This window comes from Amphiura filiformis, chromosome 20, assembly GCF_039555335.1.
Source record: "Amphiura filiformis chromosome 20, Afil_fr2py, whole genome shotgun sequence".
NCBI lineage: Eukaryota > Metazoa > Echinodermata > Ophiuroidea > Amphilepidida > Amphiuridae > Amphiura > Amphiura filiformis.
In genome coordinates this window covers 20,134,880-20,252,379 of record NC_092647.1, presented here as the reverse complement: position 1 = coordinate 20,252,379, position 117,500 = coordinate 20,134,880, and the positions used below count along the sequence as shown (strand labels likewise).

General features: G+C 37.7%; 4 protein-coding genes across 4 annotated transcripts in view; all 4 read left to right on the top strand.

The window, feature by feature from the left end:
• Positions 1-32,004: 32,004 nt before the first annotated feature.
• On the top strand, positions 32,005-49,542 carry LOC140141833 (uncharacterized). The gene is made up of 5 exons (XM_072163696.1): positions 32,005-32,043; positions 37,389-37,655; positions 41,926-42,084; positions 47,334-47,560; positions 48,699-49,542. The coding sequence occupies exons 2-5, from the start codon at positions 37,445-37,447 to the stop codon at positions 49,014-49,016; spliced, it is 915 nt and encodes a 304-aa protein (XP_072019797.1). The 5' UTR covers positions 32,005-32,043; positions 37,389-37,444; the 3' UTR covers positions 49,017-49,542.
• A 5,590-nt stretch (positions 49,543-55,132) lies between these two features.
• LOC140141907 (uncharacterized) lies at positions 55,133-69,208 on the top strand. The gene is made up of 4 exons (XM_072163784.1): positions 55,133-55,255; positions 60,720-60,944; positions 62,513-62,686; positions 66,110-69,208. Exons 2-4 carry the CDS (start codon positions 60,758-60,760, stop codon positions 66,634-66,636), a joined length of 888 nt encoding a protein of 295 aa, XP_072019885.1. The 5' UTR covers positions 55,133-55,255; positions 60,720-60,757; the 3' UTR covers positions 66,637-69,208.
• A 13,360-nt stretch (positions 69,209-82,568) lies between these two features.
• On the top strand, positions 82,569-90,515 carry LOC140141910 (lysosomal proton-coupled steroid conjugate and bile acid symporter SLC46A3-like). Its single transcript, XM_072163787.1, has 3 exons — positions 82,569-82,647; positions 87,419-87,575; positions 89,393-90,515. The coding sequence occupies exons 1-3, from the start codon at positions 82,614-82,616 to the stop codon at positions 89,517-89,519; spliced, it is 318 nt and encodes a 105-aa protein (XP_072019888.1). The 5' UTR covers positions 82,569-82,613; the 3' UTR covers positions 89,520-90,515.
• Positions 90,516-114,311: 23,796 nt separating this feature from the next.
• The window catches only part of LOC140142196 (proton-coupled folate transporter-like), a 9,800-nt gene continuing 6,611 nt past the window's right edge, over positions 114,312-117,500 (top strand). Inside the window, exons 1-2 of the mRNA XM_072164163.1 lie at positions 114,312-114,849; positions 115,425-115,946. Of these exons, the coding sequence (XP_072020264.1) occupies positions 114,312-114,849; positions 115,425-115,946 (1,060 nt within the window). The remainder of the gene's footprint in view (positions 114,850-115,424; positions 115,947-117,500) is intronic.

Genomic DNA, 117,500 nt, shown 5'->3' with positions numbered 1-117,500 from the left:
TAGCACGTCATATGCAATTGTGCTAAATCTAAAAAGTTTGTAAGTCTAGGGAAAGCGTGCTATTAGCGCTAATAAATAGCACGTCATATGCAATTGTGCTAAATCTAAAAAGTTTGTAAGTCTAGGGAAAGCGTGCTATTAGCGCTAATAGCGCTATTAGCGCTAATAGCAAATAATAGCACGTCATGTGCAATTGTGCTAAATGTAAAACGATTCTAAGTCTAGGGAAGGCGTGCTATTAGCGCTAAGAGCGCCATTAGCGCTAATAGCAATTAATAGCTCGTCATATGCAATTGTGCTAAATGTAAAACGATTCTAAGTCTAGGGAAAGCGTGCTATTAGCGCTAATAGCGTTATTAGCGCTAATAGCAAATAATAGCACGTCATATGCAATTGTGCTAAATCTAAAAGATTCTAAGTCTAGGGAAAGCGTGCTATTAGCGCTAATAGCGCTATTAGCGCTAATAGCAATTAATAGCACGTCATATGCAATTGTGCTAAATGTAAAAAGATTCTAAGTCTAGGGAAAGCGTGCTATTAGCGCTAATAGCGCTATTAGCGCTAATAGTAAATAATAGCACGTGATATGCAATTGTGCTAAATCTAAAAAGATTCTAAGTCTAGGGAAAGCGTGCTATTAGCGCTAATAGCGCTATTAGCGCTAATAGCAAATAATAGCACGTCATATGCAATTGTGCTAAATCTAAAAAGATTCTAAGTCTAGGGAAAGCGTGCTATTAGCGCTAATAGCGCTATTAGCGCTAATAGCAATTAATAGCACGTCATATGCAATTGTGCTAAATGTAAAAAGATTCTAAGTCTAGGGAAAGCGTGCTATTAGCGCTAATAGCGCTATTAGCGCTAATAGTAAATAATAGCACGTCATATGCAATTGTGCTAAATGTAAAAAGATTCCAAGTCTGGGGAAAGCGTGCTATTAGCGCTAATAGCGCTATTAGCGCTAATAGCAAATAATAGCACGTCATATGCAATTGTGCTAAATATATAAAGATTCTAAGTCTAGGGAAAGCGTGCTATTAGCGCTAATAGCGCTATTAGCGCTAATAGCAATTAATAGCACGTAATATGCAATTGTGCTAAATCTAAAACGTTTGTAAGTCTAGGGAAAGCGTGCTATTAGCGCTAATAGCGCTATTAGCGCTAATAGCAAATAATAGCACGTCATATGCAATTGTGCTAAATCTAAAAGTTTGTAAGTCTAGGGAAAGCGTGCTATTAGCGCTAATAGCGCTATTAGCGCTAATAGCAAATAATAGCACGTCATGTGCAATTGTGCTAAATGTAAAAAGATTCTAATTTAGGAAAGCGTGCTATTAGCGCTAATAGCGCTATTAGCGCTAATAGCAATTAATAGCTCGTCATATGCAATTGTGCTAAATGTAAAACGATTCTAAGTCTAGGGAAAGCGTGCTATTAGCGCTAATAGCGTTATTAGCGCTAATAGCAAATAATAGCACGTCATATGCAATTGTGCTAAATCTAAAAAGATTCTAAGACAGGGAAAGCGTGCTATTAGCGCTAATAGCGCTATTAGCGCTAATAGCAATTAATAGCACGTCATATGCAATTGTGCTAAATGTAAAAAGATTCTAAGTCTAGGGAAAGCGTGCTATTAGCGCTAATAGCGCTATTAGCGCTACTAGTAAATAATAGCACGTGATATGCAATTGTGCTAAATCTAAAAAGATTCTAAGTCTAGGGAAAGCTTGCTATTAGCGCTAATAGCGCTATTAGCGCTAATAGCAAATAATAGCACGTCATATGCAATTGTGCTAAATCTAAAAAGATTCTAAGTCTAGGGAAAGCGTGCTATTAGCGCTAATAGCGCTATTAGCGCTAATAGCAATTAATAGCACGTCATATGCAATTGTGCTAAATATAAAAAGATTCTAAGTCTAGGGAAAGCGTGCTATTAGCGCTAATAGCGCTATTAGCGCTAATAGCAATTAATAGCACGTAATATGCAATTGTGCTAAATCTAAAAAGTTTGTAAGTCTAGGGAAAGCGTGCTATTAGCGCTAATAGCGCTATTAGCGCTAATAGTAAATAATAGCACGTCATATGCAATTGTGCTAAATCTAAAAAGATTCTAAGTCTAGGGAAAGCGTGCTATTAGCGCTAATAGCGCTATTAGCGCTAATAGCAAATAATAGCACGTCATATGCAATTGTGCTAAATCTAAAAAGATTCTAAGTCTAGGGAAAGCGTGCTATTAGCGCTAATAGCGCTATTAGCGCTAATAGCAATTAATAGCACGTAATATGCAATTGTGCTAAATCTAAAAAGTTTGTAAGTCTAGGGAAAGCGTGCTATTAGCGCTAATAGCGCTATTAGCGCTAATAGCAAATAATAGCACGTCATATGCAATTGTGCTAAATGTAAAACGATTCTAAGTCTAGGAAAGCGTGCTATTAGCGCTAATAGCGTTATTAGCGCTAATAGCAAATAATAGCACGTCATATGCAATTCTGCTAAATCTAAAAAGATTCTAAGTCTAGGGAAAGCGTGCTATTAGCGCTAATAGCGCTATTAGCAAATAATAGCACGTCATGTGCAATTGTGCTAAATGTAAAAAGATTCTAAGTCTAGGGAAAGCGTGCTATTAGCGCTATTAGCGCTAATAGCAAATAATAGCACGTCATATGCAATTCTGCTAAATCTAAAAAGATTCTAAGTCTAGGGAAAGCGTGCTATTACCGCTAATAGCGCTATTAGCGCTAATAGCAAATAATAGCACGTCATATGCAATTGTGCTAAATCTAAAAAGATTCTAAGTCTAGGGAAAGCGTGCTATTAGCGCTAATAGCGCTATTAGCGCTAATAGCAATTAATAGCACGTATTATGCAATTGTGCTAAATCTATAAAGTTTGTAAGTCTAGGGAAAGCGTGCTATTAGCGCTAATAGCAATTAATAGCACGTCATATGCAATTGTGCTAAATGTAAAAAGATTCTTAGTCAAGGGACAGTGTGCTAATAGCGCTATTAGCGCTAATAGCAAATAATAGCACGTCATATGCAATTCTGCTAAATCTAAAAAGATTCTAAGTCTAGGGAAAGCGTGCTATTACCGCTAATAGCGCTATTAGCGCTAATAGCAAATAATAGCACGTCATATGCAATAAGCCAAATCGGCATTAGAAGTTTGCAATGCATTGTGGGACAGTTTTTGCATTTTTAGGACACTTTGTCCTTTGACCTTTCACGGAAATTGTTTTTTTGTGCATACAAAAAAAAAAAAAAAAAGTTTTACTTGAATAAAAACAAATCCAAAAAATATATTTATTATATAAATCAATTATCTAAATATTTTTAATTGTAACATTATTAGAATAATAAAAAAATAAATAATAAGTAGAGTAATGTTTGCGAAATGTGAGAGGTCAAAGTGTCCTAAAAGTGCTATCAAAAACCGGAAGTCACAATGGCGATTGGGCTTATTGTGCTAAATCTAAAAAGATTCTAAGTCTAGGGAAAGCGTGCTATTAGCGCTAATAGCGCTAATAGCAATTAATAGCACGTATTATGCAATTGTGCTAAATCTATAAAGTTTGTAAGTCTAGGGAAAGCGTGCTATTAGCGCTAATAGCAATTAATAGCACGTCATATGCAATTGTGCTAAATGTAAAAGATTCTTAGTCAAGGGACAGTGTGCTAATAGCGCTATTAGCGCTAATAGCAAATAATAGCACGTCATATGCAATTGTGCTATGGGAATTGTGCTAAGTCTAGGGAAAGCGTGCTATTAGCGCTAATACCGCTATTAGTGCTAATAGCAATTATTAGCACGTCATATGCAATTGTGCGAAATCTAAAAAGATCCTAAGTCTAGGGAAAGCGTGCTATTAGCGCTAATAGCAATTAATAGCACGTCATATGCGGCCTTGATGGTTTTTTGATGGTGGGGACAGCGGTCACACTAAGTTTCTTGCCTTGCGGGGCCCTTTTATATTTGAACTCACTTGGAGTGTTTAGTTGTCGTATGGAAGTCTCCGGCCTCGAGCCTGACGGCCCTGCGGCCTTGATGCTTTTTGCTGATGGTGGAGACAGCGGTCACATTAAGTTTCTTGCCTGCGGGGGGCCTTTTTATATTTGAACTCATTTGGAGTGTTTAGTTGTCGTATGGGAGTCACCGGCCTCGGGCCTGCTGGCCCTGCGGCCTTGATTTTTTTTGCTGATGGTGGGGACAACGGTCAAACTAAGATTCTTTCCTTGCGGGGCCCTTTTATATTGGAACTCATTTAGAGTGTTTAGTTGTGGTATGGGGGTCTCCGGCTTCGGGCCTGCTGGCCCTGCGGCCTTGATTTTTTTGGCTGATGGTGGGGACAACGGTCACACTAAGATTCTTTCCTTGCGGGGCCCTTTTATATTGGAACTCATTTAGAGTGTTTAGTTGTGGTATGGGGTCTCCGGCTTCGGGCCTGCCGGCTCTGCGGTCTTGATGATTTTTTTGTTGATGGTGGGGACAGTGGTCATACTAGCTTTGTTGGCCTGCAGGGCCCTTTTATATTGGAACTCACTTAGAGTGTTTAGTTGTCGTATGGGAGTGTCCGGCCTCATGCGTGCCGGCCCAGCGGCCTTGATATTTCTTGTTGATGGTGGGGACAGCGGTCACACTAGCTTTGTTGATTTGCGGGCCCTTTTATATTGGAACTCACTTGGAGTGTTTAGTTGTCGTATGGGAGTCACCGGCCTGGGGCCTGCCGGCCCTGCGGCCTTGATGTTTGTTGCTGATGGTGGGGACAGCGGTCACACTAGCTTTGTTGCCCTGCGGGGCCCTTTTATATTGGAACTCACTTGGAGTGTTTAGTTGTCGTATGGGAGTCACCGGCCTCGGGCCTGCCGGCCCTGCGGCCTTGATGTTTGTTGCTGATGGTGGGGACAGCGGTCACATTAAGTTTCTTGGCCTGCGGGGCCCTTTTATATTTGAACTCACTTGGAGTGTTTAGTTGTCGTATGGGAGTCTCCGGCCTCGGGCCTGCCGGCCCTGCGGCCTTGATGTTTTTTGTTGATGGTGGGGACAGCGGTCACACTAGCTTTGTTGGCCTGCGGGGCCCTTTTATATTGGAACTCACTTGGAGTGTTTAGATGTCGTATGGAGTCACCGGCCTGGGGCCTGCCGGCCCTGCGGCCTTGATGTTTGTTGCTGATGGTGGGGACAGCGGTCACACTAGCTTTGTTGATTTGCGGGGCCCTTTTATATTGGAACTCACTTGGAGTGTTTAGTTGTCGTATGGAGTCACCGGCCTCGGGCCTGCCGGCCCTGCGGCCTTGATGTTTGTTGCTGATGGTGGGGACAGCGGTCACATTAAGTTTCTTGGCCTGCGGGGCCCTTTTTATATTTGAACTCACTTGGAGTGTTTAGTTGTCGTATGGAGTCTCCGGCCTCAGGCCTGCCGGCCCTGCGGCCTTGATGTTTTTTGTTGATGGTGGGGACAGTGGTCATACTAGCTTTGTTGGCCTGCAGGGCCCTTTTATATTGGAACTCACTTTGAGTGTTTAGTTGTCGTATGGGAGTGTCCGGCCTCATGCGTGCCGGCCCAGCGGCCTTGATATTTCTTGTTGATGGTGGGGACAGCGGTCACACTAGCTTTGTTGATTTGCGGGGCCCTTTTATATTGGAACTCACTTGGAGTGTTTAGTTGTCGTATGGGAGTCACCGGCCTCAGGCCTGCCGGCCCTGCGGCCTTGATGTTTGTTGCTGATGGTGGGGACAGCGGTCACACTAGCTTTGTTGCGCTGCGGGGCCCTTTTATATTGGAACTCACTTGGAGTGTTTAGTTGTCGTATGGGAGTCACCGGCCTCGGGCCTGCCGGCCCTGCGGCCTTGATGTTTGTTGCTGATGGTGGGGACAGCGGTCACATTAAGTTTCTTGGCCTGCGGGGCCCTTTTATATTTGAACTCACTTGGAGTGTTTAGTTGTCGTATGGAGTCTCCGGCCTCGGGGCCTGCCGGCCCTGCGGCCTTGATGTTTTTTGTTGATGGTGGGGACAGCGGTCACACTAGCTTTGTTGGCCTGCGGGGCCCTTTTATATTGGAACTCACTTGGAGTGTTTAGATGTCGTATGGGAGTCACCGGCCTCTTGGGACTGCCGGCCCTGCGGCCTTGATGTTTGTTGCTGATGGTGGGGACAGCGGTCACACTAGCTTTGTTGATTTGCGGGGCCCTTTTATATTGGAACTCACTTGGAGTGTTTAGTTGTCGTATGGAGTCACCGGCCTCAGGCCTGCCGGCCCTGCGGCCTTGATGTTTGTTGCTGATGGTGGGGACAGCGGTCACATTAAGTTTCTTGGCCTGCGGGGCCCTTTTTATATTTGAACTCACTTGGAGTGTTTAGTTGTCGTATGGAGTCTCCGGCCTCAGGCCTGCCGGCCCTGCGGCCTTGATGTTTTTGTTGATGGTGGGGACAGTGGTCATACTAGCTTTGTTGGCCTGCAGGGCCCTTTTATATTGGAACTCACTTTGAGTGTTTAGTTGTCGTATGGGAGTGTCCGGCCTCATGCGTGCCGGCCCAGCGGCCTTGATATTTCTTGTTGATGGTGGGGACAGCGGTCACACTAGCTTTGTTGCCCTGCGGGGCCCTTTTATATTGGAACTCACTTGGAGTGTTTAGTTGTCGTATGGGAGTCACCGGCCTCGGGCCTGCCGGCCCTGCGGCCTTGATGTTTGTTGCTGATGGTGGGGACAGCGGTCACATTAAGTTTCTTGGCCTGCGGGCCCTTTTATATTTGAACTCACTTGGAGTGTTTAGTTGTCGTATGGAGTCTCCGGCCTCAGGCCTGCCGGCCCTGCGGCCTTGATGTTTTTTGTTGATGGTGGGGACAGCGGTCACACTAGCTTTGTTGGCCTGCGGGGCCCTTTTATATTGGAACTCACTTGGAGTGTTTAGATGTCGTATGGGAGTCACCGGCCTCTGGGGCCTGCCGGCCCTGCGGCCTTGATGTTTGTTGCTGATGGTGGGGACAGCGGTCACACTAGCTTTGTTGCCCTGCGGGGCCCTTTTATATTGGAACTCACTTGGGGTGTTTAGTTGTCGTATGGGAGTCACCGGCCTCGGGCCTGCCGGCCCTGCGGCCTTGATGTTTGTTGCTGATGGTGGGGACAGCGGTCACATTAAGTTTCTTGGCCTGCGGGGCCCTTTTATATTTGAACTCACTTGGAGTGTTTAGTTGTCGTATGGGAGTCTCCGGCCTCGGGCCTGCCGGCCCTGCGGCCTTGATGTTTTTGTTGATGGTGGGGACAGCGGTCACACTAGCTTTGTTGGCCTGCGGGGCCCTTTTATATTGGAACTCACTTGGAGTGTTTAGATGTCGTATGGAAGTCACCGGCCTCAGGGCATGCCGGCCCTGCGGCCTTGATGTTTGTTGCTGATGGTGGGGACAGCGGTCACACTAGCTTTGTTGCCCTGCGGGGCCCTTTTATATTGGAACTCACTTTGAGTGTTTAGTTGTCGTATGGGAGTCTCCGGCTTCGGGCCTGCCGGCCCTGCGGCCTTGATGTTTCTTGCTGATGGTGGGGACAGCGATCATACTAAGTTTCTTGGCCTGCGGGGCCCTTTTATATTTGAACTCACTTGGAGTGTTTAGTTGTCGTATGGGAGTCTCCGGCTACAGGCCTGCCGGCCCTGCGGCCTTGATGTTTTTGTTGATGGTGGGGACAGCGATCACACTAGCTTTGTTGCCCTGCGGGGCCCTTTTATATTGGAACTCACTTGGAGTGTTTAGTTGTCGTATGGAAGTCACCGGCCTAGCGCCTGCCGGCCCTGCGGCCTTGATGTTTGTTGCTGATGGTGGGGACAGCGGTCACACTAGCTTTGTTGCCCTGCGGGGCCCTTTTATTTTGGAACTCACTTGGAGTGTTTAGTTGTCGTATGGGAGTCACCGGCCTCGGGCCTGCCGGCCCTGCGGCCTGATGTTTCTTGCTGATGGTGGGGACAGCGGTCATACTAAGTTTCTTGCCTTGCGGGGCCCTTTTATAGTTGAACTCACTTTGAGTGTTTAGTTGTCGTATGGTAGTCTCCGGCTTCGGGCCTGCCGGCCCTGCGGCCTTGATGTTTTTTGTTGATGGTGGGGACAGCGATCACACTAGCTTTGTTGCCCTGCGGGGCCCTTTTATATTGGAACTCAATAGTAGCAGACCTTACGCTATTAGCGCACCTTGCGCTAATGAGTGCTATTAGCGCTAATAGCGTCTACCATTTGCAGAAAATGAACAATTTGGCACATAATACAATGAGTTGTAAAATCGTTATTAGCATACCTGTCGGTATTAGCGCTAATAGCACGCCTTATGCTATTAGCGCTAATAGCACATCTCACGCTAATGAGTGCTATTAGCGCTATTAGCGCTAATAGCGCTAATAGCACCTACCATCCGTAGAAAATGGTCCATTTTAAAATTTGCAAACGATACACTAATGAGCGCTAATATCGGTATTAGCACACACTACGCTATTAGCGCTAATAGCGCTAGTAGCAAACCTTACGCTATTAGCGCTAAAAGCGCACCTCGTGCTAATGAGTGCTATTAGTGCTATTAGCGCTAATAGCGCCTACCATTTGCAGAAAATGAACAATTTGGCACATAATACAATGAGTTGTAAAATCGTTATTAGCATACCTGTCGGTATTAGCGCTAATAGCACGCCTTACGCTATTAGCGCTAATAGCACATCTCACGCTAATGAGTGCTATTAGCGCTATTAGCGCTAATAGCGCTAATAGCACCTACCATCCGTAGAAAATGGTCAATTTTAAAATTTGCAAACGATACACTAATGAGCGCTAATATCGGTATTAGCACACACTACGCTATTAGCGCTAATAGCGCTAGTAGCACACCTTACGCTATTAGCGCTAAAAGCGCACCTCGTGCTAATGAGTGCTATTAGTGCTATTAGCGCTAATAGCGCCTACCATTTGCAGAAAATGAACAATTTGGCACATAATACAATGATTTATAATATCGTTATTAGCATACCTGTCGGTATTAGCGCTAATAGCGCTAATAGCACGCCTTACGCTATTAGCGCTAATAGCACATCTCACGCTAATGAGTGCTATTAGCGCTATTAGCGCTAATAGCGCTAATAGCACCTACCATCCGTAGAAAATGGTCAATTTTAAAATTAGCAAACGATACACTAATGAGCGCTAATATCGGTATTAGCACACACTACGCTATTAGCGCTAATAGCGCTAGTAGCACACCTTACGCTATTAGCGCTAAAAGCGCACCTCGCGCTAATGAGTGCTATTAGTGCTATTAGCGCTAATAGCGCCTACCATTTGCAGAAAATGAACAATTTGGCACATAATACAATAAGTTGTAATATCGTTATTAGCATACCTGTCGGTATTTGTGCTAATAGCGCTAATAGCACGCCTTACGCTATTAGCGCTAATAGCGCATCTCACGCAAATTAGTGCTATTAGCGCTAATAGCGCTAGTAGCACACATTGCGCGATTGAGAGCATTTTTAGAACTTTTGCAAGTGATGCTAATGAGTGCTAATAGCGTTAGTGATGAAAATAGCACGACTCGCGCTAATAGCGCTAATAGCACGCATTACGCTAATGGCCGCTATTAACGATATTAGCGCTAATATCACTTACCTTGCCGAGAACAGTTTTAGCACTTTTGGTAATAGCGCGCAATTGGTTCACCACAATTAGCACGAAATAGCAGAGGTTTGCTATTATCACGCTATCGGCGATATTAGCGCTATTAACGTGGAAAAAGCAGCAAATTGCAAATACCGCGCAATTTGCAAATTTGCTAGTGAGCAGCGCTAACGCGCTAAATAACCATCATCGCACCTTTATCACTATGTCTCTATACTGTTTACTCGGCTTGCATACCGTGCATTTTTCTATTTATGTCAAGTTTTGGAATCTAATTTGTGAAGAACAGGTCTGAATACCGTGGTTCTCTATTCAATAAGCCAATTATTATTGCATAAAACAAGTGGATTAGTTTTAAACACTTTTTATTCGTTTATAATGAATCTATAGTACAAAGGTGCACGTAAAATTACAACACCTCAATAGCTCAGTGGATAAGGAGACTGACAGTTAACGGAAGGGCGTGGGTTCAATTCCCGGCATTTTTTTCATTTTTCCAAGTATAACGCTAACGGTCGACACAATCAGTTTAAAAAGAAATCAATGTAATTTTCTTTCTTTAAATTTTGTCGACCGTGGGGAAGTTAATGAATCAAAATTCCAATTTTATTTTTACAACCCTAAATACATTGCCAACAAATATATTCGGAGTAAACCGATGAAATTATGTCTGTTTGATACGTTTCAGTTGAGTTTTCTATCACGCCGCCACGGACCATACGTACATTGAATAACTTAATATACATTATAAATCGATTAAATTTTCAGAGAGGTTCTCGTGTTGCAGCGGTAGAGGCTGTGACTTGTGAACTAAAGGTTATAATGATAGCCATGAGTTCGAATCTTCTGTAGCGCTATCTTTTAATAATATTACTTTTCCTATCCTCTTCTGTACGATATGTTTAAAAGCTTTTTTACCTCAACTTCTTTCTTTCTTTCTTTCTTTCTTTCTTTCTTTCTTTCTTTCTTTCTTTCTTTCCATCTTTCTTTCTTTCTTTCTTTCTTTCTTTCTGAGATTTAAAATACCTCAATTGGTAGAGCGCGTACCAATTAAACGGAAAAGTTAACTAGGGCTTGGTGATAAGCCTTTTGATAAGTATGATAACATGCTTAATATTCAGCTAGCTTAGTATGTATTATCAGCTGACTTCAGATATGCAAACTGTAATAACAACATTTATTTTCATTTTAGACTTTTTATAGTCTATATTTTCTTCATTTCAGCTTAATTTAGCAGTTGTCATGGTTGTGTGCAAATTCCTATTACTATTAGATACGTTGTAATAAAACATGATTTTAAACATTTGTATATTACTTTTCTCTGAGGGCTTGCAGCAAAATTGATATTTTATTTTCCTTGGTATGGGTTTGTGGCTAGTAGTCAGGTAATGATGATGATATGATGATGATGACGACGACGACGATGATGATGATGATTATGATGACGATGACGATGATGATGATGATGATGATGATGATGATGATGATGATGATGATGATGGATAATACAACTGATGTCAGATGATTATTAGAGTCGTGATGGTGACGATGATGGCAGTGATGAGGGATTTAATTTTGTATGAAATTCTCACCCCCCCTCCCGCACCCACCAGTCAATGTTGTTTTGATACTGAGACAAGAACGGACAATTGGTCTAGTATTGGCTCCAACATTGCTTTGGGGGGGGGGGGGTTTGGAAGCAATATGAAACATTAATGTTTGCCACTCATGTTACTTGCAATGTTTAAACAAAGAGCACGTTTCTATGGTATCAGTCACAGTATATGTTTTTGCTTAACACGTGGCTATGACCCAAAAATACATCATCTCCAAATACACAGTTCAGTGACCTCGAGGCCTCCATTCAACAAGAAAGTTAACCTGTTGTTATAGAAGGACATGCATTTATACCCAATACACTCAGAGGTCAATTTATGAGTGCACAAACATTATAGGGTCAACAAACTGTGTCTTTATAATCCGAACAACATGTGACATATTTACAGCAAGGGCCCGTGCCAAGGTCAAATCGACTTTTACAATGTTTATTGAAGAGATAAGATATGCATAATCTCAGTTTGCGAGTAGATTAGAGGTCAAATTTTTCCATGTTAAAATAGAATTACATGCTAGGCATGTTTGTTCCTCTTTTCGTTTGTGTATTAATCATCATCATCATCATCATCATCATCATCGTCATCGTCATCATTATCATCTTTGATTTGATTTGATTTGTTCATCATCATCATCATCATCATCATCATCATCATCATCATCATCATCGTCATCGTCATCATTATCATCATCATCGTCGTCGTCGTCGTCGTCATCATCATCATATCATCATCACCTGACTACTAGCCACAAACCCATACCAAGGAAAATAAAATATCAATTATGCTGCAAGCCCTCAGAGAAGTAATATACAAATGTTTAAAATCATGTTTTATTACAACGTATCTAATAGTAATAGGAATTTGCACACAACCATGACAACTGCTAAATTCAGCTGAAATGAAGAAAATATAGACAATAAAAAAATGAAAATAAATGTTGTTATTACAGTTTGCATATCTGAAGTCAGCTGATAATACATACTAAGCTAGCTGAATATTAAGCATGTTTTCATACTTAAAGGCTTATCACCAAGCCCTAGTATTTCATATTTATAGCAGAAGACAACATTGACCAAACACATTGTAAAATATTATTTCGATCAACAAAAATCTGAAATCTATTCTGTAGAAGTAAATACTAAGGAAAAATAAAATATCGGGATAAAAAAAGGAGCATGTAGGATTCGAACTGGTGCGGTCAACTTTTCCCGTTTAATTGGTACGCGCTCTACCAACTGAGCTATTTAATGTTACTTGATTTGTTTGGGATAATTTAGACCATATCAATGTACGAGTTTTACGGTATGCAGACACAATAAAGATTTTAATACTATGTCTCTATACTGTTTACTCGGCTTGCATACCGTGCATTTTTCTATTTATGTCAAGTTTTGGAATCTAATTTGTGAAGAACAGGTCTGAATACCGTGGTTCTCTATTCAATAAGCCAATTATTATTGCATAAAACAAGTGGATTAGTTTTAAACACTTTTTATTCGTTTATAATGAATCTATAGTACAAAGGTGCACGTAAAATTACAACACCTCAATAGCTCAGTGGATAAGGAGACTGACAGTTAACGGAAGGGCGTGGGTTCAATTCCCGGCATTTTTTTTCATTTTTCCAAGTATAACGCTAACGGTCGACACAATCAGTTTAAAAAGAAATCAATGTAATTTTCTTTCTTAAATTTTGTCGACCGTGGGGAAGTTAATGAATCAAAATTCCAATTTTATTTTTACAACCCTAAATACATTGCCAACAAATATATTCGGAGTAAACCGATGAAATTATGTCTGTTTGATACGTTTCAGTTGAGTTTTCTATCACGCCGCCACGGACCATACGTACATTGAATAACTTAATATACATTATAAATCGATTAAATTTTCAGAGAGGTTCTCGTGTTGCAGCGGTAGAGGCTGTGACTTGTGAACTAAAGGTTATAATGATAGCCATGAGTTCGAATCTTCTGTAGCGCTATCTTTTAATAATATTACTTTTCCTATCCTCTTCTGTACGATATGTTTAAAAGCTTTTTTACCTCAACTTCTTTCTTTCTTTCTTTTTTTCTTTCTTTCTTTCTTTTCTTTTTCTTTTCTTTCTTTCTTTCTTTCTTTCTTTCTGAGATTTAAAATACCTCAATTGGTAGAGCGCGTACCAATTAAACGGAAAAGTTAACTAGGGCTTGGTGATAAGCCTTTTGATAAGTATGATAACATGCTTAATATTCAGCTAGCTTAGTATGTATTATCAGCTGACTTCAGATATGCAAACTGTAATAACAACATTTATTTTCATTTTAGACTTTTTATAGTCTATATTTTCTTCATTTCAGCTTAATTTAGCAGTTGTCATGGTTGTGTGCAAATTCCTATTACTATTAGATACGTTGTAATAAAACATGATTTTAAACATTTGTATATTACTTTTCTCTGAGGGCTTGCAGCAAAATTGATATTTTATTTTCCTTGGTATGGGTTTGTGGCTAGTAGTCAGGTAATGATGATGATATGATGATGATGACGACGACGACGATGATGATGATGATTATGATGACGATGACGATGATGATGATGATGATGATGATGATGATGATGATGATGATGATGATGATGGATAATACAACTGATGTCAGATGATTATTAGAGTCGTGATGGTGACGATGATGGCAGTGATGAGGATTTAATTTTGTATGAAATTCTCACCCCCCCTCCCGCACCCACCAGTCAATGTTGTTTTGATACTGAGACAAGAACGGACAATTGGTCTAGTATTGGCTCCAACATTGCTTTGGGGGGGGGGGGGGTTTGGAAGCAATATGAAACATTAATGTTTGCCACTCATGTTACTTGCAATGTTTAAACAAAGAGCACGTTTCTATGGTATCAGTCACAGTATATGTTTTTGCTTAACACGTGTGCTATGACCCAAAAAATACATCATCTCCAAATACACAGTTCAGTGACCTCGAGGCCTCCATTCAACAAGAAAGTTAACCTGTTGTTATAGAAGGACATGCATTTATACCCAATACACTCAGAGGTCAATTTATGAGTGCACAAACATTATAGGGTCAACAAACTGTGTCTTTATAATCCGAACAACATGTGACATATTTACAGCAAGGGCCCGTGCCAAGGTCAAATCGACTTTTACAATGTTTATTGAAGAGATAAGATATGCATAATCTCAGTTTGCGAGTAGATTAGAGGTCAAATTTTTCCATGTTAAAATAGAATTACATGCTAGGCATGTTTGTTCCTCTTTTCGTTTGTGTATTAATCATCATCATCATCATCATCATCATCATCATCGTCATCGTCATCATTATCATCTTTGATTTGATTTGATTTGTTCATCATCATCATCATCATCATCATCATCATCATCATCATCATCGTCATCGTCATCATTATCATCATCATCGTCGTCGTCGTCGTCGTCATCATCATCATATCATCATCACCTGACTACTAGCCACAAACCCATACCAAGGAAAATAAAATATCAATTATGCTGCAAGCCCTCAGAGAAGTAATATACAAATGTTTAAAATCATGTTTTATTACAACGTATCTAATAGTAATAGGAATTTGCACACAACCATGACAACTGCTAAATTCAGCTGAAATGAAGAAAATATAGAATATAAAAAAGTCTAAAATGAAAATAAATGTTGTTATTACAGTTTGCATATCTGAAGTCAGCTGATAATACATACTAAGCTAGCTGAATATTAAGCATGTTTTCATACTTAAAGGCTTATCACCAAGCCCTAGTATTTCATATTTATAGCAGAAGACAACATTGACCAAACACATTGTAAAATATTATTTCGATCAACAAAATCTGAAATCTATTCTGTAGAAGTAAATACTAAGGAAAAATAAAATATCGGGATAAAAAAAAGGAGCATGTAGGATTCGAACTGGTGCGGTCAACTTTTCCCGTTTAATTGGTACGCGCTCTACCAACTGAGCTATTTAATGTTACTTGATTTGTTTGGGATAATTTAGACCATATCAATGTACGAGTTTTACGGTATGCAGACACAATAAAGATTTTAATACTATGTCTCTATACTGTTTACTCGGCTTGCATACCGTGCATTTTTCTATTTATGTCAAGTTTTGGAATCTAATTTGTGAAGAACAGGTCTGAATACCGTGGTTCTCTATTCAATAAGCCAATTATTATTGCATAAAACAAGTGGATTAGTTTTAAACACTTTTTATTCGTTTATAATGAATCTATAGTACAAAGGTGCACGTAAAATTACAACACCTCAATAGCTCAGTGGATAAGGAGACTGACAGTTAACGGAAGGGCGTGGGTTCAATTCCCGGCATTTTTTTTCATTTTTCCAAGTATAACGCTAACGGTCGACACAATCAGTTTAAAAAGAAATCAATGTAATTTTCTTTCTTTAAATTTTGTCGACCGTGGGGAAGTTAATGAATCAAAATTCCAATTTTATTTTTACAACCCTAAATACATTGCCAACAAATATATTCGGAGTAAACCGATGAAATTATGTCTGTTTGATACGTTTCAGTTGAGTTTTCTATCACGCCGCCACGGACCATACGTACATTGAATAACTTAATATACATTATAAATCGATTAAATTTTCAGAGAGGTTCTCGTGTTGCAGCGGTAGAGGCTGTGACTTGTGAACTAAAGGTTATAATGATAGCCATGAGTTCGAATCTTCTGTAGCGCTATCTTTTAATAATATTACTTTTCCTATCCTCTTCTGTACGATATGTTTAAAAGCTTTTTTACCTCAACTTCTTTCTTTCTTTCTTTCTTTCTTTCTTTCTTTCTTTCTTTCTTTCTTTCCATCTTTCTTTCTTTCTTTCTTTCTTTCTTTCTGAGATTTAAAATACCTCAATTGGTAGAGCGCGTACCAATTAAACGGAAAAATTAACTAGGGCTTGGTGATAAGCCTTTTGATAAGTATGATAACATGCTTAATATTCAGCTAGCTTAGTATGTATTATCAGCTGACTTCAGATATGCAAACTGTAATAACAACATTTATTTTCATTTTAGACTTTTTTATAGTCTATATTTTCTTCATTTCAGCTTAATTTAGCAGTTGTCATGGTTGTGTGCAAATTCCTATTACTATTAGATACGTTGTAATAAAACATGATTTTAAACATTTGTATATTACTTTTCTCTGAGGGCTTGCAGCAAAATTGATATTTTATTTTCCTTGGTATGGGTTTGTGGCTAGTAGTCAGGTAATGATGATGATATGATGATGATGACGACGACGACGATGATGATGATGATTATGATGACGATGACGATGATGATGATGATGATGATGATGATGATGATGATGATGATGATGATGGATAATACAACTGATGTCAGATGATTATTAGAGTCGTGATGGTGACGATGATGGCAGTGATGAGGATTTAATTTTGTATGAAATTTCACCCCCCCTCCGCACCCACCAGTCAATGTTGTTTTGATACTGAGACAAGAACGGACAATTGGTCTAGTATTGGCTCCAACATTGCTTTGGGGGGGTTTGAAGCAATATGAAACATTAATGTTTGCCACTCATGTTACTTGCAATGTTTAAACAAAGAGCACGTTTCTATGGTATCAGTCACAGTATATGTTTTTGCTTAACACGTGTGCTATGACCCAAAAAATACATCATCTCCAAATACACAGTTCAGTGACCTCGAGGCCTCCATTCAACAAGAAAGTTAACCTGTTGTTATAGAAGGACATGCATTTATACCCAATACACTCAGAGGTCAATTTATGAGTGCACAAACATTATAGGGTCAACAAACTGTGTCTTTATAATCCGAACAACATGTGACATATTTACAGCAAGGGCCCGTGCCAAGGTCAAATCGACTTTTACAATGTTTATTGAAGAGATAAGATATGCATAATCTCAGTTTGCGAGTAGATTAGAGGTCAAATTTTTCCATGTTAAAAATAGAATTACATGCTAGGCATGTTTGTTCCTCTTTTCGTTTGTGTATTAATCATCATCATCATCATCATCATCATCATCATCGTCATCGTCATCATTATCATCTTTGATTTGATTTGATTTGTTCATCATCATCATCATCATCATCATCATCATCATCATCATCATCGTCATCGTCATCATTATCATCATCATCGTCGTCGTCGTCGTCGTCATCATCATCATATCATCATCACCTGACTACTAGCCACAAACCCATACCAAGGAAAATAAAATATCAATTATGCTGCAAGCCCTCAGAGAAGTAATATACAAATGTTTAAAATCATGTTTTATTACAACGTATCTAATAGTAATAGGAATTTGCACACAACCATGACAACTGCTAAATTCAGCTGAAATGAAGAAAATATAGACAATAAATAAGTCTAAAATGACAATAAATGTTGTTATTACAGTTTGCATATCTGAAGTCAGCTGATAATACATACTAAGCTAGCTGAATATTAAGCATGTTTTCATACTTAAAGGCTTATCACCAAGCCCTAGTATTTCATATTTATAGCAGAAGACAACATTGACCAAACACATTGTAAAATATTATTTCGATCAACAAAAATCTGAAATCTATTCTGTAGAAGTAAATACTAAGGAAAAATAAAATATCGGGATAAAAAAAGGAGCATGTAGGATTCGAACTGGTGCGGTCAACTTTTCCCGTTTAATTGGTACGCGCTCTACCAACTGAGCTATTTAATGTTACTTGATTTGTTTGGGATAATTTAGACCATATCAATGTACGAGTTTTACGGTATGCAGACACAATAAAGATTTTAATACTATGTCTCTATACTGTTTACTCGGCTTGCATACCGTGCATTTTTCTATTTATGTCAAGTTTTGGAATCTAATTTGTGAAGAACAGGTCTGAATACCGTGGTTCTCTATTCAATAAGCCAATTATTATTGCATAAAACAAGTGGATTAGTTTTAAACACTTTTTATTCGTTTATAATGAATCTATAGTACAAAGGTGCACGTAAAATTACAACACCTCAATAGCTCAGTGGATAAGGAGACTGACAGTTAACGGAAGGGCGTGGGTTCAATTCCCGGCATTTTTTTTCATTTTTCCAAGTATAACGCTAACGGTCGACACAATCAGTTTAAAAAGAAATCAATGTAATTTTCTTTCTTTAAATTTTGTCGACCGTGGGGAAGTTAATGAATCAAAATTCCAATTTTATTTTTACAACCCTAAATACATTGCCAACAAATATATTCGGAGTAAACCGATGAAATTATGTCTGTTTGATACGTTTCAGTTGAGTTTTCTATCACGCCGCCACGGACCATACGTACATTGAATAACTTAATATACATTATAAATCGATTAAATTTTCAGAGAGGTTCTCGTGTTGCAGCGGTAGAGGCTGTGACTTGTGAACTAAAGGTTATAATGATAGCCATGAGTTCGAATCTTCTGTAGCGCTATCTTTTAATAATATTACTTTTCCTATCCTCTTCTGTACGATATGTTTAAAAGCTTTTTTACCTCAACTTCTTTCTTTCTTTCTTTTTTTTTCTTTCTTTCTTTCTTTCTTTCTTTCCATCTTTCTTTCTTTCTTTCTTTCTTTCTTTCTGAGATTTAAAATACCTCAATTGGTAGAGCGCGTACCAATTAAACGGAAAAGTTAACTAGGGCTTGGTGATAAGCCTTTTGATAAGTATGATAACATGCTTAATATTCAGCTAGCTTAGTATGTATTATCAGCTGACTTCAGATATGCAAACTGTAATAACAACATTTATTTTCATTTTAGACTTTTTTATAGTCTATATTTTCTTCATTTCAGCTTAATTTAGCAGTTGTCATGGTTGTGTGCAAATTCCTATTACTATTAGATACGTTGTAATAAAACATGATTTTAAACATTTGTATATTACTTTTCTCTGAGGGCTTGCAGCAAAATTGATATTTTATTTTCCTTGGTATGGGTTTGTGGCTAGTAGTCAGGTAATGATGATGATATGATGATGATGACGACGACGACGATGATGATGATGATTATGATGACGATGACGATGATGATGATGATGATGATGATGATGATGATGATGATGATGATGATGGATAATACAACTGATGTCAGATGATTATTAGAGTCGTGATGGTGACGATGATGGCAGTGATGAGGGATTTAATTTTGTATGAAATTCTCACCCCCCCTCCCCCGCCACCAGTCAATGTTGTTTTGATACTGAGACAAGAACGGACAATTGGTCTAGTATTGGCTCCAACATTGCTTTGGGGGGGTTTAAAGCAATATGAAACATTAATGTTTGCCACTCATGTTACTTGCAATGTTTAAACAAAGAGCACGTTTCTATGGTATCAGTCACAGTATATGTTTTTGCTTAACACGTGTGCTATGACCCAAAAAATACATCATCTCCAAATACACAGTTCAGTGACCTCGAGGCCTCCATTCAACAAGAAAGTTAACCTGTTGTTATAGAAGGACATGCATTTATACCCAATACACTCAGAGGTCAATTTATGAGTGCACAAACATTATAGGGTCAACAAACTGTGTCTTTATAATCCGAACAACATGTGACATATTTACAGCAAGGGCCCGTGCCAAGGTCAAATCGACTTTTACAATGTTTATTGAAGAGATAAGATATGCATAATCTCAGTTTGCGAGTAGATTAGAGGTCAAATTTTTCCATGTTAAAAATAGAATTACATGCTAGGCATGTTTGTTCCTCTTTTTCTTTTGTGTATTAATCATCATCATCATCATCATCATCATCATCATCGTCATCGTCATCATTATCATCTTTGATTTGATTTGATTTGTTCATCATCATCATCATCATCATCATCATCATCATCATCATCATCGTCATCGTCATCATTATCATCATCATCGTCGTCGTCGTCGTCGTCATCATCATCATATCATCATCACCTGACTACTAGCCACAAACCCATACCAAGGAAAATAAAATATCAATTATGCTGCAAGCCCTCAGAGAAGTAATATACAAATGTTTAAAATCATGTTTTATTACAACGTATCTAATAGTAATAGGAATTTGCACACAACCATGACAACTGCTAAATTCAGCTGAAATGAAGAAAATATAGAAAATAAAAAAGTCTAAAATGAAAATAAATGTTGTTATTACAGTTTGCATATCTGAAGTCAGCTGATAATACATACTAAGCTAGCTGAATATTAAGCATGTTTTCATACTTAAAGGCTTATCACCAAGCCCTAGTATTTCATATTTATAGCAGAAGACAACATTGACCAAACACATTGTAAAATATTATTTCGATCAACAAAAATCTGAAATCTATTCTGTAGAAGTAAATACTAAGGAAAAATAAAATATCGGGATAAAAAAAGGAGCATGTAGGATTCGAACTGGTGCGGTCAACTTTTCCCGTTTAATTGGTACGCGCTCTACCAACTGAGCTATTTAATGTTACTTGATTTGTTTGGGATAATTTAGACCATATCAATGTACGAGTTTTACGGTATGCAGACACAATAAAGATTTTAATACTATGTCTCTATACTGTTTACTCGGCTTGCATACCGTGCATTTTTCTATTTATGTCAAGTTTTGGAATCTAATTTGTGAAGAACAGGTCTGAATACCGTGGTTCTCTATTCAATAAGCCAATTATTATTGCATAAAACAAGTGGATTAGTTTTAAACACTTTTTATTCGTTTATAATGAATCTATAGTACAAAGGTGCACGTAAAATTACAACACCTCAATAGCTCAGTGGATAAGGAGACTGACAGTTAACGGAAGGGCGTGGGTTCAATTCCCGGCATTTTTTTCATTTTTCCAAGTATAACGCTAACGGTCGACACAATCAGTTTAAAAAGAAATCAATGTAATTTTCTTTCTTTAAATTTTGTCGACCGTGGGGAAGTTAATGAATCAAAATTCCAATTTTATTTTTACAACCCTAAATACATTGCCAACAAATATATTCGGAGTAAACCGATGAAATTATGTCTGTTTGATACGTTTCAGTTGAGTTTTCTATCACGCCGCCACGGACCATACGTACATTGAATAACTTAATATACATTATAAATCGATTAAATTTTCAGAGAGGTTCTCGTGTTGCAGCGGTAGAGGCTGTGACTTGTGAACTAAAGGTTATAATGATAGCCATGAGTTCGAATCTTCTGTAGCGCTATCTTTAATAATAATATTACTTTTCCTATCCTCTTCTGTACGATATGTTTAAAAGCTTTTTTACCTCAACTTCTTTCTTTCTTTCTTTTTTTCTTTCTTTCTTTCTTTCTTTCTTTCCATCTTTCTTTCTTTCTTTCTTTCTTTCTTTCTGAGATTTAAAATACCTCAATTGGTAGAGCGCGTACCAATTAAACGGAAAAGTTAACTAGGGCTTGGTGATAAGCCTTTTGATAAGTATGATAACATGCTTAATATTCAGCTAGCTTAGTATGTATTATCAGCTGACTTCAGATATGCAAACTGTAATAACAACATTTATTTTCATTTTAGACTTTTTATAGTCTATATTTTCTTCATTTCAGCTTAATTTAGCAGTTGTCATGGTTGTGTGCAAATTCCTATTACTATTAGATACGTTGTAATAAAACATGATTTTAAACATTTGTATATTACTTTTCTCTGAGGGCTTGCAGCAAAATTGATATTTTATTTTCCTTGGTATGGGTTTGTGGCTAGTAGTCAGGTAATGATGATGATATGATGATGATGACGACGACGACGATGATGATGATGATTATGATGACGATGACGATGATGATGATGATGATGATGATGATGATGATGATGATGATGATGATGGATAATACAACTGATGTCAGATGATTATTAGAGTCGTGATGGTGACGATGATGGCAGTGGTGAGGGAGTTAATTTAGTTTGAAATTCTCACCCCCCCCTCCCGCACCCACCAGTCAATGTTGTTTTGATACTGAGACAAGAACGGACAATTGGTCTAGTATTGGCTCCAACATTGCTTTAGGGGGGGTTTAAAGCAATATGAAACATTAATGTTTGCCACTCATGTTACTTGCAATGTTTAAACAAAGAGCACGTTTCTATGGTATCAGTCACAGTATATGTTTTTGCTTAACACGTGTGCTATGACCCAAAAATACATCATCTCCAAATACACAGTTCAGTGACCTCGAGGCCTCCATTCAACAAGAAAGTTAACCTGTTGTTATAGAAGGACATGCATTTATACCCAATACACTCAGAGGTCAATTTATGAGTGCACAAACATTATAGGGTCAACAAACTGTGTCTTTATAATCCGAACAACATGTGACATATTTACAGCAAGGGCCCGTGCCAAGGTCAAATCGACTTTTACAATGTTTATTGAAGAGATAAGATATGCATAATCTCAGTTTGCGAGTAGATTAGAGGTCAAATTTTTCCATGTTAAAAATAGAATTACATGCTAGGCATGTTTGTTCCTCTTTTCGTTTGTGTATTAATCATCATCATCATCATCATCATCATCATCATCGTCATCGTCATCATTATCATCTTTGATTTGATTTGATTTGTTCATCATCATCATCATCATCATCATCATCATCATCATCATCATCGTCATCGTCATCATTATCATCATCATCGTCGTCGTCGTCGTCGTCATCATCATCATATCATCATCACCTGACTACTAGCCACAAACCCATACCAAGGAAAATAAAATATCAATTATGCTGCAAGCCCTCAGAGAAGTAATATACAAATGTTTAAAATCATGTTTTATTACAACGTATCTAATAGTAATAGGAATTTGCACACAACCATGACAACTGCTAAATTCAGCTGAAATGAAGAAAATATAGACTATAAAAAAGTCTAAAATGAAAATAAATGTTGTTATTACAGTTTGCATATCTGAAGTCAGCTGATAATACATACTAAGCTAGCTGAATATTAAGCATGTTTTCATACTTAAAGGCTTATCACCAAGCCCTAGTATTTCATATTTATAGCAGAAGACAACATTGACCAAACACATTGTAAAATATTATTTCGATCAACAAAAATCTGAAATCTATTCTGTAGAAGTAAATACTAAGAAAAAATAAAATATCGGGATAAAAAAGGAGCATGTAGGATTCGAACTGGTGCGGTCAACTTTTCCCGTTTAATTGGTACGCGCTCTACCAACTGAGCTATTTAATGTTACTTGATTTGTTTGGGATAATTTAGACCATATCAATGTACGAGTTTTACGGTATGCAGACACAATAAAGATTTTAATACTATGTCTCTATACTGTTTACTCGGCTTGCATACCGTGCATTTTTCTATTTATGTCAAGTTTTGGAATCTAATTTGTGAAGAACAGGTCTGAATACCGTGGTTCTCTATTCAATAAGCCAATTATTATTGCATAAAACAAGTGGATTAGTTTTAAACACTTTTTATTCGTTTATAATGAATCTATAGTACAAAGGTGCACGTAAAATTACAACACCTCAATAGCTCAGTGGATAAGGAGACTGACAGTTAACGGAAGGGCGTGGGTTCAATTCCCGGCATTTTTTTTCATTTTTCCAAGTATAACGCTAACGGTCGACACAATCAGTTTAAAAAGAAATCAATGTAATTTTCTTTCTTTAAATTTTGTCGACCGTGGGGAAGTTAATGAATCAAAATTCCAATTTTATTTTACAACCCTAAATACATTGCCAACAAATATATTCGGAGTAAACCGATGAAATTATGTCTGTTTGATACGTTTCAGTTGAGTTTTCTATCACGCCGCCACGGACCATACGTACATTGAATAACTTAATATACATTATAAATCGATTAAATTTTCAGAGAGGTTCTCGTGTTGCAGCGGTAGAGGCTGTGACTTGTGAACTAAAGGTTATAATGATAGCCATGAGTTCGAATCTTCTGTAGCGCTATCTTTTAATAATATTACTTTTCCTATCCTCTTCTGTACGATATGTTTAAAAGCTTTTTTACCTCAACTTCTTTCTTTCTTTCTTTTTTCTTTCTTTCTTTCTTTCTTTCTTTCCATCTTTCTTTCTTTCTTTCTTTCTTTCTTTCTGAGATTTAAAATACCTCAATTGGTAGAGCGCGTACCAATTAAACGGAAAAAGTTAACTAGGGCTTGGTGATAAGCCTTTTGATAAGTATGATAACATGCTTAATATTCAGCTAGCTTAGTATGTATTATCAGCTGACTTCAGATATGCAAACTGTAATAACAACATTTATTTTCATTTTAGACTTTTTATAGTCTATATTTTCTTCATTTCAGCTTAATTTAGCAGTTGTCATGGTTGTGTGCAAATTCCTATTACTATTAGATACGTTGTAATAAAACATGATTTTAAACATTTGTATATTACTTTTCTCTGAGGGCTTGCAGCAAAATTGATATTTTATTTTCCTTGGTATGGGTTTGTGGCTAGTAGTCAGGTAATGATGATGATATGATGATGATGACGACGACGACGATGATGATGATGATTATGATGACGATGACGATGATGATGATGATGATGATGATGATGATGATGATGATGATGATGATGGATAATACAACTGATGTCAGATGATTATTAGAGTCGTGATGGTGACGATGATGGCAGTGATGAGGGATTTAATTTTGTATGAATTTCACCCCCCCTCCGCACCCACCAGTCAATGTTGTTTTGATACTGAGACAAGAACGGACAATTGGTCTAGTATTGGCTCCAACATTGCTTTGGGGGGGGTTTAAGCAATATGAAACATTAATGTTTGCCACTCATGTTACTTGCAATGTTTAAACAAAGAGCACGTTTCTATGGTATCAGTCACAGTATATGTTTTTGCTTAACACGTGTGCTATGACCCAAAAATACATCATCTCCAAATACACAGTTCAGTGACCTCGAGGCCTCCATTCAACAAGAAAGTTAACCTGTTGTTATAGAAGGACATGCATTTATACCCAATACACTCAGAGGTCAATTTATGAGTGCACAAACATTATAGGGTCAACAAACTGTGTCTTTATAATCCGAACAACATGTGACATATTTACAGCAAGGGCCCGTGCCAAGGTCAAATCGACTTTTACAATGTTTATTGAAGAGATAAGATATGCATAATCTCAGTTTGCGAGTAGATTAGAGGTCAAATTTTTCCATGTTAAAATAGAATTACATGCTAGGCATGTTTGTTCCTTTTTCGTTTGTGTATTAATCATCATCATCATCATCATCATCATCATCATCGTCATCGTCATCATTATCATCTTTGATTTGATTTGATTTGTTCATCATCATCATCATCATCATCATCATCATCATCATCATCATCGTCATCGTCATCATTATCATCATCATCGTCGTCGTCGTCGTCGTCATCATCATCATATCATCATCACCTGACTACTAGCCACAAACCCATACCAAGGAAAATAAAATATCAATTATGCTGCAAGCCCTCAGAGAAGTAATATACAAATGTTTAAAATCATGTTTTATTACAACGTATCTAATAGTAATAGGAATTTGCACACAACCATGACAACTGCTAAATTCAGCTGAAATGAAGAAAATATAGACTGTAAAAAAGTCTAAAATGAAAATAAATGTTGTTATTACAGTTTGCATATCTGAAGTCAGCTGATAATACATACTAAGCTAGCTGAATATTAAGCATGTTTTCATACTTAAAGGCTTATCACCAAGCCCTAGTATTTCATATTTATAGCAGAAGACAACATTGACCAAACACATTGTAAAATATTATTTCGATCAACAAAAATCTGAAATCTATTCTGTAGAAGTAAATACTAAGGAAAAATAAAATATCGGGATAAAAAAGGAGCATGTAGGATTCGAACTGGTGCGGTCAACTTTTCCCGTTTAATTGGTACGCGCTCTACCAACTGAGCTATTTAATGTTACTTGATTTGTTTGGGATAATTTAGACCATATCAATGTACGAGTTTTACGGTATGCAGACACAATAAAGATTTTAATACTATGTCTCTATACTGTTTACTCGGCTTGCATACCGTGCATTTTTCTATTTATGTCAAGTTTTGGAATCTAATTTGTGAAGAACAGGTCTGAATACCGTGGTTCTCTATTCAATAAGCCAATTATTATTGCATAAAACAAGTGGATTAGTTTTAAACACTTTTTATTCGTTTATAATGAATCTATAGTACAAAGGTGCACGTAAAATTACAACACCTCAATAGCTCAGTGGATAAGGAGACTGACAGTTAACGGAAGGGCGTGGGTTCAATTCCCGGCATTTTTTTCATTTTTCCAAGTATAACGCTAACGGTCGACACAATCAGTTTAAAAAGAAATCAATGTAATTTTCTTTCTTTAAATTTTGTCGACCGTGGGGAAGTTAATGAATCAAAATTCCAATTTTATTTTTACAACCCTAAATACATTGCCAACAAATATATTCGGAGTAAACCGATGAAATTATGTCTGTTTGATACGTTTCAGTTGAGTTTTCTATCACGCCGCCACGGACCATACGTACATTGAATAACTTAATATACATTATAAATCGATTAAATTTTCAGAGAGGTTCTCGTGTTGCAGCGGTAGAGGCTGTGACTTGTGAACTAAAGGTTATAATGATAGCCATGAGTTCGAATCTTCTGTAGCGCTATCTTTTAATAATATTACTTTTCCTATCCTCTTCTGTACGATATGTTTAAAAGCTTTTTTACCTCAACTTCTTTCTTTCTTTCTTTTTTTTTCTTTCTTTCTTTCTTTCTTTCTTTCCATCTTTCTTTCTTTCTTTCTTTCTTTCTTTCTGAGATTTAAAATACCTCAATTGGTAGAGCGCGTACCAATTAAACGGAAAAGTTAACTAGGGCTTGGTGATAAGCCTTTTGATAAGTATGATAACATGCTTAATATTCAGCTAGCTTAGTATGTATTATCAGCTGACTTCAGATATGCAAACTGTAATAACAACATTTATTTTCATTTTAGACTTTTTATAGTCTATATTTTCTTCATTTCAGCTTAATTTAGCAGTTGTCATGGTTGTGTGCAAATTCCTATTACTATTAGATACGTTGTAATAAAACATGATTTTAAACATTTGTATATTACTTTTCTCTGAGGGCTTGCAGCAAAATTGATATTTTATTTTCCTTGGTATGGGTTTGTGGCTAGTAGTCAGGTAATGATGATGATATGATGATGATGACGACGACGACGATGATGATGATGATTATGATGACGATGACGATGATGATGATGATGATGATGATGATGATGATGATGATGATGATGATGGATAATACAACTGATGTCAGATGATTATTAGAGTCGTGATGGTGACGATGATGGCAGTGATGAGGATTTAATTTTGTATGAAATTTCACCCCCCTCCCGCACCCACCAGTCAATGTTGTTTTGATACTGAGACAAGAACGGACAATTGGTCTAGTATTGGCTCCAACATTGCTTTGGGGGGGTTTGAAGCAATATGAAACATTAATGTTTGCCACTCATGTTACTTGCAATGTTTAAACAAAGAGCACGTTTCTATGGTATCAGTCACAGTATATGTTTTTGCTTAACACGTGTGCTATGACCCAAAAATACATCATCTCCAAATACACAGTTCAGTGACCTCGAGGCCTCCATTCAACAAGAAAGTTAACCTGTTGTTATAGAAGGACATGCATTTATACCCAATACACTCAGAGGTCAATTTATGAGTGCACAAACATTATAGGGTCAACAAACTGTGTCTTTATAATCCGAACAACATGTGACATATTTACAGCAAGGGCCCGTGCCAAGGTCAAATCGACTTTTACAATGTTTATTGAAGAGATAAGATATGCATAATCTCAGTTTGCGAGTAGATTAGAGGTCAAATTTTTCCATGTTAAAATAGAATTACATGCTAGGCATGTTTGTTCCTCTTTTCGTTTGTGTATTAATCATCATCATCATCATCATCATCATCATCATCGTCATCGTCATCATTATCATCTTTGATTTGATTTGATTTGTTCATCATCATCATCATCATCATCATCATCATCATCATCATCATCATCGTCGTCATCGTCATCATTATCATCATCATCGTCGTCGTCGTCGTCGTCATCATCATCATATCATCATCACCTGACTACTAGCCACAAACCCATACCAAGGAAAATAAAATATCAATTATGCTGCAAGCCCTCAGAGAAGTAATATACAAATGTTTAAAATCATGTTTTATTACAACGTATCTAATAGTAATAGGAATTTGCACACAACCATGACAACTGCTAAATTCAGCTGAAATGAAGAAAATATAGACTATAAAAAAGTCTAAAATGAAAATAAATGTTGTTAATAGTAATTACGTGTGGACATGCAGCACTATTGGGCTGTCGGATATAACTGTGAGTATATCACTCGCGCAAAATTTTAAGCAGAGTCATAGGCGTAGATCCGGGGGTGGATGGGGGGATAAATATATTTTGCCTGGGTGGATGGTCCATACAATCACCCCCCCATGTTGACGCATGATAATGGGTTTCTGACCAAATTACCCTCATATTTGCCCATTTTTTGGCCCAAAAGTGCAAATTTTCGCGCGCTTCGCGCACAATTGAACCAAACACGTATTCTGTCGCCAAAAGGTGCTGCATTGACTATACTTGAATTTTTTTTTTCCAACTCCATCCCCCCAATGGCAAAAAGAAATCTACGCCACTGAGCAGAGTAATTTACTGCGTGATGTCATCATGGCTGCAGCTGCAAATATTAATATAAATAAACGCAATTCGCAATAGAGGGTTCAATTGAAATGACAAGGGAACATTGGCTATCCTAATTTGGAGAGACACGGAAAGTATTTCTGGGATAAAAAAAAAGCTTTGGGAGGAGATAGCCACGCTATTACATGATAAGGGGGATTCCCCATACGGTCGGGGGAGCAAATACATGCTAAGATAAAGGCACTGAAAACTCTCCATCGCACCCTCCATGATCGGGTAAAAAGTTCAGGTGCAGGAGCAATTGACCATGCTTATTGGGATGACCTACACGAGTTTCTAGGGGAGGGTAGCAAATGTAAACCCTCCAGAGGGCTCAGTGGGGGGGGGGGGGGCAGTATGGCCCTGGAAGTAGATGGAGATGACATTTATTAAGCCATAAGCATGATAACAGAAAGGCATGTAATATTGGATTTTATAAGATGATTAGGGGGACCCAAATATACGGAAAGAAAAATAGGGGGTGTCATAAAATATTTTTGATGACCAAAATGTAGGGAGTCACAACACAACATGACTACAGATAGTGTGTTTATTTTATTCCAAAAGACTGATGCCTGTGGGGGGGGGGGGTGCAAACGGGGGGGTCATAAAATCTTTGCTGACGAAATAGGGGAGGTCGCAATTTTAATGAAGCCGACTTTTTGTAAATTTGGGACCCTCCCCCCAAGAAAAAAATAGCATGATGATGGGAGTCATTGTTATTTTTTTATTTTTTTTATTTTTTCAAAGATGTCCACCATGTAGGGCCTACATGTATAAATTGCGATATACAGCCTGTCTCAAAAACAATTGTGCAAGTGAAAAGCGCCCTCTGTTGCAACTAGAAAATACCGTTGTGACATGATGCTTACATCAACGTCAAGGGCACAGTCTTAGCTCTCAAATACAGTTTGTTCTGTTCAATTTGCTTTTTTTAATCTTGAGATATGTTTAGTTAACAACGAAAAGGAAAAACACAATTGTGCCACTTTTACTAGGAAATAGTGCTGTAAATGTAAACCAATGATAGCTGATGTTGATGCGTCTAATGAACTCCCCCCTTCGGGCTCGTGCATTAGACGCATCAACATCAGCGCGCGTGCATTATTTTGTCTAATTTCATTAATTTGTCAAATTTCGTGAACTTGTCTAAGTTCATTAACCTATAAGTGTGCAATATTTGTTTGTCTTTTACCATGTCGTGAATGACAAAGAGAACAGTATTTACCATAATAAAATCATTGACATGCACATGTATTTAATTGTACAGCAGAATGTGAAATATTTATCTTTTAATTTGTCGTAAGTGGAAAAAGAGGATCATTATACCTGTATCATGATAAAACAGTAAAAACAATTGTGTATTGTTGTGTAGTTGATGCATTCTTTTGATTTCACGAAGGAACTCTTGATAAACTTGATGCTATCATTGATTTACATGTACAGCCATCTTCCCTAGTAAAAGTGGCACAATTATGATTTCACCATTTCGTTGTTAAGTAAGCATATCTCGAGATTAAAACAAGCAAATTGAACAGAACAAACGGCATTTGAGAGCTAAGACTACGCCCTTGACGTTGATGTAAGCATTATGCCACAACAGTGTTTTCTAATTGCCAAAGAGGGCGCTTTTCACTTGCACAATTTTTTTTGAGACAGGCTGTAGAGCTAAGTCTACTGTAAAATGGGACTACTTTGTAAAACTATAATAATAATAATAATAACAATAATAATAATAATAATAATAATAATAATAATAATAATAATAATAATATAATAATAATAATAATAATAATAATAGAACCTACATAAATACAAAATTGGTCTGAATTTTGGAACTTTTGAATTTGCATTTTTCTTACATGACATACCTACCGCATTGTCTGTATTTTTTTCTAAAGAGGGGCGTTTATTGAACGTGAATTTTCAGTGAAAAAAAATTAAAATCGGGTTAAATTTTCTGATGATACTCATGTAGAAAGGAGGGATTTATGACCGGTAATAGGCTTATCGGACATAACACGTCGGACATACGCTGCCGAAGTTACGCAATTTATCGGATTAATTACCAGAGCAATAGGTGAAAACAATTTTGAACATATAGATTGAATACAATACTGGTCTTTTCAAAGATACTAATCTTACAGGTGCAAGTAATCATCATGATTCATCTATTGCTATGGTAGTTAATCCGATTATTACGTAACTTCGACAGCGCATAGCGCTATTGCCAACAAATGTAGACGCGCTAAGGGATTAGCGGAAATATTTAATTCGATCGGACATAAGCCTAGATAAAATATTACCAGTAATAAGTGCATGTGTGAACACAGCTTTACAAAAACTATTACGGATACGGAAACAGAAACTGAAAAGATAAAACGACGGTTAGTATCATAATCTATTAGGGAAAGATAAACACTATTCAAAAATCAATAGACAAGAAGAAAGGGATCTAGAGATTTGTAATTGAGTAGTTAGATGAATAGGCATGATTTAACAGAAGGTTCTTTCCAAAACCCACTCGTAATGAAAACCAGATCTTCACATTGTTTTAAAAGTGATAAGGAAATGATGTATATATATTTCAAAGTTATGTTTTGTGTTATATATTTCAAAGTGATGTTTTGTGTTACATATTTCAAAGTGATGTTTTGTGTTGCAATGCATTCTTCATAAATTCAGGTAATAGCTTTATTCATAATCATGTAAAAAATATTTTTATCAAGCAATAGCAGATGGCGCTGTTGCCAGTTCGAGCAAGTGGTACCGAAGGGTGGTGGATGCAAGATAAATAATAATTGGCAAATATTGCATATACCTAGCAAGCCACAGGTAAGAGAGAAACACGTAGATTGTTCAATATTGAAATAAACTTAATTGTTTATGTATATGGTACACGTACCATGACCGCACAAATATAATAAATATAATACATGTACTGACATTGAACCCCAGTCACCGAGTCTACTTCCTTCTACATACTAAGTAAAGGTAAGTAATATTCTTACATATTTATGATATGGACCGATTATATCCTTTAAGTGGTATACAAGATACCCACAAGATACATTTTCAGCTTTTGAGATCGCACATATTATCTTTTTTGATGTATTGATTCTTCACTTTGGTTGAATTCTAGCGGTACGATCATTTGTATTTACATGTAGGCCTATAGGGAGTGGCGTTCACCCGCAAACATGATAAACAATTGAACTATTTATAGGTAATACATTCCCGATATCGGTGCTTCCATTAGCTTATATTGTTTCATTATCAAAACTTAAAATATCTTACGTTATTAAATCAGTTCCTGGTCTAGCATCATTTGAATCAAACCCCGATTTAGTTATTGTGTACAAACTGTAAGAAGTACACTCTGCAGCATGCCAGTGTAGGCTACCGCAACATGTACATTATGTGTGTATTTAAGCGTAAAGTTCACCATGTTCACAAGACAATGTGATTAGCTGCGATTTATCAATAGAATCTATATACGTGACTAAGAAGAGAACAAGTGCCTGTGTCACGTCTATATAATATTACATGGTTTATTCCTTCATGCCAATTGCTATCCATGATGCACTTATGGTCCATGGCAAGCACGATTCGACCTTTGTGGCATTAAACCCAGTTAACAGGAAATTAATCCAGTAAATCGATTCAGTAAAGCAAATAAGCTCATGCATTCGATCACTAACGGCAACCAGCTTCGGTCGATTACCCCAGCTGCAGCGTGTGTAAACTCTAATTTGCATAGAGGCTGTACGTGAAATTATTGATTGGCTCCAAACAAAGGATTTGAACCGGTGCACGTAATCATGGCGCAGTGCAGTCCATTCAATCAAATGTTGTCATCAACCTATTTGATCGCAGTGCATTGTTATGTGTGTGAGACGAACTGTCGCGGTTGATTGCAATCAAACAAACGATGTCTTATGTATTACTTTGTCCCGTGATGAAAATCGTGATGTTTTATTTAATCACTCTCGAAAAATGTATTTCTTTTGTAGGCCTATTACTTTGTTTTGTGATGAAAATCGTGATGTTTTATTTCATCACGCTTTAAAACAAACGATTTCTTATGTATTACTTTGTTTCGTGATGAAAACCGTGATGTTTTATTTCATCATCACGCTCTAAAACAAACGATTTCTTGTGCATTATATTGGCTTTTATCTAACACACGCGTCGCGTCACGTCGCGTCACGTCACGTCACGTCACGTCACGTCGCGTCACGTCACGTCACGTTGATATCTTCTTAAAAGTTACAAACAAGTCATACGGATTCAGTTCACGATTTCGTTTAGTTTTTCCCGGGGTGTTTCCGCATCGAACCCGTCATTATCCCAGGCCCACAGTGAAATGGTTATCGGCGTGGCGATTGCTGACGGCCGCACACCACCAAATAAGCCCCATTGAAATGCACGTAAAAGGGCAAACAGATTCGCGATTTTACCTTCCATGAATTTCCAGACACGATCATTTATTTAAAAAATGACTTTTTTCTATGGCAAAATATTTACTTGTATTTGTATGAAAAAATATTCCTTATTAATTTTACTTGGCCTATACAAATGTAGGTCCTACCAGCTTTAAACCACGTTTTTGGTAACATTTATTGTTGACCTCTGTTTTCAGGTCAAAAGTCATACGTGGGTCAAGGTCATTCAACATGTCAGGTCAAGGTCAAGGTTAATTAATTCGGACTAGGTTTGGATCAAATCCATTGAGTCTGGAGTGAGATCAAACTTTTAACACAAATGACCACTCAATGACCTTTGACCTTGAAGCCATATACGAAACTCAGTAGCCACTTACCCACTTGTGCTTCCCACAAGGTTTGTGGCATGTGAAAAAAATGTCGTGAAATCACATTTTGGCCATATCAAGTAGGTCAAAGGTCAAATTAGGGTCATGGTCACACAACATTAATGGGGGTGGTCAGTGATTATTGTGACCAAGCCTGGTCAAAATCCGATGTAGTATACGGGTGCTAGACTCATTTTGAAATGTTGCCAGAAAGAAGAAAAATGACCTTTGACCCCTTATTTGTGTACATCCTATATGAAGCATGGGTAGGGGATTCTTCTAAAATATTTTGGTGGAAATCGGCTTAATCGTCTAGAAGCCTTAGTATTTTTGTGTGAAAAAAATCACATTTTCAACTATATAATCAAGGTCAAAGGTCAAATTGGGGTACAAACCATAAATGGGAGTGGTCAGTGGTCATTCTGACCAAGTTTGGTTAAAATCCAACTTAGTATGTGGATGTTATAGCGATTTGAAATGTTGCCAGAAGAAAGAAATGCGGGTGAAAGAAAGCATTTGGCAACATTTGTTGCCAAATGCAAAAAGGAGCAAAAGACAACCGAGACGAGAGCAAATATCCCCTACTGCGAATTATATGACCAGCTATTTACACCGCCATCAAAGAAGACCAAATAATACCGCATCATATACCTCACAGATTCTGCAAAATGGCTAACGTGTTTTATAAGTCTGAAACACGCGAATGAGGTAGCTTATTTTGTTTTGATAGGCCATTTTCACGTGTGTTTCAGTGGGAGCATTATTTAGTGGTGTGCGCACTGTACGTAGGATACGGGCTGTGGTTTAAAAGTAGTTCCAGCAATCCCGATTATTTTATTCATTGAAGCTTTGCTGTGCTTTGCGGCATTGATGAAAAGCTGGAATTCCATGGACTATTTCAAGGACTATTTATCACGTAGGGAGATAAGGGTAATTGTGGAGTTAATAATTTATTATGAACTTTTGATAACATTTCAACGTGACGCGACGTGACGTGACGTGACGTGACGTGACGCGACGCGTGTGTTAGACAAAAGCCATTATATTTGTTTTGTGATGAAAATCGTGATGTTTTATTTCATCACGCTCTAAACAATAATTATAGTTACATGCATTTCAAGAAAAAATCTTATTAAAACGGTAGGCCCTATGTTGTTTAGAAAAATGTAGAAAGTGATGATGATGATGATGTCGATGATGATGATGATGATGATGATGATGATGATGATGATGATGATGATGATGATGATGATGATGTCTCCAAAAGTGTCCGGTTTTTTTCTTGCCCTAAATCGTGCGTATCTATTAATAAGGCACTTCAATAATCAATAATCAGTCCCGTGACGGCCTCCACTAACTAGCTACTAACTTGGGTTATGGGCCCTGATTTTCATGTTCACTGTCACTTACTCATCAGCGAAGTACGACCCTTTGTCAATTACCTACAGTACCAAATTTCGGCATACTATTTAAAAAACTCATCATGATGATCGAACAGAGAGTACTTTAAATGTAGCTTGTACCGTTTTCGTGTGGCATTCTTCAGAAGTGAGCGGTCCGTTTACCAAAATGTTCGGTCAAATCTCCATTCAATTAACACGGGATTTGGCTAGCTATGCCTTGCCCTCACTCACTGTTTGACCAAAGTACGAATATTTCTGAACATCTAACCTAGCTGTAATTTTAGGTCATGTTAGAGAAATATATTTGCTAGAAGTTTTTGAGAGTACTTTTAATATTGGCCGGTTATTTTTCACACATTGACGTTAACTAGGCAAATGCCTATCCTTTTAACGTGGCACGATTTGTAGAGGTCACAGCTCAATGGTGAGAGCACTGTGTATTGTGTATAGGAAAACGGACAGTAACTGCAGTATGCCATAATATCATTAAAAAAGAAACAAATTGGCAATAATATAGACACTATAATACGAGGATATTTACTAAATAAAAAGTCCCCGCTTTAATTAGTGATAGACTGTATAAGGGTACCAGCTTATTTGATGCAGCTTGTTGTTCTGAGTAATTTGACACCAATTTGATTGAAATTGGCCAAAAATTGAGACAGTGCCTGCCAAATAACGACACATAAGGGGGGGCAGATTGGACCTTTATTTTCTAGTTTAAGGGAATTTTATCACATTAAGGATTATGTAATGCATTTTTGGTATCTACTTACATAGTTTTAGGTACAGGAAGGTCATTGATGCACTTTGTGTCAAATGAAACTTTTTAGTGTCCTTAAAATTAACGGTTTTGGTTAGGCCGTGAGGGCGCTTTACCTTTTAGCGACCCCTTTCGCAACCATTTTTCATTTTTAATTCATAAGTTAATCATACTAGAGATAATCATCAATCATCCATATTCTGACATTTTCAGCCATTTATCACATTTGGTGTGGCCGTGGCACTAATTTTTAATACAGGGGTAACCTGCCCATAGCAATATACAGGGGTCAACAAACTTTGTATTACATGTAAGTCAATGGAAGCGTCTCTATATATATATTCAAATGGGTACCACGCACAAGTGAAATAAGGTTGAGAGTTCAAATTTGGACAGATGATGTTATTTATCAGTAACTTTGATTTGATAATAAGAAATGACAAAATTTTAGTAGGGGGGATACGTAACAGTTATTAGGCTGAACAGCGCCCTCACATCCTAAATTGGCTCTTAAACTTGCATCAAAACATACGATTTGTGTAAAAAATTGCATAAATATATCCAGGGGACCCAAAATCATGTAAATAATCATTATAATCCAACAAACAGCAAAGAAAACGCCCATAATTGTCAAAATAGTGAAAAATAGGGGGGTGGGGGAGTCCAAGAAATCCCCGTTATGCGTAGTTTTTTGGCCGGCACTGTCTCATTTTTCAACCGATTTTTGTTGTTGTCAAAATGCTCAGGAGGATTAGCTGCTTCAATTCAGCTGGTACCATAAGCTTTTTGAAACATCACCCCTTTTTTTGGACTGTACAGCCTATCACTACTTTAATGGGAGAGCACACGTATCAAAAGGTCCTGATTTTTTAACACAGGGACTTTCCAAAATTCAAGAGCGCACACCCTAGACATTCCACAATTGACCCTCGCAACCAGAATCAGCTCCCAAGTTTCGTTCGGGTTATAACGAGACAATTAACAGTAGGTTCCTTGTCCAGGAGGAATTCAAGCTAACTCAACTTTTCCACGAGAGCGTACTAAACCACCGCCGATTGAGCTAACTTGACTGAATAAACGGGGCCAAATATGTATAAGAATAATGTACCTATAGTGGTCAGCAACAACCTGTAAAGTGTCCTGAGGCTTGTGGATCAGTGTCTAGGTGCACTTTAAATCATTGAATATAAGATTCCGCAGTTTCTAATGATCTTTCTCGCAATGCAGCAGATCTTATAATACCCTGTAGAGGGAATAGTTTCTCTAGCGTGATTTAAGTGGAAATAAATTAGGCAAAATTGAACAATTAAAATTAATAGGCTCCGAGAATTAATGTATTTTTATAATGTCTCTTTTTAAGGTTAGATTCTTCCGTGCAGATTGAGAAAACCATTCGCCACTCTTCAAGTCCCGAAGATGGTTTACCAAGCAATGTTCATGCTCTTGTTGGTTTCTCTCACGTCCAATGAGATTCTGGGACAAACACAGAGCACCCAGGACAATCAACAGCAGCCTGAAACATGTGAACCCTGCAGCTGTCCTTGCAGCAACTCTGGATTTCTTCCTGGTCCAATGGGACCACCAGGACAATTAGGTGTAGGACTGCCTGGAGCTCAAGGTCCACAAGGTAGGCCCAATACCTTTCTTTTTCAAGTGCTGTGATATTTTTGAACCAAGCACTTATTTGTACAACTACCGTAAAGATTCGCCTATTAAATGGCACGGTGACTCGCTTGACATAGCTGTAATTTTAGGTACACACTAAAGTGCCCTCCCGTAAAAATCCCACCAGCAAATAAGGGCACAGAAGGAGGACGAAGCTCTCAATTTGTACTTGAATTTACCTGAAAGCAAAGGAACCCATGTGAGCCATTAGGCGAATCTTTACGGTATTCGTACATCATGCCAGAGAAGATATCTAACCTTCCCAGAATCCTTGGAGAATAGACTGGCTAAACATTGCTCTCGGTACAGAAAATGAAATAGAAGAAATGCATTGTGGGAAGTGTAAGATATCTTCTCTGACATCCAGCCACATCCACTTTTTTAAACAGCATTAATCAACAAAGGCTTCATCTGATTATAGGAAAACAAATAAAACAATAAAGGACTGTTCACTATTACGCCGGAAGGGGATAAGGAGAATGTTGACACCCCCTCCAACTAAGACACAAATTCACATAACCTCCCTCCTGGAACAAATACAATTACTTTATAGCCCCCTCCTCTTCCAAAGTATTCCATAAAGGTAAAGCCACGAAAAAAAAACCCTGTAAAATCAACCCTTTGGGGCCAAAATTTATTGATTTTGACTGAACATTTTTGAAGAAAAAAAACAGAACATTTTCAAAATATTGTGAATTTTGATCGTTTCTAACAATTGTAAAATGATGATGTTGTACTCACATTTTAGTGACGTTTCACCACTACGCTAGTGGTTTCATCGGACTGGCAAACTCATCACATCTAACTGTTTCCTTGTATGGACAACAGGAAGCCTCGTAGAAGGTGTGATGAGTTGGTCAAAGATGTTATTGAGTGTGTAGGCCCCCTCATCCTTGTTTAGAGTGTCATGTCGTTTTCTGCGGATCTAAATGACTTCTTTTAGCCACCTGGTATTCTTATCTGCTTGCTTCACGATCAATGACTTTAGAGTCCTCCAAAGTGATTTGTAGAGGCTGCGTGATCAGTGATAGCATATTTGTGAATGTCTGTGACAGAGGATTTGCGATTTACACCCGTAAATGGGCTAGATTTAATTTTTTCCACCTCTTTCTGGTGCTCTTTAAGTCAGATACCAAAGGGACGGCCAGTTTCACCAATTTAGGAACTGGAGCAGTCCCTACAAGAGATCTCGTAAATGGCTTCCGCTTTTCGTTGAGGGAGCAGTTTTATGGTACGGTGAGGCTTCAAGCCCGTAGAAAATACATGTTTTTTAAACACACTCAGATACGCCCTCTATATAGTTGACCACAACCATGCATTTGTTTTTTTCACTGCGATCTTTTGTTTCGAGGTAAATTTTGTCTTAGGAGTGGATCTGTCTTGTTTGACTTTCTTAATTGACCAATCTGGATAACCGCATTTTTCCCCAAATTTTCAAGCTTTCGGTAAAGGGCCCAAGCAAATTGGCATTTGTAGAGTATTTGAGGCCATTTCTGAGGTTTGTAGGCCGGAAAAGGATAAACGACGTTCTAAAATCACCGAAAATCTTTTGAAAAATAGTAGTCAAAATGTTTGCCCCATACAGCTAAAAAAAGGGCCCAAATCACAACATCTGGGTCGGTTGGCCAACAAAGCATGGTGTTTTCATATGTCTCCACCGTGAGGCATATTGTTTCTGCAATGTCAATACCTCCGTTTGTCAGGATGTTGTAGATTGACTAAGATATATTCTAGAGAATATGTAGGCCACGGTTAGAAACTCCGGCTACTCTTTTTATTTTATTTGCATATTAAACCTCATAAAAGAAGCAAGTACCTTTTTCATGTAGAGTAGTAGCTTTCCTTATACCAAAAGAAGACGACAAATCTAAACCAGAATTGTTTAGAAATATCACTTTGACCAATGTCAGTGGAAAGATGTTCGCTCAGGTCCTTGTCAACCGACTGCTCACTTTTATGGTGCAGAATTGATACATAGACTAAGCCATTCAGACGGGATTTCTCACTGGAATTGCAGGATGTCAGTGTGTGGAACATACTTAAACCCTGATGGAAACATTTTCATTTCATTTAATTTCATTTGCCAGAATAAACATACAATACAATACAAAATTCTTACAATATAAAAGTACAATACAATCATGATGAAATACATTCAAAAGGGGAAATTAAATATAAAAAAATGAGGGGGAAAAAACCAACCTTACTTGATGTCAAGCAAAATGTTAGAGAAACATGAGAATGAGAGAATATCTGCTAATCCTGAGCTCTGCAGAGGATGGATATATATAACAACATATACCCGGCATGGGTTCACTAGAACCGACAAACGCAAACATGATGATTAAGAAAATGCCCGGAAATGCCCTGTCGTGCCTGGTGAAAGAAGTCTCCGAGCCGAAGAACAAAATGATGTTGGCTTCCCCCTACAGCATCATAAGAATCCCATAGGAAAAGTGCCGAAAAACGGCTTGTGCACCACCATCATACCCTGTGCCCCCAATCATGGCGGTGCCCCCCCCTCCCCCAATGTGATGACCCACGCTACGCCACTGACCAGCTCCTCTGCTATTGGTCACCAGAAATGAACCAGAAGTTCTACTTCAAGACACTACCTACACCAGCCAGTCTGAAGAACGAGGACAGTGTGCTCTGTGTGGCTACAATAACTGTACGATGATCGACTGTATCTATCAGATTGCACAATTTAACAAAATTATGAATACAAGAAAAACTAGACCAGCTAGGCATAAAATTTGCATACAAACAACAATGATATATAAAAACAGTGATATTGCACTATAGGACATCATAAGGTGAAATTTACTTGCAAGCATATTTAAAATAACCGACTGTAGCTGGCAACGGATTTTTGGCTCTGGTAGAAGAAGGTTAAAGGACAGTGCACCTCTGGAGGAGAATTTCCTTTTGGCAGAGGCACTTCGGTTTGTTGGAGGGACAAAATTACCTTGGGATGCGGATCTAGTGAAGTGGCCATGACTGTTACTGACTGTGGAAAAGATGTTACATAAAGGCAGTGGGAGGATGTTGCTAAAGGCTCTTATAGACCATGACATTAAGGTGGATATATTGCGACGATCATCAAGTTTGTCCCACTTCAAGCTTACCATCATGCAGTTATATTGTTAACTGCATGTATGCACACAACACAGGGGCACTCACAATAGGCAATTGAACCCTACTGGTAGCGCTGTGTTGTAGCTATACGGGTTGAACTAGTTAGTATCATATATCAAAAAGTATAAAAACTATGATTTTAGTCCTTTCTCTATGTTTCAATTACTTATTCTTTTCCAAATATCTGAAACTTCAACCCGGTACAAGCTTTAATAACGGGGGAACATACATTTTTATTAAAAGAAATCCTACCATCTATCCAAACTCGCCGTGTTATTCCAATGCACATTTTACTTCACCGGGCAGCCATTTTTTGATCGTTTTTTCAAGATTGGTGTCATAAAACCGTCATAGGTACAAATTTAGTACTTTCTGTCAATCAATTATGGCTTATTATCTACATGTCAATCTTTAAATAATTGGCATAGTCCTTATAATAACGGTACTCCGCCTTAAATGATAGCAAACAGCTGCAAACCAGTGAAAAATATCCCAAAACTCGGTCAGTAGAGATACGCTCGTACATGTCAATAGAGTCATTATCGATTGGGTTTATAGTCGTCCGTAGCGGATAATTCGGTCGCTCATTGGATCAATATTATCAGGTGGTAATAAATTTGCATTGGACAATAGATTACTATATAATGGTTTAGTACTGCATATATCGGTTTAATCTTCAATAAGCGGGTTTATGGCTGGAAAGGTAACGGTGAATTCGCCGTGGACGTAAGTGCACCATGCTGCCAGTAAGTTCCCTTAGATCTGGAGGCATGACATGGTATTCCGAGAGATTGTCCATTAATTAGTGCCAGCAATTCTTCACTAAGAGAGTGACGATGACCGTATTTGCCGGAAGCCCTAACCCTAACCCTATCCCTTTCCGGCAAATGTGGTCACCTTTCTACTGCTAAAACAGCAAAAGAAAAAGAGTTCAAAAAAGCAAAAGCAAACTTGAAAAGGACCGGGGAAAGCAAGAGCGGCCAAAATATTTTGAGTTATTATGAATGTATATGTATGATTATACTTTAATTTTTTTTTTTTTAATGTAGCCTAAACAGTATCATATCATATCATTTATTTTTTACTTACAACAGGTACAACAGGGCCAGTCGGTAACCCGGGGTCACACGGAATACCAGGCATACCAGGCAGTCAGGGATTGAAAGGAGAGAAAGGGGACATAGGTCAAGGGTTGAAAGGTCAATCTGGTGACCTTGGACAAAAAGGTGAACGAGGATTGACTGGTGAACCTGGTAAGATTTTTGATATGAGTAAAATAAAAATCACTGAAGAATAACACGACTTGTGGAGGATTAATTCAATTTGCAAAGATAAAGGTGACATAGGTCAAGCATTGAAAGGTCAATCTACTGACAAAAGTGACAATGCTCCATTTGTCACTATTTAAGGCAAGTTGCCGATTTTGTTGGATTTACCGCATCAAGTCAAATCACTTTGCAACAAGTGGGGTATGTTGGGGGAAAGTGGTTTGGTTTAAAATTGGCAGAGCAGAGCCTTATGGACACATTTTTTTCAACAAGTTTCTTTTGACGGGAAAAACAATGTGATACATGTAGCTAGCCGCCGTACCTGCCAGCTAGCTATGTACATGTGTAATAGTACACTCTTATTTTCCCGTATACGAAATCCTTAAACAACTTTATGCAATCGTAAGCAACGGGTTCACTACATTGCGCGGTAACTCGTTTATTGGTTAATAGTACACTCTTATTTTCCCGTATACGAAATCCTTAAACAACTTCATGCAATGATCGTAAGCAACGGGTTCGCTACATTGCGCGGTAACCGCGTAACTCCCTTCACGGTTTAAGAAACCTAATCAATGGTTGGTTATATTTGTAATTGTTGACATATTAAAGAGCGAAATTCGGCGTTAATCATCCCGAATTAAACATCTAAACAACTTAGTTGTTTACAAAAATTAAGCACATTAATGTTTACATATATTTATTTTCATTCAGCTATTGTTTACTTATTTAATGGATTATATTGGGACCATGAAATTGGGTATCCATTTCTTTCTTTCTTTTTTATTCTTAAAAAAATCCAATTGTGTTGACATCAGAGTAGCTGCCAGGCAATGATCATAAATTTGCTTGGATATCCACTACTAACGACTAATTTCCTTCGGCATGTCTTCCGCCCATGTACACCGGGTATGTACACAACGAGGTCCATACATATGATGATAAAGCAAGACACTCATTTCGGAAGGATCAGACCAAAACAAACAAACAAGCATATCCATGTATATCCATGCCTAGAAATGTCTTTGTATTCGTTGCACATAGGGTATGCCTTCACGGCACTACGCATGCACCCCTGCATGCATTCAATATACACGGTGCATCATCGCGTATCGAATGCCGTTTATGTACCGTGTACAAATTTACACTGCACTGAGCTGACAGATTCGAATAAAGTTCGATCTGTAGACTATCTGTAACACATCCAAAACCTCTCTATATAAATCGCCTGTCATGGTAATTCAGTATTGTCCTGGGCTTCCTGGCTACGTATCTGAATATATGTAGATGGAAATTGAAGTAGATATTCCGGCAAATATTTATGATCATTGCTCGACAGCCACCACGAAATGCCTTGTCGATGTCGCACAGTGTCGACGGCCTATACGATAAATATAAATTTAATACTCCGTTGGTGAGCGACGGGCGAGTGGTAGTGAGCGACAGGCGAGTGGTATTTCACTGAACGCAAGAAAAGGAGTTCTATCTGATTGGCTAGCAATCGATCGCTTAGGTCGCTCAGTAGTCAACTATAAACTCAAAATGGAGCAATTTATTCAATTCGATTGAAATCGATTATTCTATTATTGACGTAGATAAAGAGAGTGATAGTGTGTCAATAATGTACATTGTATTGCACCTGGTTTTACATGCAGTCCTTTAAAATCTTTTCTCAAAGAGTTGAATATTATCACATTTTTTACAGCGGATTTCAAATGTTTTACATCAAAATTGCAGTTAAACATATCCACAGCAAAATACCGGTCCTCACTAATTAGTTAATTTAATTTCCAGGTAGTTAATTTAAACGAAACCTGTGATTTACGTGACAACAAATAAAATTTTCTTGCAATAGAAATATCATATGGGATACTGATATGGTAGGCCGCAACCGCCACAACGTGGAGCTGCTACGCGTAGCTGACTTTTTGCTCCGTGGAGCCAAATTGACCAATCATGTTAGAGTTTTTCATTACTCGGAGGTAAAACTGACCAATCAAGTACGACTTACTCATTACGTGAAGCGAATTTATTCATTAAGAATTTGCCAGACGAGCTTCACGTAGTTGCAAGATATCCTCGGTCACGAAAGTTATGATTCAAAAAGTACTTTATGAAAAGTACGAACCGACTTATTTAAGATGGACATGCACTCACAAGAAACTCATACAGTATTGTACACAACTATATAGCTAGGCAGAGTGGTGGTAAACCATGCACACAATTCTGCGATCTGCAGTGTATCGCCGGGAGCTGATTTGTACATCTTGCGGGGCGTGGCCTGCGGAATTCGACCTTCAGCAAACCAGTTCGGATTTACTTTATATACTAGTTTTCCTATACACAATACTCAGTGCGCTCACCATTAACGCGTGACCTAGTGTATGTTAGAAGTATTATGCCATTGCCTAGTTGACGTCACTGTGTAAAAAATAACCAGCCAATATTTAAAGTATTCTCTGAAATTCTAGAAAATATAGTTTTGTAACATTTCCTAAATTCTTAGCTACTTTAGGTGTTTGGAAATATTGGTACTTTTGTGTTTTAGGAAGGATATGTAAACGACAGATAACACCAAAAAATATGAACAAATCATTTCTAAACCGTGTTAAGTCTGCAAACCATTATGCTTCTCATTTTCAAGAACGCTGGTTAACAATAAGCAGACTATTGTCTCATTTCGTAAACAGTAGACAATATTGTTACCTTGCGTTCGCTTTATAATCATTCACCCAACTGAACTATAATACCAGCTCATTGCTCATTGCACAGGTAAAACAGACACAAGTGCAGTGTGTATTTAACCAGAAAAGATCTGATGTAACATAGTTGAGCTGTTTTCATTGAGTGTTATCTGTGGTGAATTCTACTGTAGACATGACTGCATCATGATTATTTTAAAGTCAACAACATTCAACAATATGATCACCGTGATAGTATGACAGTATCAGTACCGTGGGTGTCAGTGATCCTGGCCTGACACAGTAGACAAACAAACAAACACGCCACACACATGACACATGCATGCAAGGTAACATTGACTATACACTAATCAAACAATGGTATTGATCCTGTACAACTGTTTGTGGTTTATTTACATTCGATTCATTTAAAATCCATTAGTAAACATTAATTTTGGCAAGAGTTTCCTCTCTCTCTGGAACGAGGATGCATCAACTGGCTCCGCGTAATGAAAAGATCTAACATGATTTGTCAATTTAGCTCCGCGAAGCAAAAAGTAAGCTACGCGTAGCAGCTCCACGTTGTGGCGGTTACGGCCAGCCATATCTGATCATGCGAAAATCGTAAAACATAGAATAGAAACAGTGTGGCAGACTCTCAAAATCTCACATTGTATGCTTAGCCCCTTGTCGCTCGGCCTATCTCGAATAAAATCACCATGCGTAGCTGTTGAAAAACGTGAGGATTCATCGTACTATCACGGCAATTTTTGATACGAAGATATAGGGATGATGACGATGTGTGTCGTCCACCATTTTATTGCACTATTTAATCAATCTTCTATTCAAATAAGGGTTGCGTGAACCTTATTGCCGAAATAATACTGATGTTGCTTAAACGCATGTTATTACTTAAACATACATGCTGATTAAAGCATTTACTTCGCAAATGTTTAAACAATAATCAATAGCCCCTGATTAGCCCTAAGAAAATACGAGTAAATTAAAGCAAAAAATCGTAATCAGTGCAAAAATGTTTTAATATCGGCGATAAGAGTGTATAAAGCGTTGATTATATGTCAATAGGTAAAATTAAAAAGATAACGGACCCTGGACGGAACCTGCCTCCAGTTCCAAAATCAAAACCACAAAGGGGTAAATTTATAAATTAAAATATCCGAAATATGTCTCATCATGTGAAACATTTCAAAATTACGAATCATTTATGATACATAGATTATATATATAAAAAACACTACTTTCTTAAACATGTTTAAGGGAAGTATTATGTGTTTACCAAAATATACCACTTTTATCTTTTGAATTAGAATAGTAGTATATCTTTATTTGGTCATGTTGAAGAAAGCTAATACCACTTCTATCTTTCGAAACTTAGCAGTATTACCTCAAACATGCATACCATTTTTTCCTTTTTTTAATTAAATGAACAATCCAATGATACTACCTTATTCTCAGGCTCTCAAAAGTATCTATTTACCATAACTTTCAGATCTTTCCAAATTCATCCAAATTTCCAAATATTCTTCTACTCAACCAATTAAAATTATCAACTGTTTTTGTATGAAAAAAATGTCTGTAAGCAGACTAAAATTTTAAAATTAACACGAAAAAACAGCAAGGCCGCAGGGGCGTAGCCCCGAGGCCGGAGACTCCCATACGACGACTAAACGCTCCAAGTGAGTTTATTTTATATAGGCCCCGCAGGGTTAGAAAGAACGGTGAAACGCTCAAGCCCTAAGCTTTCTAAGTCATGCATAGGCCTATATATCGTATAAAGTGTCTGACTGAATTAATTTATAATGTATACTTTCCTAGTCCTGCATCTCCATTAAAGAAAATAATTCACAGTGTGAATATAATAAGCGCTCTACCGATGGAAATTACTGGAATTACGAAAGACACAAAAGTGTACAATTCATTTTTTTAATAATATAATATTGAGTTGGGTTTTTTTATTCACATCACCGATGTTATTTAAATTATATCAGTCAGCAATGTTTCAAAATAAAGATGAGTAAATTGCTGTTAGTTTACTCATTTCAGTTTTTTATCTTTCCACAGTATACACCAGGTACACTGTGCTCTTATTTTATCAACAGGTTACATAGCATGAATGTTATGATCATATATGAAATGTATAAACAACAATGCATTTGTACTCAATAAACATGATATGGTATAATAATTATTGTAATTATTTTACATTTCAGTTTTTTTTTTTTTTTTTTTTTTCTAATTATACAAGCATTGTTTTATATAGGAATTGGTACTTTTTTACTTTGGCCACTGTAAAGTGTTATTCATACATTAAATGATGATGCCAAAAAAATCAAGTTTTTCTCCATTTAATGGAATTTATCATTTGAAATACTGAGGTGTAAAATAGTATCATTCTTGATCCTTCATAAAAGAATGGTAAGAGAAATAACTAAAAATTTTCAAATTTGAATTCCAAACATGTGATAATATGATATATTTTGGGATTTGATTTATTCAAAACGCTTTATTCCTTTACTTTTCTAAAAACTTCAGGTGCTAAGGGAGACGAAGGCATCATGGGATTGCAAGGATTAACAGGACAGCAAGGCATCATGGGATTGCAAGGTCAGAAAGGAAATCAAGGTCAAGTTGGGGTCAAAGGTGACCAAGGTGAAGCAGGAACATCCTATACAGCTCCTCCTATGTCAGCATTTTCAGCAAGAAAAACTTCAATCCGGCACATCTCATCAGGTACTGAGGTCATAACCTTTGAGGCAGAGGCCCGGGGGGGGGGCACTCAAATTTTTTTTTGGTAGGGGTGTGCCACCGCCAGTTTTGAACTTGAGGTCTAAGGAACTGATCGGACAGCCAAAAAGGAGGGTCTAGGGAACTGATCGGCCGGTCAAAAAGGGGGGTCTTGGGAACTGATTGACCTACAAGGGGGGTCTTGGGAACTGATCGACCGCCAAAATCCGAAAAATCTCGGAAACTAAACCCGCAGGCCAAACCAGGGTTCAATTTTGTTGCGTTTTTGCCACAGATTTGTGAAGGAATCGATTTCACTTTGAATTGTGCATTTAAAATAGGTCTGGTTTGGCCTATTACGATGGAAACCTCAACAAAGCAAAACAGCATTCAAATCAAAAATTACTAGACCCTGTAGACCTACAATCTATGCTAGTAGCCTACTGACAATTATAGCAGCAGCCCACCATAAAAACAAACCCACAAGAATTTTTTTTCAGTGCCGAAAAGAAAAACATTTGGACAACATTGAACTGCCATGCATAACATGAGATGATTGAGTGAAGTGTGCAGAATTTGACACCCATTCCACTCCCGATTTCACTAGACCAGTAGATCGTAAATTACCTTTTAATTCATTGTTTATGGAGAGCTGCAAGGATGTGTACATAATTATTTAAGGTACTTTTCCTCATATTTGGCAATTTTATTCCCAAAAGAGATCTCAAAATCATTTATTTCTAGCTAAATGTTCACCAGCTGGAGGCATGGCGGCCGGCGCAGTTGTCCAATGTTTACAAACAGTCAACCAGTGTTGCCACTATAAAAGGAGCCCAAAATCCCACCCAAAGTTCACTTTACAATGTGTTTCAATGGGGAAGAAATTAATGGAAAATTCCCTTTGAAGTTTTTGGGCTCGCAAAAGTAGCTTTTGGGTCTGCTTTTGGGCTTGAAATAGTAGGACAGAAAACACGCCTCTCAAGATGCCGATGAGAGCGGAAATCGATGATCTGAGGGTCTATGGAACGGCTAGAAAAATTTTGGGGCTTCAGAGCGGGCAAACAATGAATTCAGAGGGTCTAAGGAACGGCCAGCGGCTCTGAAAAAGGGGGTCGTCGCCGCGGCACATACCCGTATAGCTGGGAAATGTGAGTGCCCCCCCCGGGGGCAGAGGACCTTGATGTCGGGAATGATTTTAACCCAAGCACAGGTGTCTTCACTTGTCGCATACAGGGACTCTATTATTTCTCATTCAGTTTCTACCCCGATGATGATTATGATTGCCATATTTATTTAGATCAGAATGATGTTCACAAGGCCAAGATATATAAGAGTGGCCTTAATGGATCGTATCTCATTCATAGTCAAAGCGTCATCTTGTCTCTACAAGTGGGTGATGAAGTGAAACTTGTAGTTGCAAATCCAACATACATTATGGACTCCGAGGACCTAACAAACATCTTCAACGGTTATCTCATCCATGCTACCTAGATAATTTCACATGTTATCTGCAGTCCTTAAAATTCAATTTCATAGAAATCCTAGTTATTGGTCAAAAGTGAAAAGAAGCTGTAAAAAATAAAGCATGTATAGGAATCATTGGTACTCTGCTCTGGTTGCCCCAGGTGATATGCTATTTAGTTATTGATTTTGAGCATTTTAAGTGAATATCAAATTGAAAAATTATAATTACATTACCAAATTTAACTAAAGCAAGAATCGAGTCTAATTATTAACTATAAAAATGACCTTATCAAATACAAATCGTTCAGTGAGTGCAAGAACATTTAGTTCCATTTGCATCATTACGATAAACCAACTTTTTGTCAATGAGATATAAAAGTCAAAGTAATGTCAAATTAGAAACAAAATCGACACCTTACAACATGTACTAGGTGCTGGTGGTGCTTATGCACACAGCTACATTTTACATGAAACAGCTATTCAACTTTATTTCACATTTTATATCAGATTCTTGTACTTCCGCAACATAATATACTAATAATATATAGATGTGTTAAATGTCAAAAATATCAATTTTTAATCATTAGCTATAAAATGTGCATTATATCGCGAATTTTAACAAATGAAAATTATTTGATATAGGACATTATTCGTATTCAGAATGCAATTCGATATATCTGATGTGCTCTCATGTCCCGCAAAAATACTGTCCAAACGTTTGTACCAGAGCCCTTAATGTAAGAATATAGCATATGTGTATGATGAAAAACTATATTTAGCAATTTTATACTCGTATATACATTGTTATGTAAACATGTTAAAATATTAAACATATGAAACGTATTGGTGTAATGTGATAGTGTTTAAGAAGCTTTAGCAATGATGAATGTGTTCAGAAAATTGATTAATTACTAAACAAAGCTTTCAGAATGTACAAGCGATATTTTTTAAGTTGTAAACTAATTTGAATAAGTTGTAGTTCCGATTTAAGAAATTAAGAGTAGTTTGTTTATAAATGTTACATGACGAAGGGAGATAATTTTTTCAGTATCCGTTTTAGATCATTAACGAAATAAAAGATGCCATAAAAAATGTTTACATCGCAATGAGAAGTACAACAATTAAGGTTTCTACAGCACAGTCAAGATTGTTATTGCTGATATTACACGTTGTCAAAGGGTAAATAAAATCACTGAAATGCTTGTATAAATGTTAAACCTATCTTTTAGACATCAATTGAGTTGATACATCAATCTCTAATAATAAGCATCAATTAAAGAAATGCTGATTGTAAATTTAATCCATTGGTGCACATATATATTTCTGTTAACACTAAATTTGTATCTTCAAATAGCTTCATTTAGCATGTTTAGTATTAATAGATTTTGCTTTGTAAATAGCGAGCACATTATCATATGTGATGCGATCAAGCAAAATCAGTCGGAACTCGGAAATATTACTTTTTCAGTTTCTTATAGGATAGTAAAATCATTTACAAATCTGGATTTTGCAGAAAACAGAATTGAAATTGAACAACAGGTTCCAGAGATATGAGCAATTAAAATGTTTCCAAAACAGGAGGAAACAAAAGGAAATATTTCCTTTTTAAGGCTATATCTCAAAATCAATGTTTCCGAGTTCCGACTGATTTTGCTTGATCGCGTCACATATAAGAATCAGCTGTATCTAAACAAACAAGCATACAAATTCTGCTCTTTTCGCCAGCCCATTCGGGGCTGGTACCTGTTTCAGGTTTGGGGTCAGTTTACTCAAGAGATTATATTTTAGTGGTATTGGAATGATTTTTTTTTTACTTTTTGTGGTTAAATTTTTTTAAAATATTTTAATTCGATTTGTTAGGAAAAGTAAGTATGTTTTGCCGTTTCAACGAACGAAAACGAGTGAGTATTACCAAAGTTATGTTTGAACTAATTAATTATGACTTTAAAAGTTTAAAGGCCTAAATGTAACAATAATAGTTAATATAGCATCATATGGTCAGCAGAAGAAAATCTGACATCACCTATGATGTCATATCAGTGTCCTTGACCGGGGGTCCTTACTCCTTGACCACTGAACAGCGTGATATCATGTTGATAACAGATCTATAGAATCAAAATCTTCATCATATCCCCGGATCATATCACAGATTCTCAACAATCTGTGATCATATGGACCATATTGATGTGAAAGTAGTTATCTATCATATCCTGTGTCGTTTTATGGATAAAAATGACTCAAAATGTTATTGATGAAATGGTTGCTATCATAAACATCAGTTTTGTCTTTTCAACAGGAAAAATCCGATGCAAAATAAAGTTTTTAGGGCCTAGCTATAATATGGGCATAATTTATGCATATAGTATTGAACAATGTACCCCATTTGACATGCACTTATAGATAAATAAATTGTCTTACTTTATTAATTTAATAACTTCTTTATTATAAATAAAATGACACATAACTATTTGATTCATAAAATTACATTCAACAAAATGATTGAAGAGAAAACACACAAGGCACTAGGCAGACTGTTATAGAATGGAGTATGTAAGATGCCATGTCCATAGCTTCGCAGGATAGTTTCCGACTAGCAATCAACATGATCAGCACATTCAGAAAAACACAGTTTAAGAGTGAAGATTGTAGTGAGTAACCAGTCCTTTATAAATGTGCTGGCCACTATCTATTATAATATAGTAGGCTTAAACTATACATTGCGAATTAATTAAGTTATTTTAAAATAAAATGTACATGTAAGTTAACTCAAACCGGCAGTGTATATATCGAAAGCAGTGAAATCGGACATTCCTAAGCGAAGATATTGAGTTCGTAAGTTCTGGTATTACAAAATTGGAAATTGAGATATCGTGGGTAAAAAGATGAAGAAAAAAAAAAACCAACGACAACAACAACAACAACAAAACAAACAGACCAGAACAATTTGGAGTACATGTAATGAATTAAAAGAGTTGACATGAGATTAGGAATTAATGTTTTCTGCTGTTTCAGTGTGCATGTTCTCATCGTTGATGGTTTGGTGGACTGTCATGTAGATGTAAGCGTGATCCTAAAAATGCCTTTCACATTGACCAAAACTAATTACAAGACCTCTTCTACATTGAGGCTGGCTTTCCCTTTTAAAGGGAATTTTTATATAATTACAAAATAGGATATTTAATATAATGTGATGCATACTGTTGAGATGTCGACATGGTCAAGTTGTCAACTGGAAAATCACTTTGTTGTTTTTGGCTACAATTCACGAAGTCGTAAATATTGTGGCAAGACGTTGATTTCTCAACATGGAATGTCGTCATTTTGCTACAACAAAATTACTTGTCGAATGCCAAGAAGTAACTTAACATGTTGCATCTCTTAAATATGCTTCCGAAGGTTTCTGTAACTTCTAGTATATTATAGTACGAGTATAGTTATACAGTTAATATGCATTTAAGTAATCAAGTAACTTGTATATAAAATACACATAAATCACCAAAGGATGAATTCACAAAGATTTCAATATGAACACTCCGGCAATCCGGGAAATTTGAATATCGCGTGGTGAGCATGGTGAGAGACGGCTATTTTTATTTGTTTTTAAGGTCACTATGAGTTTGTTTTAAATAAAACCACGTGATTTGTGCTTGATAATTATTTTTCTAACGTATAAGAAATAATGTTGTGATTGCGGAAGTGTTCCTTTAAGAAGTTTGAGGGTGTATATGCAAATAGGAAATCATCATACCTGTTGAGCTTCGATCAACAGAGAACAACCAAATTAATTTATGTGAATTCTACTCCTGTCACACATTTTAGTAAATTTGATCATTATCATTGATGATAGATTTATAAGTTTATCTACTCTATCTGAATAAAATATACGGAATTCATTCCAATAAAAATGTGCAGTGTTTTTCTAAGTTGAGTTTCTATTACCGAGGCAATAACCAAAAACGTGCTTTATTCCAAGTGATAAAGGAGAACTTGGTTTTTGAAAGGTTAAAGAGTCGTTTTCTGAGTTCAAAATAGCATTGTGAAAAGTAACACACTGGTCTTATTGTTAAGCGTTTCCAAGAAATTCTAATAATTCACATTCACATTTCCAAAATATACCCAGCATAAACTTTACCCTAGACTCTGATTTCTTTGATAACCCTTTTATGGGAAACCAGGCCCGTACGCAGGATTTTTTTTTGGGGGGTGCTGATTTTGAAAAAGTGGACTTATTTCCAAAGGGGGGGGATTTTGTGAAAAGTGGACTTTTTCCCCAAATTTGGACCTTTTTTGACCAAAAAACAGTAAAAAAACCTGATTTTTTTTCTCGCTACGCTCGCAAATTCTAAAATTTTTGGACTTTTTGTATACTTTTGCAAATTTCGGGAGGTGCGGTCGCACCCCCCGCACCCCCCCCCCCCCTGTTTACGGGCCTGTGGGAAACGGAATAACTTTATAAAGCAAATTACCAAAGACTTGAAGTGAGTCGTCGTAAGGTTGCTTAGGAAAACTTAAAGACATAGCTATATTGACCATTTGGTTTATTCACATTTTTCTTGAACGAGTCCATGAATTATAGAAGTTGGTGAACTTGTTCAGTACAGGATTAAGCACCAGCATTATAACAGTTCCCCATATAGCTGTCGCGACAAACGCAGCGATGATTTTGCTGTAGCCTCCTTCCACTGCAGCAAAAATGTGACGCAGCGACAAAATATCGATAAGAAGCCAGGCCAAACTAAGCGAATCATTTTTACATTTTGTAAAAACCAGTATCAATCCAGATGTCGATTTGTACAAATTATCAGGGGATGATTTTAATTAATTAAATACATAAAGATAAGAAAAAATAAATACATTTTTGCAAGTTTATCTTATTTCAGGTTTAATTATGCTGTACAGTAATTATAATCCAAATAGGGCCAAGCAAAGTTTCAAAGGGGAGGGCATGGGATTTTTAGCATACATCATGGGCTCCTTTAACGGTCTAAAATGGCTTAGGAACACATTACAGAAACGTTTGTGTTTTTGTAAGCCAAGAGGGGGGTAAGCAATTCCTGGCAGGCCAAGAGGGAAGCAATTTTTAACAGGCCGAGAGGGTGAGGCAATTTTGGCACGACATTTGCAAATGTACCGGGGGGCTCATAGTTACTACACAGCCGGCCCCTTATATTAGAGCAAATATGTTTACTTGTATAAAAACTTTATGGAGAAAATCCAAAACGTCATTACAACCGGAAATTAGACTTGGGCTATATAAGACACGTGGAAACTTTTCATGCTTTTATCACAAAGTTCACAATACTTTGGCTTTATTATTACAGCTTTACTCTCTTTTTCTCACTTTCGTTGTGTCTATGTTATGATCAGCTCGTAATAGGTGAGAATTATTCGGTTTTGTCACTGCACGAGTTCCAACTTACGCAGGCGCAAATTTATTTAAAAAATCGCGTCAGTCACGCAAAACGCAAAGCGCAGTTCGCGTAGGTGTTGCGCCCTGTGGCATGTACGCTATTCTATATCAATACACAATGTTATGAGTCCCGCCTATTATGAGCTGATCAGAGTATAGTTCTATGTCTTTCTCTCTCTTATTCCTCTGTCTCTTAAACACACTGTTTCTCCCTTCCTCTCCTCTGTCTCCCCTTCCTCTCATCCCTCCCTCCCTCTCCTCCCCTCTCTCTCCCTGCGTCTCCCCTCTCTCTCTCTTCCTCCATCTCCCCTACCCCCTCTCTCTCTCACTCTCTCTCTCTCTCTCACACTCGCTCTCTCGCTCTCCTGAACCTACATGCACGTATACCATTGTCTCGGATTTCTCAGGTTCAAGTAAAGGAACTTGGCAATAGTTCAATATTTCCCTTTCTCTGTTCAACCCTTCAGGAATGAAAAGCAACATACTATGATATAATTCGAAATGTAATAATTTCAAATAAAAAAGTTTTCATAATATAGATATGTAAACTCTCCCAAGTATTGGGCATATATCTAAGTATCTTCTAACATATTTCAATCTGATTTAGTTATCAGATTCATATATTTCAAACCGAAAGACAAAAAGAATCAATGTACTCGACACATTGATGGTTAACATGGTTAACGTGGTTATATGATTTGCACTCAACATAATCATGTAGGCATGCAAAGTCATGATCTATGACCTTCTTATCCATGGGAAAATTCTGACTATAATATCGTAGGCCTACGTGTAATACGTTTGTTGCGCAGTCAGTCTGCGTTGATCTATAGGTGTTGTCAGTTGTAACTAAAAGGTAAGAGAGTTTCATATTTATTTTATTAAATTGTTGAAAACTGAAATATTTGACTTGTTCTTCAAGCTGTAAAATGATCGTAGGGTTTGTGATGCGGTTCTTACATTATGCAGACTGGCAGACTGGGGCAGACTGGCAGAATGGGGCAGACTGGCAGACTGGGGCAGACTGGCAGACTGGGTTAGAATATGAGACTAGTATCAAAATATACCATTTGGTATACTAGTGGTAGTAATGTCAGGTTAGAACTACCCCTAATGGTGGACAAAAATTATCAAGGTCATGTCAGGGTCATACAGGCTCAAATTGCCACAGATTGTTGCAGGTTCTTAAAGGCAAGCAGAGAGGGCAAGCGATTTTTAGCACACATTCATGTGGCGTCTTTTGAATATTACGTGCTAAAAAGGCTTAGGAAAACGGTACGGTATTGAAACGCTTTAATATGCAAATTTTCCTGCTCGCTGCGCTCGCAACATTTATCAAGACCATTTAAGGTTTGTAAATTGGGATGTGCAAGGGGGGAGGCAAAGAATTTTTGGCGGGCCGAGTGGGGGGGGGGCAAGCAATTTTTTGGCGAGCCGTTTCGAAATTTACCCCCCCAACACACACACACTAAACATTTAAATACTGAAAATAGAATGGGAATAGATTTAAAAAATACGGTAGATATGTTACATCAAATATTTTACATCGAATAAAAAGTCTGTAGGGTGATAGGGTCACTAACACTATTAAGATTTGACAACCACTTTCCATCCTATTTATCATAAATCTAGGCCACCACACACTATGGACCACAATGACCGCATCCCAATGGCATAGCCCAATAACCTGAATTAAACAATCATAGTGCAAAATTTGACCTGAAGTTGCAGAGTATGAGTTTTTATCCCCATATTTTGAAAGGTCATTCAATGAATGTACAAATGTATTGGGGTTAAAGAACTGTGCCCCTGATAGATGAGCATGTTGCGGATCCTAGTGACACTACGTGTATTGTCCATTATAATACTAGGAACACAAGAGGATGAATTCCTAGCATGAGGGTCAACCCAAATATATTGCTCAATACAATAGGGGTATTTTGTTAAATAATTGAATTGAATTGAATACATACTAGTATGACCTGTTTACACAGCAACTGTTGTAAAAAATTACAGTTTTATAATGATGGAAAGTATTTCATGAACATGCAACAATCCAGTCTGCAACAGTCTGCCAGTCTGCCCCAGTCTGCCAGTCTGCCCCAGTCTGCCAGTCTGCATAATGTAAGAACCGTTTGTGATGTGTAATTTTTCTTTAAATTAATCTACCGGCGGTCGAGTCTTGATTTGATCCCTTCAGGAGAGTGGGATGACAGGAGACATATTTCCCAATTGTAGCTATCGTAACTAAACTTTGCAGTTTACTTAAATTTATACATTGATTTGCTAGGGAATAGTTCAAGAAAGGCAATAATCACATTTATATTTCTATAGATCTTACGGTGATGAGGTCAATCATTTATCAGCTACCTTCGACTATATTTATACGTATTTCAGTGGGCACGACATACCAAGAAAAGCAAGCGTGACCAAATCCTCTAGATAAATATCTTTAAATTAAAATATTAATTGAATTTCAAAACTATTACACACTGGGGGATTCCGAATTTGTAATATGTTATCAAAAATGACATGTATGACAAGTATTTGCCGACGGAAAAAATATTTATCGACGCAAAAGTTTACAATAATATCACAAAGTTAAACAAAATAAACAATTTTGCTGCACATTCTGTTGTTGTTTACCGCCTTTGCATTACAATATACAGTAAAACCACCCGCTGTATCTAAGGTTACTTAAAAAGCTGTTATGGCAGCGCGGAAGTGGTCACGTGCGTATTTATAAATAAATATTTATAAATATTGTCGAAGCATACTGTTTATCAAAACAGTTTTGGCGTTTTCCTCCTTAGAGAAAAGCATATACATGGGGGCAGAAATGACACTTCTTATATAAAGCCTTTGGATTTCCTTTATATAAAACCCATACTAGTCCTCTGGAGTCTCAGCTTTATTTGTCTCAATATTTGAGTGCAAACACGACTAGGTCATGATCCCTCCACCTTGATAATAAAAAAAAAACTGTGCGCGATTCGTGTGCAATTCGTTCAAAAGGAGTCATTACAGGCGCTTGTTAGTGTTAGGGTTTAAGTAGGGCGAAATTAAATGTAAATTTATTTTCAAAACTAGAATTATAAACCCGACTACCAGTTGCGTAGCCAGGGGCGGGTAGACCCTCACCCACCACCCCGCCATCCCCTCCCCACCCCGCTCATCATGGCAGTCACAATTTCACCATTTTGCGGCTCTAATCGTAATGATCAGTCTCGTTCATAGCGTAAATGGCGAGTTTTCGAGACCGCCCAGATCGCAGCTACAGTGGATCACAGGCACGGGTTGAGTAAATGGGACACTATCCATGTCCTTGCGGCTCTACCATTTACGCAATAAATTTCACGCGCCAAGACAGCATTAACTAATAAGTTGCCAACTTTCATCAACCCCTAGCTGCAGTTTTGGTCAGTATAGGAGATGAGTGTGCATCTTGTTCAAAATAATGTTATGTAACGCATGCAATCAATATTAATTTGTGATTATTTCAAATTAAAATTTTATAAGCTTCTTGCCTCCTTTTGCTTACCGATCATAACACAATACTTCACAAGGAAGACCATACTAATAATTGTTATAAACACGACAAAGTGCCGAATAACAGTTTACTATAAACAGTCCCTATTCTAACACGTGAAGAGCTTAAAGCGGCTCGCTGAGCGCGAGTAGCGATCAAGCTCTTGTATTGTTTGGTGGTATTCACTATTCGATGTGACTGAAAGTTTATACTATTCGGCACTATGCTGTGGTCACAACGAATTTCAAAACCTGCCCGCCTGATCTTTAAATGGATACATAATCGTCAAAAACCAGGGACCCTCGTCAGTTATGGTCATCCTTGTCGTTCAACAACCTGACAATTTTGAATACTTCTGAAATATACATTTTGTTAACCATGGATTTTGCTTTTCATTTGACATCCTGTTTTTGATAATCGAGCAAGAATTGATCAGGATATGCGCCTCCAAACCCTCAAACCCTTCAAAAGTTCAATTTCAACAATTTTCAATTGACAATTGCGTGCTTAAAAACATAATCAGCCTTATTGGTTAAGAATCTGACATTCAGATGACCACGATCAAAGGACCTACTGATTTTGAAAGGGGCATAAATCATAAATCCCGAATTAAACGGTGGTCACAGTCAATGTCCATTGAAAATCGTTAAATTTTCAACTTTTGATTTTGATGTTTGAGGGTTTGGAGGCGCGTGGTCAATTCTTGCTCGATTTTCACGAACAGGGTGTCAAATTAAAAAAGCAAAGTCCAATTGACAAAATGATTTCAGAATAACACATAATTATCAGGTTGTTGAACAGCAAGGATGACTATAACTGACTAGTTTCTTTTTGTGCCTGGTGTATAACCTTATAGGGCAGCTATTTATTATCTTAATCTTCTAAAACGTAAAAATAATATTATTTAATCGTGTTTAACCATTTAACCTGGGTGAACTATTCGATATCAGGCATGGTTTGCTCATGATGTCGAAGAGTTAAGAGTCAAATAATTACCCTGATTGGCATCCAAAACGCAAGACCAACTGACCGATATTTAAAAAAAATATGTATACTATTTTGAAAAGACCTTTCGCACTAGCGAACCAATCGCGTAAAAAGAACTAGGTCACGCCCGCATCACGCGATGCTACGCAGATTGATCGACGAATGCGGAGCTGATGTCTCTTTTCACATTTTAACGGACTGGAATCTTCAATCTTCAGCTGATTTGATTTCAAATGACCTTGAATACCGGTAACTTCACGTATAGATGACAATCGACGAGGAACGTCTTCTGGTTATTCTGTCCCATTCGTGAGAACGTTTTGCCCGGACCCCAGTCCACCACAGTTGGAAGGGGTTGCTCAGCCCTCCCACAGATAGATTCTATCACTCCTTGCTCAAAATCCAAAATTAGAACATATTTGGTGTCAAAGTGGTGTCCACTGACTTTGCTCTCCGTTGCTGTGACACGCGATTCTGAACAGTTTTGGAGGTTTCTCCGATGAAAGACTACCCGCTAATCATTCCCTTAAAGCCATATTATAACATTTCTGTAAAAATAGATAAGAATTTATTTTCCATAAAATGTTAACTTTTACTGTCAGATATGTCCCTTTTAATTTTGAGCCGAACAAGTGAGGTAAAGCATCGAAAATTGTAATTTACTACTAGCGCCCATGCACGTTACTCCCGCGGTTGTAATACGGTACGATCCTACGGTGTGTGGATATGTGTATCCCGCACGCCGTGTACGTACTGCGCATATACGTGTTCGACTAATATTTCCATTGTAATAATAAAACGCCGGTTCCATCGTTTTATTCAAAAATCGTTTTATTCATAAACTACTGCACCTAAAGTCTTGATTTTTGCAGAGTATCTTTATTGACTAAAGTACATTACAATCGTGTAAAAACCAGAATTTAATTTTTTTTTTGAGGGCCTTCTCCTCAGCAAATGTTTTAATATGGCTTTAATAGATTGTATGTCCTTCGGTGCTAACTGGCAAATCGTCTTCGTGGGATTCAAATGGGTAGTGATCTAGTGGTCGCGATGATTATAAACTTAAAAGTTTTTGAGATATATCACCATTACTGGTGGAATTTCCAATCGGGTTAGAAATTCTTGGAAGTGGATTTGATCTTATCTTTGTTCAGGGCCTTGTTAATTGCCCAGTCGTGGTAACAAGAGTTACGCAGAGCTTTGCAAAGATGGCGTGTTCAGTGATCTTGTCAGACCATTTCATGATGGAATCTATTTTTGGCGTAATGATCATGATGACTCTATACGGTATCTCTGTAAATGCCCGTCCTTAAAGGGGCATTTCGTGATCCACAGCCTCATCCCCACTTTTCTCAAAAAAGTTGAGATTTTTATATCACTGGAATACTCTGGCTACATAATGTTTATGTACAAAATATTTCTTGCAGATTAATTCGTTTAGCAAAGATATCGCGAAATTTGAATTTCGTTCTGGTGCACCAGAACGAAATTACAACGTATTGTCTATGGAGCAGTGTAATACACATAATCATGCATAACTCGCAAACGCAAAATCGGAATCAACTGAAATTTTGGGAATATGCTTTTTCGTGGATATGTACTGAAAAATGTCATAAAAAAGAGGATGCTAGGATCACGAAATACTCCTTTAAATGGATACTTTACAGAATAAGCGACACATATCAATATGTGCTCTAGGGGCACAGGTTGTTGACGGATCTAAAATAATCATGCTTTCTGTCTTACATCATGGCATAGTTATATCATCTAAAGGGCGTACATTGTTTCTAATATTGTATTACAGATTTCAGCCTGCAACACAAGTATTTCTACTCAAATCTAATGGCGTCACTAGTGACATCCCTCATACTGGTGGCGTTTATGTCTTTAACTTCTATGACTATGGGACAAGGTACCCAACAACAGCCTGAGTCCTGTACTTGTCCCTGCAATTCTGTATTACTTCCTGGTCCCATGGGACCCCCAGGACCGCCTGGTGTAGGCTTACCAGGAGTCCAAGGTCCACAAGGTTTGTATTCATATCCATACTTATTTTTTACAAATAATAGGGTGCAATATAATGTTAATTATGATACTGATTTGAATAATGATTTCGGGAGCCAACGCTCTACCAGTGACTATTTAACAGAAATGGTCGATGATTGTACATGTAGTACCAACAAAATAGTATTTCAATAATGATATTATTTACCCTCTTTTTGATAAAGTCGCTGACGACTTGAGTCTGCAGAATCCATTTGTCAAATCTGTTTGTATTAATTGATATAAATAACATTAATTGCCATATTGTTATTACATAGAAAGAACCTTTATAAGACCTAACCATAAAGAAGTTGTTTAATTTCACTTACAAAATGGCAGAAAACGGAATTAGCATATTCTTACATCTGAGCCGATGTATGCATATAAACATCTCAAAAAAAGTAACTAACCCCCTTTAAACAATGGCCATTATTCAAAAAGGGGATACTGTATTACAAATCTGTAAAATGCGTTGGAAGTAGAATATATTTCTGCGCATTTTGACACATCATTTGATACGATAGCCCAGAAAGCAATAAAACACCGGTCAATTTAATGTAGTGCGGTCCAGATTTGAAGGTTGCACTTACATATAAATTTTTACAATACAAAGTCACTCAGATGTCATTGCACAGATTTCCTTCCATTAAACTAAATGCAAAATCAATATATATAATTTACTGCAACTTTCAAATCTTGGGCTACAATGATTAAAATGTACGCTGTGACGTCAATATTTATTCAATTGCTACAAATGAGGTGTCAAAATGTGCAGAAATAAATTCTGCTTTCAACGCATTTTACAGATTTGTAATACAATCACCTGGTTTTGAATAATGGTCATTATTTAAGGGGATTAGATACTTTTTTGAGATGTTTAGTATAGACCTCCCCACGTGTCAGCAGCGCCTACGAATGTTCATAGTTTAACTTTTACTTTTACTCTTTTGTAATCACATAAAGGCGTGTAACTCAAAGCTAAAACCTTGGTTCAGTTCATGTTCAGCAGTGACGTCAGTGTTTTTTCGATTTTGCGCCGCAAGTTTGCTTACAAACTGTTGTTCCTTGTACGCGTGCGTGTATGCTCTACAGCAGGGTCGGATCCAGGAATTTTTGATAAAGGGGGCGCCTTTTGGTCGACGACGAAAAAAATGTGTTAAAGGGGGTTACCCCCTCGAAAACTCAACGGTTTTGGCCCATTGTTTGCTGTTCATGACCGAATTTGTTCATTTTTTTTTTAATTTCTTACAATTTTTGTATTTTTAAGTTACCTGCGCCCTTTGCTAGTCAAAAAATAGAGGGGGCGCGCGCCGGCTGCGCCCCCCCCCCCTAAATCCGCCCCTGCTCTACAGTAAGATTTGATACTGCGAACAGCGAAATACACACGTCACCAAAGAACCCAATTATAGGCGCGCTCGGTTAACACGCATGAGGCACCGCTTTCGAGACCCGGTATGCCAGGATTTAAATCGGGTAAAGTGTTTTTGATTATATCTTTTAAAAACATTTTCATGTACTTTGGCATAGTTTTTCTTTTAATTCTTGTTTAAACAGGTATCACTATCATAGGACCTGCGGGTGACCCCGGGTCAAATGGCATACCTGGTGTACCTGGTCAATCTGGCAACACTGGCTCAAAGGGTGAGAAAGGAGACGTAGGTCAGGGGTCAGAAGGTCAATCCGGAGAACCTGGTCCAAAAGGTGAACAAGGATTAATTGGTGAACCTGGTAAGTTAAACATTTGCGGAAGGGTATTGGTCCCAAGGTAATTGAAACCCTGAGCGCAAGAAGACCGTAAGTCCATATTTGGCATTTTAAGATATGATCGTTTAAACCTCTTAAAATAAGATAATTTGGAATCCAAGAAAGCCATAATATTGATACATAGGTATAGATAAGAAGAATCATTTTGTATATCAACCAAGTAAATATCTGTAATATTGATCGATATTGATAGATTTATCATTTTTGGACTTACGGTCTTCTTGCGCTCGGATTGAAACAAAAGCTTATAACTCAAAACTGAATACAGATGTTGGAAATATTTAACAATATTGGTAATCTATTTGCAAAGACGAGCAATTTGACACCTTGTTTGTTGAATTTGAAGGGTGTTTTAAAATTTGCCCTCAGTTGACCTTTATCCAGAAGTGACGATCTAACTCATTAACCGAGCTCAAAATGTATGATAAATTATATATTTTCGTAATCGTTGTGATGAGACGAGTAATTTGACATGTCTCTTGACGACATTGGACAATTTTTCATTTTTGACCCCTCTTGACCCCTCACGTAATTTGTACCTTCACTAAAACGAGTTATTCGTTGATATTTACATGTACTGAAAGCCTATTGAGGTATTGATGTTTTTGTCCCAATCGCTTCTTTCAAATCTATTTTTGTCAGGAACTAAGGAATGTAATTGGTTATTCGTAGAAATGCGGAATTTTGATTTATACTGTAGCAGATTAGTGAATGTACATCCTTGATTGAATTTAATCAGCAGATTAAAGTAATGAATAATATACACCCTCAGCAAACTATCCAATCCCATGGCTCTCCTTTATATCAACTGCAATATCCTATTAACACATCAATCTTGTTCTGTGAACACTTTTTATCCCTGGCTATCCATTGAAGTCAAATAACAAAAATGTGTTTTATTTCCATTAAACTTGCTGTTGATGTTAATCAATGAGTACGCACATTTTAGAGTGTCATGTCAAGGTCATTTGAGTACAAATGAGTAAAGCTTGCTGGATGTTCATGAAACATAACTAGCATTGAAAGCCGACATTTTACCAGGTTATTTCAAGGTTAACGGAGTTCAAATAAGTAGCGATGGCAGGATTTTCATAGCAATTGATGAGTTTCATAATACTATAGGTCATAATAAGAAATAAAAAAGGATCAAAATAAAAATATCAATTTTAAGGTCTTTTCAAGGTCACCAAAGGTGACTAAATATTGTTTATATCCATGAAACTTTGGTGGAGATGGTAACCAAAGGCTGCCAACATTTTACAAGGTCATGTCAAGTCATTTGAGTAAAATAACTAAAGAATTTTCATGAAACTTGGTGGAAATATTGAATGAAGCCTTCAAGGTCGAAACCTGAGTTTATTACATAATATTAATCTCAAAAAGATACAATTTGTACACGTGTAGGTATATGTACCAAGGAGCCAAAACGTATGACCCGAGCTTAGCAGAGGATCCAATAATAAAATGCCTATACTTTCAAAGACAGGACCATTGACACCTTTCCTTTTTTAAGGAATTTTATTATTTGAATTTGCAGCAGATGTTTTGTAACACTGCTAATCATCATCATAAATAACACGGTGTTTTTGTTGCATTTTGTATATCGCCAATTATTAAATCTCGGCTACAAAATAAAAGTTATTTGATGACAATGTGATTGTTGGTTGTTTAGATGTTTTGGTTAAAGTGAATGCAGATTTGGTACGTCGGAAACGGTTAAAACGGAAACCAAAAGTTTAGTAAGCATCATATTGTAGCTTTGCATAAGCTCCATAAAAATGTTTTTAAGATGCGGTAGTCCAAGTGCTTACTCAGGATAAATATTTTGTTCCTATTTGCTCTCTGACTTGCCTTGGGACTTCAAAACAAAATAACACACGTTTTATATGAAAAGAAGGTTCAACAGATACATTAAATGTTGGTGAAAATGGCCAAATGGCCAGCTTTCGACAAGACCACATTTAAGGATACGATACATGATTTACCAACAAGTGACTCATTTCGGAATGCGATCATGAATTTTGAAGAAAAAAAGTTTCCACAGGCCTCGTTGGGATTCGAACCAGCAATTCGAAACTTCCTTCGATTACGCGTCTAGCGCTTTACCGTTCGGCCACGGTGGCAGTTGAGTGGAGTGGTGTAATGATAAATGATAAACCTCATAATGCCATCTTTAGCCTTTTGTTTACTAAAAAAAGACGCGTTTTGTAAAGATAGATTAGCAGTTGTATGCATAAAGAGCATGAACGTTTGGGAAAGGTTTCAAACAAATAATAAAGACACTGATGTGATGATGAAATTGCGTAAGTCGGGAAATATCTGCGTTGCAATGTTTTGTTTTGGTTTTAGGAATTTGACCTTAAAATTTACGACTTCATGACATTATCATTCGAAATCAACGAAAGATATTTCAACAGTATATGGCATCATTCTTTCTCTAGAATGTTTTATACATATATGTGAAATAGCTTCAACAATGGTTCGCTGCATAATGGTAAAAACAGCCTTGACCTAAAAAAAGGGCGAGAGGTACCATATTTACGGATTCAGACTAAATTTAAAATTGATATAAAACGTTCGTTTTTTGATCGATTACAAAAATTAATTTTTGTCCTATAAAGAAATTGTGTCTGGCGTGAATTACACTACAGTTTTTATTCTTAGGGCTCTTTGACTTCTTCAAATGATTAGATATTGATTAAATTATCTGAACAGAAGTAAAGCAATTTAATTACTTTCAGAAATAAATCTGTAATGATTTCCACATAGATGTGGGCAACTTTTTTAAATTAAAATTAGCCCTTCTTTTCAGACCATTCCCGGAGTACCAAATCTGCATTTACTCTAACCAACACATCTTAACAAACAAACATTACATTTTAATCAAATAACTTTTATTTTCTAGCCGAAATTGAAGAGTATAATCATGGGTAATATTTCAATTTCTTTGAACGTAAGATAACAGAGATGTGAGGATGGACTTAATTTAATAATTTAATGGGGAAGCTTCAGCGTATGGTTTAAAAAACTGGTGTATGTGCAAGATATTTTTGCAAATAATAATTTCTCAATAATCAAATAAATTATTCCGTCGTATTAAGAGAAAATTAAATACTTTCCAGTTATAACTTAATTTTCAAATACATTAAATCAATACTTAGAAAATTTCAAATAAAAGATATGACAGCTTATTATATTGATAGACTCGATTTTCTCGGAAATTAATTTCTCAATGTCATCCAACATACTCCACTATGTGATACACCCCAGAGGCGATGCCCTATGACAAGTTATACATGTAGTACAAATTATTACTATTTTGTAGTCAGGGTTATACAAAATTATTAACATTTTCCTTTCTCTTCTCATTTTTCTCCAAATCTTTAGGTCACAGAGGTCATCCTGGCAAATTAGGCCCACAAGGCGTCATGGGATTGCAAGGTCAGAAAGGAAACCAAGGTCAAGTTGGGGTCAAAGGTGACCAAGGTGAAGCAGGAACATCCTATACAGCTCCTCCTATGTCAGCATTTTCAGCAAGAAAAACTTCAACCCATCAAGTCAGATCGGGTACTGATGTCATAACCTTTGAGGTAGAGGACCTTGATATCGGGAATGATTTTAACCCAAGTATAGGTGTCTTCACTTGTCGCATACAGGGACTCTACTATTTCTCATTCAGTTTCTACCCCGATGATGATTATGATTGCCATATTTATTTAGATCAGAATGATGTTCACAAGGCCAAGATATATAAGGTTGCATATAATAGCTTGTATCTCATGCAAAGTCAGAGCGTCATCTTGTCCCTACAAGTAGGTGATGAAGTGAAACTTGTAGCTGCAAATCCAACATACATTGGTAACTTTGAGGGCCTAGAAAACATTTTCAACGGTTATCTCATCCATGCTACTTAGATAATTTTCACATTCAATTTGCAGTCCTTACATTAAAAGTCAATTTCATAGAAATCTTACTTACTGGTCAAGAGTGAAAAGGTGCTGTAATAGAATGAAGGGGGTGTAGAAATCATTCGTACTCTGCACTGGTTGCCCCAGGTGATATGCTATTAAGTTATTGATTTTGATTATTTTAAGTGAATATCATTATTCTCATTTGGGAACAAAGGCCTCACACAGTATTGTTACTGTGCACCCATCCACTGTTTGCTTTGTAATGGTGCATCCAACTGAAATTATAATACCTATAACATCACAACCCATTGCAACATCGCACATGTAAATCAGAAACATGTGTTTGTGGACTTACAACATGTAGAACATGCCATCAATAATGTAAAGGTGATGCATATGTTGAGATGTCGCCATGGTCAAGTTGTCAACTGGAAAATGACGTTGCTGCTTTTGTCTACAACTTTTGTCTACGTCACTTGTGGCAAGACGTTGACTTCTCAACACGGACAGTCGCCATTTTGTTACAAGAAAACGACTTGCCAAATGCAAATAAAGTAAGTACCTTAACATGTTGCATCTCTTAATACTCTTCTTTGTATTAAAAAAATGGCATTTTATAGAACACCGTAAAGGTTTGATTAATTGCACCATGGGCTCCCTTGACAATTTTAGGTACAACCTAAAAGTGCCCTCCTGTACAATTTCCTCCAGCAAATAAGGGCACGGAACCTTAATTCTTGTTGGGATTTCAGAGGAGGCAGCTCTCTATTTGCGTATGAAATTTACCCCGAGGAAAAGGAGCCTAAGTGTGCCATTAGGCGAATCTTTACGGTAGGCCTTCAATAATGTAAAGGTGATGCATAATGTTAAGATGTCGACATGGTGAAGTTGTCAACTAGAAAATCACGTTGTTGCTTTTGTCTACAACTCACGAAGTCGTAAATTGTGGCAAGACGTTGACTTCTCATCACGAAAAGTCGCCATTTTGCTACAAGATAATGACTTGCCAAATGCCAAGAAAGCAACTTACATGTTGTATCTATTTGATAAGATTTTGTAAGCTGTAGCTTTTCTATGTATTTCAAAAAGCATTTCTTTGATTGACGATATTAATTTTTTGACATGCATCATCACCAGACTCAAAAATAAGTATCATCCCTTTACAGGAGGATGGTCAAACAGAATCACTGCTGTTCATGTTATGGTGCTGTCTGCAATACCCTGCTATGACAATAGCTGCACTAGGTTAATCGTATAATCTCCTTATGTGGTTAGCATGGCTGGGCCAGGAAATCCACAAGGTCAGCCAATGTATGTACATGTATTCGGTACATGTGCCATATCTTTACAATGGGTGATAAATTTCTGGTTTGTTTTATTTCAAAACGCAACAGTCGATATTCTAAAGCTTGGTCCAAATCCAAGAGAAGAACCAACTCTAGTAATTTATGTGGTTTCAAATTATATTGGCTGTTGCCTTTTTGATAGAAATGGTGTTTGTTGATGTGCACAGTTTCCCATTAGATCATAACATGCTGTTGTACATCCAAGGTCAAAGGTCTTTTAATCCATATTTGGCGTTGTTCTGGGACTGATCATTATAAGTGATTCTCAATTTGATATCATGCCCCGACTCTCTGAATAGAATAGGGCAATTGCAATCGGGCACTTGTATTATAATCAGGCACCCGGTATCAGGAAAATTTGCATAATAATCGGGCAATCATTATTATCAAGTACGCTTGGATTATAATCGAGCACCCGGTATTAGCAAAGCGTGCATTTGAACTGTTTGCAACTTTTGTATAATTGAACTCATTCATTTAATGTGTGCTCATTCAAGCATGAAGTCAACTACGGGTATGAAATCGGTGTCTTTGATGCTATGAATCTGCTGAAGATGCATGATAAAAAATCTTTTCAATTGGAGTAATACGTTTTGAAACATAGAAATATATTCAAATGGGTAGGTACATATGTTAAGTATACGGAATTCACAAGGGGATGAATTCATAAAGATATTTAAGGACTTTTGCGGACCACTTGAGTAAAAGCCAATAGAAAAATATCTCACTTATTGAGCTCCAATGCAAAATAAGCAAACTTATTTTGCCCTAAAAATGCATAAAAAATATTGTAAAAATTGTGAAAACTCCTGTAATACATTTAACCATCATTTAATTAGTTATAGATTATGTTATGGTGTATTTACTTTATCTGAATAAAAATGATTTCATTTCAATGAAAAAAAGTGTTTTCAGCGGTTTTTTACTATTGAGTCTATACCGAGGCAAAACCGAAATCGTGCTTTTTCCAAGTGAATGGCTCTCAAAATGTTTAAGAGCCATTTTCAGAATTCACAATATTCAAAATGTACATTTTTCTTAATAGAGAATTAATTGCGATGTTCCATACGTCATTACGTGTGTACATATCGCTAGTCTTGGCTCCAATCTGGATTGTGCTCCTTCGTCATAAAGAAGCACCAGGCTACTGGGACAGAGACCAACATCTGATCTGGTCACAAGAGGGCGACACACTTGAAATTCAGTGGATGGGTCTTATGTGTACATCAATAGAGCAAGCATTTGTTAATATAAACCAAGCTTAACATGCCGTTTAAAATTAATTGCATTTCAGTGCTTCCCGAATATGAAACAAATATATCGGTAGATAAATTACCACTACATGCATATATCATGACTTTATTTTCAAAATTATACTTTTTCATGGGGAAAATTTAACGTGTTGCATGAACCACGTGACGCTGGACAAAACTGTCAATTTCAACGTCAACCCTGTCATTACTCAAATCAAAGATGCAAATCTCAATCTCCTTTTCTACTCATATACGACCGATCTCACACGTATTTCATTGAACAATCTCTACATTATGGTATAACCACTCATACGAATGAAGGCAAAATTTCACACCTCACTGTTGCTTTATCATATAATGATTTTGTACAAACAAAATATATTTTCTACGTTGTTCGTACGTACATTTCCCACTTGTAGAATCTTCAATTCTGGCTAAATACGCATACCCCACGTCTTCTAACCAGTTCCTAATAGATACACCTGGCAAAAAGTAACTATTCCGGTTTATATTAAGCCGCCATTTTTCGTAAGTCGTTTAATAAAATAAAAACATTTAATATCATGATGCATCTTGTTACGGATCTTCTTTCATTTGATGCCTCATTTGTGAAAATTGAACAAGAAACTACAGAGTCAGAGATTTATAGTTTAATCAGAAGGTCCGTTTAATATTATCTTATCAAAAGTTGCACTTGACAAAAAGTAGCCTTTGCATCGGGGCTTGAGATTGGAATTCCAGTTTCCTTTCTCACGAAGTAAGGGCTAAGATAGAGCCTTGCCTTGCCTTGCTGGCTACGTCAGCCCATGTCGGCTGTGGCCCTCCTCATGACGTTTCCATTGTTCTCTGTATTGTGCTATTCTAGCCAAGGTTCCGGGCCAAGGTTGTGCCAATGTAAGATGTGATGTCGTCCCGCCATCTGCGTTTTTGTCTTCCCCTTCTCTTTCTGCCTGTTCTCGGTTGCCACTCTGTTATAGCCCTACCACAGGGCTTTTTTTATTACACATTATATACACCATGCTATATACTGAGAACTGCTAAAAACCCAGTGCCAGCTCACAACCCACTAACCGCTGTCCCTGAGAAAGTTAGCAGTCACTGGCAGCAGCAGGTTTTATGATATAGCATGGTTTTGGATCACCACAGTCAAAAGACCCTATACTAGTAGGGCTACTCTGTTAGTCGTTTTGCAGGGTCTATTGTTCTATTGTTTCCGATTAGAGCGCTGACATATTGGAAAATGTTGCCAATCAATATTCATGACAGTGTACATTCAACGTCCAGTTTTCGAAATTGGGTGCCTTCTATTGTTTCCGATTAGAGCGCTGACATATTGGAAAATGTTGCCAATCAATATTCATGACAGTGTACATTCAACGTCCAGTTTTCGAAATTGGGTGCCTTGTGTTTGGCAGGTGTGAAATACATCTGACTGGACGTTTTAATTACGTAACGAATAAAGGCATTGACATCATCGAATGGCTGCCCAGTGCTGTTATGTGTTTAGTTATTATATAGGCCTAATAATTATTACTAAATGTATTCATCGTTCCTTTATTTTCCCTTCTCTGTACTTATTCTTTCCTAGGCCTACACTTTATCACTCCCTCGCTCTCCTTGTCTCCTCTCACCCTCCCTCTCTCATTCCCATCATTTTCCTTATATTTCTATTTATCTACTTGTCTTTATTATCTTACCATTTCTCCCTTCCTCCAGCCCTCTCTCATTCTCCATATCCCCTCCTCCCCTCTTTCTCCATCCTCCCCTTCCAAGACTTCTCACAGGGGTGAATCTGCCCCTTCCCAACCCCCTCCCCTCTTTGGGTAGGCCACTATTTCTATGCCAATCTTCTTCTTAAATTAAATGGAAATTTCTTTAAAACAACCTTTATAGGCCTATACTTATACTTACATGTATACGTATAGCGATTACCATTATAGTGTAATATAGATATGTGGAAATGGCAGCCTTCATACATTCTAATGTGTAATCGATCAGCAAGAGCATTCAATTTATTTAAATTACGCGCCTAAAGCCAGGTGGGTGGTAAAGACGATTGCATCGACAGCTAAAGCCTCCTTTATAGACTTCAGACCCACACAAGCACACATTTGGGATACATTGAAACAATGGTACCACTTTACACATGACTGCCCTTACACATGACTGTATTGTGGTCACTTATTGATACTCGCCTGCAGTGTAGAGCGTTAATATGATGCCGGATCAGTGACCAATTTAATGGCGGAACCCCTTTGTTCGAAACAATGGTACCACTTTCATGAATAGCCTGTCGCAGCTTCTATCTATCGCAGCTTCCTATCTATCCTCCTTGGTTTTGTCCACCTGCATCTCCATTTTGCCCCTTTTATTTTCTCCAGAATGTTCTTGACTTTGGTTTTATTTCTTACTAGCGGTCACCCGTCTTCTTATGCGAGTTCCTGATTTTGTCCCGTATTGTGATATTCAGCATTCTTCTTTCCATTGCATGCTGTGCTGTTATCAGTTTTGTCCACGTTTCGCAGCCATTATGTCATTGTTGGTAGCACACACTGATTGAAGACCCTCTTCCTTAATATCAATTATTCCTTAATATCAAGGGCTAAGGTACGCACCATTAGATATCAAGGGGGGCTGGGCCGGGGCTGGGTAGTTGGGGTCGTGACAAAAAAATATTTTAGCACCTCGGTGAAGCAAAAAAAAAAAAAAAATTAGCCCCTGGATGAAGCAAAAAAAAAATTTCAACACCTTGGAGAGACCATTTTTTAAATTTTTTTTGCAATCGTAAAGTTTTATAATTTTCAACAATTTGTTTGTCGAGTTGTAAAATTTTGTCCATATTTTTAATCATTTTTACGTTTTGTAGCGCCTAAATTTCGAGTGCCACAAAAAACATCATTATTTTTATGTTGAAAAATTTTCTTGGAAGCATAATGAATGCAGCCTCTTTTGGTGACCAAAGAAGTTCATGGAAGAATTGCCCGTGAAGCGCGCGAAAAATTTTGACAGCCAAACTGGTGAAATACAGTACAAACGTGGAATAAATGCGCTTGAAGCGCACAGGCGTCAACATTGGGGATGATTGTATGGATCACCCCCTAGCTAATATTGGGGGATTTATCCCCCATCCCCCCGGGATCTACGCCTATGCTCTCAATCAGTCATATGACCCGGCATGTGGCACAGATTTCTATTGACATTGGGGTGTAATTTGGTGAAAATCAGTGAATTAGAGTGAATCGAGTGTTTTCACTCACAGATCCGGCTCGCAGAATAACTTTTTACAAACAAATGTGCAAAAAATACGTACCAGTTCGAAGCTAACTAAATAATCTTGATGAAAAAATGAGCAAATTCGCGCGAAGCGCAAAAAATTGTGCAACGTAAAAGCTATATGAGTTTAATTTTTCTTCATTAACTGTGACAAATTTTTTTTCACCCTTGACATCAAATCTTTTTTTTTTCTGGTCCAAGGTGGAGCAAATTTTTTTTTTAGTCTGAGGTGGAGCAAATTTTTTTTTGCTCAGGTGGCGCGACAAATTTAAAAAACAACAACTACACAGCACCCCCCCCCCCCCTTGATATCTAATGGTGCGTCCCTAAGAGTAAAATTGTACAATTGTGTTTGGGAGTGGCCTTCTCTCCCTTTTCTTGCTATTTTATTCCATTTCTTGCTTTGTTTATCAAAGCTATCTAGGCCAGCATGCATTTTATTAACCTACACTGGAGTATCCAGGCTTGTGATTTTTTAGTATGAGCTTGGAACGCCCATGGATTAGCATGTGTCCCTCACGGACCAACCTGGGTAAACAAACAAACAAACAACTTGAACAAGATTCGTCTTTTGATTTGGATATCGAACTTTCTGGCCCTAAGTCTCTGTCCTTTTTGCGTCCTTTTTGTGTCCTTTGTTTTTCCGTGGCAACGAATTTGGAATAAAATTAGTGCTACGGCTACGGATGTATGCCCTAAAGTATGATGCTGATAACAAATGGTTACTAGCGAAAAGCTAAAGTCCATTGTGCATGCTATGACCTTATGATCAACATAAATTAACTATAATTTAGAAAATATACAAGGCAGATATTGATGATACCGTGATACGGATTTCGATTGTGTCTTCATAACAAATACACTGAAGGATTATATTGGTCAGTATTCTTAACTTTATATGTGATTACCATAATTCGGCAATAATCTTTTACCGCTTATAAAGCATACCTTTTAATAGGCCTACGCTCGTACCTGTCATATTTGTTCTACTAAGTGTGAACATAAAATCACATCGTCACACAGAAGTATTTATAACTATGCAATGATCCATTTATGAATAGAAATATATTTGGGCTTCGTTCGGGGCTTTCTCATTCTTCTCGATATTTTACCATAGTGGTGCACAGTGTCATCGCCCCGATATCTCCATGGTAGAAATCGCCATGGTAGGTTGAATCCACAGCCACGAAAGGTCATTTTATTCCGACCTTATGAGACGCATATAATTAGCCAAGTGACCTGACTAAGGCTACTGACAATAGCCGGGGTAATTGATTTCTCGCTGTGTGAGTAAGCTTGTATACGACATTGCGGTTAATTGTCATACTGCCTCCACTGGAGTAGTGCCTGCGCGCTGTAGTCCATACAAGACCAACGCAATATAAAATTAGCGATTTTGGTCAGATTTTGAGTCCAAGACTCACGGCCGTTTCTCAAAGCGCAAACTAACGACTATCATATCTGTTCAACACGTATTTTCAAGTGTATGAGACCAGATCTGGTTTCTTGAGACAAAATCATTTACGGGAGATATTCACCATTTTCTAACCCGGTATCCGAAGATTTTCGTCTGATATCAAAATTGTGCATAGCAACTCACGTGTATCGATCCCGTGTATTCATTTTAGTGTCTCTGCTGCACCAAATAATTATTAGCCAGGCGATGTCGGTGTGTGGTGTACAGGTAAATTTCCGAAGGGGAAACTGTCAAAATCGTCCCGTTGTCCCGCTTTTAATGTTAACATGGGCCAAAAAATGGGGGATAATATTGTGGCATAAACAAAATGGGGTCAAGAGGAAGACGCCCTTCAATTTCGGTATTCCGGTATCCGCGGTATGCAACCCCGATCCGGTCGGTACGCTACTGAAACACACACGTCGAACCATATAGGGGCCTACCTGCATTACACCTCATTGCTTCAGTCTATTTTATAAAACATAAGATTCCGTAATTTGTGTCCTCATCCCGTAAGGGGCTGTGCAGTAATTATGAGCGGACTGGGATAAATTTTAAAAGATTTGCCAACAGTTGTTTGTCCCCCTCGGCCTGCCAAAAATTGCTTCCCCACCCCCTTCTTGGCCTGCCAACAAATATTTGCCTTCGTTTTTACACGTGCCAAATTTTGGGGCTCCCAATTTCCAAACCTTAAATGACGCAATCCATTTTGCCTATATCCGATAATGATCTAAAGTGGTCTTTTCGTGGGCGATATTCGTATTTCCGTGTTCAAACCTCGCGTTTTATGTAAAGCGTTAAAAGTTGTGTATGAAGACACTATACGAACCCCTGGGATAGCAGAGTTATTACACAAGGGGGATTACGAATTGGTAATATGTTATCAAAAACAAAATTTTGATAGTATTTGCCGACGGAAAAATATTTATCGACGGAAACGTTTACGTTAATATAATCACAAAGTTGAATAAAATAGACAATTTTGCTGCAGAGTAGTTTCGTGTGTTTACCGCCTTTACAGGAAGACCACCCGCTGTTAAGAAGGTCACTTATAATGAAAGACAAAGATAAGAAGACTAGTTTGCGTCTGACGTCACTGTCAATCAAATTCTCTACGATCCTTGATTGGCTAATAGCGCGTATAAGGAAGGTCGATTCATCTGGCTGGTGCTGATCGGAGAAAAGGAATAGCAGTGAATGGCGAAAAATACGTACTCTTACAAGACAAAAAGCAACTTTTCTAGGCATTGTGGACATGGTGCCTTCGGTTATGAAAGTTTCCTACTATTAAGACCTAACTTTTGAGATAGTTTGTATGTTAAAAGGTGCAAAATTAACAATAAGGCGCCCGGTTTTACCGCCGTGTTCAGCAACTCATATCATCACGACACTTGTAAACAAACCGTGCTCGGAGTTTGATTGACAGATGACGTCAGACGCAAACTAGTCTTTTTATCTTTGTCTATCATTATAGAGACTTAGCGTCTACAAACTGTTATGGCGGCGCGGAGGTCATGTGCGTATCTATAAATACGTATTTATAAATATAGTCGAAGCAGACTGGTAAACTGTGCCTTATTTTTGTTTGTACATATTGAGTAATCATTGAAACATTCAGCTACGGAGATGGCTCACAGCAGCTCAGCAAGATAATATTTTTTAATTCCAAAAAAATAGTGCTGTATTTTTCTATTTTTTCTGTGATTTTGTGTCGAATTATGATTATTTTGCGTCAATTATAAAATGAAAGACAGAGAGAGATAAAAAAAAAAAAAGACTAATAGAGGTTATCCACTTCACTCATGTGTGACTTCTAACAAAAGGCGCTGGTTCCCGTAGTATTCCTCATTCAAACTAATTCAATGCACGACCTCGGAGTTACCTGCATGACTTTGGCGGGTTAGTTTGAAACAGTCATGGTTGCACATGCAGGTACTTCTTTTGAAAGTCCTAAACAAGGTATAGCAGTCGTTGATAGGATATGCAGCTTATAGAACACGGATACCCTCTATTCGCGTCTGGCATCAGGGCAAAGACGTGCCATGATTGGTTGCCAAGCTGCGCAGTACGGCATTTTCTGTCTAGTTGTCAGAATTTCAGACGCGAACTAGTCTTCTTTTTATCTCTGTCTTTCATTGCTTCAACCATCTTGTTTTGAATCCTAATATTAATAATTCCTTTCTAGACTAAACATGGCGGCAGCGGCGGCAAGTACAAATGATGAAATAAAGACTAAATCATCTCGTCAAAACATGACATTTCTCCAACCTGCTCCTCCAGACGCACCAATCAACCTTCAGAGGGCAGCTTCGCGATACATCACAGTGGAACCCGTACTTATGCTTATAGTGGTAGGCACTAGCGCAATGGGCTTAATGTTGCCACAGTATCTACGTTACAGAGTAGCCATACAACAAAATGTGACGCTACCTGATTCCGGCAATGGGATTAACGGCACGTGTGTGGCGCGAAATACAAGTAATCCATATTACGTGCGTCTTCAGGACGTCCAAGCAGAGGTCGCCTATTGGCAGATGATCATTTCTCTTTCTGGATCTCTTCCCGCGCTTTTTGTCTCCCCATTTTTGGGTGCTTGGAGCGACGTAGTAGGCCGCAAAGTTGTCATAGGGCTGAATACATTAGGCTTCGTTTGCTATGTCACAGGCTTCCTTCTTACGTATCAGCTCATGCTACCAATATGTGACCGTACAGCACGAATGAGCCGTAAATTCCCTAAATTGTATTCTGAGTTACAGCGTAAAATGTGTACGAATGTCGTATTCAATGTCGTTGAAGGAGCAAATTTTAACAAACTATAACCCCGCTTCTGGGTATCGTTTGAAGTCAAATGATATACCATTTTAAAGCTTATGATGTATATTTGTTAAACATGAAATAAAACAAAATTGACCGGGGGAGGAATTTACGGCTCATTCGCCGTGGACGGTCACATATGGGTCATCCCTGTGGGGTACTCTTTCTCAGGTAAATACATATTGCAGTAATTTAGAGAATAAAAGATAGGATTGTGTCTTTTTGCCTATCCAGTATCGTGTTATAATGGATGGGCTGGCCCATACCGCGGAAATTAGGCATGTTGCCTCTGGGGGTCGACGCTAAGTCAGGTTTGCGTGAGCGAACTCAAAAATAGCACAAATAGCGCAAGAGTACAAACTTCGCGCGTATGATAAGCGATGCCGCCAGGTCTGAACACTGTACCGGCGTCAGCTGAATTCGAGTACGCTTAGTGGGCATATGCTTGGACAATTCCAATCTGTGTGTTTATTAATCCAATATTTTGAGTAGTGGATGCCGGCGCAATAAAAATATAAATATTGGCCATCCATTATGACATGATACTATAGTCAAAAGACAAAATCCTATCTTTTATTCAGTTGATCTTTTATTCAGTTTAAGTACAACTTGTAAGAAAATCTGCTTTTTCCAAGAGTAAAAAGGTTATTTGTGTTAGGACATCCCTGTTGTTTTAAATGAACGAAAAAGTCACGCACGTATAAGCTGCCGAACCGCGTTCCTATTTCTCGCACGTGTATTCGGGCGAACATTGAGGATCAACAACCGTGCCGCCGTTGCGTGGCGGCGCGCACCCAAAATTTAAAAAAAATTAAAATCCACACCCATTGAATAAGAATGTACTATAATTTAAAGTAGGACATCTATTGAGCTCTCTTTTGCTACGGTTGTTTCTTGTTTGTTATCATCTTCCCTTGTTCCGCACGGAATGGGGATATTTAGTTTTCGCTGAATGTTTTCATGCATCTTTTTTTCTAAAAGAAAGTGTCCTTAATCATGCGATAACATTGCCACTCAATACACACACACCCCCACGTAACATATTGTGTCCATACGGGTCGTATGGGCGCGGTAAATGCCATAATATTCTGTATTACAGCATACGTATGCGCACGTTGTACCCCGTTGTCAAAATACGTGATCCGTATTTTAAATTCTGAACACCATAGAATACAAAAATTAGTATTTTTATAAGTTATATTACATTTAAAGGTCGTTACATTAAGGATACTCAAAGTTTTAACATTATGGTTAATTTTGGGTCCCACTTGGAGTAGTTTAGTCGTCGTATGGGAGTCGCCGGCCCTGCGGCATGTTTTTGGTTGATATCAGGCATCAAGACTGCAGGGCCGGCAGACCCGAGACCGGTGACTCCCATACGATGACTAAACACTCCAATTGGGATCCCAATATAAGAGCCCCGCAGGGCACGAAAGTAAGAAGGTCTCTACTGGGTGACAACGGGCTGTCGATGACAAAAATGGGATTCTGTTAACGTCAGTACGTCATCCATACTTATACCCGTCACCCATTTCATACTTTTAACTTTTGTTTACTCTTTACATTTCCCTCATTCTTCAGGCCCTGCCCTCTATCGGGGGCTTATTTATAGTTTAAGCTTAGTTGTTTGTTATTGCTCTTGGAGCAACATTATTTCTTTATAAGCCTGCTGCGAAACCTCGAACTATATAAATAAGTGTAGCGATAGTATTTGTGTGTAATTTACTGACATCTGATTTAATGATAACTTTATATTATTCACATTTGATAGGGCTAACCGGTGGTAGTGGGCTACTAAACGCCCAGGCATTTGCTTACCTCTCAGACGTCACGAATAGTCAAAACCGATTGCTGCGCATTTCAATTCTTCAAGGATCACAATCAATAGTGATCGGGGTAGTTCAGATAACTATTGGATACCTTATCAGAGACTATGGATATGGCCCACCACTTTGGATGGCATGTATTGCGATCTGCATGGCTCTATTTTACATTGTCATCCCACAGTTGTTGATCGAAACCGTTGACAGAAGTGGTAAACGCGTGGAAATACGAAATGACAAACTGTGGTCCAGTTTCATCGATGGTATTGAAGATCTGAAGCTTTTATTCAAAAACAATGATCGCCTTCGCAGATGGCGCTTGGGTCTTCTTTACCTGATAGATTTTATGAGGGAAATATTGGAAAGATCTGTTCTACTCGTCCTCGTATACGCATTAGGACCACCATTTTGTTGGTCATCTGTGCTAGTTTCCGTTTATATGTTGATAGTTGTTTTTGGTAGTGCTTTTGGTGAGTTAGCAGAAAAAAGTACAAGATATAAAAGAGGATAAAGAAGGTGATATAAAAGAAGATAAAGAAGATGATATAAAAGAGGATAAAGAAGGTGATATAAAAGAGGATAAAGAAGGTGATATAAAAGAGGATAAAGAAGGTGATATAAAAGAGGATAAAGAAGATGATATAAAGGAGGATAAAGAAGGTGATATAAAAGAGGATAAAGAAGGTGATATAAAAGAGGATAAAGAAGGTAATATAAACGAGGATAAAGAAGGTGATATAAAAGAGGATAAAGAAAGTGATATAAAACAGGATAAAGAAGGTGATATAAAAGAGGATAAAGAAGATGATATAAAAGAGGATAAAGAAGATGATATAAAAAAGGATAAAGAAGATGATATAAAAGAGGATAAAGAAGATGATATAAAAGAGGATAAAGAAGATGATATAAAAAAGGATAAAGAAGGTGATATAAAAGAGGATAAAGAAGATGATATAAAAGAGGATAAAGAAGATGATATAAAAAAGGATAAAGAAGATGATATAAAAGAGGATAAAGAAGGTAATATAAAAGAGGATAAAGAAGATGATATAAAAAAGGATAAAGAAGATGATATAAAAGAGGATAAAGAAGATGATATAAAAGAGGATAAAGAAGAGGATATAAAGAGGATAAAGAAGATGATGCTAAAAGAGGATAAAGAAGATGATGCTAAAAGAGGATAAAGAAGATGATGCTAAAGAGGAAAAAGGAAGATGATGCTTAAGTGGATAAAAAAGATGGTGATAAAGAAGATGATGATGACAAAGGATAAAGAAGATGATGACAAAGAAGATGATGGGACGAATATAAAGAAGAGGATGTAATGAAGAGACTAAGTTAAAGAGAAAAGGATGATGATGATGATGATGATGATGATGAAGAAAAAGATGATGATGATGATGATGATGGTGATGATGATGATGATGGTTACGATGATGATGATGATGATGATGATGATGATGATGGTGATGATGATGATGATGATGATGATGATGATGATCAAATTATTGGAATGTAATACTGTCCTTTTGTACGGACGTCCGTATAAAAGCTAAAAATGAAAAGAATATAATCATCACTAAACATAATTATTTGTGCTCTTCAACATATTTCAGTTATGGGAGTGGTTTCCAAAGGTCTATCTCTGTGTCTTCCCGACCTCTGGAATCTCCAGAGCAGTATGGTGTTTAATATTCTATATGGGTATTTGCATGCCTTTGCCAAATCAACAATCGGATTGTACATTGGTAAGCTTTTTCATCTAGATCGTATAATCTATATAAAAAAACTACTCAATGTTGAGTAAAAAGGGAAAAGAGCAATGAACAAAATGAGTGTAGAGAAGAAAATAAAGTTCCATTTGACTCATTTTGTTGCTCTGTTTATAAATACGCACGTGACCACCTCCGCGCTGCCATAACAGCTTGTAGGCAGTAAGTCTCGAAGTGACCTTCTACATAGCGGGTGGTCTTTACTTTTGAATGCAAAGGCGGAACAACAGGAGACTACTGTGCAGCAAAATTGTCTATTTTGTTCAACTTTGTGATTATATTGTAAAAGTTTCCGTCGTTGAGTATTTTCCGTCCCCTGTACCCGCCACTGATTAGCATTATCTCTATTGTTATACATTTTAAGGCAGTTCATACTGCAGTTACTGTCCGTTTTCCTATACACAATACACAGTGCTCTCACCATTGACGCGTGACCTCTACAAATGATGTATGTTGGAAGAATGGACACTTGCCTAGTTAACATCACTGTGTGAAAAATAACCAGCCAATATTTAATTTATTCTCCAAACTTCTAGCAAATATATTTCTCTAACATGACCTAAAATTACAGCTAGGTTAGATGTTCAGAAATGGTCGCACTTTTGTAAAATATGAGTGAGGGCAAAGCATAGCTAGCTCATAGCTAGCCAACTCCCCAGCAAACACAAAAACGTTTTTAAAACGTTTTATATAAGGTTTTTGGGTTTTGGTTTAGGTAAAAACGTTTTAATAACATTAAAATGTCGGGTTATATAAAGGTCATGAAATCGTATTGTATGAAAACACGCTACAACAATGTTTTTAAAATGTTTTCGAAATGTCATTGTAAACTATTTTTGCAAACATTTTTGGCCAAATATTTTGTCAACACTTAAATAACATTATGTTAAAATATTTGCACCCAGCAAACACAGAAATGTTCTTAAAATGTTTTTACAAAACGTTTTAATAACATTTAAATGTCGGGTTATATAAAGGTCGAGAAAACATTTTAAAAACGTTATTGTAAATATTTTGGGCAAACATTTTTTGCAAAATATTTTTCAACCCCAAAATAACATTCTGTTTAGAATGATTTGTACCAAGTTTTCAAAAATGTTTTTGGAATGTTATTAAAACGTTTTTATACCCTTTATATAACCCGACATTTAAATGTTTTCCGTAAAACATTTTTGTTTGCTGTGCAGTAAATTACCAACAAATGTTATTTAATGTTATGAAAACGTTTTATACCATTAATGTACCCTTTATATAACCCGACATTTCAACGTTTTCTGACAACCTTTTCTAACCTTTTGCGAATGATGTCGAAAACGTTTTGTGTTTGCTGGGTCCCCGTGTTAATTGAATGGAGATTTGACCGAAAATATTGAGCTATATTGGTAACGGACCGCTCCGTTCTGAAGGATGCCACAAAAAAACGGTACAAGCTACATTTAAATTATTCTATGAAATTCTAGAAAATATAGTTTTGTAACATGTCCTAAATTTTTAGCTAATTTAGGTGTTTGGAGAGGGTCGCACTTTTGTGTTTTAGGAAGGATATGTAAACGACAGATAACACCAAAAATATATAATACCAACTTTATTGCGATATCGCACATGTAAAACAGACACTTGTGCACAACCAGAGAAGATCCGATTTAATCAGTTGAGCTGTTTCAATGAGTGTTATCTTGGTTTAATAGCTTTTAATGGGGTTTAAGTCCTGCAAAGGTCGAGATGAATTCTACTGTAGACATGACTGCATCATGTATTATGGTTTTTATAAGAATATATTCATGATATTTGATAACTAACGTCAATAAGTAAATCAATCATGGGCGTTTCGACCCAATTTCCGTACAGTACAAATGACCATGCCTTAATTATTACTCGTGTAATAATGGCCCGTTTTCGGTCAATTCTGGTATAAACATGGGTCATTTCGAGAACAAAAATGGAGCCGCCCAAATTTCAAAATTGTTTTAAAATTGTGAACAAAATTTGCGAAATTGTGTTAAATTTGGCCTCAAATGTGGGCCTCGGGTATATAAAAGGAGCTTCAGGTGCAAGCTTGACTCGGAATCCGAATGTGCTGCATGAGTGTCATTTTCGCAGGCTCGGAAATTTGACCCAGCAGAATCAGACCAGTTTCGTTAGATCCGAATTATTTGCAATTTTACATCAATTTTCTTTATCTATAATATTTAGCTGGATTTGTGGGCGTTTTTCGTAACATCAGTCAGCCTCTGATTCCCGCCATGCTGGCCAAGATAGTCTCAGATGACGAACATGGTAAGATTTATAAGGAGTGTTAACATGGTTAATGTTGATTACGATAACGGTGTTTCATTTTCTTATCAAAACAAATTACCATACTCTTCCGCGGATGCATGTGCATTAACCCTAACTACCACAAAATACCACGATTGCATGAAAACCATGCGATGACGCAATAACCCCAAGTGATATAGACGAATCTAAATTCACGCATTCCTACACCTGACTAGCAGCCTTTATCTGGGTAGCCGTCGGCTACAATGCACTCAAAATGTGAAATGATTCGGCCTTGGCGGAAATTTTAAACTGCATTCCAGAGAGTAGTTATTCTTGAGAGGGCACTCACCTCATTTGCATGGCAAAATTACCCGTCTCCTCTGCAGCCAATTTGGTTTCGCTCCATCGAAATCAAGCTGGTCACGGAGGAGACTACTTTCCTTTGTGTTTGTTCATTTGTGTATGGAGAGCCCTTCTTGGAGTCCGTTTGGACTCAGGCTACGCTCTCAGCTAGAGTCCGACGCTGCATTGTACTAGAAACACCTTCTCTGTGAACTCGCTAGAGCAAGGAAAATAAAAACTGGTTTCATTACTATCTGTTTTGAGCTTTTTTTGCAGGTCTGCGACCATGGTGTTACCACAACTGTCTTTGCGTCATTAACATGTGCTGGAGTCTAGCACAGGTCAACCAAAGTCCCGGATTTTAATAAGACAATAATGATTGACACACACACCAGGAAGTTTCTTGGCAAAATTACCCGTCTCCTCTGCAGCCAATTTGGTTTCGCTCCATCGAAATCAAGCTGGTCACGGAGGAGACTACTTTCCTTTGTGTTTGTTCATTTGTGTATGGAGAGCCCTTCTTGGAGTCCGTTTGGACTCAGGCTACGCTCTCAGCTAGAGTCCGACGCTGCATTGTACTAGAAACACCTTCTCTGTGAACTCGCTAGAGCAAGGAAAATAAAAACTGGTTTCATTACTATCTGTTTTTGAGCTTTTTTGCAGGTCTGCGACCATGGTGTTACCACAACTGTCTTTGCGTCATTAACATGTGCTGGAGTCTAGCACAGGTCAACCAAAGTCCCGGATTTTAATAAGACAATAATGATTGACACACACACCAGGAAGTTTCTCATCCAAAAGAATGAGAAAATTTAAATTCTCACCATTTTGGCCGTTTCTCATCAAAATGTCCGTTTTCTCATCCAAAACTTCCTTTAGTGTATTAAGTTAGCTTAGGCCTATTGATCCTAAATTTGCTGGTAGGGTAAAACTCGTTTTAGGGGGGTGTTTAACTGAAAGTTGGCCACACATGCGTATAGGCCTACATTATCATACTTGAGTGCCCCTCCCGGTGAAATTTGAGACTCATTTGGTCACCGTCCTAAGCGTCCTTGCCCACACGAGTCGCCCAGGAGTAGGCCCTACCCGGCATTATTAATTATTAGTGGTTAGCCTCCCTAAATACAGTCGCGTATCGTGTTGTCAATTATCGTTACTTGTGTCCATGGATATGACCCCATGTATAAGTAGGCCCCTAGTCTTCATAGAATTCACACAGTCTATGCCATGCCATTTACGGATACAAAGAGGATAATAATGTTGAGGGCGCCCACAATATCTTACACCGTCTTACACAATGTTCCAAGGCAAAGTTCAGTTTAATATTTACTCATCGTAAAAATACAGACGTTTTATTATGTGATGATGTTGTCTGGATGGGTGGACAGTTGTCACACTGTGGAAAAACAACAACCGGGAATCCGCATTCATTTACAAATAGCATTAAATTAGTATCACATAGTGGCCTCCGTGCAGTGGAAAACCTTAATTCTTTCATCAAAAAGAAATGAAAATGACAAAAAANAACGGATCCACCTGTACGCCTATAAAATGGGCACAGAAATTTGTCTCAAATATGAATGAATTTTAAGAAACATACGGGATATGATGAACCAATGACCTGACGCCATGATAGTAGGATCTATTAGTCGTTTTATATACAATGTATATACCGTGTTGTCATAATACCAATATTTGACATAATATATAACGAGTAATATTTAGTATTGTAAATATGCAGTTCATATGCACAAACGAACACTGATCTTTATGATATTCAGGTTGTTGTACATCTCATATAACATGTCATATAGGAGGTCATATGTGTTGACCTTCTCCTATTGTATTTGTTCATCTGTGTATGGAGAGGATTAGCGCCATTAAAACTCCATCAGTATTTGGGCGTAGTTCAGTGAACTCACCAGATTGCTATTCCAAGTACTTTGATAAATACAGATAATATGTATTAATGGGTCGAGGCGATTGCATTGAAAAATTAATAAATTATTCATAACAGTTACGTAATCAATCGATAGTGCGGACACTTTTCATTTACAAACCACCAAAATTCGTAATCTTTTAGCGTTGGAAAAGAAACCACGTGAATAGAGTGTCATCCCCCTGTGCATTCCATCACCCGTTTTACACCTTAATACATAATAATCAGTAGACTTCGGTTGTGTATATAAATGCGCTTTTATAAATGCGCACGTGACCAGATGGCCAGCGCCATATTTGCATTACATCACTGTCAATCACTGAAATGGCGATCATTGAAGGAGTGGCTACAGTTGTGACCTTGTTTCGTGGCTAGTACTGGCAAGGAACATTGGCTGGAGGTTCGATGCTATAAATTTGCCAGGATAAATCCTGGATATCAAAGGATCATGATTATTGCACAGCACCCCCCATGCACAAACATAACTAATGTTTATTTATTTTTATTTATTTATTTATTTATTTATTTATTTATTTATTTATTTATTTATTTATTTATTTATTTATTTATTTATTTATTTATTTATGCGACGAAAAACGAAAACCCTGTTCTATTTTGAACAAATTGGGAAACAAATTTTTCCTGTACAAATGAATGCCGACCCCAAATTTCGGAAATTTCAGGACAATTTTTTTTTGTATTTTCTCAAATTGAAATTTATTTACAGATTTTTGTGATTTTTTGGGTTATTTAAATTTTTTTTTTAAATACCAACCGACCGACCGACCCTACTTGAAAGGTCCGTTCGCCCGTAGAACAGGGTTTCTCTCTTTCTCGCCTTACTTGTAATTTTATAAATATTATTTGTCCCCCCCTTCCCCCAAAACCACCCCTCCCCCCTTTTACACTCATAAATTAATTGTTTTTTTTGCTAACTTTCCCCTTCCGTGTAAAGTAAAACTTTATAAGCCGGTTGAATCAAACTGAACAAAATTGACGTATACAATTACAATATAATACCATGACAATAATGTGTATGACGGATCTAACTTAGTAGCTGAATAAACCTCAAACCATGCATCACATACGTGATTGTACGTCAAATTGTCATATAACGTATGAGCATGATGTATAGTATACGAGTCTTCCTCAACATCTTCCAGCCGGGATGATTAGATTATGTACAGTCATCTACGTGTTTATACTCTAAATTGTACGTCAAAGGGTGACAAAGGGTGTACAGATTACCGATTTAGCATGGGGGACACAAAAAGGTGCTTAAAAACACATTTTGAATTTGTTTTTTTGTCCATTTGCGAGCGAATGAGTAAGTTAGAGTTGAGGAGGTCGGGCGGGGACATCTAGCCTATTAGTTTGAGAGGGTCATTATGCCGAAAAGGGCTAAAGTTATAGTTTCCTCAATTTACGTTATAATTAGAGTTAAATCAGGGTCAGAGTTATGTTCATTGGCGGCACTACGGGGGGATACTTATCTTGACTCCCAAATAAATAAATCCATGACCCCTTCCTTCCGAAGAAAATGACAGCCCCTAAGTTCCCTACGTGCAAACATTATCAAATAACATCATCGGCAGCTACCCAGTTCTGACCTTAATGCCAGTAAGAATCACATTTCGTCATCAATATGGCCAATTGCCACGCCCATTTAGCACGGAAATAATGAAATATAACTTTTTAAATCAGCTATATGTAGCTTTTCCGTCATATTTTTTTTTTTCCGTAATGGAAAATCCAAATAAAGAGTTTATGTTTCAGGTCAAATTATTTTGCCCTTTGCAATCAATGCCATGCACTATTTTGCAAAGCCAATTTTCCTTGTAACCTGTCATTTTCGCCTGTGGAATTTGTGCACATCCGGGTACCTTGCATCGTTGAACACGGTATGGCGACTTGTAGATGTCACGTGCGCATTTATATATAGTACCCGAAGTCCACTGATAATCGGATTAACTACACGCGGTATCTATGCATTGATGTACTTGCGAACAAAAGGACTATGTATGAATAGATGCAGTGGGATTACCTGCGGAATTATCTCTATTATATATATTATTCTATTAACCCTCCTCGTCCTTGCATCTTCTCTAGGTGTTAGGCGGCTTTTATTTGCACAATTGGACGCTCAAAACACCAGGTTGGTGCTAGCGGCTACCCAAAGATGTCCGACCAAATCCTGACCATTATTTAGCTCGTTGGATTCGTCTATATGCTCACGGAATCTCTGCCCGGGGCAGCGTAACCCGCGTGGGTACCGGTCGGTGATCGTGTGCTTGGCATGCGAGAGGTCTATGGTTCTAATCCCGGGGTGCCAAGTGACTTTTTGTTCATCTTCTCTCCTTTTCTTCTCTAACTTCATTTATTTATTTATTTATTTATTTATTTATTTATTTATTTATTTATTTATTTATTTATTTATTTATTTATTTATTTATTTATTTATTTATTTATTTATTTATTTATTTATTTATTTATTTATTTGCTTTTTAGGTGTGGTTTTTGCGTTTGAAGCAAGTATACAGAATCTAGGAGGTCTCATATCGCCTGTACTTCTCAATTTAGTTTATAGGAAAACGGTGCAAACTCAACCAAACTTCGTTTTCATAATGTTGGGAACATTGGGTTTTATACCATTAATACTCACCACGTAAGTATAACCAATTTAGTAAGACTTTTAATAATTTTGCCATCTTTTCTGATGGCTTCTTCATTCAGAAAGACCACTGGATACCAGAACAACGGGAGATACCACATGAAACATAGAGTTCACCTACGAGGAAGGGCACGGCGGCAAGATCCCCTTCTTGGACACCCTGGTTGTGAGGAATGATGATGGCATGGCAAAGCAAAACTGCTGGTCTACAAAAAAAACCACACACAGCACCCTCTACATCAAAACATCGGTGTTGTAAAAACTCTGCTTAACAGAATTGATTCCATCGTGGCAGAAGACAAAGACAAAGGGGGGAAGAAAGTAGAATAAAAAAGGCATTTACCAGCTGTGTTTATCCGAAGTGGACGTTTAATAAGGCAAATACAACAGGTGGAAGTGGGAAGTAAAGCTGAAATGGAAAAGACCAAAGGAGTGTGGAAGAACACCCACCACACAGGGTGCAGAAACAAAGGGCGTGGCGTGGTGGTAGTTCATTATGTCAGAGAAGATTCAGAGAATATTTCGCAATCACAACATATCCGTCGCCATGAAGCCGCTAAGAAGACTGTTAGTGCACCCTAAAGACAAATGACTAATGGTGTGGTATACGAGCTCGAATTCAACGGGTGTGATAAGTCTTACATTGGCGAGACAGAACGACCATTTGGATCAAGGCTAAAAGAGCATCGAAAAAACCCCGAACAAGTCGCAAATCAGAAAAAATAGAAAACTGCCAACTTTCGAACAAGCCAAATCAGCCATAACCGACCACATCACAATATCAAACCGTAGTCATAAACAAGCTACTTGAGAAAGATCATCATTATCATCATCAGCCATTGTCGGTCCACTGCTGGACGAAAGCCTCAGCATGTCTCCGCCAGGTAGCTCTGTCTCTAGCCTTGCTGAATCAATATACTGTTCCACAGTAATGGGCTATCTCGTCTCTCCATCTCTTGCGTCTTCCCCGGTTCCTGTTGCCCACCATAGGTTTCCATAATGGTCTATCTCGTCTCTCCATCTCTTGCGTCTTCCCTGGTTCCTGTTGCCCACCATAGGTTTCCATAATGGTCTATCTCGTCTCTCCATCTCTTGCGTCTTCCCCGGTTCCTGTTGCCCACCATAGGTTTCCATAATGGTCTATCTCGTCTCTCCATCTCTTGCGTCTTCCCCGGTTCCTGTTGCCCACCATAGGTTTCCATAATGTTCTATCTCGTCTCTCCATCTCTTGCGTCTTCCCCGGTTCCTGTTGCCCACCATAGGTTTCCATAATGGTCTATCTCGTCTCTCCATCTCTTGCGTCTTGTCCGGTTCCTGTTGCCCACCATAGGTTTCCATAATGGTCTATCTCGTCTCTCCATCTCTTGCGTCTTCCCCGGTTCCTGTTGCCCACCATAGGTTTCCATAATGGTCTATCTCGTCTCCCCATCTCTTGCGTCTTCCCCGGTTCCTGTTGCCCACCATAGGTTTCCATACAGTAATTGCTGTAGTCCATCTGTTGTCTGTTCTTTTATTGCCCTGCCTAATTATATTTTCTGTGTTCAGCCGTTTCCAAAATGTCTATTGATTTATACGTATTAATAAATACTGTGGGACTGACTGATTATAGTCTCCATTTACTTTGTTCAAAAACCAAAAAAGCAAAATAAACAACAACAAAAAAAACACACACAACAATGAATATATTATTTATAATTTGGATTACGATTTCTGTGCAAATATAATTTATTCCCTCTTGAAATTTCCATCCTGGTAAGAAAGGCATCTGCATTGAGTATTGAAATAACATTTTGCTATTATTATTTTTACAGGGTTCTTCAAGTAATCAACCGATATGCTAAACGGATGGATCCAAAGGGGACAGAATCTGCTGTAAAAGTGGGCATAGAGAACAACGGAATGGTCTCTATGGTTGAAATGGGTACAATGACGGATTAGTTTGATGAACACAGATTGAGAATTGAGAATTTTCATATAGCAAAAAATAGTGCAACTGGAAAGCGGAAAAAAAACAGCAAGTTTCAAAACGCCCTTACTTCTGTTCCTCTTTTAAACGTTGGGTCCCATTCCAGGACTTCCAAAGCCCCCAGCATGGATATGGAGGTCATTCTCAGAGCTGTTAAAATCACCTTCCTTTTCATATCCTCTCGTTTTTCAAAAGCTACGCATTGCGATTTTGTTCGAGATAGGCCGAGCGACCATTTACATGATATGAGATACCACAGAGCCTGCCGTAGAGTTTCTATTCTACGATTTGCGCATGATCAGTACCACATATGGTGTTGCCATTATAGAAAATCCGATTTGTTGTCAGGTAAAACGCAGGTTTTGTTTCAAATACACTAACTCGAAAAGCAATACACTAATTATAGGGCCTTGCTGTTTGCTGTGGACATATTTTACTGCATTTTATAAGTAAAGATTTTGAAATCAAAAGTCAAAATTGTGATATATTCAACTGTTTGAGAAATTAATTATATAAAGGAACCCGTGTAAGATCCAGGTGCTGTATCTATAATACAATGTTCATTATCGACTTTCTTTATCTGCGTCAATAATAGAATCTCGATTTCAATCGAATTGAATATATGTCTCCATTTTGATTTTGTACTACACCACTGAGCGATCAAGCGATCGATTTCTAGCCAATCAGATAGGCCTCCTTTTCTTGCGTTCGGTGAAATACCAATCGCCCGTCGCTCACCAACGGAGTATTAAGTTTATATTTATAACACTGGGTGTCGACACTGTGCACCACTACATGAGTAATATCGTCAATACTACCTGAACCCCAGTGCGCCTGGAGCACTGTGTGTTGACGAGTGTGTTGACGATTACTCAATTAATCTATCCGTTTCATTGACCGCGAAAATTTACTACCCGCTCCGACCTCTCGACTGATCGATTTGGTTAGGACGGCCGCTTCCAAATAATTTGCCCCAATTTAAACAATATTCCAAACTTTTATCCATGACTGTATTTCATTCTACTGCAATAAAGAAACAAATAAAACGATGTTCAATATATAAACCAACTCACGGACTCTTGCAACCCTGACAATAATCAAGGTCTTTGGAAAAGAAGGAATTTGGTACAAAAATAATCATGCAAATTGGTTATAGGTTTGTTGAGAAATTGTAATTTGAAGTTCAAACCGCGAAGTCGGTATAGCCCTGCAACAACTAAGCTTCCTCATGGTTATCACAAAATGTGCAAATTTTGATTAATGACTGATTATTTGTAACAGTCTATGTTTTTATGAACGTTCAGTAGTTAATGTATTCTTCTTTAATTAATAGAAATAATTAATGGAAAGCGATAATTTTGCATATTTATGGCTGATTATTAGTCAAATTATTAATTGATAAAGGTATTGTTTTCCTTCAAATAAGAAAATTAATTCATGGAAAGCAAAGCGATAAATATGTGTTATTTTTAAATCAGTCATTTGCCTCTACTTTGATTAATTATTTGCCTGTAGTTAATAAATAATTATGTTGCTGTATATCTCGGTTTGACATATATTTTGCTGAGTTAATTCAATGATGTATTTTGCTAGGTTCAAAAATAATTCAATGTACATATTTCCCTGTTTTAATACCTAGCTTCGAGTTTTGCGCTGTCGAAGTAGCTGTTTTTAAAAAAAGTGGTAGCTTCAACGACGAATTGAGGTAGTGTATTAATAATAATAATAATAATAATAATCATAATAATAATAATAATAATAATAATAATAATAATAATAATAATAATAAGAATAATAATAATAATAATAATAATAATAATAATAATAATTACATTAATAATAATAATAATAAAAATAATAATAAATAATAATAATAAATAATAATAATAATAATAATAAGGTAGATACTCTATTTCACCGTTTTAATCGCAAGGAATTTCGCCGATGATGGTGCCAACAGCGTTGAACATATGACTGTTTTGTTTTATGTATTCTCCTATTGACGTTATTACAGTATTAAGACGTAATATATAGAGCCGGGATATTGCAACAGGAGACAGCAAGTGATCATAGTTACTTGCCTGACAACTTTATCCAATAACGGCAATTACGTCAATCGTCATCCATTATTATTGAAATAAGGATTAAAATCAGTGTTGCGTGAAGTTTTGCCAAAATAATACGGATATCATTTACATTTGTCGGGAAAAACACACAGTACAGGCAGGAACACGGTGCTGTGCAGTTAGGACGCTGGACAACCGATTGTTATTGTTCTGCAAGGCTCACTCAGTCATTTAATAAGGCAATACAAACGATCGAATTTGGTATTCAAATGAACACAATTTTGAGTTACACATTTTCAGTGTAAAAATTTTTTTCTCGGCCAAATGAAAAGCAATAATTTTCATTTTTTCAGTAAATGTCAGGAAAAACTGTAATGCTTGATACTGTATTTTTTTCAAATCTTAGTGTTAAACTTAGTCGTGAAATTCAGTCATTTAGTGTAAGATTTTCGATTTTGATAGGCTTCAACTCTGCCCGCGAGCCTTTTTTGGATCAACCTTTTAGCTTTTCAAAGTAATATAGTTCGCTAAAGAAGGATTTTTCCCAACTTTCTAACGCACATCACCGTGAGCGATATATCATAGTTTTGTCAGAATTTCCGTTTTGATTCCATAATTTTTGACTACCAGCTGAAAAATTTTCAAATCCACGCGTGAAATACTAGCATTATGGATCGATATCTCTGGGTGCCCGGCCTGGATACAGTGTTGCCAGAACTTCAATATAGCAAAGAAATTACCGAGTGTTTCAATTGTCATGAAGGTGACTGGGTATAGTGCCTTTTGTTTGTGATTGCTGGCCACCGAAAGTCATAATGAAGCAGCCAAAACAATACAAGGTTAAACATGGAAGTTTATAACAACCTATTATAATGACCTAAAGGAAAAATCATTTATGGCAACAATGAGCCTTGCATTGTAAGTCATGGTCCAAATGTGTTGAGTACCCACCCCACCCCAATAGGCCTACATAATAGTACATACCGGTACCTTATAATATTTATATAGCACGGCTATAGCTATACATTTAGAAAGTAGGTCCTATAGCGCTAAATTACAGGGTGAGTCAAAAAAGTGCAATAGAGCAAAGAATCGATATTTATGTAAGAACCAAGTTGAACTTTCCCATTATTGAAAGTTTCTACAAATGCCACACTTAATAGTCACCTTCTGTGAAAAAAATGAAGTGACAGGCTTCTACCGTTAAATTTTTATGAGTCCTTTTGCTGCGATACCCGATTTCATCATTTGTCCACGAGGTACCATGTATTTTGAATGGGGGCACACAATGCACGCTAAAAGCACCAGCTCTGACACTCACTTTAACTTAAATAGGGTTGATTGTTGCATTATTTTTTATTTTTCTGTTCAAACAAACTTTCCAACGTTTCTTTAGGTCCTTCATACCTCACTCGACTCTAACTCCAGTTTTTTTAAATCCCAATATGTCCAACTTACTGGATATTTTGTAAATCACTCCGCATTTAATTTCGACATTTGAAAAACCCGCCTACAAATTAATATGGTTTTGATAGAGAACAAACATCTTTGAAAAAAGGGAAAATGAAATTAACAACAAATAATGTTTCTTTTCCTTAATCAAGACCAAGGGCAATAACACTTTGGGTGCTCCGTTTTATTTCAATGCCAATGAGGTTAAGAAAATGGCAGTTGTTCCAAATCTACCTTACACAGGGTGGGCTGACATTCAAATTTTATATGTCTCTTGGACAAGCATTAAAATTGGGTATCGCTATAAAATGTGTCATAAAAACAAAATGGTAAATGCTAATTCCTTGATCTTTTCACACAAGATCACTAATGGATATGTTATTTGTAAAATATTTTAAAACCTAAAAGGTTCAACTCGGTTCTTAAATAAAAATGGATTCTTTTCTCTATTGCAGTTTTTTTTACTCACCCTGTATGACAAATAGGCCTACCCAAACCCGAACGCAAGTCTGAAGGGTGTAATGAAAATGCCAACCCGCGATGGGGGGTCATTCAAAATTCACCTGGAGATAGGAGGGACATAAAATTAAAATCCCTCTAATAACACGCGAATTTTGCTAGGTTTGGATTTTCCCATGGACCTCATCCTAGGTAAATAAACAAACAAACAAATAAACAAACAGACAAAATGGTTTTCATAATCATGGAATCCATAGCCCCTATAAATTGAAATTGCAGGCTATCACGGGAGCAAATTTCCAAAATTCACCTCATTTACCAGAATTGGGGATTTGGGCTACCAAATCGCTGGTCAGGCAATCCTGGTTTTCAATGGAAAAGGGACCTGGTTGACAACAATTGAAATATCGATTATTTCTGCTGGTTGCTCTCGAAATAGAGTACTGAGTTTGACATTTTCGGAGCATGAAGGGAAAAAGGGTAAAATAAAAACGGAAATTCGGACAAAACTATAATATATAGACCCACACGATGTGCTTTACAGAGGTGGGAAATATCTTTCTTTAGCAAACTATATTAGTTTGAGACGCTAAAAAATGAATTCTGTAAAAAGCTCACGGGCGAACTAAAGGCCTATAAAAATCAAAAATATCACACTAAAAGACACAATTTGATGCTTAATTTTAACACCAGGATTTAAAAAAAATGTTCATCCAAGCACTATGTTTTTATTTGACATTACTGAAGAAAAAAAAATTTGCTTTATATTTGACCGAGAAAATAAATTTCATAGCAAAAAGGTGTATCTCGGAATTGTGCTGATTTTAACATGTATCGATCGACTTTTAGCGCGACTAAGCAGAACAAAAGAACGGTTGTCCTGCGTTTAGACTGTGTGGCACACCGTCATCATCCCTATATCTTCGTGTTAAAAATTGCCGTGATAGTACGATGAATCCTCACGTTTTTCAACAACTACGCATGGTGATTTTATTCGAGATTGGCCGTGCAACTCAGGCTAAGCATACAATTTGAGATTTTGAGCGCCTGCCACACTGTTTCTATTCTATGTTTTACGATTTTCGCAAGATCAATATATAGCTGGCCGTAACCGCCACAACGTGGAGCTGCTACGCGTAGCTTACTTTTCGCTTCGCGGAGCTAAATTGACCAATCATGTTAGATCTTTTCATTACGCGGAGCCAGTGGATGCATCCTCGTTCCAGAGAGAGAAAACTCTTGCCAAAATTAATGTTTACTATGGGGATTTTAAATGAATCGATTGTAAATAAACCACGACCAGTTGTACAGGATCAATACCATTGTTTGATTAGTGTATAGTCAATGTTACCTTGCATGCATGTGTCATGTGTGTGGCGTGTTTGTTTGTTTGTCTACTGTGTCAGGCCAGGATCACTGACACCCACGGTACTGATACTCTCATACTATCACGGTGATCATATTGTTGAATGTTGTTGACTTAAAAATAATCATGATGCAGTCATGTCTACAGTAGAACTCACCACGACCTTTGAAGGACTTAAACCCTATTAAAAGCTATTAAACCAAGATAACACTCAATGAAAACGGCTCAACTATGTTACATCAGATCTTCTCTGGTTAAATACACACTGCACTTGTGTCTGTTTTACCTGTGCAATGAGCAATGAGCTGGTATTATAGTTTCAGTTGGGTGAACGATTATAAAGCGAACGCAAGGTAACAATACTGTGGGCTTTTGTTTACGAAATGAGACAATAGTCTGCTTATTGTTAACCAGCGTTCTTGAAAATGAGAAGCTTAATGACTTAACACGGTTTAGAAATAATTTCTTCATATTTTTTGGTACAAAAGTACCAATATTTCCAAACACCTAAATTAGCTAAAAATTTAGGACATGTTACAAAACTATATTTTCTAGAATTTCAGAGAATACTTTAAATATTGGCCGGTTATTTTTTACACAGTAGTGACGTCAACTAGGCAATGGCCTATACTTCTAACATACACTATTTGTAGAGGTCACGCGTCAATGGTGAGCGCACTGAGTATTGTGTATAGGAAAACGGACAGTAACTACAGTATGTATGGCCTACTATATACTAGTATATAAAGTAAATCCGAACTGGTTTGCAGTTTGCTGAAGGTCGAATTCCGCAGGGACACCGCGCAAGTTATACAAATTAGCTCCCGGCGATACACTGCAGATCGCAGAACTGTGTGCATAGTTTACCACCACTCTGCCTAGCTATATAGTTATGTACAATACTGTATGAGTTTCTTATGAGTGCATGTCCATCTTAATAATAAGTCAGTTCGTACTTTTCATAAACTACTTTTTGAATCATAACTTTCGTGACCGAGGATATCTTGCAACTACGTGACGCTCGTCTGGCAAATTCTTAATGAATAAATTCGCTTCACGTAATGAGTAAGTCGTACTTAATTAGTCAGTTTTACCTCCGAGTAATGAAACACTCTAACATGATCATGATTGGTCAATTTGGCTCCACGGAGCAACAAGTCAGCTACGCGTAGCAGCTCCACGTTGTGGCGGTTGCGGCCTACCATATCAGTATCCCATATGATATTTCTATTGCAAGAAAATTTTATTTGTAGTCAGGTTTTATCTTAAATACACTAACTGGAAATTAAATACACTAATTAGTGAGGACCGGTATTTTGCTGTGGATATGTTTAACTGCAATTTGCGGGTAAAAATTTGAAATCCTGAGTAAAAATTTTGATCATATTCAACTCTTTGAGAAAAAATTTATATAAAAGAATGCATGTAAAATCCAGCTGCAATACAATGTACATTATTGACACACTATCACTCTCTTTATCTACGGCAATAATAGAATATCGATTTCAATCGAATTGAATACGATGCTCAGTTTTGAGTTTGTAGTTGACTACTAAGCGACCTAAGCGATCGATTGCTAGCCAATCAGATAGAACTCCTTTTCTTGCGTTCGGTGAAATGCCAGTCGCCCGTCGCTCACCAACGGAGTATTAAATTTATATTTATCGAATAGGAAGTCGACACGGTGTGTGGTGGCTTCCCATGTCTCACTACTTGTAGCCAATTTGAACAACGGAGTGGCTCGAACAATCTACCAGGGGGATGACACTCTTATTCACATTTTCATTTTACAACGCAAACCTATATCGAATCCCGGTGGTTTGCGAATAATGAAATGTCCGCATCCCAGATCAATTAAACCCTGGTATGAATTATTTATTAGCTTTCGCCACGATCCGTTTTGCAATAACATAAAAGCACTTCAAATAACAGCCCGTTGAGTTCAATGAACTACGCCCTGAAACCGATGGAGAAGTGCCCCGTAAAGAAGCTCTCCCATTGACCTCTATACAGGTCAGTGAGCTCTCCATACACAAATGAACAAGTACAATAGGACAAGGCCAGCACCTATGACCTGCTTAGTGACATGTTATTTTGAAGTCTTCTAAAGCTTAATATCTTGAAGATTAGTATTCGTTTGTACATATTGACTGCGCATTTATGATGCACTAAATATTAGTTCTTATATAAAATTACAAAATATTGGTATTATGACACTCCGGGTATAGGTGATATAAAACGACTAATAAAATCATGTCATCATGGCGTCATGTCAAAGGTTCATTATATCCCGTATGTTTGTCTAAATTAATTAATATTTACAGAACAGTTTCTACACCCATATAATATGTACTCAGGTGGAACCCGACTTTTTTTAATTTCATTTCTTTTTAGGTAACAAATTCAGGTTTTTCCATTGCGCGGGGCCGCCGGGCAATACCAATTTAATGATAACATTGAATAAACACGGAATTAAGAATATGCGTTTCTAGTATATACAGCGTCTGACTCTACCTGAGGACCTAGCCTGAGTCCCATGGGCTCCAAGAATGGCTCTCCATACACAAATGAACAAATACAATGAAGGGTCGCCATTGCTCTCCATACACAAATGAACAAATACAATGGAGAGTCCGACTGCCATGCAAATGAGCCAAGTGTCCTCTGTGAATCTACCCTCCTCGCGCATGCCACCTCTCCGCCGACATTCTGGGCTCGATAGATACCTACATGATTATTGACCAAGATGGCGTCAACGCCTTTACTGATCATAACAATGGCATCGCTCCAGCTATAAAGTTCAATATCAAAAAGCGGGAAAATCATGAGCTACACTAGCATTGATCTGATCAGAGAAGATGATAAAAGAGGAGGTCGCTCGCTCCCCATATCAAATAAATAATGTGTGCATCCGCCTATTGATGGATCCGATTGATCAACTAATACGATAAGTAGCTTCGCGAGTCAAGACTGTCTAGCTCTAAACGGCGCATGCCCGGCTATCAATTTGTTACGTCAGTTGACCGCGAAATATAATTTCTGCTTTGTTCGGCATGAGCGGCTGATAAGGGTTTGACCCTAGGATCCCTGTTAAAACGGCCCTCAGTTGGGATCCAAATAGCATTTTTGGACACGTTTGGACACAATACATGATTATATGGAAAAACTTTCACGAGTTTGAATTAATGATTGCATTGATTTTAAGTTTCCGTAAACTGCCGCAAATATTCAAATGATTATCATTTAATTTTCTTTTCCTTTGACCTTGTATATTAATTTTACTGGAAAATTATGAATGCTTGGCTTTGTTGATTTTTTTTAAATAGAAGTTGCAATATATAATGGTTTTTCACTCGTTTAAAAATCATCATGTGTCACCCAGGTTAGTTTTTGTCTTATTTTAAAGTGAAAAGGTATGATTTGACAGCCAGATTGGGAATTTAAAGATGTACTTCCGTGTGTGGAATATTTTCTCCACTAAAGAGAAGTACCAAATCAATCGAGCGTGTGGCGTATGAACAGATACCAGTAAAGGAAGATTGGTGTTTTAAATACTCCAAACAAAAAAAGTGAATAGGATTAACTATGGGCAATCGGATTATATGTTCGAGCGATCTCCTCTTTTCTCATCTTCTCTGATCTGATAGGTCATGTTACCCTTTGATAAGTCACCGTCAGTCTGAGGGCTCTTTGAAAGTGACGCCAATCAGAAGTTGTCCATGCACTCGTTGTAAACTTGTTGTGATAAGGATTTACACATAGGGGAGATTTGCTCATCACAGAATAGAAAACGATCATATATCACTGTCGCGAATACTAGCGGTTCACTCCTAGACCCTCTCCTACCCCAAAGATTGCAGTGTTACACTTTATTATGTCCGTGGGTGTGGTGTAAGTACTTCGTCTGATGTTGGTCAAATGACTACACCCCTTAAAACCTAGGAATAACCTCAGAGAACTATTGGTCGCATCGAAGGAAACATGTGCTGATGTGATGTAATACCCAGAGGGGCACAGATTAGATTTCTCCGTTAAAATCAACATTGATACAACGTCGAAGTTTCATCCTAGCCTGATTTCAACCTGATTTCAATTGACCTTTAGGTTGAAATCAGGTCAGGTTGAAATACAACGTGATTTCAACCTGATTTCGACGTCGAAAATTATTTCAGCGTCGAAATTTTAACCGATTTCAACGTCAGGTGTGTCCACTGGGAAGATTTCATGCCAAGACTGCAATGCATCATTATATCATGGAGACTAAAGGGACTATCCGGATCTTGGAACACAGTCGTGAGGGTTCCACAGTTGCTGATTATCTAAAGACACCTAGACACAACATCGACATTAAGGAAGCCAAAATCATCGACAAAGATACGTCCTGGAGCACGCATAAGGAGGAACAGCTTCATCATGCCAGCCATCTACAACGATCTTCTGAGTCGTGTGGGTGCCACCGTCTCAGAAGACCAATAGCGCCCACGTGACGAATTACGGTTGGGTTAGGACTAAGCGGATTATGAGTTCAAAGCTGGCCACAGATGAGTTATTTTTATGCTGTGTGAATCACACAGTTTTTTAATCACTCACCATGCATGTTTACCCATCATACTTGCTGCCGGCACTTTTATTTATTTGCGGCAGAAGTAGTGATGTAACAGAGTTAATTATCACAATTTTTTATTTATGGACCCGCACTTTTCACCTTCCATTTATGTGTATGTATGCAATCATAGATTAAATACAATAGCGCTCTTTTCAAAGACACTAAACGTACAGGTGTGGGTGATGTCAGCATAATCATGATAATGTGAAATTTCTATAGAATTACGATCCAGGTCTTTTGCCAGCTTTTGCCCATTCTTTGATAATGCGATGCAAAGTTACAGCGTACGTATAGTGCGGGGCGATATATTCAGAAATTGTATTCTTGTTACATCACTACTTCTACGGCGAATATATAATGTGGTTACAGACCATGTTATAAAGTACAACCAAATTAGTGCTACAGGTCTGTAAATGCCCCTATGATTACTGATAACCAATGGTTAATAGTGATAAGCAAAGCTCATAGTGCATGCATTGACCTTATACATATGATCAACATAATTAGCTATAATCATAGACCATCGATATGTTTCGATAATCTGTGGTATGATTTAGAAAATATACATAGTAGATAATCCATGATACGGATTAACATTTCGATTGTGTGATTATAACGAATGCACTGAAGGATTGTAACGGTCAGTATTTTTAGAATTTATATGTAATTACAATAGTCTTTTACAGCATAGGCCTACCTTTTAATACTTGCCATTTGAAATGAGTGTGAAAATGGTGAAAATCTGACATATCTTCACACAGTGTTATTACCCGGGCCATTATAGTCTTTGTCAAAGACTGACTCGCGATAGTGTCGGACTCGCGATCAAGGGGGGCGAAGAAGCGGCGAAGCCTCGATGAGCCGCGAAACGGCGAGTATTTCCGAGAGTGTATGGTTCCCAGTAGTTTCTCTCCCTATGGATAATATAGGTACACAGTCTGTAACACAGACTAGGCCATTAGGGCCCGTCATTCCTCTCGACACTATTTTACCGCTGTGTTTGTTACCACGGCACAAATTAACGCCTTAGTAGCGTAGCAGAAAAATTTCAGAAGGGGGACTTGCCCGAGGGTCACTCCCATTGTGGTCTGTACACCATCCGCGATAATAAAAACGCGTAAAAAGGGAAATTTTTCGTGAGTAGGCACGATACGCGCGTATCGTGTTTAGGTTGTCAAAAACATGACAAATTGGAAAAAGGGTAGCAAAATTGCAATGTGCTAATTATGCGAAAAATGTTTGTAAATTGGACAGATGGAGAGATAAATATGAAAGGAGAAATGATCGTCAAAAAGCATGTGGTTTTACGAAAATATATCCCTGTTTAGGGTGTGAAAACAGGCGCGTGCTACCTGTTTAGGGTATCGTTTTAGCCAAGGGTTAAATCCTTGTTTAGGGTGCTTTTCAAAAGTTGATTATCGTGGATGGTGTACAGGCCACAATGGGAGTAACCCCCCCCCCCGGGGGGGACTTACTGTTTGATGTGAGCGATCGCTAAACTCGATTTCCAGTGAGCGACTTTCCACTCGTCATCAGGTCCGTTCATGCTTCACTGCATTTGTGTTGCGTTACCGCTATCGATCACTTTCTGTCGCACCTCAACGCAATCACTGCACATCCTGTTAAAATGAACTTTATTGTGATACTGCAATGCAGTATTTGGGAACAGACTGCAATGCGGGTAACGCAACTCACCACTCGAAACCAATTTTATGGTTTGTTAGGAGCGACGAGTGTTAACGTGGGCATAGACGAGGCAATTTCAATTGCAAGGCCCATTACTTACCCAGTGGGCACAGGTTAGGATTTCGACGTTGTATCAACGTTGATACAACGTCGAAATATAACCTAACCTGATTTCAACCCGATTTCAACCTAGAGATTGGTTGAAATCAGGTTGAAATTTCAACGTCGATACAACGTTGAAATTTCAACCTGATTTCAACCATGTTTCAACAAACTTTCAATGCAAAAATTAAGGAGGTTGAAATCAGGTTGAAACTTCAACGTTGATACAACGTTGAAATTTCAACCTGATTTCAACCAATGTTTCAATGCACAACTTAATGACGTTACATAAAATATTATTAGGACGAAATATGCATATGCCTAGTATAATACATGTTTAAAGGTCCATAGCATTGAAATTTTAGCCAAGTTTTTCTATATATCCAGGCCGCATGATCTAACGATTTAAACCGAACTTCCGTTCCCTTCTTCAGTAGTGGCGCGCGCGGCGTGCACTACCTCAAATACTTACGCGAAAACACCGGGTGGTACGGGGTATGCTATACGGCCCCGTCGCCGCTCAATTGGCGGGCTGATGTTGATATGGGAATTCCTACAACATGGTGAAGTTGGTGCAAGAGACGTTCACAAACACTTGTTAGGGGGGGGGGGGCTGATGCAAAAGGGTGGGGAGGGGCTTTAGTTTTGACCCTCCTAGGGGTAGAGGAGGGGCCTTGAAAAAATGACCAAAAATTTTCCCAGGAAAATTGAGTTTATATGATTTTCTATGGGATTGACCCATAATTTTCATGTCAAAGGGGGAGGCTGAATTTTTAGAGATCTGAAAGGGGGCGGAAAACTTTCGCGATGATTTTTTTTGCATCAGCCCCCCTAACAAGTGTTTGTGAGCGGTCCCTAATATGCCTATTCGCATATCTTCAAACTATTTTACTAACCCGATCATATCGCTTGGGAATTGCCCGGGTATCGCCACGGCGGCATAGCTACAAGGTCGGCGTATCGAGGTCGGCACCCATACGCGGGAGGCAACCGGGTGTGGGAGTGGGTGGGCCGGCCGCATCATAGGCCTATGTTGTCGATCATAGTCGGAGAAAGCAGGGGAGTGTTATGGGGGGGACGCCCTCTCTATTTTTTTTTTCATGGGGGACGGCAAGTGTTTATAGGTAGGCCTATACCGCACGTTTGCAAGATATTGTGGGTGGGTATGTACACGCGTGCACAATTGTGTTAACAAGCGTTCGCAAATGTTTGCGAGTACGCACTCATGTTTACAAGTGTTCATGGGTACGCTTGCGTACATTGCCGGTACGCACGCACGTTCGCAAGTGTTTGCGAATACGCATGCGCGTGCGCAATTGTTTATGGGTACGCATGCACATGTTCAAGTCTTTATAGGTACGCACATGCGTTTGCAAGTTATTGCGGGTACGCACGCGCGTTTGCAAGTGTTTGCAAGTATACACATAATGCATACACAAGTGTTTGCAAGTACAAACGCACGTTCTCAAGTGTTTGGGAGTATACGCATGCACGTTCGCAAGTGTTTGCGTGAATACACTCGTTCTCAAGTGTTTATGCGTACGCATGCACGTTCGCAAGTGTTTGCAAGTACGCAAGCGTATGCGCAAGTGTTTACGGGTACGCACACGCATGCGCAAGTGTTGATGGGTACGCACTTGTGTTCGAAAGTTATTGCGGGTACGCACGCGCGTACGTTACGCAATCGAGTTTGCAAGTGTTTTCGAGTACGCATGCCCGTTCGCAAGTGTTTATGGGTACGCGAAAGTTATTACGGGTACGCATGCGAGTTCGCAAATGTTTGCAAGTGCACACTCGCGTTCACAAGTGTTTATAGGTACGCACGCACATTTGCAAATTATTGAAGGTATACGTACGCGCGTGCACAAGTGTTTGTGAGTACGCACACAAGTGTTTATGGGTAGGCCTACGCACACGCGAGTGCAAAACTGATGCCACTGCCACGAGCGGGACGGCGCATCAATCAATGACATATTAAATGCCTTGAATGTGTCCGTTTGTTTGAACTTGATGTAGGATCTGGATTTGGATCTGGATAGGCAAGCAGTGAATTCTGCATCACGCTAGAGTTGTAGGCTAGTCGGCCTAGGCCTATGAAACATGTTGAAAAACAATTTCAAATTTTTGGATATTCGTTAGTTCTGGTCGCATTTTTACCTATAAACATGTTTCTAATCCTAGATCACCATGTTTGGACATTCAAAAGTTTAAAAAATTTTGGATTAAAATTGTAATAGTATCGCTTTCGCCCAACACTTTTCCAGAACGGATATTGCCCAATGTACATCAGTAAGCAAAAGGAGTTGTACGCGTACGTGTGACGAACATAAACTTGAGGCCTAAATTTGCAAATAAAACAGGTTAGTAAACATTTAAATTTTCTTTAAAGGTCTACTTGACTTTTGGACACATTGCTGGATTTATATTTCAACTTGGTTTTCCATTTTGTATCATCAGGATATGTTAAAATAGTTAAGCTTACTGAGCAGTTAAATTACATGCCTGCTGCACATGCCATGCATGCTGTACAATCATGAATGCACCATTCGAGACACGAAACAGTGCCTTGAAGTTGACATGCTTAATGACTTGTACTTGTACAAGACCCAGTCATGCCAGTTTGGAATATTTGCTGGGGCAATCAGGCCCGTAGTCTGGATTGATTGGGGGGGTATTGATTTTGAAAAAGTGGACTTTTTTCAAAATTTGGAACTTTTGGACTGGGCGGATTTCGACATTTTGGACGGACCAAGATTACAGAAGGCATAAAAAACCTCTATTTTTCGCTCGCTGCGCTCGCAAATGGGACTTTTTGGGTTAAAAAAAAAGGGGAACTTTTTGGGCCTTTGGCATTTGGGGGGGGGCTGGCTACGGGCCTGGGGAAATGCAAATGTTTGTTGTATAATTAAGAAACTAGGCCCCTAGAGCCTAGCCCTAGTCATATCATGCAGCAATGCTCATGTGCTACTGCTAGGTCATTACAATCGCACATTTTCAATTTGCGATTGTACTGTTTTTGGTCAGTTCTTCTTTCTTTCTTTCTTCTGTCAAACCTATAACGAGTCATCGTAGCCATATGCTCTAGGCCAGTGTCCAACTCGGGGGGTCAAAGGTCATATGTCATTTATGGCCAAAATGTGATTTTCACTCAAAATGCTTCATCTTCCACAAATTACATAATACAATGACGTCACTTGCATACCTGCATCGCCTTAGCCAATGTCTAATAGTTGTACAAAGAATTGGGGTCAAAGGTCATTAAGAGGGGGGGATCTCACAATTGCATTATCTCGACATCCGTAATGGGTATGGGGCTCAAACTCGGTGACAACAAATCTCATGACCAGGGCCGGGGACATTTTACAGGGTCAGGTCAAAGGTCAAATTTTAGAAATGCATTTTCTGTAAGGGGTACGGGACTTAAACTCTGTGACAACAAACTGACCAGGGGAATATATTGAACACTTTGCAGGGGTCAGGTCAAAGGTTATCTTGGGTCAAATCTTATAATTTCTTCTTCTGGACTCAAACTCAGTGACAGCAAATCTCATGACCAGGGAAACATTTTGCAGGAGTCAGTGAGTTCAAAGGTCATGCAGGGGTCAAATTTTAGAAATGAATTTTTTGGACATCTGTAAGGGGTATGAGGCTCAAACTCGGTGACAACCAAATTAATGACCAGGGGGGATATGTTGGAACACTTTGCAGGGGTCAGGTCAAAGGTTAACTGGGGTCAAATCTTATACCGTAATTTCATTTTCTGTAATGGATATGGGGGCTCAATTTCGGTGACAACAAACTTCGTGGCCGGGAAACATTAAGGTCAAAGGTCAGGTCAAATGGTCATTAAAGAGTTACATGCCTTGCGATTGTCTGCGCTCTGTAAGCGCAAATCATTATCTCTAGTGTATTTTTTTTAGACATTAAGTTACTGGTAGGGCAGACTAGATGTGTCTTTGATGATTTGACATGAATTTCAATGTCAAAATGACAATTATTTTTAAAAATAATAAACTGAGTGATAGTGATACCAAGTTCGTGGAAGTCCACATCCTTCTGACAAAATGATATTTTAATAAGCGCAGAATTATGAAGCATACATGGCCCAGGCCTATAAATATGTCTAGGCGTAAATAGTAGTACCAGTAATATTTAGTTAGACTAGGCTAGTGGAATTTGTGGAATAAAGTTCTTTTCAAATAGATAGAGCTTAAGAGCTCGGATAGCAACGTTTTCACGTATTTTGTGTGGGACCTGAGAGCACATCAGACATATCTAATTGCATTTTGATTTGAATACGAGGAATGTCCTTCTAGTACGGTATCAAATAATTTTTTGAAATTCGAGATTAAAAATTGATATTTTTGAAACAGTCCTCGAAGTAAATTCTATAAATCTAATGATATACTTAAAGTGTAGGGCCTATGTAACTGGGACGAGCGGCCGTCAATCATATGAACATTTTGACCTTTCCTATTGAAGATATAGATTGTTCCCCAACAACGGTCTTTTGGGGAAAAATCTATATATGAAAGGTCAAATTTGTCAATTGATAGTTGGCTTTTCATCCCAGCTACATACACTTCAAGTAGATATCATTCGATTTATTAAGTTTACTTTGATGAGAACTGTTAAATGTCAAAAATTGCCATTTTTAATAATTTGGCCCAAAATTTTTATTGCATCGCGAATTTCAAAAAATTTAAATTATTAAATATATCAGAAGGACATCCCCTATTCAAAATTAATCATGTTAATGTTCGTCTGTGCTTCCTTGGTAGGCCTAGTTGCAACCGTTTAGTAAACATAACGGGTAGGCCTATAATATCTAATCTTTTCTGAGAGACTTAAGGTTAAATTACAAATATACATCATATGACCCTAATATTAATAATCTACTTATCTTCGTTTTTAATAGGCTAAATGAATTATGAACTTTATTCAGTATTTGTATTCACGAGATTTAGGCCCTTAAAGCTATAGGCCTATACCTTCCAAGTTATTAAAGGTCGTAAAGATCTTCCTCAAATAGATTCAACATTAAGGTGCAATCTGCAGTTCTCTAGAAAGAAAGTGAGGCTATTTTTAATTTTTCATTAAACTTATCACTGCTCTATGTCAAAAATATCATGTTCTCTGAGTATGCCTACTTTAAACATGTGCAAGCATGAGCCAATTAGTGTTGAACACTCTTTAGGCAGATTTTTTAGGCAGAAGATTTCACATCCCCAAATAATTTCTCTAGTCTAAAGCATGTGTCTAAAGGAGCAAAGATAAGTTATACTTTCCCTCTTTTTGGTCCCAAGAATGGCCCTAAGAATTGTTCAGCAGAATTACCCTAAACAGTCAGGAGTAACAGGTCTACCTTCAGTAGGCCTATGCCTATTTTACATTTAGCATATTAATCGTACTGTAAGTCTATGTCAAATATAATGTTTTTGTATGTGTAAATTATGGAAATAATTGTATTTTTAAATCCCTAAATTGTTATTTTTGTCGTTACAGCTGACCTGTTGTTGTGCCACGTGACAATGGAATCAAAACAAGATTGGCCATGCAATAGACAGACTATAGTCCATGACAATGTACAATGTATAAAGCATCAAGAAAATTGACTTAACTTAGAAAGTTTAGATGCAGCCAAAGATTTCGGATGAACTGACAACTTGAGAGAGCCATAATTTTAATACATAAGAGCACGGTCAAATCAAAGATGGAGTAAACTGGCACGGCATGGCATGGACCAACTCCTACACTGAATAAAGTCCATTGTTGAGCAGTTGCTGCCACATACTACTCATCCGTTCAAGATCTAACTTAAGTTGTTAGTCATCATTCATTCCATATAGCCCGCAGATGGAATGAACTCACGCCTCACATTCCAGGAACTGTGAAATGGACCAGCTTCAAAAAGTGTTTTGGTCAAAATGTGATTTTTGGTCAAAAATGTGCAAACCCATCAGCTTAATGATAACAGCTGTTATTGCCTTGATATGTGTCTTGACATAGAAAGAACTAAGCAAGCAAATACAGATTCTGGTCTAGATTTTCTTAATATTGGTATTGATGACATCATCAATGCGATATAAACCTACTGATAGGGTTGACGTTTTCGATGCTTATCTCCTTCAGCTTAAACTGAGCACGACAAGGATCCTTTGAATACGTTGAAGGGTGGATTGCAAACGCAGAACACTTCCAAAGCTATTGATCACACTATCTGTATATGATCTGATCATCAGTCTAAGAAAGTTCTGTGAAGTTCTTCGATGAGAAAAATAGAAGTATTCAGTTGTATAATCTGTCAACAATTTCAAGTTTAGTTATACGTGTAAAAGTCAGGACTTAGAAACCATAATTATGTTAAAGATATCTTACATGGTATCAGAAGTTTTAAGTAAGTTGTAACGTGAAAAGGAGAAAAACAAGAGTACCAGATTTTTACTCAAGATTTTTACGCAAGCCAGGGGAAACCCTATATTAACATTAAGTATAATGGGCACATTGCATCCAGTACATTCTTAAAAGGTTCCAAAAGGGTCAAGTTCTAAAGTGTCCTCCTAGTACATATATAGGCCTATGGATAACCCTCGCACTTTAACACAAACAGCTTTCTGAAAATTCACGAGTTCTTTTGAGAACCATAACTAAATCTAATGTATTTAGGCTCTAAATGTCCAGCTCTAACACTTTTTAAACAAATACACACGTTTTAAAGGAAGGCTCCGCCTATCACAACATTATGCCCTATTATATGTAAGAAAAATAATTATCAAGCACGAATCACGTGGTTTTATCTAAAACAAACTCATGGCGACCATGTGATTCGTGCTTGATGTATTATTTTTCTAACATAAATTTATAAGGCATGATGTTATGATTGCCGGAGACGAAGTGCTTAGGAATAAAAGAAAATATTGTTTTCCACATTTTCACGAAACGATAGGTATTTTTGGCAACTCCAACTCCTAAACATCACAAATCACAAATAAAAAGCTTACATATCTAATTTCTAAAAGTTTAAAATGACTTTCAGCCCAAAATTCCAAGCAACCTTGAATTTTCGATGTGTGACACACATCTTCATGGTAGGAAGTCCTATGATGTTGTTACTTGTTACATACATGTACATGTATCTAAACATGCATGTCACTTAGCCAAACGTAATAACAGTGTTGAAGACGGGATATAAGTGTTCAGGATGCGTTTAGATACAAATTGTATCAAAGTATGATACATGTAACCATGGTAACGTAACTTGAAAATCAAAAGGACGGAGCTGATTTTATTTTGGATTTGCGATGTGTAGGAGAACATGTTTCAAAATATGAAACCATAACTTACCCTGAATTCAAACTCTATTAAGGGATGGAGTATGCACGTTTGGACAGTATTTATTGTGGGACATTAGAGCACATCAGACATATCGAATTGCATTCTGAATACGAAGAATGCCCTTCTGATATTAAAAATTTTGATTTTTTTTAATTCGAAATGTAATATACATTTTATAGCAAACCATTAAAACTGATATTTTTAATATTTAACAGTACTCGAAGTAAACTTCATAAATCTGATGATTTTTTCCCCAAAACACCAAAAAAATTAGGTCTTTTGGGGAAAAAATCTATATCTTCAATATGAAAGGTCAAATTTTTCAATTGATCGTCGGCTTTTCCTCCCAGCTACATACACTTTAAGAATATATCATTAGATTTATAAAATTTACTTCGAGGACTGTTATATATCAAAAATGTGAAAAATATCAAATTTTAATAATTTGTCATAAAATTTGTATTGTATCGTGAATTTAAAAAAATGAAAATTATTTGATATCAGAAAGACATTCTCCGTATTCAGAATGCAATTCGATATGTCTGATGTGCTCTCATGTCCCACAAAAAATATTCATTCCAGATCCCTTAAAATTGCATATTATGTTCTAAAGACACAAAATAAAATTAGAAACAATTTTCTCAATTTCTTGAATAAGGACCTTAAAATATCCCAAAAATTTTGGTCAAAATTTTTGACCCATATTTTTGATTAATAAAAAATTATTGAGAGAACTGTTTCTAGTTTTGTGTCTTTAGAACATGCAGGTTTTTTTAAGACACACACAACTATTTAAGTGTTTTTGGTGTTTTCCAGCTAAGGCGGCAGCCACTATGAACGTGGCTATACCATCTTGAAAAAAATAATGGATTACCTTGTTCTGCAGCTAGAGCACTATAATATTCCTGGTTGATTTTATACCAATAATAGGTGAAAGAAGTGTCCTGTATGTACATGTGTTTGTTGTTGTTTTCAGCTAAGGCAGTTGCCATTTATTACTATTACTTGCATTATAAAGGTACAAAAATGCTTTGTCAACTCTATAATAACATGTTAATATATCGTGCATCTATTTTTCAAAAGTGTTTTTAGAACGTTATTAAAACGTTTTTATACCCTTTATATAAACCAACAATAAAACGTCATCTGTAAAATGTTTTGTGTTTGCTGGGCAACTCAACTTGCAGGTTCTACGACGACGTTGAAAAATTTATATGATGATGATATCAAAATAAATTTCAAAGTTCAAGGTAACTCGACTTATGGCCTAAAACGCGACGCTTACTTTGCACGTAAAATCTTTGGAAAGCTATTTAGGATTTGAAGGTTAAAAATAGGTCAAATCATCAAATTGAGGCTTTTACGATAAAAAGGTGAGAAATTAGCAAAATCGAATACTAAGAAGATTGCCCAAGTTGCATGTTTACTCAGTGGTGGCCATCTTGAAAAAAAAAATGATTTTTGATTTTTGACAAAATGTGTTTTTTGGTAAAAATGTTATTTTTGGTCATAAATGTGATTTTTGGTCAAAAATATGTTTTTTTTTCAAAACGTGATTTTTGGTCAGGGGTCAAAAATGTGATTTATAATAAAAAAAAATGTGATTCATGGTCAAAATGTGATTTTTGGTTTAAAATGTACTCTTGGTCAAAAATGTGATTTTTGGTCTAAAATGTGATATTTGGTCACAAATTTAATTTTTTGTCAAAAATAGGATTTTCGGTCAAAAATGTGTTATTTGTTCCAAAATGTGATTTTTTTTTTGTTCAAAAATGTGATTTTGTTCAAAAATGTGATTTTCGGTCAAAATGTGATTTTTGGTCAAAATAGGATTTTCGGTCAAAATGTGATATTTGTTCAAAATGTGATTTTTGGTCAAAATGCGATTTTTGGTAAAATTGTGATTTTTGGTCAAAAATGTGATATTTGTTCAAAAATGTGATTTTTGGTCAAAAATGCGATTTTTGGTAAAATTGTGATTTTTGGTCAAAAATGTGTTTTTTGGTCAAAAATGTGATTTTTGTTCAAAAATGTGATTTTTGTTCAAAAATGTGATTTTTGGTCCAAAATGTGATTTTTGGTCAAAAATGTGATTTTTGGTCAAAAACATGACCGCCGCGCACGGGCCCGGGCACGGGCCCGCGCACCCGATTGCCTCCCGCGTTGCGGTGCCGACTGCACCGGCCCTCCGACTCCGACGCATGCTCCACTGCACGAGGCCAACTGACACCACACCCGGTAGACTCCCGCGTATGGATGCCGACTGCACCGGCCCTCTGCACCGACCACTGCGCGCGGCTCACCACGACTCCACACCCGGTTGCATCCCGCGTATGGGTGCCGACTGCACCGGCCCTCTGCACCGACAACGACGGCGATACCAGTTACCCAGGGGCGATACCAATCCTAGCCTATAATCATGAATTCATGATAATATTCTCCCAGACGGACCACAGCGGTGAGGTTCTACAAGTGGGTACGTATAAATTTATTACTATATAATAATTATATTTAAATAAATATCAGGTTAAAATCGGATTAAATTCAGGTTGATATTTCGGCGTTTAATACAACATGAAATTCAGGTTGAAATTAGGTTGAAATTTCGACGTTGAATCAACGTTGAAATCGGGTTGAAATCAGGTTAGAGTCGATTTGCAAATACAACGTGATTTCAACGTCGAAACGTCAACCTGATTTCAACGTGATTTCAACGTCGGGTGTGCCCACTGGGTAGTGGGTGAGATTATGTGCTCACTGACCATGAAGCTAAGCAATTGATCAAAATACACGAAGCAATGTACGGCCTTGCAATTCCTTGAGCGTGCTCATAGATTTGGGGATATACTCAAAACATATTTAGTGGTTAATGATTTTCATAATCATATCAAAATGGCACCTGTGCTATCTAGACAGCAAGAGATCGCCGTCCTGCGTATATCTATACAACTTATCTTTTTGGGATATAGGTGTTGCTTTGGCCATGTTTTATTTGACTAGCAAGAATTTGACAGCAACAACCCGGGGTAACAACAGCATAGGCCTACAATGTAGCATACCATGTGCACACATTACAATGTTGGTGAATCAAGTTGGTCCCTACATTTCCCAAATAAATGCAGCGACGAACCAGCTGGTGTTCACTCAGCTGATTGGCTGAAGGAGGTTAGATTGCATGCAACAACCTTGAAAGTAGAGCATGTCTCTACCTTTTGCCTGTTGCTCGGGGGATTAATTTGCCTGATGCTTGGGGGATTAATTCCTTGCAAATCCAAAATACACGGAGCAATCTTTTTCCAAGGACTGTGCAACAGGCAATTGCTTGGAAAATTGCCTCGTGTATGTGGGCCTTAAGGACTGTCAGAAACTAGATGAGAAGGCGACTAGCCAATTCGTCTCAAACTTAGCTACTATGGACCTACCCTTTTGTTAGTGATTGCCAATCATATTGTTTTTGATCCAATCAAATATCCTAATGTCGAAGGGGACAATATTCAAAACTTGTATCTTTTTAGAATTATCACACGTCCCTCCAGTTGGTTTCTGAAAGTCATACTTGTCAACAACCCGGGAACAATGAAAGAACATTCCAAAAAACAAAACTTCGTGACTCTACGTTGCTAAAACAAGGGTTAAAGGGCGTAGGGTTGGCAGGAGACGTACACTCTTAAAACAGCGTGGTTAAATTGACCCCGTAAGTAGTCAACTATGCACCTTAGCCCTAAATCGTAGTTAAATTTTGACCTTTTTTTGGTTAACATTTGCCCATAATTTAGGAGTAAGGTGCATAGTTAACTCAGGCACGGGGTCAATTTGACCACGCTATTATAAGAGTGTAATTTCCCAGTTTTAGCTATTTAACTGCCGTGTACTTCCTATTATTAATACAAGCTATTTAACTAAAACCGGCCGTATATTTCTTATTGATCGTAAAGGATATTGTAATCAAATAAGCCAATAATCGTATGAACATTTTCATAGGTCTTGTGGTTCTTGAATCAAGGCCGATAATATACCAAAGCGAAGTTTTATGTGTTCCCCTTCCCGAGAAAAACCATGGACATGGAGCTGAAATGGCACCCTTATATCAAGTCTTGGGATCTCCATTATAGAACTTTTCTTCCGACTTGCTTTAAGGCTACATGCTCTTTTTGGTTGAAATTTTTGGCCAAAACATTAAAGTAATCTTTTCCCACAACTAAATATCATAGTCATGAAATTAATGATGCATCTGGTAGCTTAGATCATAACTTTCATTATACTTTGTTGCAATTATCCCAGATAATTCTTGATTTGTTTTTACAGAGTCTTGAATTGTCGATGTTTCTGATCAAAAAACATCACTCGGTGTATTTTGAAACTCGAGGCATTAACTCTTCTCAAATTAGCCCCAAATCATAATTTATTATATGCACGTGTAGCAAACACCAATGGGAATAATTGGACTTTGTTTGCGGAACCTAAATTTGGTTTGATTTTATTTCACAATAATTCTAAGGTGAGAATTTTGACCTGACATTTCCTTTTTGGATTTCCAATTTAAATTCATTGATATGTGATATTTTGCATAAATAAAGAGTACGCTTACCTTTCTGCAACACTTCCCGGTATCGTTAAGCATCTGCTGATAACCAACATTTTAGCTGAAAACAGTCCTTCCTATCATTTTTGAACAAAATATGGTTCAAAAGTGCGTACACTACGCGTATATAATGGCACAGCGAGGTAATGAAGAGAGCTATTTACGGTGGGGTATCTATTGTAAGCTATTAGGGTAGGCCTATAGTATATCTTCCCGCAAGTGACAAGATGTGTCAAGCAGGTGCATACATAAGGGCGGTATATTCAAACGGTATTGTCTGGATCATTGAGTATCGATCAGTTGCGCACGTATACAGTAACACGGATGTGTGTGGTCCTCCCCAGGTTTTGAATTACCAATGACGTCTTGAGTGACCCAGCGTTTTCATTTTATTATTACAAAATTAAACGTCGTTTATCACGAGTCCTAAGAGTCGTACCAGTTCAATTCATCAAAATTAATTTGTATTAAATGAAAAACAAACAGACAAGTAGAGTCATGTCTTTCTATGACTGTATTCCTACCAAAATCTGATTTTCAATACACTAGAAACGTGTTGATATGTATATCTTTGAAAATCGCCGAATGTTAACCACAGTTTCCGTGGCACAGTAGGCATCTTTAGCATTCATAGTGCAATTGGCAGTGGTTCGAACCCTGGTGAAAATTTTTGTATTTTTTATTCTTTTTACTAATGCACTGTGCCGTTTTTCAAACACGCCCCTGAATGAAATTGATGGGCAAGTACCCTTAAACCTGCATTTCACCACAATTACACCACAACGGTTAATTATATCAAAATCAATTCTGCTCATTTTCCAATTTGTTGTAAATGCGTCTTTGTATTAAAACTGTGTCTTATTTTGTTTGTACGTATATTGAGCAATCGTTTAAGTATTCAAAACGGTGGAGAGGGCTCACAGCTCAGAAACCACAGCGTGGTCTATAATACAATGATATTATATTACCTGAAGGTGCCAGAAGTTGTGGCTAGACAACTCCAATTGATTGTATATGTGTGTTCTTTTGTCGAATTATATTAAATTGTATCTATTATACTTTCATGATTTTATTTTGAATTCAAATATTAATTTCCATTTTAGACTCAACATGGCGGCAGTGGCGACAAGTACAAATGATGAAATAAAGACTAAATCATCTCGTAAGAACATGACATTTCTCAAACCTGCTCCTCCAGACGCACCAATCAACATACAGAGGGCAGCTTCGCGATACATTACAGTGGAACCCGTACTTATGCTCATAGTGGTAGGCTTTGGAGTGATGGCCTTAATATTGCCCCAGTATTTACGTTACAGAGTAGCCATACAACAAAATGTGACGCTGCCTGATTCCAGCAATGGGATTAACGGCACGTGTGTGGCGCGAAATACAAGTAATCCATATTACGTGCGTCTTCAGGACGTCCAAGCAGAGGTCGCCTATTGGCAGATGATCATTACTCTTTCTGGAACTCTTCCCGCGCTTTTTGTCGCCCCATTTTTGGGTGCTTGGAGCGACACAGTAGGCCGCAAAGTTGTCCTAGGGCTGAATACATTAGGCTTCGTTTGTTATGTCACAGGCTTCCTTCTTACGTATCATCTCATGCTACCAATATGGGTCATCCCTGTGAGTTTCTCTTTCTCAGGTAAATAAGTACTATAAATGAAGACCGAATTAAAAAGACTAGTTTGCGTATGACGTCCTGTCAACCAGACCAAAACTGCTGTATTGCGTAGGTCAGCAACCAATCACGTCGTGCCTTTGCTTTGCCCTGACGTCAGACGCAAACTAGTTCTTTTCTTTTTAATTCGGTCGTCAATCATACAGTAATTAGGACATCTTTTAAGCTCTCTGTCGCTACGGTTGTCTATTGTTTTTATCATCTTTCCTTTATATTTTGTTTGCACTCAATTTTTCATAGGTCTTTTTCCAAAAGAAAGTGCCCCTAATTATGTGATAATTGTTAAGGCCTATATCAACATTTAGATTCTCCATTATATTAACACCCCTTGGGATCGCCTTTATAGAACTCATAGCATTCTCCTTGTGTGTCAGTTTCAGTTTATTTTCATCCGTCAAAGTTTGAGGAGCAGTGGATGATGGCACAAACAAGCAAAACAACCCTTTAAGCTCCCCTTCGGAACATCTTGAAGTGTAGTGATAGTTTTTTGAGCAGTTTACTTGATCCGATTTAATGTTAACTTTATTTATATTTTACAGGTCTAACCGGTGGATATGGGCTACTAAACGCCCAGGCATTTGCATACCTCTCTGATGTCACGAATAATCAAAACCGATTACTGCGCATTGCAATTCTTCAGGGATCACTATCAATAGTGGTCGGGGTAGCTCAGATAGGTATTGGATACCTTATCAGAGACTATGGATATGGCCCACCACTTTGGATGGCATGTATTGCGATCTGTATGGCTCTATTATACATTATCATTCCATCATTGTTGATCGAAACTGTTGACAGAACCAGTAAACGCGCAGAAAATCGAAATGACAAACTGTGGTCCAGTTTCATCGATGGTATTGAAGATCTGAAGCTCTTATTCGAAAACAATAATCGCCTTCGCAGATGGCGTTTGGGTCTTCTCTACCTGATAGATTTTATGAGGGAAATATTGGAGAGATCTACTCCGCTCGTCATCGTATACGCATTAGGACCGCCATTTTGTTGGTCATCTGTTCTAGTTTCCGGCTATACGTTGATCCTTCTTTTTGGTAGTGCTTTAGGTAAGCTAAGAAACATTCGGCAAACACGCTATCCATCACGCAGGTCATAGCGTAATTAAATAAACGCATCCCAAAAAGAAAGTATCCAGTTTGATTTTGGTCCATAAGTTAAAGATGGGGTCTTAAATCAAGACCTACCAAAAGTATGTTACAGATAAATTTATTCCGCACATTTTGATACCTCATTTGTCCAAACCGATGCAGAATTGATGACATAATGATCTTTTGAATGCAATCGCCTCAATTTTAAAGGTTGCAGTAAATTTCTATTGATTTGGTCCTGCTAACCGGCCTGCTACTCAACATGCTCAATATGGGCAGCAATAGATCAAGGCCAGGGCGCATCAGACGTCTCGCTGAGAGCATGCGCCGCAGATGTCTGGCTGGCAGTCATTGATGCAGCAGGAAGATACCAGATATTGACTGTGAAGAGTGAATGGTAAAACATTGAGGAAGGAGTAAAAGAGCATCTGTATTGAATAAAACACATGAATTGAAGTCAAGCAGTCTTATACCGTCTCTGTTATTGTGTACCTTTATGAAGAATCTTGAGAAGCAGGAAAACCACATCAATAGGGATTACTGCAACCTTTAAAATTGAGGTGATTGCATTTAAAAGGTCATTGTGTCATCAATTCTGCATCGATTTGGACAAATGAGGTATCACACTGTGCAGACTAAATTAATCTGTACCATACTTTTGGTAGGTCTTGATTTAAGGTTACACAAAAGACGTATAAAAAACGTATAAAAGACGTATAAAGTTGTTCTCTAAAACAGAGTTTTCTCAGTAATCAAATATCGCAGCGAGTGAAATGTTGGTGCATTGGATGTAGCTTAACATTTTTGTGTGTGTTATATACAAATTATTAGAATAAATTTTAAAATCCTTCGTTTAAAGCATTTTTACCCACCATGTTCACAAGATCAAAAACACGTTCCATGAGGTTTTTTTCAAATGTGCGCTCCGTATAAATCCACACCGAGCGATTGTTTTCTTCTTTTTCGTATTGTATTACAAATCGATCAAAGAAATAATGTTGCCATGGGGAAGAACCAAATACAGTACCGATTAAATTTTAAAAGCCCGTTTTCGGGGAAAATTTTGGAGAATTTGCTTGAGAAAAAGCTGGTTTGTGAAATTATCGATATCTTGATTACAAGACGTTAATTTAGACATCTGAATACCTACATTATTTCTCAACATTCTGCCAATTGCTATTCCATTTGATTTTCACTCCAAATTGAAGCTAGTTTTGCAAAAACGAGGTTTTCCTCCATCAGTTCGTTCAAAATTTCAGCGCCGACATGCGTGTTTATTCTAAGAGCCATAATGCGGACGCGATTGTAATCATATGTAATTGCATCCAATTATAGTTATATCATCCGCTTTGAGAACAGTCAATTTGTGTAAGTTGATCTGTGGCCCTAACCCCTCCCAATCCGACTACTTAACCCATCCGAACAATTCCTAACCAATTCCGAACATTTGTTCGGAATTGGTTAGGATTTGTTCGGAATTGGTTAGGATTTGTTCGGAATTGGTTAGGATTT

Bases quoted from the DNA above. Each gene is read 5' to 3' on its own strand.
- LOC140141833 (XM_072163696.1), top strand. From the start codon at position 37,445: ATGGTTTACCAAGCAATGTTCATGCTCTTGTTGGTTTCTCTCACGTCC. The intron at 42,085-47,333 runs GTAAGATTTTTG...TAAAAACTTCAG, and splicing joins AGGATTGACTGGTGAACCTG to GTGCTAAGGGAGACGAAGGC. The intron at 47,561-48,698 runs GCCCGGGGGGGG...CCGGGGGCAGAG, and splicing joins TCATAACCTTTGAGGCAGAG to GACCTTGATGTCGGGAATGA.
- LOC140141907 (XM_072163784.1), top strand. From the start codon at position 60,758: ATGGCGTCACTAGTGACATCCCTCATACTGGTGGCGTTTATGTCTTTA. The intron at 60,945-62,512 runs GTTTGTATTCAT...TTGTTTAAACAG, and splicing joins AGGAGTCCAAGGTCCACAAG to GTATCACTATCATAGGACCT. The intron at 62,687-66,109 runs GTAAGTTAAACA...CCAAATCTTTAG, and splicing joins AGGATTAATTGGTGAACCTG to GTCACAGAGGTCATCCTGGC.
- LOC140141910 (XM_072163787.1), top strand. From the start codon at position 82,614: ATGCTGGCCAAGATAGTCTCAGATGACGAACATG. The intron at 82,648-87,418 runs GTAAGATTTATA...TTTGCTTTTTAG, and splicing joins AGTCTCAGATGACGAACATG to GTGTGGTTTTTGCGTTTGAA. The intron at 87,576-89,392 runs GTAAGTATAACC...TTATTTTTACAG, and splicing joins ATACCATTAATACTCACCAC to GGTTCTTCAAGTAATCAACC.